Source organism: Oryzias latipes, chromosome 15 (genome assembly GCF_002234675.1).
Source record: "Oryzias latipes chromosome 15, ASM223467v1".
In the NCBI taxonomy this organism is placed as follows: Eukaryota; Metazoa; Chordata; class Actinopteri; order Beloniformes; family Adrianichthyidae; genus Oryzias; species Oryzias latipes.
In genome coordinates this window covers 3,958,439-4,082,535 of record NC_019873.2, presented here as the reverse complement: position 1 = coordinate 4,082,535, position 124,097 = coordinate 3,958,439, and the positions used below count along the sequence as shown (strand labels likewise).

General features: G+C 43.1%; 1 protein-coding gene, 1 long non-coding RNA gene and 2 pseudogenes across 5 annotated transcripts; 1 reads left to right on the top strand and 3 right to left on the bottom strand.

The window, feature by feature from the left end:
- Positions 1 to 13,144: 13,144 nt before the first annotated feature.
- LOC101165497 (stimulated by retinoic acid gene 6 protein-like) lies at positions 13,145 to 100,143 on the bottom strand. Of its 4 annotated transcripts, none has more exons than XM_023963039.1 (18): positions 99,993 to 100,126; positions 71,716 to 71,794; positions 71,362 to 71,462; positions 70,152 to 70,282; positions 69,947 to 70,067; positions 69,794 to 69,845; positions 51,202 to 51,327; positions 50,664 to 50,737; positions 49,132 to 49,240; positions 48,930 to 49,029; positions 46,609 to 46,684; positions 46,450 to 46,531; positions 45,227 to 45,275; positions 45,023 to 45,140; positions 44,832 to 44,951; positions 19,621 to 19,784; positions 19,279 to 19,422; positions 13,145 to 15,289 (listed from the first exon to the last, which is right to left on the bottom strand). In XM_023963039.1, the coding sequence occupies exons 1-18, from the start codon at positions 100,109 to 100,111 to the stop codon at positions 15,105 to 15,107; spliced, it is 1,950 nt and encodes a 649-aa protein (XP_023818807.1). In that variant the 5' UTR covers positions 100,112 to 100,126; the 3' UTR covers positions 13,145 to 15,104. The 4 variants fall into 4 exon arrangements, with proteins under 4 accessions (XP_023818807.1, XP_011482358.1, XP_020564937.1 ...); XM_011484056.3 differs by lacking the exon at positions 99,993 to 100,126 and adding an exon at positions 79,922 to 80,234; XM_020709278.2 differs by lacking the exon at positions 99,993 to 100,126 and adding an exon at positions 79,922 to 80,227 and having other exon boundaries at positions 71,397 to 71,462.
- Positions 40,898 to 41,282, top strand: LOC111948732. The gene is made up of 2 exons (XR_002874686.1): positions 40,898 to 40,952; positions 41,045 to 41,282. It is a non-coding gene; the product is annotated as an uncharacterized LOC111948732 (long non-coding RNA).
- An 11,932-nt stretch (positions 100,144 to 112,075) lies between the features above and the next one.
- Positions 112,076 to 113,090, bottom strand: LOC111948789 (annotated as a pseudogene).
- A 7,597-nt stretch (positions 113,091 to 120,687) lies between these two features.
- LOC105358605 lies at positions 120,688 to 121,702 on the bottom strand (annotated as a pseudogene).
- Positions 121,703 to 124,097: the final 2,395 nt, after the last annotated feature.

Below are 124,097 nucleotides of genomic sequence, written 5' to 3'. Positions count from 1 at the left end.
GAAGAAAAAATAATAAATAAAAATTAAAAAACAGAGGTCTGTGTACCATCCAAAATTAACAATCAACATTCTATTCCAGAGGATCCATATTCTTTACAAAGTGTATGAAAGGTTGCCATATATTTTCAAATTCTTCTACTTTGTCTTTCAAAATATATGTAATTCTTTCTAAAGGGACCCCTGACAGCATTTGTTGGAACCATTGGTTTATGCTTGGACTGTGAGTGTTTTTCCAGCGTTTAGCAATACACATTTTAGCATGAATCAAGCTGAGATTTATAAATGCCCTCTCACCTTTGTTGTAGTGATGTATTTTAGGAAATATACCTAATAAGAAAAGCTTTGGCTCCAGTGGGATCTGTTTTAAAGTAATTTTCTCTATTGTGACTTTCACCTCTTCCCAAAAAGTTTGTATACATTTGCATTCCCAAGTACAGTGGAAGAATGTTCCTTTCATTTCCATACATTTGGAGCAAACATCTGGTATATTTCTGTTATATTTATTTAAATCCGCTGGTGTTACATATGTACGCATCAACCATTTGTATTGTGTTAATTTTAGTCTCGAGTTAATTGACACCTTTTGAGCTCCAGCACAAGCAGCCTCCCATTCCTCATTTGTAATTTGTTTTTGGAGATCTTCTTTCCAAGCATTTACTTTGTATTGTGAACTTTCATTTGAATTTGACAAAAACAGATTATAAAATTCAGAAATGGCACCTTTTTTGGAACTGTCTCTCACCATGAACTTTTCTAAAATTGAGCTTGGTGGTTTATTGAGGGTCTTCTGTGTTTTCCTAACAAAGTTTCTGACCTGGAGAAATTTATAAAAATGTTTTTTGCTTAAGTCATATTTATTTTTTAATTCTTCAAATGACATCATGATATCAGAATCTGGAGAATATAAGTCCCGGATGGCGGAAAGACCCTTTGCTGCCCATATTTTAAAGGTGGCATCCGCTCTACCTGGGGTGAAGAATTTGTTCCCCCAAATTGGGCTGTATTGTGATAATGGTTGAGTTTGGTTCATGTAATTTAAGACTCTGAACCATATGTGTATCATGTGTTTAAGAATTGGGTTCTTTGTCTCTTTGCGCAGCTTTTTTGAGGTGTTTGAGTTAAGAAATAATGGGAGGGGCAGCTTTAGATCATGGGATTCCATTTCAACCCAATGAGGTGTATTTTTGACTGTAAAATGAAACATTATAGATCTAATCTGTGCAGCCCAGTGGTACCATTCAATGTTTGGACTTTTTAGTCCTCCTCTGTCAAAGGGAAGATATAGTAACGTCAGACGGAGTCTTGCTTTTTTGTTGTTCCATATAAACCTGGCGAAAAGTTTCTTTAGTTTTGAAAATAAGTCTAGAGGTGGTGGCAGGGGTATGTTTTGAAAAAGATAAATCAGTTTTGGGAGTACACTCATCTTTAATATATTTATTCTTCCCATTATTGAAATTGGTAGTGTCATCCATTTCTCTATGGAGCTGTTTATCTTTTCCATTAAAGGATCATAATTTGATTCTACTACCTGTTCTAGTCTTGGTCTGATGTTAATTCCCAGATATTTGAAATTGTCAACTACATTAAATTGGATAATTTCAGAAGTTGGATTTTTTCTTTCTTCTTCATTAAGTAATAAAATAGAGGATTTTGTTTGGTTCACCCTGTATCCAGAGACATCACCATATTTTCTGATTATTTCCATTAAAGAAGGTATTGATTTTCTTAATTGAGAGAGAAACACAATCACATCATCTGCATATAAAGCTATTTTGTGTCCTACTGAACCCACCGTGATTCCATGTAGCCCAGTGTGGGATCGTATTGCTACTGCTAGTGGTTCGATTGCCATTGTGAATAGCAAAGGTGACAATGGACACCCCTGCCTGCAGCCTTTTGTTATGTTTATTGACTGTGAAGTGTTCCTGTTAGTCAAGATTTTTGCCTTGGCATTTTTATATATGATCTGGACCCACATTTTAAAGTTGGTTCCACATCCAAATTTGTCCATAACCTTAAAAAGAAAAGGCCAATGGACCTTATCAACGGCCTTTTCAGCATCTAGTGCCAATAAACCTGTTTCTGCTTTATTTGTGTTATAATGAATAATATTTAAAACCCTTCTCACGTTGTGAAATCCTTGCCTTCCAGATATAAAGCCATTTTGGTCTCTATCAATAATGCTTGGCAACACATTCTGTAGTCGTGTTGCCAAGAGTTTACAGATTATTTTAAGGTCAGCGTTTAACAAACTTATTGGTCTAAAATTTTCCCATTTATTTGAGGGTTTTCCTGGTTTAGGTAATAGAATTATCAACGCACTGTTCATTGATGGGGGGAGATTGTTATTTCTAAATGCTTCTTGGAGCATTTCAAATATGGGTGTTATTAGTTTATTTTTAAATTCTTTATACAAATCAACTGGGAGACCATCTGGACCTGCTTTTTTTCCTGATTTGAGACTATCAATAGCATGTCCAATCTCCTCTTTGCTGATTTCCAAATTTAAAGCCTCTCTTTTGTCATCAGATATAGGTGGAATGGTTAACTGATCTAAGAAATTGTTTATGTTTTCAGTATTTGTTTTCTCTTCTGCATTGAATAACTCACTATAGTATTCTCTAAATGCTTCATTAATTTCAGTGGGATTTACAAGAGTTGTGTCATTTGATATAATAGATGTTATTGGTGTTTTAAACTCCAATTGTTTTATCTGCCAAGCCAGCAGTTTGCCTGCCTTGTCACCTTGATCATAGAAGGATTGTTTCAGCCTTAAGAGACTTGCTGCTGCTCGACCAGCTGATTGTTTATTATATTCTGCTCTTAAAGTTGCTAACTCGTTTATCAGTTGCAAATTATTTTCTTTGTTGACCTTTTCCTGAAGCGTTTTAATCTTGTGTTCCAACTGTTGTCTCTCCCCTCTCCACTTTTTTGATTTTGAACCTGTATAGCTAATGATGTGACCTCTAAGAACCGCTTTGAAAGCTTCCCATCTTATACATGCAGACGTCTGCGCCGTGTTCAATTTGAAATACTCATCAATATGTTTTCCTATATATTTGATAAATTCTTTGTCCTGTAACCATTTATGCTGGAAATGCCACCGGGGTGGGTCTTTAATAATATTTTTATCCATATATACTAAACAACATGGAGCATGGTCTGAGATCACAATGGACTCATAAAAACACCTGTTAATTTTATGACATAATTCTAAAGAGATTAGGAAATAATCAATCCTGGAAAATGTCTTATATTTACTAGAGTAGCAGGAGTAGCCCTTATCATTAAGATTTAATTCTCTCCATATGTCTAGTTAGTTCAACTCTTTAATATAACCTTGAATAACCGTTCTGCATTTATTGTGAGATTGATCTGTTCCTGTTGATCTGTCTATTTTAGGGTCTAGAGTACAGTTAAAGTCACCTGCTATGATATATTGTCCTGTGAGTGCTGCTATTGTAAGAAAAACATCCTCAAAAAAATTAGCATCATCTATGTTAGGGCCATAAGCATTTACAAAACATAAATCCTCTGAAAGTAATTGACCTTGAATGATTAGATATCTTCCCCATTTATCTTTTATTATATTTTTTACTTGAAAAGGAACTGTATTACGGATTAATATCATAACTCCTCTTGCATTAGAGGAAAATGGGGCTGTAAATACACTGCCTTGCCATCTTCTTTTAATACTTTTCAAATCTTTATCAAGAAGATGAGTTTCCTGCAGAAATACCACCTGACCATCCATATCTTTTATTCTGTTCATGACTTGTTTAACTTTGTTTGGATTTTGAAGACCTCTGCAGTTCCAAGAAACAAACTTAATTTTTACTTCTTGTGTCATTTTCAACTACGACATACATATTAACTTGACACTTTTTTGTAGAGAGGCACAGAAAACCCTGGATGCTTGAACATGCATCAAAACAAATCCCCTTTCCCTTTGTTTAAATAAGAAAACCCTCCCCCTCCCCCCTGAAAGTCGTCTCCCGTTATCGCCTTGGACCGTTCCACGCCTGCGAGGATCGGTCCCTCCACTCACCATCGTCTTTGTTTGAACACTGGTGCTATCTCGTGTAGTAACACTCCATGCTCTACCCTGAAATGTTCTCTAACAGATTTATTCACTGATTATTTTCCACTTATCTTCATTATCAACATGATCTTTCCCTCCCCCGTTAACTGTTGCCACAAACTTTAAAGGTATCCCTGATATTACTTGCTTATTCACTAAATAATAATACACATATATGACATCTCCGTGGGTATATATTTACGCTGTGTCCTCCTGGATATTCTCGACAAACTTCTGTGCTTCAGCTGGACTTTTGAAGGTGTGGGTGCGATCTTTGTAGGTCACCAGCAGTTTTGCAGGATGAATCAGCCCGTGCCGAATGCCCCGGTTACGCAGCTCCCGGCGCACCGGGTCAAACTGCTTCCTCAGCTGGTGAAGCCCCGTGGCTAAATCGAACCAGTTTTCCTTTATATTTTATGTCTTTGCTGTTTTTTGCTGCCACCGCGACCGCTTGCTTCTCCCTGTAATCGGCGAACTTCATTATTAATGTTCTCGGTGGCGCTCCAGGTTCCCTCGCTGGTCCGACCCGGTGTGCTCGCTCGATCTTCACCGTCGCTTCTCGCGCCTGCATATTTAATGCCTCCGGGATCCACTTCTCCAGGAATGTGTACGGGTCTTCTCCTTCGGCCCCCTCCGGCAGCCCGACCAGCCTCAGATTATTTTGTCTGGATCTGGTTTCCAAGTCCAGGAGTTTGTCTTCCATCCCTCTTTGTTTGGACTCCAGCGCGCTCACTTTGGCCTGTAGGCTGGCGACATCCTCTTCTGCACGTGATGTGCGCATCTCCACTTGCGAGATTCGTTCTGTGAACTCACTCATTTCTTTTTTTATATCTCCGATTGCGGTCCCGATTCCATCAAAACGAGTTGTGAACTCATCCCTCATAGCTCCAATGGCAGCCAGGATCTCATCAGCTTTGGATCTCTCCAACTCTGGGTTCCGTTCTCCTTTACCTTCAGCCATGTTGCCAGCCTCAGTTCTTTGGGAACTGCTCCGAGTTTGAAAGTCCGTCAGCTTTGGCTGGTTGTTGGTATTCGGCCTTTGTTTGTTGCCCCTCGGCATTCCTTTTATGTTCTCAAACCCCTTTACCTAAGTTTTGGGGGAGATTGGAGTATTTTCGCAGGATTTAAGTGTCGGGATAGCAGAGCAGTGACTATTGCGTCTGCTCAGGTGGTCGCCATAACTGGAAGTCGTAGAGCTCTTTCTAATAGAAGTACCTTATCTCTCAACACCATCCTTGTCTTCCGTGCATTGTAAATGAGATATACAGTCAATGCTTCCATGTAGTGATGAAGCTACAAACTTTTGTGGTGGTAGCTCCTCCCACACGTATAGAAGGACTATCAAGTTTATAAACAGATTTTTCAGACAAGCGTTCAGCAGCAAATTTGACGCATGTCGAAAGAATGGCGGCAGATACGAATTTGATGAGCATCATAAACTTTCTAAGATTTCCTCTCAAATATTTTAGACTCATCTCTTACCACCATTGAAAAGATGTTAATTTGGTTTTGACCGACCCAGATTTCTTGTCATGATGGCTATGCGGTTTCTGACAGTTTTATTTTCACCCTTATATCTGGCAATTTCTTTATTGAAGCCTGTCACGAGTTAAAGCAGAACCTGATTTATAACGATAATTATGTGAGAAAGCTCTAAAATCGCAGATAGAAATTGGAAAACTTTTAGCATTTTGAGAAGCTCCCTCCATAAAAACAGGTTCAGCTGTCTCCACCCAGTTAGACTAAATTAAAATGAGCAGAAATTGCAAGAGAGAAGTGAGCGATTCTGTCTTTCATTACCTTCTTGCAGGAAATACCAACGAATGGGTTTGCTATGTTATTATAAAGATATCACCTTTTTGGTTATTGTTATTCTAAGATTTAAAATAATCATACCAGGTAGGCTTTTTCATTTACTTGGTGTGTCCAATTACTTTCTGTGTACCAAAAATATCACATTTCTACCAAATATTGATTTTTTCAATGAATTATGACATTTTTGGCATTTTTCAAACACGGTTCACTATTTTTAAGAATAAAAAAAAAAGCAATAATGAAACTGAGACCCAGCCCTTCCCTTCCTCAAGTCACCCTGGAGCCATGCATGGAAAAGTTTCTTAGAGCACCGTGACATGAAGCTGTCCTCGCTGATTCCATCATACACAAAAAACCAAAACTACATGGAAGACTTATCAGGTTCTTCAATAGAGGTATTATAATTGTAATAATAATTTTAAGAAAAGACATTATTGTATCATCAGACTTTCCAATCTGACTGTATTAAGTTCTTTTCAGTCTGAACTGAGCTGTTTTGAAGCAGGAAATTGGTTTTGCAACCGCATGTGTTGCAGAGTTGCAAAAGGATCAAAGATGAATAAGATGTTATTCTAGTTATAAAATAACAACAACACCACAGATTAAATAATTGAAGTGCATTTTTGTAAACTATTTTGCATTTGTGTAAATTATTTAGGAAGTCAGAAGTTCAGTTTTTATTAAAGAAAAAAGTCACCAACATAGAAAATGAGCAGGTCTTTACGAATCTACTCACCACAGACTAAAAATACTTTATTTTCCCCAAAGTATGGTGTTGGGTTAAATCAACCTGCAACATCAGAATAACAACATAAGGAAAGAAAGACAACAGACCAAAGGTACCTTTTACGAGGAGAGCGAACAGAGACAATACTCAGCAATAATCTCTCTCCACTCTGGCGCATATTCTGTCGCCTCCTATTCTGTTTGTTGGGTATTCCCTAATTTACACATGCATTGTGCTCTAAGGAGGGGAAACAGAACACAGCTGCAGCACGATCAGAAAACATTAATTACGACATGTCCGTCCTTTCACAGCCTTCCCACATCATCTTCGGACCTGCAAAGCTTTTTCTCGCGGATAATTAACACACAAGTGCTGGAAAGACGCAAAGATAGTCGGTTTCCTCCAAGGGTTACTTCTCCACCTTCCTGTGAAACAGAGTTGGACACACACACTTCTGCAAACATGATTCTAACACCTATATAGCTAGGTAATGCATAAAAAGCAAATATGAGATAACTTATATACATTATTCCAACACATGGTGCATTTAAACGCCTTAATTTTTTACAAAAAAAACAACATTCATTCATTTTCTTAACCGTTTTATCCCTTTCGGGGTCACGGGGCTGCCGGAGCCTATCCCGGCCACTTGTGGGCGAAGGCAGGGGGGACACCCTGAACAAGTCACCAGTTTGTTGCAGGGTAGAATGTCCTCACTCACACACCCATTCACTTCGCATTCACACCTATGGTCAATTTAGAGTTGCCAATTAACCTATGAAGCATGTTTTGGGATGGTGGGAGGAAGCCGGAGACCCCGGAGAAAACCCACGCATGCACGGGGAGAACATGCAAACTCCACACAGAAAGGCCCCCCACTGGTGTTCTGTTTTTCATGTCCCCCAGCCGGGACTTGAACCGGGGGCCTTCTTGCTGTGAGGCAAGAGCGCTAACCACTGCGCCACCGTGCAGCCCACAAAAAAACAACAGTGGGCCTTATAATCTAGAGCGCCTTACATATGAGATCATTCTGGTGGGGTTACTGATGTCAAAGCGGTTTTGAAGGGTACACAGGTTGGGTGTTATCATTGACTGCAGAGGTGAACTGGACTAAGTGACCCCTCCCCCCTGGGGTTCCAAACAGGAAGTTGCTAGCTCCAAAAAGCCAAAGTTCCTACAGAGAAACAAACAACTGTTATTCAGTCATTGTATTGGTCAGAATAACCATTTTTGCCCTTTTTTATCATGTTTTTTTTATTTATGATCAGAAGTTAATCACATTATAAACTGACCAGTCAGATGCCTCATGCAGTGCCCGCATCTGAGACAGATTCTCCTGAACTGGTTTCAGTGGAACGGGGTGTGAACTTTGAACGAGCTCACTCCTGAGTGGTGACAGTAGTTGCCATAGAAACAGTGACTCAGACGGACTTGGACCAATCACTGTCGTCCAGCTCCAAATGGAAGCAACCACATTGTGGGAAAAATGGCAACTGAATCAGCTTCATTTCGCTGGAGCTGGAAGGATGGCGTTTTCTATGGGTGATGTCACACATGCTCAGTCCAGTCAATGGGTGTTATTGTTAATAAAGAGGCTAACGTGTAGTTTTGTTTCAAACACGTTCTAGAGTTACTATGAACACATTTAATAAAATCTAACTGACTGACAGACTCTCTTGTGTCGCTTAATGCACCTTATAGTTTGGTGCGCCATAAACTGTATATGAAATGTTTTCACAACAGATCATTCATTGACAGTGCACCTTGTAACCTGTTGTGCCCTATAGTGCGGAAAACATGGCAGCTAATCGCTTCACAAAGCAGATTAGACGGCGCGAAAGCTCTGAAAAGACACTGTTATCAAGAAGAAAAAGGTCAAAACACCAGAAGCTGCAGTTTCTTCATGCCAAAGACATGCTATCATAACTTTATCTTTTCTTTATTCCATCATGTTGGAATTCTGCTTGTTAATTACTTTTTTCCAAAAATTTCTTTTTGGTTTTAGATAGCAGCGGCACCAGATAGAGACGTTAAAAAGCCACAATTTCACCCAACAGAAAACTAGACAACACTATGCATTAAAGTATTTCACTTCAGTCTCTGAAAGTAAAATAATCCAACCTTTTTACTTTTGTTCATGTCTTTGAAGCTGACTTGAATTCATATTGAAATAAATGTCCTTTTTAAATGACCGATAATTTTCCTCCTGAGCTCTTTATGTGCTCCTCTCTCCCAACCGGGGGTTCTTGCTCAGAACTAAAACAACATCAAGCATCAACACTGACACTTTATTTTGTTGCTCTGCCCAACTGTGTTATTGTTTCTGATGATCATTCAAATTAAAAAAGATAGTTAACATTACAAAGTTCTTATTTCATTATTTTCCTGATTTAGTATCTGAGACGCCACACTTGAAGATCACACACTTCAGACTTTCCTTTGAGAATGTGTCCTTTGTGACATTTTCACTATTTTGGCTTTGCTAGAATCAGCTTCCATTGTATGAACAATATGAAGGATGAAAGAAAAAACTGGTCAGATTGATGTCAGGTCCAAAAACAAGGACAAGCCTCTTGTTTAGACTGAGGCTACTTTTCACAGACATGGAGAGTCTCAGCCTGTCAGCCTGCAAAGGGAGTCATTGATAAAAGAAACTGGACAATGTGCAGACGGCAGAGAAAATATGAATGTATGCAGTCCCTTTTTCCCTGCCTGAATTCATAACTTAAAGAAGAATTGTAAGAATTTTGGTTTTTAGATTTTCCTTTTTAAGGTGAAGCCACCAAATGAAAAAGCTTCTTTTTCTAACTGCCTAAAACAAGTAACGAATGCAATTCATTTGACTGAAAAACTTGTCAAAAGTTCTGAATTCCGTTAAACACCCCGTTAGGCCTACATTTCTCCACATCCATTGACTTGGCTCTCCTTGACTTCAAATCCTAGAGAAGTGCCCAGCAGTCAAGTAGCACAGTCCCACCAAGTTTACTGTCAGTCATCCACATCTGTTCCTTTTTCTGTTAACTGTCCTGTATTCTATTTTAATCTTTGGTTTTAGCCGCTTGTTTTCAGTCTTCAGTTATGTTTTTCTGTGTCTGTTTGTCTGGTTCTGGTAAAGTTATGCTGGAGTGTATGAACCGTTGAAGTTCCTGCTCATAAGTGAACTACCTTTGAGTCTACTACTGTTCACATCAGAAGAACATGGCCACTCCAGCAAATCTTTTTAAGTCATCTAACAGCATGGTTCAAAAAGGAAAGAAAAATCAGATGATTTGCTGAGACATTTGTTTACTACAAAAGTGCAGAGAAGCTCAGGGCCCAAAATGTCAGTCAGGCAAATGCCCTCCTCAGCTTTTTGCATTTGGCCCTCTGGATCCTGTGGGCAATCTAAACAGGTGTGCTGCATCTCTTCTCCTCCCACAGCTTCCTGAGAAAGATAGGCCAACAAACTCAGCAGGAGGCAACAATGAAGGAAAGCCCTGGGGCCATTGCAATGCTGTGTCAAGTCAGGTCACCCGCAGCTCCACAACTTCCCCCAGTCTGCATGTTTCAATGGTCTATAGGACATTGCCATGGTGTGACCTGTGATCCCACAGACCCTCTTCAGGATAAAGCATGAAAAGATAAATGATGGACAGGTGAGTGGACTTTTCCCTTCTACAGACTCAGTCATACTAGATTCTAAGAAATATTCCTGCATCAGTTGATTATTTATTTCAAATCCTTGTCTTCATCCTTCTGGTTACACCTGTTTCAGGCCTTCGACTGGCCAACTCACATATTGTACACCACTGTATATCACATCCAGCAATTTCAGCTAATCAGAACAATTTATACCACGTTGTGCCTGATGATTGTTGAGTGGAAGATTATTAGCTCTCTTAACTTGAACAAGAATAAGACAGAACACAAACATACATTCACCGTCCACTTTGTTAAGTTGACCTTGCTAGTACCAGGTTGGACCCACTTTTGCCATCAGAACTACGTTAATCAGTGGCATATATTCAAAAAGGTGCTAAAGATTCCTCAGACAGTTTGGTCAATCCTAGTTAACATTCAATTGAAAAGATAAGTGCGTTAAAAACAAATCCTCTCATTGGAATAGCATATGCCATCACACAGTAAAGAATGTGATGTTAGTTGTCACTGGCTGGTCTATATCAACTCTTAGAAAACCCTTTTCAATAGAAATGATCCAACAGTCTCTCCTTTAGTTTCTGTAAGCTCGTCATTCTCCAAGATGTTTATGAAAGGTTTTTTTCTTCAGTAAATCCTGTCTAAACAAGAAGCTGTGTTGACACGAAAATTAGCAGGAATTTATGAAAGCACATAAAAGTCATTTGAAAAATTGTCAAAAAAAGATATTTTGCTTGTGTAGTTCAGGCAAAAAGCAACACAAAATGGGTTTTGTTTAATCAGTCATTCTTGTTGAACACAGATAATTTCTGTTTCTCTCTACAGTTCAAGATCTATTGTTGGAAGGAGGGATCAGAGGATAGAATGTGCTTCACAGCAACACACATCATCACTGAGGTCATTGCACGTTAAGAAAAAGATCAGCACGTCCCATTCTGCTCTAACACACATTCCACATGTAAACAATGACATCAACATCTCAGAAGGAGCCAAAAATATAGCTGGCCATTACAACAGTGGAGCAGTGAAGGAAACAACAGCACTGTATTATTGGACGTTCAGTTCGCTAAATATTCTTTGTAAACCTCAAAAAAATCCCCCTCAAACAAGGTTTACCAACTAACCCTGGAGCAAATTTCCTCAGGATCATTTATGTTCAAACATAATTATTGTTACTTTTTATTAGTTTTCTAGACACCAGAAGATCTTAAAATCCTTTTACTCATATACAATTTTATACATTTTTTTAAACATTAATTTGGAAAAAAGTGCTGTATTCCAGGTTGAAAATAATGTTACATTACTTTAGTGTGAATCATATTGGTAAGGAGGTGAGTGGATAAAAGGAATGTTTAACAACCTTCCAGCTTTCTTTACTCCTTTCCCACTCTCCTTTAATGTCAAGCCTGTAATTGTCAGAGGCCACTCCTGAGGAAATCCTTTATTCCCCTTGATAGATATGATCATGGAAGCTGTTTGCTTCCTGTTGCCCTTTTCATTCATGCATGCACGTGCACGCACACACATGTATGCAGATTTATACAATGGGACAGAAAAGTGTTTGGCAATCAGCGATTCTGCAAGTTTAGCCCATTATTGAAACACTTTAGGTATTAGAGACAGAATGTAAAAACAAAAAGAATCCAGGAAATCACATTGCTTGATTTTATTAAAGAATTAATTTGTGTAATGGAGCAGAACAGAAGCATTTGCATTACAAAAAATCTTTCAAATTCTGTATAATGTGATACAGGTTTTTAATGACGGGTCAAAGTTTGCTTGTAGGTCTTCAGCAGGTTTGCAATGCTGCTGGTAATTTTGGCCCATGCAGATTGCTATGATGCTTCGGGAATGTTACTCAGCAACACCGACCTTCAACTCCCTCCACAGATTCTCCATGGTCCCCAATCCCCAGGTCACAGACCAGTACTAATAAATATGTTTGTTTGTTTTTTTATTTACCATATTATTCTGAAGGCAGTTTTATTTTGTAAAACTATGACTAACACTTGATGTATGTCAACACTATTGACTGTAAAGGACAACTGGACTGAGTGACCCCGCCCCCCCAGGCGTTCAAAACCCTCTGGTCCGAAGAAGCTGAAATCCATAGACTTCCATGAAGAAAAAACAGCTGTTACTCAGTCATTCTATTGGTCAGAATAACTATTAATGCTTTGCTCCCTTTTTTTTTTAAACATGTCCTTGATAATCCTAATTTTTTCATCGTATTCTTTCTCTACTTCAAGTTATAATCGGACGCCTCAATAAAACTATGTGGTCTCACGTCTCACGTTTAAAGAGTTTGACAGATTCTAAATAGGGGTGGGATTTTCTAACAAGCTCAAGCTGATTGGATAGAGTGGTTGCCATAGAAATATACACTCAGACCGACATGGAGCAATCATGGAGCAATCACTACTTACTGATGACGTCTGGTTCCAACATTTTGGCTTATTGACTTATGTTGGAACTGGAAGCAAATCAGTCAATTCCCTTCTGTCATGCAGTCCCCCCTTGGTCAATGTTTTCTACTTAATCATTAATCCACTAGAGGCAGCAGAAAGGCTTTTTTTGGCTAATTTCAAAATGGATGCTTTCATAGAATCTCATATACACTTTTGGCGGGAAGAATTTAGTTAATTTTTAAAGCTTTATAGTAAGAAGAACTCATCTTTATTTTTCATTTTCTTAAATGATTATTTGCTGTTTTGAAAGAATTCAAATGTCTTAATTAATTCTTTATTAAACGCCATGTTAAAATGTCTTGAAACAGTGGGTAGACCTTAGTAGGGGCCTTTTTTTCTCTATACACTCATATCAACCTTTTTGCATCGTAAACTAATATTGTTGTGAGCAAAAACAAATCACCCAACGGATCAAACTTTGCTTTTGTGAATTTTATTCAAAAGTAAAAAAAAACAAAAACATTTGAAATCCAAGAATGTGAATTTTCTGTTGAATTCTTTGATATAGAGGGCTTTACAGGGTCAAACAATGGATAATTTAAAAAAAAAACGGATACATTGTTTTTAACACTGATCTGAGACTGCATTGAGTCGTTATAGTGCTAAAATGATATTCTATGGAAAAAAACTGTAATTTTGCCTGTAGTACATTTTCACAATTTAGAAACAAACTTGGAAATGCACAAGTTTGTTTTAAAAATCTTTCATAGTTAAAGTTCATCTATAATGAACATTACAGACGGTTCATTGTAAATAGAACAACTTGCTGAATTGCTGACACTACTGTGTGTGTGAGTGTGTACATACACTGACACCTTGAGGGACAGTCAGGAACTGACAGACATACAGCAGTTACAAGACTATAACAGACTCAACCGTCTCCTACAGGCCTGAGGTGGAGCAGTAGTGACACACGACCGGAATGAACCGCTTACATGCAGCACGGTCGGATCAACAATCGGCATAACCCACCTATCTCCATCAGAAAGAAATTTTGATCCAAACGAGTCTGATTTGGGCAGACTATTTTGAACGGAGTGTTTACATGACGCATTTTTCTTCAGATCAGGCGTTCTTTCTGATTACTTTAGTCCATGTAAACGCAGCTACTGATTGGTTTTCATTTAACAAACTGATTGATCAATCAATCAAACTTTATTTATAAAAAGCTCTTAACATGCCTGCTGCTCAAAGCACTTTAGAATTAAAAACAATCAACAAAATGCAAAAAAGAGAAAAAAACCCAACCCACCCCATTGCCCTCCCTCCCCTCCCTGCCATACATACACCCAATGACCCCAAACTTTATGCATACAGGCAGGAAGAAATGATTATAATAATAAAACAGACATACGGCTTGGCTCTGCTGTGAGGAAACAATATGTCTGGAATCTGTTATACCAGGAGCAGCTCATCCACAGAATGTCACCACAGCGCCCACCCGCACCAGACAGCAACGGGGTTCACACCACAGCCATGAGGCTGTGATGCTGGGCCCCAGCTGCCCCAGCAAGGGTAAGCACAGCAGCAACAGCCCCGATCAAACCAGCAAGCCCTGGTACAAAAGATCGCCATATGGAAACATAACTTCATAAATGGGGATGTAGGAACTTCAAGATCAAATTGTTTATTTCTAGTCTTGGTCATTTATTTACAACAGGAACATTTTGGAAGAAATTAACCTTGTTCAAATCACATATTTTTTTAATTGTACAACAGAAAAGTAAACAATAAAAATAGTGATACACCAAAAAATATATTTTTTTAATGTCATGCATTGAAAAAACATGCATGTATGCACGTTTTGCATTATTGTTTGTTCTGACAGTTGTTGTTGTGCGTCTTACTCATTTCAAAGAGTTACAATGACAAGAAATAACAGGTGTGTGTGTTTGTGCTGAGATAAATGTGTGCAAATGCTAGAAATTCCCAGCAGACCTGAATGCAGCAATAGTGAGCTCTTTATGAAAGTACATAAGAGCAGAAATTCCATGCACCTCATGCTGCATGCAGCACCCCTTGTGCTATCCTAGGCACTTTAACATTGGGAGTTGGGTCATCTAGACCCACTAGACAGTGCTCTGAACCTTTTTTCTTCAATGATTTGTGATCTTCACTGGTGTCCATGGATTACATGAAATCTTTCCACCTTCATCCACCTTTGTCATGGTATGGAGAACACGTCAATGTGAGGCCCACCCTCACATTGACGTGTTCTACCCTACCGTCATAGAATAGCACAAGGGTTAAATGAGACTATTAAATGTGTGCAATCAAGCCAGGATTATATGATTGAGCCAACTATGGGATGGATATTTGTAATAGAACCCTTCACATGATTTGCTCATGGTCCAAAATAATTACATGCATCCCTGTCCTATTGTGAGCCCTGTGTTATACGGCCCTGCATCTGAGACACCATGACCCAAGCCTGCACTGCCGTCTCTGACTGCTTGGACGATGACGACAGGTGGTGCTTCCGAAGCAGAATCAACTGTGGGTTCCTCAGTAGGGTGTAAGACAACATCCAGCGCTTCCAGGCTCGGACTTTCACAAAGGATCCTAAGCAAAAGGGAAAAAGCAATAAAATATTAACAGGGGGATGATTAGGTACAGAGCGTTGGAACAGAAAGAAGATTGTGCATTTTGAAAAGGAATTAGATAGAACTTTAATTGATCCCACGACAGGGAAATGTTTTACTGTAACTACAGGGAAGAGCATGATCGCAGTCCCCCACTACCCACTAAATAATCCAGATTCCACATTTGAGAAATTTGCAGCGGTCAGCACAGCCCGGGTTCTTGATGGTACAAATAGTTCTTGATGATCACATACAGTTGTTCTGTGTAGGATCCTTTAAAGTACTGCCACATTGTACTACAGTGTTCCCTCGCTGTTTCCAGGTTTGCCTTTCATGGTCTCGAAGAGTTTTTGTCAGTGCAATGTTGCTTTATTTATTTAATATTAAGCACCACGTGTTTAGCCAAGAGATAAGCCAACCAGGATGTGTTCTTCATCCTGGTTGGCTGTACATCTGTGTCCTTCAATCTCCTTCGTGCCGTCTCTCCTGTGCTGAGCTCGTCACATTTCCCAAAAATCTGATTGTTTTCTTTCTAGAATACTGGACTTCTTTTTCTATGAAGACTTGAATTTCCCTCTTTTTCTTATATTTTAAGCACTGCACAGAGCCTCACTCGGGGCAAAGTAGTGTTTGTGCCACTCTGCCTTCATTACCGAGCGTTATGTCTGGACCTGATCTCCTGACCCCGTTTCGGACTCTGTTTGACTGCCGCCTGCCCCGACTCTCGCCTGGTCTTCCCCGTCTCCCCTCTGATGATCTTATGCCTGTTATTGACCTCTCCCTGCCTGACAAGGTTATTATAGTTAACGAAAACGAATGAAAAAACTAAAACTAGAACTGGAAAAACATTTTCGTTAACTGAAATAAAAATAAAAACGAGAGTTAAAAAGAAAACAAAAACTAAATAAAACTGTTTGTTGTGTGTATAAAACGAAATGAAACTAACTAATATTAACCCCTAAAAAATACTTAGTTTTCGTCTTTGTTAATACATAAGTCTTTTGGGTTGAAATAAAATCTATTTACTTCACGCTGCTAGTTTTACTGTGTATTTGACCCCTACGGCATCACGTTGTCTGTGACGTCACATGATGTCTGTCAGACACTGCCGGCTAGCGTGGTCATAGACATTTACATGAGCGTGATGGCTGCATTAAAAGTTGGGAGAAAGCGGGAGAGTCCTATTTGGGACTTTTTTGAATATAACAGCGTTGAAAACTAAAGTAAGTGCCTTGTAGTCGAAGCAGGAGACAAAATTTGTGGAACGCTCCTCAAAGGGAAAAACCCTACGAATCTAAAAGTACATCTAAAAAGCGCACACAAAAACCCAAATCAACAGTACCTAGACAAGCAAGCTTGTCGCCCGCCCTCCCCCGAAAAAGAAGCGAGAGCAGGTAACGTAATGCTGTTATCGGCTGTTGTATTTTAATTTAACGATGGTTGTCCTTGTGTCCTCTGAATAATAAGTGTTTCAAAATGTATCTTTGATTGAGTTTTTATTATACAACACTTATTCTTGTGATTTTGAATCATGCACCTGACAAATATCCTAATTTACAAAAAAAAAGAAAAAACTAAAACTAACACTAAAACTAATAAAAACTAAACTAAAACGAAGCAATTTCAAAAAATAAAAACTAATAAAAACTAGTAAAGCTGCCTCTAAAAACTAATTAAAACTAAATAAATTTAAAAACAAAAATTCAAATCGAAATAAAAACTAAAACTAATAAAAAATCCGAAACTATTATAACCTTGCTGCCTGACCCTGATAAGCTAACATATTAGCTAAGCTAGTTTATTAGCTAAACTAATAAACCTGCTGCACTTGGAACCAGCTGTCTGCCTGTTCCTGTGACACACCAGGACAGGGGGTTGATCCGTACAAGTACTGCAGGTTTTTCGGTTGTCCAGGTCCGTGGAGGGTCATAGAGAGGAGAGGCTGAATCTCAAGAGGGGAACATGTGTGTCTTGAAGCTGAGGCTCGTACTGCGACCTCAAGGGACGCCATGAAAATGGAAGGTACCATTTAATGTCAATGTATTGTGAAGTATTTGTAAGGATAATGGAAGTGTCAGGACATGGCCATTTCCGCTGTTCTCCCACTCACCTGTTCCCTGACTAATGAATGGCTTCAGATGTGCCCCGGGGTACATGAAGTGGGTGTATGAGGTGGGTGTGTCCACTCATTCTCTACCAGTTCATGACTCTTCTCCTAGTTGCATTTCAGGCTTAAGCGCACAGATTGCGTTTCTGTTCCTACTGGCCCCACATGCTTCTCACGCAAGGAGCCTGTGTCTGTCAACGCTCAACGTTCATGTAAGGAGCCTGCCCCTCCCTTTGCCAGGCACTCATGGAAGCTGTCTGCTTCTCTCCTCTTGTCTTTCATGCACGGAGCCGGCTGTCTCACCTCTCACAAAATCCTCCCCCCCGTCTGTGACGTCACGCTTCCTCACAAGCTCAGCAGGACGTAGCAGCAGTCTTAAATTGGACTTTGGACATTTTATGTAACTCTCCTCAATAACTTTTTCATACCCTGTACGTGCCTTAACTTGGGTCCTCATTAACCCTTGCGTTATCCTATGGGGTCCAGATGACCCGATACTTACATTGACGTGTTCTCCCTACCATGACAAAGGTGGAAAAAGGTGGAAAGATTTCATGCTATATATGGACACCAGTGAAGATCACAAATCATTGAAGAAAAACGGTTCAGCGCACTGTCTAGTGGGTCTAGATCAGTGGTCCCCAACCCCAGGGCCACGGACCGGTACCGGTCTGTGGGTCATTTGGTACCAGGCCGCACAGAAAGATTAAATAACTTGCATTACTTCCATTTTATTTATTTCGGAATCTGAAAGACGTTCAATTTTGAAAAATTGCCCGATTCTCTGGAACATCAGTCTATAAGGGGGGGCTCATTACGACGATCGCGATCGACCGGTCGATCTTCAAGGACATGAGGGTAGATCGCAGGCCAGCAAAGATCAATAACAAAAAAAAAAGTACTTCTAAACAATCCACCAGCCAATCAAAGGGAAGGAAGCTGTGTTTTTTCCATGGCACGCGCTTCGTACGGAGCCATCAGCGCCTTTGAAATGCCATGCCGCCCATGCTCCCCGCATTGCACGGTTTACAACAGAGCATGACATACGATAGTCGCTGCTTTCTGTCTCTGTAATAAAACGCCATATCTATTAGCACAAAAGTATATTTGTGTAATCTTACTGTGTAGTTTTTAATCATCAGTACATAAACAACAATGTACAAATAAACATGTAACTAATAAACAAACATTTACTAATAGTATATATATATATATATATATATATATATATATATATATATATATATATATATATATATATATATATATATATATATATATATATATGTCATACCAGTCCGTGGCATGAAAAAGGTTGGGGACCACTGGTCTAGATTACCCCACTCCCAATGTTAAAGTGCATAGGATAGCACAATGGTTAAATCAAAACAGGAAGTTACACTAACTTATGAAGTACTGTTTTGCTGCTGCACAGGATGTGCATATGATACAAAAGTGCCTGTAAACCACAAAAACTCTGATTGTCTAATTTCCTCATTTTTAACAGGCTGAACGTAAGCACGGCATGACAATAACAACTGCGTCCCAACAACTTCCTGCCTATTTACTCCTATGTGCTGAATAAGTGTTCACTAGGACCTGTCGCCCGCAGCACACCCCCAGAAAAAAATGTACAAGAATATTTTTTTTTGCTATAAGTTCACTGCGCGTTCCACAACTTTAACATTTGGTGCGGATCACTTGGATGCTTCATAAAAGTTTGATCATTTTTCATCTGCAGACAGCCCCTATCCACCGTAAGGACAACTGGGACTTGTGGGTATGACAGATGATAAAGATTTTAACACAAACAAGTAAACAGAAATCTTTTGGGTATGTAAGTCACTCTGCAAAACACTCACCAGACGTAGTGTTATGAAGTAAGGAATATGCAGGTTTCCTTTGGTCCTTCACAGTGTTGGACCACAGCAACTGACAGAAACACAGCATGACAGGGTTGTTGTGGTAATGATCAGCAAAGATCATCCCCACCCATGTCATGTGACCTGAAAAAGACGGTCAAAACAAGAACAGAAAAATACAGTGTTTTACAAAGTAACCAGCTTTGTTAGGAATTCCAATCCAGGAAGATTTAAGAAGCAAACATGGAATAATATTCTATTGTTGTTATGATTTTAACTAAATGCTCATTATAGTTGTTCTAAACATGGTCCAGACATGTTTTTCGGTCTGTTGTGTCTCACCTAAATCCAGCCTTTCATATCCTTTCTGCATGATGCTTCTGTCAATGCGAGACACCAGTGCTGTTCCAATGACCATGTTCAACAGCAGTCTTAGTATGCATGCGGTGAGACCCACTCCAACATTGTAGAGAAAAAAGAAGTAGCTGAAGAAACTGAATGCCTTCCTGTGAAAAAAAGACAGTTTGGAGATTTAGGACTTTGATTTTCACTCTTGGCTCTTTACATACACAACAGTCTTAAACACGAAGATGTAGAGACAATGTCTGGCTGTATTGATGATGTCATGGAATATATATGGAGAAACAGAGTAACATCATTTCCACTTGTGTGTATCAAGCCCCCGCATCAAACAACCGTTTGTACAACTGGGAGATTTTAAATCATCCCTGCTAAATTTAAGCTGTGGAGTACCACAAGGGTCAATATTAGGCCCAACACTTCATCCTATACATTAATGACATACACATGGTGTCAAATACATTCAAATACCTTTTATATGCCGACGACACAAGTATGATATGTACAGGGGAGAATCTCAGTGAAGTAGTAAAAATAGTAAACACAGAAATGAGGACACACTTCCGGGTTGAGGACACACTTCCGGGTTAGCATGATGCTGTGACGCGGACCGGCTCGAGACCTGGTGGAAAATAAGATGATTTAATCCTGGGAAACTAAAACAACAAACAAGCCAGCGGAATATCTTTTTTTCTCTATTTTTCTTCTTTTTTGGGATAAATACACCGTCCCAGTGCCATTCCCCTCCCCGATTTTTTTCCAAAGTAAACTCCGAACGTCCTGGAGAGCTGCAGCAGCGAGGAGGATCTGGACAGCCTGACAAGCTACATCGACGAGCAATACGAGCGTCTCGTCATGGGAAAAACCCCTCAGTCAGCCAAGCCAGCCGCCCCCACCAAGCGGAGCCGACCCGAAGAATCACCGGGAGCTTCTCCACCGAAGACGGAGTTTGAATCTAACGCGTGGGATATGCTTCTTAGCATTGATGCCAAACTATCCAGCTTCGACAGCCGTCTTTCCCTCCTGGAAGTTCTTCACCGGGAATTTCAAGAGATCAAGGATGCTCTAGAATTTTCCCAAAAACAAGTGGAAACCCTGACCGCGGAGAATTCAGCGCTGAGGGAGTCGGTAAAGTCCATCACTGATGGAATGAGCCAACTCTCTGAAGAAAATAAGAAGATCAAGGAGTCCATTCTGGATCTTCAATCAAGATCCATGAGAGATAACCTAGTGGTCATGGGAATACCAGAAACACCAGAAGAAAACGCCGAGGAAAAAATTAAAAACTTTATTCAAAGCCAGCTAAAGCTTCCAGAGGAAAAAGTTAAAACCATAAACTTTCACCGTGTGCATCGCATGGGAGCAGTGAGACCTGGGAACCGCAGGCCCAGACCCATCGTGGCCAAGTTTGTCCTTCACAAGGAGAAGGAAGAGGTGAGGCGCCGTGGCAGGGAGCTCCGGGGAACCGACTTCAGGATGGATGATCAGTTCCCCAAAGAAATCTTGGAGCGCCGAAGGATCCTGTTCCCCATCAGGAAGAAATTTCTGAGCGAAGGGGCCCGCGCTGTCATATCTGTGGACCGACTCTATGTGAATGGACAGCTCCATCGCGACCCAAACGTCACTCCCTGGCTCTTCTAAACCAGATATGTATCCACACCCTTTACACTCTCTGCACAGGTGTTAGTTTATGCTTATATGTGACACACTGGGCATAACTCACGGGGCATAAAGGTTTCCACTTTAGGTAAAATCACCACCAGTCTCCTCAGCAGCTTCAAGCCTGTTTATGATAGGTTTGTTCTGTTTCTACCCTCCCTGTTTCCTTATTTATCCCCCCCTCTGCACTCCTTTCCCTTTTTTCTTTTTTCACACACTATTCCCTCCCCCTCACCTAAGCTGCCACATAACCCAGCCACTCTACAATAGTACTGATCTGCACAACACACTCAGACACTCAGGATGTCCAGCATTACATCACATGCACTGTGCATTACACATTAAGCCTCATAGCAACATCAAGCACACAATTATGTGTACATATATACTCATTTTTGCCTCCATCAACAACATACAGTTTCTAGCATTCACCTCAACAGCAGCATGTCCACCCTAAGGTTAGTTACTTGGAATGTGCACGGAGCTGGAACCAGAGAGAAGAGACTGAAAGTAATGAGCAAATTAAAAGATCTCAAAACTGATTTTGCGTTTCTTCAAGAAACTCATATGTCTAGTTCCTCAGTGAATATTCTCGCCACAGCAGATTTTCCCAACGTATATTCAGCCTGTTATAATTCTAGACAGAGAGGAGTAACAATTATGATAAATAGGGAAATTAAATTCACAGAAACTAGTACAGTCATAGACCCAGAGGGAAGATTTATAATAGTCACTCTTTCCACTCAAAATATGCAGCTGTGTTTAGCTAATGTGTACGCCCCCAATGTAGATGACCCTAAATTCTTTCATTCCTTCTTCTCTGCGCTATCTGAACATACAGACAAATCGCTAATCATTGCAGGTGACCTCAACATGTGTTTAGATCCAGAGATGGATAGGCTAAATAACACAGGAAATCTTAGACTCTGGCAATCCACAAACACTGTTAAACAGTACATGGAGGATTTTGGTCTTTGTGATGTTTGGCGTTTATTCCACCCCACGAAAAGAACTTATACCTTTTTCTCCACAGTTCATCAATCATACTCCAGGCTAGATTATTTCTTGGTTAACAGCTCCTTGTTGAGCATAGCTACGGAAGCACAGATCCACCCCATTACTATCAGCGACCACGCACCAGTTTCCCTGACTCTTAAAAACAAAACATCACCACCTTCATTAAGGAGCTGGAGGTTCAATACATCGTTGCTCAGAGACCCTAACTTTATAGATTTCCTTGCTAAAGAATGGTCCTCATATCTTCAAAATAATGACCACCCAGGTATTTCCTCGTGCCTTTTATGGGAGGCCGGGAAAGCAGTCATGAGAGGAAAAATAATCGCCTTCTCATCCCACAAAAAAAGAAAAGAAAACTCTAAACTAGTGGATTTAGAGCAAAAAATCAGACTGTTAGAGGAAACCTACAGCAACTCTCCGGATGAACAAACTCTACAACAAATAAGGAAAGTAAGAATCGAATTAAATGAAATAACTAATCAAAGAACACAGTTTTTATTACAGAGACTACGCTTGGAGAGGTTTGATCACAGTAATAAATCTGGGAAATATTTGGCAAATCAACTCAAAATAAACAAAGAGAAGACAACTATTTCATCAGTCATAGACCTAACAGGAAATTCAACACATGATCCAGCTGCAATAAATTCAGTTTTTAAAAACTTTTACCAATCTCTCTACTCATCCCAAATTAATCCCTCTGACAATGACATCAACAGTTTTCTCAATAGCATAGATTTGCCTAGACCAACAGAGGAACAAATCACAGCCCTGGAGTCCCCTTTTACTAAAGAAGAGCTACATAAAGCATTAACCAACATGCCTAGTAAAAAAGCCCCAGGACCAGACGGCTTCCCAGCAGAATTTTATAAAGAGTTTTGGCAAATCTTAGCTCCCATTTTTCTCAGAATGACAATAGAAATTAAGGACAACAATTATCTACCTCCAAATATGAATTCTGCTAATATAATCTTACTTCTGAAACCTGGGAAAGATCCCACATCACCATCCAGCTATCGACCCATATCGCTGATTAATGCAGATCTTAAAATAATCTGCAAAGCTTTGGCGGGAAGGCTGGAGAAGGTAGTTCCCTCTCTAATACATCCTGACCAAACAGGTTTTATAAAGGGTAGACATTCATCTACCAACATGCGCAGATTAATCAACCTCATAGATTATACAACCATCAACAACCGAGAAGCAACCATTTTGTCACTGGACGCAGAAAAGGCATTTGATCGGGTCAACTGGAAATTTTTAATAGCCACCCTGAACAAATTTGGCTTTGGAAAATCATTTATTAACTGGATTAAAATACTATATGCCTCTCCTAATGCTCGTATCAGAACAAATGATCAAACATCTCCAAGCTTTAATTTACAAAGAGGAACCAGACAAGGCTGTCCACTATCTCCGTCTTTATTTGCACTATTTATTGAACCTCTAGCTGCTGCAATTAGGCAAAGTCGAGACATTGAAGGCATTCAAACCAAAAATTTAGAACACAAAATAAGTCTTTATGCAGATGATGTTTTACTATTTACTCCTAATTCACAATCTTCCATCTGCCAAATCATCTCCCTAATTAATAGATTTTCCTCAGTTTCAGAATACTCCATAAACTGGTCTAAAAGCACAATTCTACCAATTAATTGCAATTATCTAAATCCGTCATCTATTAAAATACAAACAGGCAACATAAAGTACTTAGGTATAAATATCTCCTCTAGGCTTTCTGATCTACTCAAGCTAAACCACACCCAACTACTTAAAACAACCGAGGCTGATCTCACTAGATGGAAAACTCTACCCATTTCTCTAATCGGGAGAGTTGCAGCCATAAAAATGATGATTCTCCCAAAAATTAACTACCTATTTTCAATGATTCCTTCCAAACCTCCAACTACTTGGTTCAAATCATTAGACTCATTCATTTCCCAATACCTCTGGGAAGGTAAACCCCCACGGATTAGTTTAAAAACTATTAAAAAACCTAAAGATAGAGGAGGACTAGGCCTTCCAGACTTCCAGGACTACTACTCCGCGAACAGATTGTGTTATGTACAAAAATGGCTGAATCCTGGTGTGCTGGATGAATCCTGGCTAGACATTGAACAAAATCTCTGTGATAACCTAGATATTTCTAATTTACCTTTCTTCAGTTCTAAAATTAAACAACACAAATGCTTCAGAAGTTTAAACATCAGCTCATCCTTAACAGCCTGGTGGGATTTTCTTAAAAAAAACAACCTCACATTATTTCCATGTAAACTTACCCCCATTTGGAATAACCCTGACATTTTGTTTAACAAAAACATGATTCATTTTGCTTCATGGAAGAACAAAGGAATCGAGCAGTTCCAGCATATAATTCAGAATAGAAAATTTATGTCCCTCTCAACGTTATCCTCAACCTATGGAATTAATATAAACAAATTTCTAGAATATCAGCAGCTTAAATCAGCTATAAGCACTAAATACTGCCTGACCCAAATAGACCTAGACCCTCCCCTTGCAGTAACACATTTCATGGACCTTAAAAATCCCAAACTCACCTCCAAAATTTATAAGATGTTATCAGACATAGATGAAACCATTTACTTACCCATGACAAAATGGGAGTCTGAGCTATCATTGAATTCTAGTGATCAATTTTGGCTACAGATCTGTTTGAATGCCTTTAATATGACCAAAAGCCCTAATCTGCAACTTATTCAATACAAGATTCTCCACAGAACTCACTACACCGGACAGAGGTTATTTAAAATGGGTCTCAATCAGTCTGCTACATGCACACAGTGCATAGGTAACAACATAGACGACTATTTGCATGCCCTGTGGGTCTGTCCACCTGTCCAATCATTCTGGCGTAAGGTTTGTGAGGATTTATCAATCTGGTTTAATCATAAGATTCCTGCTTGCCCCAAATTCTGCTTATTAGGTGACCTGAATAACATCAACATGGAATCTAACAAGGCTTATATGGTTCTCACCGCTGTATGTATCGCAAAGAAAACTATCCTCCTAAACTGGAAATCTAAAAATAATCTTAGCATCAACCACTACAGAAACCTCATGTCAGAGCATATTAGTTCAGAGATAATGTCCTCCACAAAAAACCTGTCGGCTTCAGACTCTCCCTGGCTCCAGCTGGTTAGTCACATCACCTAGTGGGGGTGGGATGGTGATAGGTTGAGCCGGGTCCTGGCTGGTTGGGTGGGCCGGGGTGGGTTTGGGGGGGTGGGCTCTGCCGGGCCTGTCGTTCTCCCGGCTCGGGGCTCTGGTTGCCTGGGTGGGGTGGTGGTGGGGGCGCACACTCTGCCGGCAACTTGGCAGGGGTTCCTGGGCGGGTGCCTGCTGGGCGCAGGGTAGGCAGTGTGGCTGACCGGGAACGGCGGCCGGGTGCCGTGCTGGGTGGCTGGTCGCCGTGGCGGGGGCTGGGGGGGGGGCTTGGGGCTCTGGGACCTGGGGTCGTCTGCCCGTGGCCGGTGTTTCGCCCGTGGCCGGTAGTTGGCGCGTGGCCTGGCCCCCCGGGGGTCGGCGCCGCAGTCACAGCAGGGGTTAATGGGTTCACTTGGGTGGGTTTATTTCATTATTATTATTATTATTATTATTATTATTATATTAATTATTTTATTATTATTATTATTATTATTATTATTATTATTATTATTATTATTATTACTTATTTATTTATTTTTGGGGGGGGGGCCTGGGGGGGCAGTGTGCTAGTCCTTAGGGGGGCCAGGGTATGAATGGTGGGGCTGGACCCCCTGCCCCCCCGTTCTGGCACCGGGACCCTTCCTTGCTGGTTGTCTCTCGGCGCCGCGAGGATCTGGCCTCCAACTGCGGCTGGCTTGGCGTTTCTGGCTGCCCGGCCGCTCTGGGAGGGGGGGCGCCTACCGCGGCCGGCTGGGGGGCCGGTCGCTCGGGGGAGCCTTCTCCCCCGGTTGTGCCCATCCGCCCGCTCCTCCCCGCTCTCACCCAAACAAATATTGCACACAGGCACATAGGGCCCCGGGATCTGGATGGGAGGGGTATGCTGGCGGGGCTCACTGGGGATGCCCCTCTCTGGGTTCTCGTTGGCACCCGCCCTCCTCCCCGCTTTTTACTTGCATATTAGACACTCTGATTCATCTAGGGCCTTGTGGAGAGGGTCTGGTGGAGGGGGGCACGGTGAAACATCCGTGCTCACCTTTCGCTGGCCCCCCCACAATTTTAACTTCCTCTGTAGACACACACACTGCATGCTAGCAGCACACACACAGCAAATACACACCACTCACAGAGGGACTCCGGAGTGGGGGGCTTTGCGGCTTGGCAGCGGTGGATCCCCCCACACTGGTGACCTCCTATTTTACCTGCAGCACACACACAGCACTCCCACACCTCCATACATGGGTGGGGTCGGGGGGGGGCGGCCGGTCTTCACCCGCCTGGTCCTCTCGGGGCGGCCGGGCTTATGGGTGTCCTGTCGGCTGCGGGAGGGGTCGGGCATGCGGCGCTGGGGGTCGGCCGGCTGGGGGGGGGGGTTGCTGCTTGGCGGCGGGGGTAGGGAGGGTAACCAGATGATTGTGAGTATGTGTGTGTGAGTGCATGGGTAGGACCGACCTGGGGGCTGGCTCGCTGGGACCCTCTGGGGCTTTCCCTCCCCATCACAGAGAGGGGAGGGCACTGAGAGGGTTGGGGAGGGGGGGTCAGATATTATGGCGGGGGGGGTGGTAGTGCGTAGGGTTTTAGGGGGGTGGCTGTGGCTGTGGGTGCGTGGCGATTCCTGGGTTGCTAAGGTCGCGGGCCTGGGCTGGCTTGCGGGGACGGGGCGCCGGTCGGGTGGTGGCCGGCTCTTGGGTTCCGGGGGCCCTGGCTTCGTCCCTGGCCTTTGTCTCGGTGTCCGGCGCCCGGTGGCCCCCATGGCTGCCGCCTGGTACGGCTAAGCGCTCTTGTCTTGTGGCCTGGGGGCCGGACACTGGGTTCGCTTGTGCCTCTGGGCATTGGGGGGGCCCCTGTAGGGGGGCCCTCTCTGTGCCTGGCTGGTGGGGTGGGCGGTCCCCTCCTCCTCCCCTCCCGGGCTGCCTGGGTCCGGATGCTGGGGGGGCTTCTGGCCTGGGGGGCTCTCCTCCCCTCTCCTGGTCTGGCTGGTCTGGCTGGGTAGGATCTGGCTCCCTTTATGAACACACGGTTCACGTCGGCAGCATGCATGTATCTCCACCCCCACGTGCACGTGCACACTGCTCCCTGTCTGCTTCATCCCTCCTCCTTACCTACAGTGTATTGATGGACAGTTTTTTTTTCTCGCTCATCTTAGTGTCAGATTTTCACCTTTGATGTAACATTCGTCTTTCCAGCAGATCTGGTATAATTGTTACAGCTTAAATTAATAACTTAGTCAAATCAGTGCTTGTATCCCCCACCTTTTCACCTTTCTTCCTTTTACTCTCTTCCACCCTCCCCTCACATTCTTCCCCTCTCCCTCCCCACACACACTAAATGTAACAAATAAATAAAAAATAATACGACAAAAAGGGGTTTATACAAATCTACACTCTAGTTTCTTGAAGCTATATAACCTCTTTTTGTGATAGTAAAACCTGTCCAACACAAAAAGCCTTCAGCTCTAATCTGTTTGCTCAGCTGTTGGACAGAACAAGTTAAAAAAAAAAAAAAAAAAAAAAAAAAAAAAGAAATGGGGAAACTGAAACAATGGTTTGACAAAAATAAACCCTCACTCAAACTTCCGGTTCTGGGTTACAGCACGGACACGTGGGGGCTGACGGCGGCTATCCAAAAAAAGAGAGCTGACCCTGGCCCCCAAGAAAAACCAGGACTACGAAGACCTTACATAATAATTAAGTAATTCATCTTTGTCATGTGCTTTATTGATATTTAAAGATCTGTCTGATAAAAGTTGTGAACCAGATAATGATAAATCATGTAATAAAATGGTTACAGTAGAACAAGGGTGGGATTATATAAGTTGGCTTCCTTCCACTCCCTTTCAAGCAATATTTATTAATAAGTCTAATTATCCTAAGTTTGATTTGTCTTTGTATGAATGTTTTTTGTGTATTATTCTTATTTGATTGCTTGAAATAAACCATTTCAAATAAAAAAAATTATGATTTTTGGAAATCACCCCATTCCTGCAGATTTAGAAATAAAAGTTCCTATTGATAATTATGTTCTGGAAAGAGTGACTGAGTTCCTTGAAGTAATTATGAACGACAAAATAAGTTGGAAGCCACAAATAAAGCAAGTCAGAGCTAAACTTGCTAAAAGTGTAGCATTGTTGGAAAAAACGCATACTATATTGGTGGACTACCAATATATTCATCCATAATACTACCACATTTACAATACAGTGTTGAAGTTTGGGGAAATACTAAAACAAATCTACAGTATTTGAATTTTATGCAAAAAAAGCTATTAGAATAGTTCATGGTGTGGACTATGGGACATAGAAATGCACTATTTTTAAAGTCGGGTTTATTGAAATTATGGGAAACTAGTGAACCTTATAACTAGGGGTGTGAGGATAACCTCATCACTTTTTTTTAAAGTTTTTTTTTTTTTTTAAGTTTTGCATTTGGTGCGTGATTGGAACTATAAAAAAAACATTGAACACATTCATCTTTGTTGATAATTTACTTTTTCTGCTAGTCCTGTGTTCAGACTTCAAGGGTTTCTGGGGAAAACCTTTTATTAATCTTCTCCTACACTCCGTGCGCTGCGCCTCTCACCTTTTGCGCTGCGTGCGGCTGTCACTCCCTCTTAGAGCCTCGTCTGGCACGCAGCTCACTCTTACACACACGCGCGGTTTCAAAAACACACACACATCCTCATTCTACAACAGACGTTTCCGTCTTAGGAGGAAATACGACAAATTTACTGCATTCTAACCATTCATTTCCATTGTATTCATTTCCATTACAAGCTGCGTGCGTTCTTGAGTGCACAACATGGCCGCCCGCTGGAGGATTTTGTGTTGGGGGGGTGTTTATTACTGTTCTCCTTCACTCCGTAACACCAAACATGAATGTGCACTGTTAGATTTCCATGAATATCACTACATGTTTTGTTTGGGAACTATTTTGTGCAGCGCAACGTTACGTGTCTGTATAAATAAAGGCGGAGCCTCCTGCCCCGCCTTCTTCATGGGTGTCAGGCTTCATGGCTGCCGGAAGGGTGACAAAGTGTCTGCAGTCTGTTTATTACTGGGCAATACATAATATTTGAGAAGATATCTGTACCAGAGAGCACAGGTGAAACTCGCTTGCAGCTCCAGAGCGGTCCGCTGTAGAAGAATCAACACCCCCCCCCCTACACAAGACGGACAGCGCTCACACACACACAGTCAATCTACAACACCTATATAGTTAGTTAATTAGTTAGATAGGTAGTAGTTAGTTGTTACTGTTATTTGTTAATAAAGAATAGTGCGTTGTCATTGTATTTATTTCCGATGCAGCTGCTGGGGGATTTTGTGGGTTTTTTTTTTCTTTGGGGGGGGGGCTGCGGTTAACCACTACACCGCGCCCCCTGCTGGTTCATCACCAAAAATCCCACAAATCGTTGAAGACTACTGCCCGGAGGTCCTTGAGCAACGTTCTGCCTATCGTGGAGTTATGAAAGAGCTGCTCAACTTAGGCCTCAGGCCCCCTCTCGGCTACCTGGCCAGGCTTTTCATTGTGACCAAAGAGGGGGATTGGAAGCGGCTAGCTTCACTTGAAGATGCCAAGAACCCCAATAACCCTCGTGCTATCCTATGACCCCACCCTTACACTGACGTGTTCTCCCTGCCATGACAAAGGTGGATAAAGGTGGAAAGATTTCATGTAATCCATGGACACCAGTGAAGATCACAAATCATTGAAGAAAAAAGGTTCAGCGTACTGTCTAGTGCAGGGGTGTCAAACTCATTTTGGTTCAGGGTCCACATTCAACCCGTCTGATCTCAACTGGGCCGGACCAGTAGCGTAAAGGCAAAACAACAGCTTTATTCTTGTTTTTTTACCCAATTGGAAAACATGCCTCAACCAACATGGTAGCCTATTCATTCATTCATCTTCTTAACCGTTTATTCCCTGGACTGGTCGCCAGTCTGTCGCAGGGTAGAATATCCTCAATCACACATCCATTCACTCTCACACTCACACCTATGGAAAATTTAGAGTTGCCAATTAACCTTTTAACCTATGGTAGCCTAATCATTTCTTATTACACATTCATTCACAGAGGCCAATGGATCTTATATAAAATTAATTTCACTTTAAAAAATATCGGTTTATTCAATTTTATACAGCCTGAATATTTTAAATCTGACACTGAAGCAATCCTGATAATAAATTCAAGAAGGGCTACAAAAAATATGAAACATCTTCCTAAAATGTAAACGTCCAAACGATGACAAAATTACACTAAATTAAACTTGCAAACATTTGTGAACATAAGAGTTTGGAGTTAACCTTCTTTCTCTCCTGAAACTTCACAAGACCGTTAATATCAGGATTCAAATCAGAAATACATTTGCAGAAACACATTTACTGTCATTCCAGTGTGCAAAACACAATGAAATGTCCATTATTATTTTCATTCATTATTATAAGAATCTTTTCCTGGTTTCTACCTGAATTTTGTGGCAACACCTGCCTTCATCCTGACCTTTGATGGGGCGCCATCAGTGACCAAAATTACTTCATGTGACCAGTTCACTTCAGCATCGTCCAGCACAGTAACTAGAGAACTGACTATATCATCAGTTGTTGTTGTGACCATCAACTCAAGAAACTCCACTTGACGGTCTCTTCATCACCTCTAATAAATATGTACAGCTGTACATCAATAGTGACTGAAAATACAATAAATGACTGGATTCCTTCATATGGCTGCCCATGTTTCCTCAGAGATGTTGAATCTGGAGTTGTAATTCTTGACAGACTCATGTTTAAGGTCGACTGCTTTTTGGGAACAAGACTTCTGCAGCCTTCAGCATTTTTCAATAAGTTCACCATCAAAAAAAAGGATTGGATGTTTGCTCCAACTTGTTTGCAATAAGGTAGCTAGCTTTCACTGCTCTATCACTGACATCACGGCTGCAGTAAATCCAGGTGGTTATTTATCAGTCCAGCTAATATTTGCTAAATCTTTTTTTTCTTAACTGCAGATGGTGAAACTTTTCTTTGTGGAGAGTCTCATAATGGAGCTGAATGTTATATTCTTGGAGAACCTGTTGATGACATACCAAGCATGCAGGTTTGCATTCAGCTCCGTGAACAAATAAAACGCTTTCCATTTTCCTGGAAAGCTCAGGACTTCACTTCAACCTTTTTTTCTTTTTGACAACATTTTGGTCATTGGGGTGTCACTACTGATCGTCCTTCAGTGGTGAGGCTCACAGGGAACCAAACTACTGCCTACCCAGACACAGAGCTGTTAGGTTTCGTTTTTGGCACATGCAGAGTTATGTTGTTTCACCTGTTAAGCTTTTCTTTTGCTCCCCTAGTGGCGGAATTGCGCATTTCGGTTATTTCTTTAAAAAATCATAACTCGCCACAGGAATGGACTAGAAACTTGCTTTCTTTTTTAAACATCCTTGTGATTTTGACTCTTCATGTGTGGGCCGGAATAAACTCGTGGGCCGTATGTTTGACACCCCTGGTCTAGTGGGTCTAGATCAGAGGTCCCCAACCCTTTTGTCTACGCGGTGGGGGGTGGGGGGTGGGGCGTGTTGAGGTGCAACGCAAGGCACGTTTACCGCTGCCTATTAAAGGCAGATCTCCCTTTTTTAGCGGGTGCAGGTTCCTCTTCTGTCCCTTCATTGGATCGTTTCTCCCTTGTCAAAGCAACTTGTCAAAGTTTGTTTTTTGCTCATTGTGGTTGTTTGGGTTTAATTTTAAAATAAAACGTTTTTTTCGAAGAAAACAATAAAATGGAAATTATTTTTTCTTTCTGTGCGTCCCGGTGCCAAGTGTCCCGCGGCCCAGTACCGGTCCGCGGCCCGGTGGTTGGGGACCACTGGTCTAGATGACCCAACTCTCAATGTTAAAGTGCCTAGGATAGCACAACGGTTAAAGATGCGAGGGCTCTATACTTCATCAATCTCATTTCCAAAAGCAGAGGTAATCCTAACGGTGGTTTTCAACACCATTAGTGGTATTGTGGTGCCCAGTCCATCTGCGGTTCCCACTCATTCACATGATGATTGTGAAAAGTTTTTATAATTTTTTATTGAAAAGTCAGATCAGTGGGAAGCTCTCTGTGTCACACTGCTGGTCTTGTTTCTGTTCCTAGTCTACCTCGGCTTGTGATTTTAGACATGTTATCACCTGTTTCTCTCCCTGAGCTAATCAGATTAGTCAGCACAATGAAGTCATCTTCTTGCTCTCTCGATGTGCTGCCAACATCTCTGCTCAAAGATGTCTTCCAGTCCATCTGTGTTACTGCTACTGGTCTTGACCGCAGCCTCTGAAACTGTTGACCATTACGTCTTCTTGGACAGGCAAAAAAACTGGGTTGGGGTGTCCGGATCTGCTCTAAATTGGTTCTCCTCTTATCTGACTGGTAGATCTGTTTCTGTTGTTTTTCTCAAAGTTTAAGTCCTGTTCTGCTTCCCTCACTCCTGGACCTTTATTGTTTATTTTATATCTGCTGCCTTTGCAGCATAGTTTAAGTTCTTTTAATAATATTTCCTATCATTTTTATGCTGATGATATTCAGCTTTATGTGTCTTTAAAACCCCAGGATGTTTTGGATTGATCTGGATTCAGTCAAGAGTTGGATGAATGATAATTTTCTCCACCTAAATGAAGCCAAAACTGAGGTACAGGGGTCTCATTTATAAAACTTTGCGTAGGATTTGCGTCAGAAGTGGCGTACGGATGAAACATAGGACGTGCGTACGCACAGAAATATTCAGATTCATAAAACCGTGCGCACGCACATCCTACGCATCTTTCCCTTAATAAATCACAACCGATTCTAAATGCAACGCAGCTTTTGCGGTTACATGACACGCCCATAGTTGCCCATAAATAGTCCGTGATACGCCCACAAATGAATATTCATTGATTGGGAAATCATGGCAACACAGAGAGGAAATTAAAAAAAACTAACTTCACTCAATGTGAAGTAGAAGTTATCGTTGGCGAGTTGGAAAAGAGGAGAAAAGTTTTGTTTGGAGGGCACAGTGTGGACATTACTAATGCCGTAAAGGCACGTGAGTGGCAAACGGTGGCAGACGCCGTAAATGCTGTAGCCTCACAACCTCGGACCGTGGCCGAAATGAAAAAGAAATGGTCGGACATCAATCAAAGTCGAGGCAGAACAACGTCTAGCGCTCCATCGCCAGAGTGTCTCTGCCACCGGGGGGCACCGGAGCGCCAGATGCACCGGGTGACACGCGTGGTTCCTCCGAGTGCTCTTCTGTAACGCCGGGCCCAAAAGCCTGCAGAGGTCCAACAGGACGGCTCGAGGAAGTCTGAACCGGCTCATAAGCCAGTCGTCCTCGTTTGCCAGCAAGTCTTCTTGCTGTCTAAAGATGCGTTCACTCCAAATTCTTCCATTTGCCACATCTTCTAAGAGCGCAAGATCAGCCATTGTGCGTCATTACGCATTGTGACGGGGCATTTTATTTCCCTCCATTTAATTACATCTGACAAGCTACGGATGTCGGTAATAATCGACGTGGAAATGGGAAATTGTTCAGCGCAAATGTAATGTCTTGTTGCTTTCTGAATGGTTGAGACATACGCCATACAGTGTTTTATCAAAAATAAAACAAACTAAAGGCATATGTATGAATACCATAATTCCATAGCTTATGAAAAAAATTTTTTTACTATGAAAACAACTTTCCCCAGTGGACAATTTATCTATCTATCTATCTATCTATCTATCTATCTATCTATCTATCTATCTATCTATCTATCTATCTATCTATCTATCTATCTATCTATCTATCTATCTACCTATCTAATTGCACCTATATCTGCTCCGCCAGATGGACACATTAACAAGAATATCAGTTTTGTACATTATTTCGTTCTGTTAACTGTATTATTTATGAGGATGAATTGCACAACATGCCAATATTGCAGAACATATCAGAATCTTTATTATCATTCTGCAGAGCACAATGAAATTTTTTCCAGCAACTCTCGATATAAAAAAGGTAGAATAAAATAAAATAAGAATAAGGAGCTATATAAGGCATAAATACTTAAATACTGTACAGTAGAGTGGGGTGAATATTGCACGAGTGGGTATTCCACATTAGAATGGATATTGCACATACAGCATGAATATTGCACACAGTTTAAAATAGAGTCAGAGCATTGTCAGCTGTGTGCTGACAGGGGTTAGTGGGTTATGTTAAGTCTGGGGGGAGGGGGCGGTTTCGTTGACCCAGTTGTGTGATGTGTGGGGGGGGTGGGGGGTGGATGGACCTCACTGCTCTTGGGAAGAAGCTGTTCCTCAGTCTGTTTGTGTGAGTTCTGATGCTCCTGTATCTCTTCCCAGAGGGAAGAGGTACAAACAGGTTATGTCCTGGGTGGGTGGGGTCTGCAGCAATACGACCAGCCTTCCGTCGGACCCGGCTGTCATACACTGAGTCGAGTTGTGGGAGAGGTCCTCCCACAATCTCCTGTGCGGTTTTCACCACCCGGGCCAAGTCCTTCCTGTCTTGAGCGGTGCAGCTCCCGTACCACACCGTAGCACTCAGACAGAGGATGCTCTCTATGGTTGCCTTGTAGAAGTTCCCCAGAAGTTGTGATGAAAGTCCAGTCCTTTTAAGCTTCCTGAGAAAGAAGAGTCTCTGCTGAGCCTTCTTCACCAGGTGGGATGTGTGCAGCGACCAGGTGAGGTCAGATGTGATGTGGATTCCCAGGAACTTGATGTGGTCCACCTGCTCCACCTCCTCCCCGTTAATGAGGAGGGGGGTGTGTGCCACCTTTCTAGTCCTTCTAAAATCCACAATGATCTCTTTGGTCTTGGAGGTGTTCAGGATGAGGTTGTTGTCAGCACACCATCCTGTCAGGTGCTGAACTTCCTCTCTGTAGTGAGTCTCATCATTGTTGGATATGAGACCCACTACGGTGGTGTCGTCGGCGAACTTTAAAACCAGATTTGTGGAATGAATAGCGGAGCAGTCGTGGGTGAACAGAGTGAAGAGGGCGGGGCTGAGGACACACCCCTGTGGTGTTCCTGTGCTCAGGATCAGAGTGGATGATGTTGAGTCCCCGATTCTCACCACTTGGGGCCTGTTGGTGAGAAAGTCTTTGATCCAGAGGCACAGGGAGGCAGGCAGACCCAGGTTGTGGAGCTTCAGTGTCAGCTTGTCCGGGATCACCGTGTTGAAGGCTGAACTGAAGTCCACAAATAACATCCTGACATAGGTGTCAGGATGCTCCAGGTGGGACAGGGTAGCATGCAGGGCTAGTGAGACTGCGTCCTCTGTCGATCGGTTCTCCCTGTAAGCGAACTGATGACTGTCCAGAGTAGCAGGGATGATGTCCTTGATGTGGTTCAGGATGATCCTCTCAAAGCACTTCATGATCACCGGTGTCAGAGCGACCGGCCGGTAATCATTGAGGCACGAGACGGATATTTCTGACATGGTGCCTCTGTCGGCCTCCTCCCCCTCTCCTCTCCGCTTGGCTGCTGATTCTCAACACCTGCGACCACTTACCTCATCACCTCATCCGCCTTCATAAGGAGCCACAGGATCATCAGTCTTCGCCAGTCCGTTGCCCCTGATGGTGCATAGTTGGTCGTCAAGTCAAGCTATTGTTCGTTTTCGCTACGTCAAGCCTGTGACTAAACCTGTCTCTCTCTCTCTACTCACCCTCAGGAATCCAGTACCACGAGTGGTCGCTCGAATCAGTTCCCAGCCGTTCTCATCAGTCTGTCCTCTCCTGCGGTCCCACCACGAGCCTCTGCCTCATCAAGTGTCTCCACCTTCGTCAACATCGGCCTACGGAGAAATCCACCAGTGACGCCGCTAACTTCTGTCTTCCAGTTCGGAACCGACATCTGGACCTGCTCACGTTCTGCTCTCTACTCCTCGTATTAAAACTCTTACCCGCCAACGCTCGCCTCCCGCTGTGTTTCTTCTGGGTTCCAGCATCTGGGTTCAAAAAGTGTTCTGTAGCCATGACAGAACGGACTGGCCATAATCCCAACCCAGCTGACCCAGAAGGACTCAGATTAGCCGTTTCCCAACAAGGCATTATGCTGGGACGTCAAGCGGACGCTCTGTCGCAAATGGCGGCTGCCCAGCAGGATCTCTTTCATCGCCTAGATGGTATGACCCAGACCTTACATGAACTAACCAGCCAGTTTTCCCAGGTTTCGCCTGCCACAGTCCATACTCCTGTCGTCCCAGCTCCTTCCGCTTCCGGAGTGCCGTCCGCAACCGAAAACATCCGACTCCAACCGGAACCTTTCTTCGGGGAGGTGGAAGCCTGCGGAGGATTTTTGCTGCAGTGCCAGTTAATATGTCAACAAGCTCCCCGATTCTACCAGTCCGACCACAGTAAGATCACCCTTGTCATTAATTCTCTACGAAGTAAAGCTCTCCAGTGGGCCCAAGCTTTTCTCTCTGCCAATCCCATCTCTCACCTGTCTTACGAGCGATTCCTCGGCGAATTCCGCCTGATATTCGACCAACCTCGTAAACAGGAAGAGGCAACCCGGCGGCTGCTCGCGCTCAAACAGCGGAACCGTGCTGTTAGCGATCACGTCATCGATTTCCGCATTCTAGCGGTTGAAGCTGGCTGGCCCGATGTGGCCCTCAAAGGCGTTTTTTACCAGTCCTTGAATGAACAAATTAAAGACCACCTTTGTTCTCAACCGGAAGCACGATCCTTTGAGGAGTTAGTGTCCGCCGCTCTCCGGTCGGACGTTAGGATACGTGAGCGCCAAAAAGAACGAGGTCATCCGGCTCCACGTCCCCCGACCAAGTCCATCCACGCTCCACCGATCGATCCAGGCCTGTATGCTGTCCCCTCCAAGACTATGGAGGAACCCATGCAGATCGGCCACTCAAGGCTGTCAGAAGAGGAACGGCGCAAAAGACGCGAAGCTGGAGCCTGTTTTTACTGCGGGGCTAAAGGCCATCTAGTCTCGGGATGCCCAGTTCGTTTAAACTTCCCAGCCCCTCGCTAGACGACAGGCCGCGAGGGGAGTTATCTGCCACAGATTCTGGTAAAGAATTCATGTATTTACCTGTCAAGTTATGCCTCGATCGCCAAGTTCATGATCTCAGGGCCCTCGTAGATTCTGGGGCGGAACAGAGCTTAATTGACTTTCGTGTGGTTAACCACTTGTCTATCCCCACAGAGCCCCTAGAAAACCCCATTGAAGCCTCGGGCCTCGGGGGACAACACCTGTCCCGTATTACCCATCGCACCAAGCCCATTCTCCTCGTCACGTCAGGTAATCATAGGGAATCAGTTCAGTTTTACATCACCCAGTCCGCCCATACCCCCATAGTGTTAGGGTTCACCTGGCTCAGATTACATAATCCCCAATTTAACTGGGCTCAGGGATCTGTCACTCAGTGGAGTCCTTATTGCCTTGCAAACTGTTTACTGTCCGCTGTTCCCCGTGTTCCCCCCATAGATACCGAGAGTCCCGCCTCAGTAGATCTGGCTTCCATTCCGTCTTGTTATCACGACTTAAAAGCAGTTTTCAGCAAATCTAAGGCTAGCGCTCTTCCCCCGCATAGACCTTACGATTGCGCCATTACTCTCCTTCCTGGCGCTCCTTTACCTAAGGGGCGGCTGTTCAACCTGTCCGGTCCCGAAAGAAGCGCCATGGAACAGTACATCCAGGAAGCGCTCTCGTTAGGTCACATACGACCCTCTTCCTCCCCTGTGGGGGCTGGTTTTTTCTTCGTGGCTAAGAAAGATAAGACACTCAGGCCTTGCATCGACTACCGCGAACTAAATCAGATCACCGTCAAAGATAAATATTCCTTGCCTTTAATCACGTCTGTTTTTGACTCTCTTCAACAAGCCCGTATCTTCACGAAATTAGACCTCCGCAATGCGTACCATCTGGTTCGTATCAAGGAAGGCGACGAATGGAAGACTGCATTTAAAACCCCCTTAGGGCACTATGAATATTTGGTCATGCCCTTTGGCCTCACCAACGCCCCTGCAGTCTTCCAGCGGTTGGTCAATGACATTCTCCGTGACTTCCTTAATCGCTTCATCTTCGTCTACCTTGATGACATTCTCATCTATTCCCATGATCAGGCCCAGCATGAACATCACGTACGTCTCGTGCTTGAGAGACTTCTGGAAAACCAACTCTATGTAAAATTCGAGAAATGCGAATTTCATGTTCCAACCGTTCAGTTTCTCGGCTACGTCATCGAGGCAGGTCGCATCCGACCTGACCCCTCTAAGATAGAGGCCGTCGCCAACTGGGCACCTCCAGACACACGGAAAAAACTTCAGCAGTTCTTAGGCTTCGCCAACTTTTATAGGCGATTTATCAGGAATTACAGCAGCATCGCTTCTCCTCTCACACGCCTTACTTCCACTACTCATCCCTTTGCCTTGTCTACTGAAGCCCAACAAGCCTTCGACAAACTGAAGGACCTTTTCGTATCCGCACCCATCCTCATCCAACCTGACCCATCTCGTCAATTCATTGTCGAGGTGGACGCTTCTGATACCGGTGTGGGTGCCGTCCTCTCCCAAAAAGAGGCCTCAACTGACAAATTAAAACCTTGTGCTTATTTTTCACGAAAACTATCACCAGCAGAAAGAAACTATGATGTCGGCAACCGGGAACTACTTGCCATCAAGCTGGCATTGGAGGAATGGCGTCACTGGTTGGAGGGAGCAGAACAGCCGTTCATCGTGTGGACAGACCACAAGAACCTGGCCTATCTCCGCTCAGCCAAACGACTCAACTCCAGGCAAGCTCGTTGGTGTCTTTTTTTTGACCGCTTCAATTTTGTAATCACCTACAGACCCGGATCCCGAAATATCAAGCCTGACGCCCTGTCCCGAAAGTACAGTCCATCAGAACGCGCCCCGGCCACCATCCTTCCTTCCACCTGCGTCATCGGAGCCCTCACGTGGGACATCGAGAACAAGGTACTCCAAGCCCTGAGAGACAATGATGACCACCCTCCTGTCCCCAGGGGTACCTTGTTCGTCCCAGCTAATCTCCGGTCCGAGGTCATCACCTGGGGGCATGCATCCCGCTTGGCTTGCCATGGGGGGGTTCACCGGACTCTTAACCTCATCCGCAAAAGGTTCCATTGGCCTGCCATGGAAAAGGACGTGCGAGATTATGTCGCAGCCTGCTCCACGTGCGCCCGATCGAAATCTTCATCCTCAGCTCCGGCAGGTCTGCTTCATCCACTCTCCACTCCCGATCGACCCTGGTCCCATCTGGCCATGGATTTCGTCACAGGTCTTCCCCCGTCACACGGTAACACTACCGTCCTCACTGTTATTGATCGTTTTTCGAAAATGGCTCACTTCATTCCCCTTCCTCAACTCCCCACGGCCACTGTGACTGCTGACCTGATGGTCAACCATGTTTTTCGCCACCATGGCATCCCTATGGACATTGTCTCCGACCGCGGCCCCCAATTCACGTCACAAGTGTGGAAGGCCTTCTGCTCGGCCTTGGGGGCCACGGTCAGTCTCTCGTCAGGCTATCATCCCCAGTCGAACGGTCAAGCGGAGAGAGCGAACCAGGAGCTGGAGGCAGCTCTTCGCTGTCTGGCGGCACAGAATGAAAAGGACTGGTCCACCTTCCTGGTATGGATAGAGTACGCCCATAACACTCATCCTTCATCTGCCACCGGGATCTCTCCTTTTGAGGCCGCCCTAGGGTACTCACCACCTCTGTTTCCATCCCAGGAGTTGGATCTGGCAGTGCCTTCCGTCCAACATCACCTCCAGCGTTGTCAACGCGTCTGGACTCAGACGAAGGCCGCTCTCCTCCGCACCAAGGAGAGCAACTGCCGGATCGCCAACCGTCGCAGGGTGGTGGGACCCGACTATCAACCAGGTCAGAGGGTTTGGCTCTCTACTCGCAATATCCCCATTCAGGCATCTTCCAAGAAACTGGCTCCCCGATTCATCGGTCCTTACGTCATAGACAAACTCATCAACCCTACCTGTGTCCGTCTTCGTTTGCCCAAAGCCCTGAAGGTCCACCCGTCGTTTCACATCTCCCAGATCAAGCCAGTCCAGGACAGTCCTCTGTGCCCGCCGTCCACTTCCCCACCGCCCGCCCGGGTCATCGACGGCGCTCCGGCCTATGACGTCAGCCGGATTTTGGACGTCCGTCGGAGGGGTCGTGGATTCCAGTTCCTGGTCGACTGGGTGGGCTACGGTCCGGAGGAGCGCTCATGGATTCCCCGCTCGTTTATTTTGGACCCCTCTCTCATTGAGGATTTCTACCGTGCCCACCCTGATCGCCGCCCTTGACCGCCTGGAGGCGGTCGTTGAGGGGGGGGTACTGACATGGTGCCTCTGTCGGCCTCCTCCCCCTCTCCTCTCCGCTTGGCTGCTGATTCTCAACACCTGCGACCACTTACCTCATCACCTCATCCGCCTTCATAAGGAGCCACAGGATCATCAGTCTTCGCCAGTCCGTTGCCCCTGATGGTGCATAGTTGGTCGTCAAGTCAAGCTATTGTTCGTTTTCGCTACGTCAAGCCTGTGACTAAACCTGTCTCTCTCTCTCTACTCACCCTCAGGAATCCAGTACCACGAGTGGTCGCTCGAATCAGTTCCCAGCCGTTCTCATCAGTCTGTCCTCTCCTGCGGTCCCACCACGAGCCTCTGCCTCATCAAGTGTCTCCACCTTCGTCAACATCGGCCTACGGAGAAATCCACCAGTGACGCCGCTAACTTCTGTCTTCCAGTTCGGAACCGACATCTGGACCTGCTCACGTTCTGCTCTCTGCTCCTCGTATTAAAACTCTTACCCGCCAACGCTCGCCTCCCGCTGTGTTTCTTCTGGGTTCCAGCATCTGGGTTCGAAAAGTGTTCTGTAGCCATGACAATTTCACTTTTCTTTCTGCAAATAAGTGTTCATTTGAATTTCTGTTGTAATTTTCGTTTGATTTTTTTTGTTTGTTTCACTGCTGATCGATCAAACGGGTGTTCATGTAGGCTGTTAATTGTAAGACTTGCTTTGTGAAGTCTTCATGTTATTTCTGAGAGGCAGTATTGTCATTTTGACTTTCACGTGTTTCTTCCATCTGCCGACGGCGTCGCCGTTTCTCATTTCATCCGTTTTTGTGCGTACGCCTGGATCAGAGCTTGCGTGAAGGACCGCACATTTTCCCGTCAAGTTTGCTTTTTATAAATATCAACTATTGCGTAGAGAGTGGCGTACGCCTTCTTTTGTGCGTACGTAACGTTTATAAATGAGGCCCCTGGTCTCTGCTCCTGATAGTTGCCTCCCCCAGATCGTCCAGGGGCTCGGTCCACTTTCTTCCTGTATGAAGCCCTCTGTCAGGAACCTCGGGGTAAATTGAGACCCGATTTTATCCCTTGATTCTCACGTCGGGTCACTAGTTCGCTCGTTTTTAGCATCTTAAAAATATTGCAAAACTGAGTCCAATTGTGTCACGTTCTGAGATGGAGATGCTAATCAACGCATTTATATCATCTTGTCTTGATTACTGCAACTCCATCTCCACATATTTAAGCAAAAAATCTCTAAACGGCTCCAGGTTGTCTAAAACACTGCTGCAAGGCTTTTAACTAAATCATCTAAGTTTTCACACGTCACCCCGTTGTTAATCCAGCTGCACTGGCCCCCCATCAGCTACAGAGTGCATTTTAAAATCCTGGTTTTAACACACACAGCTCTTAAGAGCCAAGCACCGTTCTACATAAAAGGCCTGTGAAGCACTTTGTGATTTTTTTATCTTGTTAGGTGCTATACAATTAAAGTTTATTATTATAATTATTAAAGTTTATTTTGAAGCCGTGACCCGGTCCCGGATAAGTGGAGGAAGATGGATGGAGATAGATGGAAGAAGCTTCAACTGTCTTTTCAGGTAATTCTCGGATTGTTTTGCTTCTCTCTTTGTTGGATTGCATTTGCATACAGTAATATTTCTTGTATCACTTTTGTGAGTCTTTATTGACAGGAAGCCCTTTTTTACTTCTTTCTCTTTTACTATTTTTCTATGTTTATAGTGTTGGGTGAAGGCCACGCCTGCAGTGCAATGGACACTCAAGATGTTATTTTGTTTCCTGGGGATCCAGGTCCAGTGTCATTGTCAGCATTTGTGTGTTACTGTGTGGGTTTGTTTGTTTTTTCCTTTCTTTTTTTCTTCTCCCCCTGCCTCGTTCCATAAAATCAGATATTCCATCTTCCAGTGCCGGCCTACCACAGAACTTGCTTACAAACACTTCAACACATCATAAGGTTTAGCTAACACTCTTGGATTTATATCTTGTAATGTGGGGGGTTTGGAACTTCAATTAAAGCCAGTTAGGTCTTTACTCACTTGCAACAGCTAAAGGTGACATTATTTTTCCCACCTGCGTATAAAAGAAGTAATGTGTGTAAAAAGAAACTGGATTGCTCAAATATACCATTCAAAATTCAATGCCAAGGCAGAGGATCTGCTATACTTATTCTTATTACGTTTTAATTGAGCAACACAAAATCATAGTATATACAGACGGCCGCTTTGTTATTGTATCAGGGAATAAACAGTGATTTTTGGTGGTGCTGGCAAGTTTCTATGGGCCAAACTTTGATGATGACGCTTCCATACGGAAATTCATTTCCATAATTTCAGGATATGAAAATTACCACCTTGTTATTGGGGGAGATTTTAATCTAGTACAAGATGTTATACTGGATAAATGTTCCACTAAGACTGCTCCACCAACCAGGTCATTTTGTGTTCTTGATTTCTTTAAAACAGAACTAGGGCTGATAGACCCGTGGAGATACAAAAATCCCACTACGACAACATTCTCCATCCTCTCCCATATCCACCAAGCTTACACATGCATAGATTGTGTTCTCATTGATCTTAGACTGGTTTCTGGAATTAAAACTTTAAATTACAACACAATAGCCATATCGGATCATGCACCAGTTCTATTTGAGCTGGTACTCGGTCCACAACCTCATCCTTCTAAACATTGGAGATTTTGTGAAGAAACGACCCTAACTCTTACCTAACCCCAAAAACGTTTTAAGATACCCTATTGCAGAGGCTGTGCACCCAATGAAGGGGAGCTGTTGTTGAAAAACAGGAAGCGTGCCCCAAACCACAAAGGTTGACGAAAGAGCAGAAATCTCACATGAGCAGTTAGTTTTTTCAAAGTACAGAATTTTTTTTTCTTGCATTGTGGTTATGTGTTTCTTCTCCTTTAGAATTGCAAAAAACAACTGTCTGCTTTTACTGCAGCTGTCAGTGACGTCAGTGATGGAGGAGTGACAGCTACTGTATTGCAGACAAGTTGGTGCAAACATCCAAACCATTTTCAGATGCTGAAATAGTGGAAAAATGCTGAAGGCTTGTGCCCAAAAAGCAGCTGACCTATGCCAACATGAGTCTGTCAAGGATTATGATTATAGATACAACATCTCTGAGGGCGCCAAATGAAGGAATCCAGTCATTTATTGTATTTCCAGTCACTATTGATGAAAGCACCGACATCACTGATAAATACAACTGTAAATATTATTTAGAATTGTTGAAGAGACCATTACAGCGGAGTTTCTGGAGTTGATGGACACAACAACAGTTGATGACATAGTCAGCACTCCAGTTACTACGCTGGACGATGTTGGAATGAATTGGTCACATGATACCAGTTTGGTCACTGATGGCGCCCCATCAAAATCAGGAAGAAGGCAGGTTTTGCCACAAAATTCAGGCAGCCACCCAGGAAAAGATTCTTAGAATTTCATTGTGTTTTGCACACGTGAATGACAGTAAATGTGCGGATATTGATGGCTAGTGGAAGTTTCAGGAGAAAAAGGGAAGTTAACTCCAAATTCTTGTAACAATCACAAATGTTTGCAAGTTTAATTTAGTTTCATTTGTCATTGATTTGCACATTTATTTATCAGGCAGGGCGTTGTGTGTGTGTGTGTGTGGTGCGTGCGTGTGTGTGAGTGTGGGAGAAAGTATGTATACGCATGACCTGGATGTGGATATGTTTGGGGTTGGGAGGGATGTGGGAAACACAGAGCTGTATTAATGTTGCAAAACTCTTAACTCTAACAAACAGTGTATATTCTCAAATGTGTATAAAGAAATTCAATAAAACAAAGTTGGAATGAACTGGAATAAAACATAATGTAGACCAACCTGGAGATAAACTAGAAAAACTTGTATTTATATCACAATATTTATTCTGTGTCTAAACCTAGAAAAGCTGGTTGACTTAATGAGTGAGGAATTCTGTTCCTCAGCTTTAGTAAACATAATTTTCCTATCATGATCAGCTACGGTAATTCACTTTTCTATGAGTTTAAAAAATCAGAAAGTTTTGACCTACCTGTTGTTCAGAGACAGAGGCTTCTGTTTGTCTGTGGGAGAGATTTTGTCCTGGAGGAAGAAGATCTGAACGAAAACTACCTGAGCAGCTTTTAAAGCCACGATCAGCCCGATATTCAGTCTGAAATGCACAACAGAATTCACACAAGGTTTTCTATCCAATTAAAACCTCAGTAACAGAAGGATCCTTACATTCCGGTGCCCCAGGTCTGGAGCAGGGACAGCCCCATGCCATTCTTGATGGGAATAACCAATGCATATGCAAAAGTCACAGCAAACAAGAAAAGGACAACATGGACAATAACGTAGCCTGAAAACAAACAAAAATATGCTTTTTAGAATCTCTAAAGAAGAAAATCAATTGTTAACATAGTTTTCCTAAAAAATAAATCTTACCCCACAAAGTAAATGCTATCTGGCATCCAGAATACTGAGCAATGGAAGCCTGTGAAAAAAAGAAAAAAAAAAACAATACTAAGAGATGCTGTGTCTGGCTGTAAAACAGCAGTAAGGCCAGTTTGAATTTATTTTAGTTATATGGCCGGATAAAACAAGCATAGTCAAGTAAGGTGCTGTACATTAAAAATTAAAACAAAAGGCGACGCAGAAAGGAAAAACAAATGGTTTGGGGGAACAGGGAGATTTCTCTGTCACTGATTCTGTAAATGTTTCCCCTTTAAAATAGGAATTTGGTGTGTAATGTTCATTATAGTGAGAGGCAGAATGTGAAAATAGGTGAATCTGGAACTTTGAAGGATTTTTAAAGAATGCATTTGTAAAATATGCAGAACATAAGTATTTAGCTCCTAAAAACAAGCAGGAACGTTTCCTCTTTAGGAAGAGAAGATCATTACAGTTCTCTGTTATCTTCTCAACTTGCAGAATCTTTCACTGACAAATAGTTTTCACTCAGTGTAGATAAAAACATCAATAAACAAGTTTTAAAAAACGAAACGTTTTTGTCAGCTTTAAAAATGGATATTAAGACTTGTTTTAAAAGCAACAGTCAAACGTTCAGTGGTGAAGTGTCCCACAGCTGCAATGCACAAATCCAAAAAGCTCATTCAACAGTATTTGGGTATCTCTAACAGACTTGACCTGAGACAGCAGACTGAAGGAAGGGAAGAAGGAAGTGCAGCAGAGCAGGGTCATCAGAGTCAACATAAATGAAAAATCCCAATAAATGAACGAAGGAAGAGAAGCCCAAATCGGCCTAATGTGGTCCTTCTTCCACACTCCAATCAGAACCAGCTGCCTTTGTGTGAGGGACAACAAACAGGCTTTCTTTAAAATAATGGTTTCAGTAATGCAGCAGAGGTGAACAGAAGAACAGAACGAAGACTTGCTTTTTAGACTCAGTATTTTGTCTCAGTCTCAATCACAGCACTTTCCCACCATTCATTCCTCTAGGTATAAGCCACACATCCATTCATCTTCACACACTGAAGGGGACAAAGTGAGATGTGGGGCACAAACCAGGCCACTGGGGCCAATGTAGGGTTCAGCGTCCCCCAAGGACCCATCGGTAGGTGGTCAACCGCTCTTCCTCTGCGCCATGATGGACACCCAACATGCTGTTGAAATTTGGTCCAACTTATCTTCTGTGTGTTTTTACTTACTAAACAGAAAGCAGCCTTGGGATTTTGAAGCTTCAATGGAAGAAAGCTCTTCTGTCCAGTCCTAAATCTCCTCAGATGCTTCCTATGACAACAATGCTTTTATGAGGTTAAAGGGAAATGCAATTTAATTAGAAATGTGGTCGTTTTTCTTTTTTTTACCTGTAACACGCCAAGATGTGGAGAATGTAGCCGCATGAAGTGAGACAAGTCAAGATGGTGGCGGCAAACCATGAAACTTAAAAAAAAGGTTGAAAAATGATTACACTCGGTCTGTGCTTTATGAATGTGATTTTTACTCTGGGATAGTAAACTATTCACATTATATTTATGGAAGGGTATTCATTTCTGTAATTCAATTCCCAAATCTAAACTTTTACTGAATATTATGTTTTTTGTAAACGGTTTTTATTAGATCGACCAGGTTTACTTCACCTTTGTGAAACTTTGGGTTAAAAAAGTGAAGAAACACATTAGGGTGTTGATATTATTTAAAAAACCTTTTGATCCTAATGTGGCAAAATTTCAGTGATTATTAACAATGTCATTTTTTCTGACTAAAAGAGAGGAAATATTTCTCAAACGTTCTAAATAAAAAGGTCTTTTGTATGACTGGGCCCAGGAACCAGGTACATGCAATGAGGCAAAAATTATTTGGTTCTAGTCACTATCCCACTTAAAGATATGAGAGTGTTCTATCAATATGGAGATAGAAAGAGAAATAGATCAGGAGTTATCTTAAAGGAGTAGTTTGTTAGGAGTGTTGTGAAAGTAAAAGAGTGTCAGATAGTGATAAGTCTAAAGATAGAAATGGAAGGTGTGATGGGTCATTTTTTTGGAGGGGTGTGCCCCAAAGGTAGGATGTGAGCTGGAGGAGAAGGAGAAAATCTGGTTGGACCTTAATGAAGTGATAATAAGCATCCCTCTAGAGTTGTCATTGGTGCAGATTTCAATGAACATGCTGGTGCAGGAAACAGAGATGATGAGGAGGTGATGGGCAGGTTTGGTATCAAGGAGAGATACATAGGACAGGTGGGAAAAGAAGATGGAAATGGCTCTAGTGCATATCTTCTTTGAGAAGAGAAAGGAACATAAGGTGACCTATAAGATTGGAGGCAGAAACTCACATTGAGTACATCTTGTGCAGACGGTGTAATCTGTAGATCAGTGACTGCAAAGCAGTTGTAGGTGAGTGTTTCCAGACAGCATAGGACGGTGGTGTGTAGGATGACTCAGGTGATGAAGAAGATGAAGAAAGAAACGGCAAAGGCAGAGAAGAAGACAAACCGGTGGAAGCTGAAAAAAGAACAGAAACAGGCTCTGGGTAGTTAGGAGGTCCTCCCAGATGACTGGATAACTACATCTAATGTTTTTAGGGACACAGGTAGGCGTGTACTTGGTGTGTCACGAGGAAAGAAAGTTGATATGGAGACTTGGTGGTGGAATGAGGAGGTGCAACACTGTGTCTTTGCAAATCTGGAGAAAGCTTATGACAGGGTGTCCAGAGAGGAACTGGTATAAGGAAGTCTTGAGTGACAGAGAAGTATGTTAGAACAGTGCAGGACATGTATGAGGGCTGTAAGACAGTGGTGAGGTGCTGTAGGGGTGACACAAGAGTTCAGGGTGGAGGTGGGATACATCGGGGATCAGCTTTGAGCCCCTTACTGTTTGCAATGGTGATGGACAGGTATATTAAATTGGTAGAAGGATGCTAAGTCTAGAGCTGCCAGGCAAAAAGTCTAAAGGAAACCCAAAGAGAAGGTTTATAGATGCAGTGAAGGAAGACATGAAGGTAGCTGGTGTTAGAGGAGACCATGCAGAAGGCAGGGTTAGGAGGAGGAAGATGATTCCTTGTGGCGACTGGCAACCCCTGAACAGAAGGGCCGAAAAGACAAAAAGAGAAATTTAGCAAGTCACTTGTTCTTTTATCCTCCACTGATTACCTATATTAATGTCACCTGTTAAAACAAGTTATTTATGTCACAAACACTAGTCCACACCCTGTAAAAGTCAGACTGCAACCTTTCCACCATGACCAAGACCAAAGAGCAGCCAAGAATGGGATAAACCAACATTCAAGCAGCCTAGAAAGAAGAGATCAGCTGGTGAACCAATTGTTAGATCATGTACAATCTCCCTTCACCCCAAGATCCATGAAAGATCTCCCCTGGTGGAACAACGAGGCAAAAGTCTAAAACTACATGGGGGAACTGGCCCATGACCTGAAGAGAGCAGGAACAACAGCAACAAAGGTTACTATAATAACAGTTGTGGGTTTTGCCACAACAAGTATTATGGTTGGTTTCTTTACACTCAGTGTGTCATAAGACATTCTTAGGAGATGAAAAAGTTTTGTGAAGAGCCAAACTTTTGACCAAAGCGCGGGACCTACGACAGACTGGCTCTGCTAACTGCATTTAAACAAACAGATCAATGCCCCCAATCACCATCCACCCCCTAAAAGGTTAGACGTAACAACTCACCTTTCACAACTTCCATGAACTCCACATACCATGCTTCGTCATAGAGATTTGAAAGAAAATCGAAGATAGTATAACTCCAAAAGAGGTCTTCAGAAGTCAGCTACAGCAGAAAGATCACAGATGTTATTATGTTTTTCTAAAACTAGCAACAAAGTCATAACTTCAGAGAATGCATAGCTTAGAATAAAGAATGAAAAGTTACCCTGTACAGGCCTATGACGGATATGATGACCGTGCCAATGATCCGAGTTGGGAACTTGAAGAAGGGGTCCCACTCATACACCCATCTCTGGAACCAGCTGAATGGTTTACTGCAACACAAAAACCAACCCTGCATTGTTCAACAAAGGTTAAATAAAAGGTTAGAATAAAGAAAATGCTTTACAGAGGTTGATTCTAGAGTAAATTCAGGAAAAACAAAGACTTAGTAGGTTAACAAAAACATATCTGCTGCATGATCTGTTATGCTACGGTCACATATACAACTGCCACAGCGTGATGGGAGGGCAGCAACAGAACCTTCAAGATTAGCTGCCACAACCCGATTCTTTGAAAAATGGTTGGTGTGGTCATCAATGTAGACAGCAGCAGTCAGGTGGCCGGTAGTCAGGTGGGGATGATTTCGTTACAAAATCAGGCGGCCACAGGGCAGGGGCAGCCGGATCAGCAACCGCCAGCAGGTCTGATTACACAATGCGTAAACGTCTCCAGAAGGCGATTGTCCATATCATACCCTGTACCTTGGTACAGTACAGGCTGGTCGACCCATGATCGTAAGATTGCAGATTCAATTCCCGCCTTGCACGCCCATGAGTCGAAGTGTCCTTGGGCAAGACACTGAACCCCACCTTGCCTCTGGTGGTAGGCGACCGGCGGTCTACAGTCTGTGACTGTAAAGCGCTTTGGGCCTTGTAGGCAGAAAAGCGCTGTATAAGTATACACCATTTACCATTTACCATTAATCAAGTTCCACCGGCCACCAGCCGCCCTGTAGCCTGGGGGTATATAAAAAGCTGCACACATATGGGGGCACAGAGGCACAGAAACACAGCAGAAGTCAGCTGTGATTCAGATCAGCGGCCACAGCAGGAGTGCAGCTCTCAGCACCGGGAGAGACGCTGAATGATCGCATGAAGCCAGATATGGGGACGTGATTACAGATTATTTGGCGGAACTTCATTAAATAAATAAACCTGATCTCTAAATATCTTCTGTGTCGTCCATGCATTGTAAATTAGATATACACAGACAGACACAGCTCCATGTAGCGAACAGGCTAAACACCATCCTATCAGCCAATTATCGCTGCTGCCTTCCTGCCACACCTATCACTGAGCTGCCACCATGCGACCTCCAATGTGCCTGGGCAGCCACTGACCGTTGTCAAAGAATCATCCAGTCGCCGTTTGATCTTAAGTTTTTTGCTAAAACCCCTGCAGTCACCACGAGGTGAGCCAAAATGTGACTGCCGCCTCCAATTACAGATGCTGCCACGCGTCCACCTGCCGAATTTGCTGAAAAACTTGCATTTAGGCAAGGCAAGTTTATTTGTATAGCACAATTCGTACACAAAGTAATTCAAGGTGCTTCACAAAACAGAAAAATGCATATGCAATGCTTAGGTTGCTGCGTGGTGGCATTTTGGTATATGTGACCTAGATTTTAGAGTTATAAAGATGCTAATCAACCCTTAAAGTGTGCAGTTGATGTAAACACTACGTCGTTTTGCCTTACCTTTGCTCGCTTCCTCTGCCAAGCAACCTCTTAACATGCTGCACTTGGTGTGTGACAACCAGGGTGTCTGATTCCTGCCAAAACATTTGACAAACATGGATCAGTGCTTTAAAGACACTTGTCTTTGGCATGCTACTTCTTTGTAGGAGCAATTATCCAAAGCAGTTCATCTTAAACTGTTTCCTGACTGTTGCACTAATAGAGTAACCTTTTCCTGTGATGTGTGGGGCAGAGAGGTTTTGGCAAAGTTTGCAGGAGCAAAAACCAGAATCTCAACTGTTCATCCCACCAATGCATGCTTGTAACAAATGTGGATTCATTTAAAACAAATGTAAACAGGTTATCCAGTTTTTAACCGTCCATTGCTAGAAACCATTCTAACAAAAAAGAAGTCTTCCACTAAATATAAATCTGTTTACTTTGTCTGCAATCTTTACATATATGTGAAAGTGATGGTCAGTGTGTCAGAGTGAACATGCCAGTGAGAAACTGAGACTGATTGAAAGCTAAGAAACCAAGTAGTTTTAGTTAAACTGACCTTTTCTGCCAGGTTTAATCGAATCCGGATGTCTATGAGAAGCAGGTGAAGATATTGTCCCAGCAGGAAGATGAGAGACAGAATGGAGGGCCACTGGAAAATGATCCTCTCTCTTTTTGCAAAATCCTAAAAAGAAATCATGTTTTAGGAAAGTTTTATAGCAATTGTCACCCTAAATAAAGACAAAGACATTACAAAGCATCTGAATATAAGCTAATGTCAACTCATTGTGTCTATCTCTATCAACCACACTCACACAACTTAAAACATTATATGTTGTCTTTCTGCTAGCAACTACGACCTTTTAATTTTAAAATCTTGTTTTAAATTCTTGTAATTTTATAACTTTATAATCTCATAATCCTGAAATATTTTAACCTTATAATTAGGGTTGGGCGATGTCCCTTAAATTGGCAGTTGACAATGTTTGCTGTAAACCATCGGGATATCGTCGGGGGGGGGGGGATATCGTCGTTTTGATATAATTATTATTCGTCATTTTACTTTATTACTTCATTTTCTTTATTTCCCAACTAATGACTCATCCGCGATGATCCAGTATAAACTGAGGGAAGTGACTTTAACAAAAATAACTAAATAAACAAAATAGAAAAGAAGTAGTCTGCTCTTGCATTGAACTAGTCAGGTGGACCGAGCGACCGTGTCTCTGAGTCTGAGCAGACCAGACAGACTTACAGATTTGTGTTTGAGGGGAAGGGAGGATGCTTTGTAACGTGTGCGCTATGTTATATGGAGACTTCAGACTGTGATATGTCCCGCAGCTCTAGGTGAACGAGCCACCAAACTCAGGAGAACCGGTTCTTCCGGTAAAAGTGTGTTTCCGGGCAGAGCTCAGGCCGTCAGCTCACAATGCGGCTTTGGGGCGGTGTGTGAGCTTTTCAAAGCAGAAATGTCGCTCAGTCCTTAGAAACCGTTTAAACAATCACCTGGATTTGTGTTTCCAGTCGTGTCCCGACAAAATAAAGCCTGATGTTATTCCCACATATGTACGTGCAGCCAGGATGCAGATTGCAGCTTTTCCCGCATGGATTTTAAGTTCATCAAACATTTAGCTTCATCAAGCTAAATGTTGTTAGCGCGTGTTAGCCTTTCTAGCCCTGGCTTCTTCCAGCCTTGTTCTTCAGCAGAAAAAGCACTGACCACACAGATTAAAATTAAAATGATGAGCGAACAGGTGCCTCATAATAACCGTAGCATTAATAAAAGTGTCATGGTGGCTGTGTCAGCCACCTCCCCCTCCCAGCACTCCTGCTCCTGCTCTGCTGATTGGAACCAGCTGTCCTGCATCTCCTCATCTCCTGCCTGCCTTCATAAGGGTTGTCTTCTCCAGTATCCAGCGCCAGTTTGTTATACTTACTCCGGTGCTTATGTCTGGCCCTTTAGTATTCTCTAAACCTTGTCAAGTCACGTTGTTACTTACCTCGCTTGTACTCACCTTCAGGTTCATCTCCCACTGGTCATGCTGGTTCCCGCGGTTGAGCTCCTCTCCACGTTCCACGCTGGTCCCGCCGTCCTCGGCGCCCACGCCTCGCTCCACATCGATCCCGCCGTCCTCGGCGTCCTGCTCCACCTCAAGTTGGTCCCGCCGTCCTCGGCTCCCCCACATTACGCTCCTCAGGTTCCACGGTCCGCCGCGCTCCTGGGACGTCAAAGCGTCATCCAAAGATTTCTCAAGCTACGCTCTCTTGGAGACTCTGTAAAGCCCCTGGAGAATTAAATACTCTTTACAAACTATTTCTGGTCGAGAGTTTACTTCCGGGTTTCAGCAACTGGGTCTGCCACGTCCACGACGCCATGACAGAACAAACTGGCCAACGCCCAGACCCAGCTGACCCGGAGGGACTCCGCCTCGCCGTCACGCATCAAGGCGCAGCCCTCAGCCGTCAAGCTGAAACTCTCCACCAGATGGCATCTGCACAGCAAGATCTGTTTCACCGCTTGGATAGCATCTCTCAAGCTCTGGTTGAACTAACCAGCCAGCAGTCAACTAACTCCAGCTCAACTTCCTCAGCCTCCGCAGCCGGGAGCTCCCACCAAGCCACCACGTTATGGACCCAGGAAAACTTTCGTCTGCAACCAGAGCCCTTCCATGGTGATGTAAGCGCTTGTGGTGGCTTTTTGCTGCAGTGTCAGTTAATTTTTCAGCAGGCCCCGCGGTACTACCACGCAGACCACTGTAAAATAACGCTGATAGTTAACTCCTTACGAGGTAAGGCCCTTCAATGGGCCCAAGCCTATTTATCAGCTAACCCCATTTTCCAAATGCTTTTTGAACGCTTCATCAGGGAGTTTCGCCTGGTCTTCGACCAACCCCGCAAAGCAGAGGAGGCTACTCGCCGCCTTCTGGGGTTAAAACAATACAGCCGATCTGTAAGTGATCACCTCATTGACTTTCGTATCCTAGCGGTAGAGGCTGGTTGGCCGGACATTGCCCTTAAAGGGATTTTTTACCAGTCGTTGAACGACCAAATCAAAGACCATCTATGTTCACAGCCCGAGGCTCGCACCTTCGAGGAGCTGGTCACTGCGGCCCTACGTTCGGATGTGCGGCTTCGGGAACGACAGGTTGAACGTACTCGTTCTGAAAAGAAGACCACTACTAACTCTGCCCCTCAGCTTCCCAGGTCAGAACCATCTTCCTTCCACCCACGAGAAAACATCAGCCGCTCTTTAGAGGAACCGATGCAGATCGGTCATTCCCAACTCACCCCTGAGGAGCGACGCAGACGCAAGGAGGAGGGTACCTGTTTTTATTGTGGTCAATCTGGTCACCATGTACAACAATGCACGCTGCGGTTAAACTCAAGAGCCCCCCCGTTAGAAGACAGGCCGCGGGAGGCTTCACCTACTGCTAGTCAGGAAAGTAATTTCCTTTATGTACCTGTCAAATTACTTCATCAATCTCGCACACATGAATGTCGAGCTCTCATCGACTCTGGAGCTGAACAGAGTTTTATTGACTGTCTACTGGTGTCCAAGCTCAGTCTCCCCATTGAACCGCTGGATCACCCTGTCAAAGCGGCAGGCCTGGGTGGCCAGCTACTCACACGCATCACCCACCGCACCAAGCCGGTACATCTCATCACCTCCGGCAATCACCATGAAGTCACCCAATTCTATATTATGCAATCTCTTCAGTCTCCTGTCATTCTAGGATTTCCATGGCTACGCCGTCACAACCCTCAGTTCGACTGGGTGAACCATCACATCACCAACTGGAGCACTCACTGTCTCGCCAACTGCCTCCGCTCCGCCATCCCCGCGGTTCCCCCTGATCATTATTCCACTCCAGAAGAAATCGACCTCTCCAAGGTACCCCCTTGTTATCACGACCTCAAGGCTGTTTTTAGCAAAAGTAAGGTGGGTGCCTTACCCGCTCACCGACCTTACGACTGCTCCATCGAGCTACTAAATGGCGCCACCCTTCCCAAGGGCCATTTATTTAATCTGTCCGGTCCAGAAAAGCTCGCTATGGAGAAATACATTCACGAGTCTCTCGCCTCAGGTCATATTCGCCCCTCATCCTCTCCCGTCGGCGCAGGGTTTTTCTTCGTCCAGAAGAAAGACAAGACCCTGCGCCCTTGCATCGACTACCGTGAGTTAAACCAAATCACTGTTAAAAACAAATACTCCCTGCCACTCATCAGCTCCGCCTTAGACTCTGTTCAGGAAGCGCGTGTGTTTTCGAAATTGGATCTCCGTAACGCGTATCACCTGGTTCGCATGAAGGAGGGGGACGAATGGAAGACTGCGTTTAACACCCCGCTTGGGCATTTTGAGTATTTGGTGATGCCCTTTGGGCTCACTAACGCCCCAGCAGTCTTCCAACACCTAGTCAATGACGTCCTCCGTGACTTTCTTAATAGATTTGTTTTTGTCTATCTCGACGACATTCTCATTTATTCACCTAATTCTGAACTCCACACCTTCCACGTACGCCAGGTTCTCGAACGTCTCCTAGAGAACCGACTTTTTGTTAAAGCCGAGAAGTGTGAATTTCATGTCTCCACCGTTTCCTTTCTCGGTTTTATTATTGAAGCCGGCAACATCCGTCCTGATCCGGCAAAGGTCTCTGCAGTCGCTGAATGGGAGACTCCCAGCTCACGTAAACAATTGCAACGTTTCCTTGGTTTCGCTAATTTTTATCGAAGGTTCATTCGGAACTATAGCAGTCTCGCCGCCCCTCTCACCAGACTCACGTCCATCAATCAACCGTTCATTTGGAGCCCAGAGGCTCAAAATGCCTTTGAGACCCTAAAGAGAATGTTCGTCACTGCTCCTATTCTAATACAACCCGACCCGCGACGTCAATTTATCGTGGAGGTTGACGCCTCCGATTCTGGGGTCGGAGCCGTCCTTTCTCAACGTGAAGACACCACAGGCAAACTCAAGCCATGCGCCTTTTTCTCGCGTAAACTCTCCCCCGCGGAACAAAATTATGACGTGGGCAACCGCGAACTCCTTGCCATTAAGCTCGCGCTGGAGGAGTGGCGTCATTGGCTTGAGGGGGCTGAGCATCCCTTCATTGTATGGACCGACCATAAAAACGTAGCTTATCTCCGTACAGCTAAACGCCTTAACTCTCGTCAGGCCCGTTGGTGTCTTTTCTTCGATCGCTTCACTTTCACCATCACATATCGTCCCGGTAGTCGCAATGTAAAACCTGATGCCCTCTCGCGAATATTCAGCGCCCACGATCATCATGAGGCGGTTCCCATCATACCCCCCACATGTGTCATTGGTAACCTCACCTGGGATATCGAGACCCGTGTCCAGCAGGCCCAAGGCGAAGAACCCGACCATCCTCCTCCCCCCGCTAACACTCTGTATGTTCCCTCCTCACTCCGTTCCGATGTCCTGGTGTGGGGGCACGCGTCCCGGGTATCCTGCCATGGGGGTGTCCAAAGGACTCTAAATCTCATTAGACGCAGGTTTTTCTGGCCTTCCATGGAGCAGGATACCAGGGAGTTCGTCGCCGCCTGTACGGTGTGTGCCAGATCTAAGTCCTCCAATTCACCTCCCGCCGGCCTCCTCCACCCTCTGCCCGTCGCCGGGCGCCCTTGGTCCCACCTCGCATTAGACTTCGTCACTGGGTTACCTCCTTCCCAAGGTAATACAGTTATTCTCACCGTAATCGATCGTTTTTCCAAAGCCGTTCAGTTCATTCCCCTACCTAAACTTCCTACGGCCACCGAAATGGCTGACGTTCTAGTTCACCAGGTCTTCAGGCATCACGGGATACCCACAGACATTGTTTCAGACCGGGGACCCCAGTTCGTGTCCCAGGTTTGGCGTTCTTTTTGCTCTGCTCTTGGCGCCACGGTAAGCCTGACCTCAGGATACCACCCCCAATCTAACGGCCAAGCTGAACGTGCAAATCAGGAGTTGGAGGCCGCACTCCGTTGTCTGGCGGCCCAGAACCCGTCCAGTTGGTCCAAGTTCCTCGTTTGGATTGAGTACGCACATAATAACCATCCCTCCGCTGCCACCGGTATGTCACCCTTCGAAGCCTCTCTCGGTTATTCTCCACCTCTGTTCCCCTCTCATGAACTGGATTTGGCCGTCCCTTCTGTGCAACACCACCTCCAACGCGTTCAACGCGTTTGGCGCCAGGCCAAGGCCGCTCTCCTGCGTACACGGGACAGTAATTGTCGGATCGCCAACCGTCGCAGGAGAGCGGGTCCCGACTACCAACCCGGTCAAAAAGTCTGGCTTTCCTCCAAGAATATACCCCTGCAATCTACCTCTCGTAAACTGGCGCCCCGCTATATTGGTCCATATACTATTGAGAGAATCATTAACCCAACCTGTGTCAGACTGCGGCTCCCGGCGGCTTTAAAGGTACATCCCTCGTTCCATATCTCGAACATCAAGCCCTTTCAGGAAAGTCCACTTTGCCCGCCATCCGCTTCCCCGCCTCCCGCCCGGGTCATCGACGGCGCTCCTGCTTTCACCGTTAGTCGGATCCTGGACATCCGCCGCCGGGGTCGCGGCTTCCAGTACCTGGTGGACTGGGAGGGGTACGGTCCGGAGGAGCGTTCATGGATCTCGCGCTCCCTGATTCTGGACCGTTCCCTCCTGGACGACTTCTTCCGGGCCCACCCGGATCGCCGTCCTGGACCGCCTGGAGGCGGTCGTTGAGGGGGGGGTACTGTCATGGTGGCTGTGTCAGCCACCTCCCCCTCCCAGCACTCCTGCTCCTGCTCTGCTGATTGGAACCAGCTGTCCTGCATCTCCTCATCTCCTGCCTGCCTTCATAAGGGTTGTCTTCTCCAGTATCCAGCGCCAGTTTGTTATACTTACTCCGGTGCTTATGTCTGGCCCTTTAGTATTCTCTAAACCTTGTCAAGTCACGTTGTTACTTACCTCGCTTGTACTCACCTTCAGGTTCATCTCCCACTGGTCATGCTGGTTCCCGCGGTTGAGCTCCTCTCCACGTTCCACGCTGGTCCCGCCGTCCTCGGCGCCCACGCCTCGCTCCACATCGATCCCGCCGTCCTCGGCGTCCTGCTCCACCTCAAGTTGGTCCCGCCGTCCTCGGCTCCCCCACATTACGCTCCTCAGGTTCCACGGTCCGCCGCGCTCCTGGGACGTCAAAGCGTCATCCAAAGATTTCTCAAGCTACGCTCTCTTGGAGACTCTGTAAAGCCCCTGGAGAATTAAATACTCTTTACAAACTATTTCTGGTCGAGAGTTTACTTCCGGGTTTCAGCAACTGGGTCTGCCACGTCCACGACGCCATGACAAAAAGCACGTTTAGAAGATAATCTAGTATATTACGGAGCTGCCAGATATCAATGTATGTAGCCTCTCAGTAGAACTCCTTTCCCCTTCCGGTATTTCAAACACTACTGCGCATGTGCAAATGATTTATTCCGACCGAAAGTGAGACCGATTTGAACGTTTGTTATAATCGGAAAACGTTTTTCTGGGTCCACGTACACGGTTGGATTCTAATCCGACCATGGATCCGATCAAGATATTTTGCACATGTAACCGCGGCTTATGGTGTCAACTCGCAGCGTGGTAGTGTTACGGGGAGAGGATGAGGGAGTACCCAGGTGCAGAGAGGAGAGGAGGCAGGAGGTTGCAGGGAAACAGGAGCTTTAATAACTAAACTAAGGAAACCAAAAACCACTGCAAAAGCAGGCAAACCACAACTCGAAACTCGAAACACTTAACACGCAAAACTGGGGAAGAGGAGAATATGGACCAGCACAGGAGGAAAGGGAAAGACAAGACTTAAATACATACAAGGGAACAAGACACAGGTGGAAACACTCAGGACCGATGGGGAAAGGTAAAACTTGAGACAACAACAAAACAGGAAATGCTACAAAATAAAACAGGAAGTAACTCAAACAGGCCCGAACATAAAACAACTAGAACATAAAGGCAAAGAACCTAAAACCGTGACAGGTAGGGGTGTGGCATCACGATGGTGTCTCTCCATCGTGAGGTCAGTCACTGTGGTGACCACTGACGGGATATGCAGACAATAATTTAACTTCTTCTAATCTTATAATCTTCTTATCTTCAAACCTTTACAACCATAAAACCCTACATCTTAAAACCATTTAGCCTTTTCTTATAACTGTGTAACCCTAAAGCTTAAACACCCCATTAATCCTATACCCTTATAATCGTATAACCTTATATACTTATAACCCTATAATCTAACCTTATAACTTATATAAATTTTAACTTTATAATATTTTAAACCTATAACCTTATAACCTTAAAATCATATAACATGTATAAGCTGATAACTTGATAACACCTATAATTTTAAAACTTTAAATCTTAAAACCTTGTAACCTTCTACTCTTTTAACCTTTATAGTCTTATGACCTAGTCCACAGAAGGTGTCTCCACTGCCCAACACTCCATAAACTACTTCTGCATCTCTTACATTGTTCAGGCAGTGTCCTTCCTCCTCCTTCTACCACATAGTCATGTCTATAGATCTATAGTTCATAGATAGATCATAGTCATAGATCTATTGATCTAACTCCTAAACCACTCAACACTAAAGACTGCAGAGAAAAGGAATCGAATTTAAACAGAGTTCAGATCTGCAATTTGCTGAAACACTCATGGTAAGCGGCAGCAAAGCAATGTATGATGTAAGCGTCTGAAATAAAAGCCTTTGAAATTAAAGGCACAGCATTGCTTTGGCCACTGAACATTATTGGCAAACCATTAAACCACATTTCCTTTGCAATATGATTTATTTAGATAGTGCTTATTGTGAGGTTCTCTTTGGGAGTGACCAGGATGGATACAATCAGGAATGAATCTGAGGAACAGGGCTCTGTTCCAGAAAGCAAATTATGTGAGTTACCTCGATAGACTTTAGGCTAAGGAAGTTTATAACCTCAGCTTTCGGTTCCAGAAATGGAGGTATGTTTCTGGGTATGTCAAGTTGCCAAAACAACTCATGCTCTGAACATAACCTGGTCTGGAGCAGGTTTAGTTGAAGGTTAGTTTGTTTACAGAGAGGTGAAGCAGCATGGCGAGTCCATTTGAAGATTATTTGTTGGATGAAGAAGCTCAGATAATGCTCCGCCATCATTTTTTTAGTTAAGTTACCTTAAAAATAACACGTAGTTTTCAGACATTTATTTTACTTTCATTCAAATTATTTCTAGTAAGTAGGTGTAACTTTGGTGCTGCTGTTTGATCGGCACCCCAAGGGATTGTGGGATACCATTCCCTTTGCCTGTCTGGACGGGTTGAGATTTAAGTGTGGGTTTTTGTCCAAATGTGTTTAGTTGCATAGCTGTTTTACCGTGTTTTTCCTTGTCATTGTGTCCGGTTGTGTTTAATTCTTTCTTCACCATGAGTGAGAGGGAGGGAGAGGAGGATGACCAAACCCCTTGTGCTGAATAATTTTGCAAGAGTTGAAGTCCAATCAGAATAAAAGTAATCAGAATTTTGTCTAATTGAACACAGTGCAAATCCACACTGTGTCACTAATTTTTATGTTATAAAAATGAGAATACCTGCGGGTTTAAACTTATGCATATGAGAGTTCAAGAAAAACAATAAATTAAGATGGATAAACATTAAATTGAATTGGAGTAAAATGACAATTAGATGGATAAATAGTAAATTTGAGTTGTATAAACAATTATTGAGTTGGATAGACATAAGAAATGAGGTTGAATAAACTCAATCACTTGTTACCAATTGAAGTAATTCATTTAAGTTGGATATATATATTCCCAAAAGCATTTTGCTTCACAATGTAATTGGAAATATGATTAGAAACTCCCGCGTCCACTGAAATGCTGGTCCTCTTCTCTGAATCATGGAACTTTAGCCCAGGTTCTTGTGTCTTCTTCTGTTCAAGAAGACTCTTAAGGGGTGTTCTCAGGGTTGCCAGTTGTGAGACAAACTTGACCAGATAGGTTACCCAAGGAACTTCATCTTTGCTGCATGGCATTCCACGTTGTTTAAAGCTGACGTCTTTTTGGGTCCGGCCTCACTCGCTGTTCACTGACGACGTTTCCCACAAAGGTAAGTGTCTTCACTCCAAACTCGCATTTGTCTTTTTTTAGTTTCAGATTGACTTCTCTTGTCTTGTCCAACACTTGTCTCAGTCTTTTGTCATGATCTTCTCGAGTAGCTCCCCAGACAATGATGTCATCCATCATGGTCTTTACTCCTGGAATGTGTTTGTAGATCATGTGTATAGTTTTGTGATAGACTTCAAAATCAAGTTGCATATCGTAAGTGAAGAAACCTGTACCTGTCCTCAAGCGTGTTGAATGTACAAAGTTTTGAGCTCTCTTCTTATAACCTCAGCTGCCAGAACCCTGACGAGGCATCTAGTTTACTAAACCACTTAGCTTCAGCAAACTGTGCCATGATTTTTTTCTCTGGTTGCCAACTTGAAATGTTCCATTTTGATTGCTTTGTTTAAGTCTCTTTGGTCTAGACATGCTCTTAGAGCACCTGTTTTCTTTTGTATGACTACCAGTCACCTGACCCATTCATTCATCTATCTTTTTGATGAGCTCAAGTTTCTCCATGCGTGATAGCTCGTCTTTCAGATTTCTTCGTATCACAAATACGAATACTATAGGGATGCACAACAGGAGGGACGCTTTTATCTAAGCACTCCAGGTAAACATCATAATCTTTCAAAGCAATCTTTGTACAATTTTATGAGCAGGGCCATTATCATTTGCCACTTCTTCCAAAAATGTATCAATGATTTTTCCTAATATAACATAATTTTGCACATATCTGAACTTTTAAAACTAGATCTATTTTACTGATATAGTATTATTTTTTCTAATCTTTTACACGACTTTAATAAGTAACCTAATCCGCATATATTTTGGATAACTGATCTGCATTTGCCATGTTTATTTCTGAAATAGTTATTTTTTTACATAATAATTAAGTAATTCATCTTTGTCATGTGCTTTATTGATATTTCAGGATTTTTAATTCTGTCTGATAAAGTTATGAACCAGATAATGATAAATCATGTAATAAAATGGTTATAATAGAAAAGGGGAGGGAATATGTAAGTTTATTTCCTTCCACTCCCTTTCAAGCAATATGTATTAATATGTGTAATTATCCTAAGTTTGATTCGTCATTGTATAAATGTATAACTGATGATTGTTTTGTGCATTATTCTTTTTTGATTGCTTGACATAAACCATTTTAAAAAAATCAAATTAAATCAAATTTTGATGATGTCACTGCAAACACTTTTAACTAGGTTTAGCTTTACAGTCATGCTTAGTCCTAGAATCGGTTGCACATTCTTACACACGACCAGCAGTTGTGCAAGTGTCCTCTGGTTTTACGTTTGAATCTTGCAATTGTTGTTTTACAGGAGCCTCAACAAGCTTTTAAACTCTCTGCAAGGCCATATAGTATATCTTCCTATATTTCCTCCTTTTTGTTATAACACTTCACTCATTTATTTTTTATTTTATTTTTCTCTCTATAAATGAGCGCTGATAAGAGACACGCTGGTGTGAGGTTTGTTAGTTGGAATGTGAGGGGGCTAAATGGTCCTGTAAAACGAGCAAGACTCTTTAATCATCTCAAATCTTTAAAATGTGAAATTGCTTTTCTCCAAGGATCAGATCAGACTCCGAAAATCGTGAATTGGGCAGATTTTCCACTCAAATTTTAATTCTAGATCCAGGGCCTCTGCCATCTGGTACACAAAAAATTCAATTCAGGCCTACCAGGATCATATCAGACCCACAAGGTCACTTTGTAATGGTCTCCGGGGTCCTTTATAATGAACCTGTTGTTTTGGTAAATGTTTATGCTGCCAACTGGGACGATGGGGAATTTCATAACGAAAACTACCTCACTAATACCTGATATAAATTTGCACAAAATAATCTTTGGAGGTGGCTTAAACTGCGTAATTGATCCTAAACTTGACCGGTCAAATCCCAAACCCACAAAACAACCAAGAATGGCTAGATCTATAACAGTTATTATGGAACAAACAGGGTGTGTTGACCCTTGGTGCACCTCTTTACCCACAAGGTTGCTCCTTCTCCTTCTTCTCACCTGTACATCCTTCATTTAGCAGAATAGATTATTTTTTATTGATAAAAGCATTGTCCCGTTGGTTTCTGATGTTAATTACTCAACTATACTTGAATCAGATCATGCCCCCGTGCTTTTAGACCTAAAAATGTCTCTACAATGGAAATGTCGCCTCCCCCTGGAAACTAGATAAAACCTTACTAGGGGACAGCGAGTTCTGTAAATTCATTGCTAAAAAAATTGACGAATATGTAGAATTAAATAAAAAAGATGCCACTCCATCATTACTTTGGGAAAAACTCTAAAAGTTGGAATTAGAGGTGAAATAATCTCATACACTGCTCGACTCAATAAGTCGCAGAGGCTTGAACAAGACCAGCTCATATCATCATTAAACAAAGTCGATTCATTATATGCTACTGCCCCTTCTCCAGAACCGTAACAAGGAGGATCGACCTCCAGACTAAATATAATCTCTTGTCCACAGCTAAAACAGAACGTTTATTGCTAATGTCTCTCACTATGAGCATGGGGAAAAGGCAGGTCGTCTCCTTGCACACCAACTTAAACGACAAACAGCCAGTCGACAAATTCTTCAAATCAGGAAATCCCATGTTGTCTTAACAATGGATCCAGATTAAATAAATGCTACATTCTCCTCATTTTACTCAAATATTTATAAATCAGAATAAAAAATGCCCACAGTGAAAATAATAATCTCAATGCCCCAAGCATAACACCTCACCACAGGAATAAGACTGAACGCCCACTGCAACTGGTGGAAGTAACTGATGCAATAACTGAAATGCAAAGTGGAAAGGCACCTGGCCCAGATGGCTACCCCCTGGAGTTTTTCAAAAGGTTTTCTAGCCCGACAACGACTCCTTTTCCCATGGTTCACTTCCAAGAACACTTACTGAAGCTATCATCACTCTCCTTCTTAAACCTGGAAGGGATAGCTCTGAATGGGGCTCATTCCGTCCTATTTCCCTTTCAAACAGTGATGTAAAAAATTTTGCCAAAATCCTAGCCCGGCGTTTAGACCCAAGAATACATAATATTATTTCAGTTGACCAGACTTGTTTCATCTCTGGACGGCAGTCTTTCACTAACATACGTAGTCTTTTGAACGCCGTTTATTCTCTGGCGTCCACTGGGGTACCTGAGGTGGTTGTTTCATTGGACGCAGAGAAAGCCTTCGACGGGATTGAATGGGAATATCTATTTGAATGTCTAAGAACATTTGGATATGGGCCAAATTTCATCTCCTGGATCGGGCTCTTGTATACTTCTCCTGTAGCTTCTGGGATCAAAAAAGGCAAACAATCCAAGTATTTTCAGTTATTCAGAGGAACACGACAAGGCTGTCCAATTAGTCCTCTCTTATTTCCTTTAGCTATAGAAACTTTATCTATTATCCTTAAATCATCAACTTCAATGAAAGGCATCCACAGGGGAGGGGAAGAGCTCAGAGTTTCGTTATATATTTGTTATATTTTATATGTGTATAAATACATATTTTAACCTGTGACAAATAAAATTTACTTACTTTCTTACTTACTTACTTATACGCAGATGACCTTTTAGTGTATATTTCTGACCCTGTCCCAACTGTTCCCCACATCATTGATGTCCTACAGAAGTTTGGGCCTATATCTGGATATAAATTAAACTTCAATAAAAGTCAGTGCTTTCCTCTCAACATCTTAGCGCTTCAATTACAAGACATTGCCTTACCATTTCAGATGTCCAGAAACAGTTTTAAGTACTTGGGAATTAATATCACAAGAGACTTGCAAAGTCTGTATCAAGAACATTTCCTTGCCTTACTGGAGAAGGTTAAGACAGACCCGAAGAACAGGGAAGTTCTTAACCTGTGTTTTGCAGGGAAAGTATAATAATGAATATACTTCCCAGATTCCTTTACCTGTTCCAGTGCATCCCCCTCTACATCCCTAAATCTTTTTTTAAATCAGTCGACAAAAGCTTTTCTTCATTCATCTGGAGCGCCAAGAACCCAAGAGTCTGTTTAAAATTATTACAAAGACCTAAACATCAAGGTTGCTTAGGCCTACCAAACCTGTGTCATCACTACTGGGCCTCTAATATTAAAAAAATTATGCATTGGCTCCAAGCTTCTGATATTAACTGGTGTCGACTCGAAGCCTCCTCCTGTAAAACCACAACTCTGAGAGCCCTAATTGGATCTACCGTATTTTCCGGACTATAAGTCGCACTTTTTTTCATAGTTTGGCAAGGGGTGCGACTTATACTCCGCAGCGACTTATATTAGAAATAAATTGAAATAAATACATTGTTAACCCTCCTGTTATGTTCATTTGTGAGGAACAGAGATGATGTTTCTGGGTCAATTTGATGTATGAGGTATGTTAAGTGTTAAGAGGATGTTAAGTGACTCAGAGAATCAGCAAACTTTTTTTTACAGTAAGATCTTGAAGGCTAACAACATAATATTCTATTTTCCAATGATTTCATAGATTCAGAAATGCAATAAAAGTGAAAACTGTTTCTACAAATACAGGATGAAAACAGAGTATTAGTTAGCCAATGATGCTTCATGAAAGGAATAAATAAATAAGTTTGAGAAAGAATTACTGTGAAATTATTAGATAAACAGTCTGCTATGATTGTGTCATATAAGGTTGTGAAAGTTAAAATGCGACTTATAGTCCAGTGCGACTTATCTGTGTTTTTTTCTACTTTATAATGCATTTTTGGGCTGGTGCGACTTATACTCCGGTGCGACTTATAGTCCGGAAAATACGGTACTCTCCCCTGTGTCATTTCACACTATATTACACACAATCCTATAGTTACAAATACCTTTAAAATTATATTTCAATTCAGACAGACGTACAGACTCACTCAAGTGCTTACCACCAGTCCTATACGCAAAAATCACCTTTTTCTCCCTGGTCAGACAGACTTCGCATTCACAATTTGTGAAGAGAAAGGTATTATAAACTTTAAGGACATGTACCTAAATGGTATATTTGCAAGCTTCAATGATCTTGCATCCACATTTAATCTGCCTCACTCTCACTTTTTTCGGTACCTTCAAGTGCGTCACTTCCTTCAGCAGCATGACCCTAACTTCCCTAACATACCTCCAGTCTCCATGTTAGATGAGGTGTTTGAGTGCCCACTTAATTCAAAAAGATTAATTTCCAAAATCAAAGACTGCATATCACTTCATGACAGCGTAGCTCTTCTGAAAATAAGAGGTAGCTGGGAGGAGGAGCTTGGGCGAATTTTGGATGATAATGTATGGAACAGGGCCTTACAGAAAGTTAACCACAGTACTTCTTGTGCCGAGTTAAATATAATACAGTTTATTATACATAGGGCTCACTTCTCTAAAGTAAGACTGTCAAGAATTTATCCTCGCCAACTTGACCCAATTCCCACTGCTCTCTCTGGTCAAGGCTACTCTCCGCTCTTTATTTCCCCTCATTACTAGCATCATTCACGCCTCCCTTAAGACTGGAACTGTTCCTCCTGTTCTCAAAACTGCAGCTGTCACCCCCATACTGAAAAAAACAAGTTCTGATCCCACCAATCTCCATAACTACCGCCCAATCTCTAATGTTCCACTCGTTGCAAAAATCCTTGAAAAAACTGTCGCCTGTCAAGTCCACACCCACCTCTCTTCCAATAATTTATATGAATAACGCCAGTCTGGCTTCCGTCAATTTCACAGTACAGAAGCAGGCCTCCTTAAAATTACTAACAACCTTCTACTTGCCGTTGACTCTGGTTTAGCCTCCATCCTCCTTCTACTTGATATGACTGCTGCCTTTCATACAATCTCACACCCCATCCTTCTGGAAAGACTTTCAACCATTGGCATCACTGTGTTACCCCTAAGCTGGTTCCAGTCCTATCTTTCAGGCCGCACGCAATTTATACAATTAAAGTCATTCACCTCTCCCACAGTTCCAATTACCACAGGTGCGCCCCAAGGCTCTGTCCTAGGGCCCCTGCTATTCATCATTTACTTTCTCCCCCTTGGTTATATCTCCCTAAACACAACATCCACTTCCACCTGCCTCCCTCTCCAAATGCCTTCTTGAAATAAAATCCTGGTTCACTGCAAACTTCCTTAAATTAAATAGCAACAAAACTGAACTTCTCATCGTAGGAACAAAGACCACCCTAAATAAACTCCCTAACTTCTCCATTTCCTTCAATAACTGCTCCATCCTTCCCTCCCTACAAGTTAAGAGTCTGGGTGTCATCCTCGATAGCACTCTCTTCTTTACTGCCCACATAAATAGCATCACCAGGACGGCCTATTTCCACCTCCGAAACAACCGCCGTCTCCGCCCCTATCTCAGTCCTCACTCCACAGCCATTCTAGTCCACAGTCTCATCACCTCTCGTCTAGACTACTGCAACTCCCTTGTATCTGTAAATATGCAGCTCGGGGATCGAGGGACAAATTTTTCTCTGTCTGGGGTCCGGTTTTAGATCACTTTGGCAAACTCAGAATTCTACCTGAGGCCTCCTCACATTTTATAATAATAATAATGGACTGCGCTTTTCAAGACAATCAAAGCACTTACATTGTGTCCATTATTCATACACTCCTCATTCAGACTTGGTGATGGTAAGCTACAGTTGTAGCCACAGCTGCCCTGGGGCAGACTGACAGAGGCGTGTCTGCCAGTTCGCGCCTACGGCCCCTCTGACCATCACCGGGATCATTCATGCACATTCACACGCCAGTGGAGCCACACTGGAGGCAAGGAGGGTGAAGTGTCTTGCCCAAGGACACAAAGACATTTTGGCTGGTGGGAGCAGGGCCAACCCTTCGATCATTGGACGACCCACTCAACCACCTGAGCCACTGTCGCCCTTACCATCACAACCCATCACAATCCAGTTTATAGTTTAAAACATTCCAACTCTTCTTAATTAATAATTTTTAACATTAGACACTTCAGTCATGGTTCAACAAAAAGAAACACGCATGCCCAGCCGCATCCTAGAATCCTTTGGTGCCATTAGACCCAACGTGCACGTGATCGCCACTACAATATGATGCAGCTTTCAAGTTAAAAGCAATCGTTAAGAGCAGCGTGAAAAAATCCACCATCACCAACGGGTTTGGAAAAGCCGGTCAGCTGCGTGACGGAAAAGCTGCAATCTGCAGCTTGGCTGCACGTAAATATGTGGGAATAACATCAGCCTTTATTTTTTCGGGACACTACTGGAAACACAAATTGACGTGATCGTTTTAACGGTTTCTAGGGACTGAGCGAAATTTTACTTTGAAAAGCTCATCCTGCCCCACAGCCGCCATGTGAGCTGGAGAGAAGTTCCCCTGCTGTTCGTTCACATAGAGCTGCAGGACCGATGGCAGTCTGAAGGCTCCCACACGTAACAACGCATCCACAAAACGTAAAGTATTAAGTCCGATTGCTCTGCACAGATACAATTCGCTCCGTCCACCGGCGCAATGGGGACGAAGCGCTCATCCCTGGAGCCGCCCTGGCCAGGGGTGTCGGAGAAGATAGGAAGGGGAGACAAGGAGCGCGCGGGGCGAGCGCGGAGCGCATAGGCAGCCCCGGAGCAACAGTGTTTGTTGTGGAAAGAAACTTCTGACGCACGCGCCGCGCTGAGGCGCGCGCTTTTCAGTTGCCGCTGCTTTATTTTACTGGTGTGTTTTTTTAACCAGCCCTGTTCCTACCATATTGCTGCCCCGACACAAGCGGAAGGAGAGCTGTCCCCGTTCGCCCCTCCATCCAATGCTGCTCCTTGCTCATTCTTAAACACGTACAACAGTGTGGCGACCCAGGCATTGGCAGGCATTGGCCCCGCCTTTAGCCCCTAAGACTCATGGGAAATGGGGAATCGCGGAGGTAAATGTCCTCATCATAACTGAGGGATGTAATGTTGATTATATGGTTACTGTTTGTAATTTTATGTATGATACCTCAATTGTCAATGAGTAAAAAAACAAAAAAAACAAAAAAACATAACTGAGGAACTTGTGAACAGAAGTGACATCCTTGCTGTTTGGCAGATGTTGGTGTATTCAAGTTAATGAGCTGACGCAAGGCTTTCTACTCCTACATTTGCACCCAATCTGGGAGTCAGGACGTGCTTTGTCGGGCTGACGGCGTTGCGTAATGCATGCGGCTTGTACACTGACGCGGGTTATGTATGTAGGACGCAAGCTTAATACGTGAAAATTAGTGGGTGCGGCTTGTAATCGGGTGCGCTCTATAACCCGGAAATTACGGTATATCTTTGTTTCATTGTATTTTATGTATGTAACAACTCTCTCTTTGTTTGCAATAAAAACAAATTTGAAAAAAAAAAATCTTTGTTTCCAGTTATCTGCAAGATTGCCTGTCAATTAAGTGAGCTTATCCTTGCCGAGTCGGAGTCCTTCGTTGTCCACAGACTTCTGTTGCTGCGCGTTATCCAACAAATCGGAAACAAAATTATCTTCTGTTTGTACAATGTCTCCCTCGGTTCCAGCTTAACTGTCACTGCTGCTCTTAGCCATCACACGATGTAGTAATAAGATGAGACTATAAGCCTACTCTGCTGGGTAATAATGCACAGCTGGCAGCAGGCGCCGTGGCAGGACGTCTGGGTCAAATGGGGCGTCTCTGTCTGGATTCCAATCGAGGAAGCACGGGCTCGGGTTTCAATAAACGCTCTTGCGGGCAAGAGTAGATCTCTGCTGGGGACCGTGCGCGCAGATGATGGTAGGCAGTGTAGTTAAACACACATGTGCAGTGACGTATGTCTCAGAGGATGTTCAAATAGTCGATCTGCATGTCAATCAAGTGACATACTTTTCTGTGAGGATTATTATTTTCTGATGGCATTCACAAAAAAAATATTTATTTTTGATGGCCTGCGATCAATAGCCAAATTATGGTAAAAATATGGTAAAACCAAACTAAAATGTGAAGTGTAAAACTTTTTTGAGGGGGGTGCAGTTGGTGTGGGGGGGGGGGCACTACACATACCAAATAATGCTTGATCACACACCCACCTTCACCCAAACGTTAGGACAGGTGACTACATCCCAGACTGTGATGGCAATCCTAGAAAGGAGCACATTTGAAATGTTTTCATCTTTTCTTTTTTTTAATTGTATAAGGTACACACAGTGGTGAACTATGAAACCCATATAAGAAATACTTACCAGAACACAGAGTAAAGTATGCCCATCACCGATCCAGGCAGCCGAAATGGTGTTGACAGACAGGCAAAAAAGGGGAAATACACCAGCCCCAATTCTAAAGCTCCAAGCAGGATTTCTATAGCTGAATATTCAGGGAAAGATGCATTCATTTTAATTAGTACAAGCCGCCTGTACACTGAGGTGGTGATAAAACCTAACTGGGTACCTATTGCCCATGAAGGAAGTTTAAAAGGCCGGAATTCTTGGCGAAAAAACACAAATGCCATGTTTGCCATGGCACCAAATGCAAAGCCGTAGGACCAGCGGTTACTGAAGCTGCTCAAAGTGTCCAAAGGCCTGCGTCATCGAGAAGACAAAACATCAAAAAATCTGAAAGATTGATTACACAACAGCACAGATGAGACCATAAAGATTTCTGGAAGTTTTTCTTTTAAGTCCCACTCCAATTTTCTTTTGATCTAATTTTCAAGGCATTCCCGGGGGTTTTTTATTTATGATTTTGCCATTTTTAACCAAAATCTAAAGCCATGTGTCGTTTTCTAGGACATAGTTTCTGCAGAGCAGCAGGAGTTCATTAGAAATTCACCTCAGAGTTGTGGGCGGGACTGGTGGTGGGGAGTAAGCCAAGCCAACACTACCAGTGCAACAACAATGGGGAGCAATATTGCAGCTGACATTTTTGACATCAAAAATGTCAAAAACATCAAAAACATCAAAAAACGCAGTTTTCATCTGAGTGGGTCTTCAAAGTATCTATTCTGCTTTTGTACTTAAATAAATTCAAAGACATGTTTTAAATTCCCGCTCACTGTTTTTGTTGTGCTGCTAATGTTAGGTTGGGGTGTGAGGGGCTGTAAGCTAGTGGGAGAACGTGTCGAAAAAGGGGGAAGTAGGGAAATGAAGGCAGGCTCACACCGCACCAACAGTCCCTCCAAGGACTCTGAGGTGATTTTCTTATAAACTCCTGCTGCTCTGCAGAAACTACTATGTCCAAGAAACAAAACATTTTTTTTTCAGACTTGCTGTTCAAGTGAATTCAACAATTTTCACATTTTCTGAGACAGTCAGTCGGTGACGTTTGTGCCCCCCCCCACTTGTGTCAAGCTCTTCACTCAGGCAAGACACAGCTTGCAGAAGGGGGGGAAAGAGGGCAGGGATACTCAGCTCAGCACCAATGGCCACACCCATGTAGAGAGATTTTGGAAACAGAGGCTTCAGATAAACATGAAATATTGATTTTTGAAGACATTTAGTTTGTGGGATTTTGGTTAAAAACTTCCTGATCATAATTATTAAATTGAATTAATAATTAAAAAACCACTGGGAACGTTTTTATTTAAATAAATTGTTAAAGGGGGGCTCTAAGTTCTAAAAGATTGAAGGCTTTTTAAAAATCGTTGCTGCTTTCAAATTACACCACCACTGCAAAACGTCTTCCCAGGAAGGGCACCCTGTTGTCGATGAAGAGCTCACGGCCTCGAGTTTGGAGGAATGACAGCACTCCTGCAATCAGCACCTGGTGAACATATGACCCCCCCCCCCACGAACATAAAGTTACAGCAACAGCCCTAGTAATCATCATCTGTGGATCCACTCTACATCCTTTACATAAACTATTACTGCTGCAAAATGAATCAACATTTAATCACGCCTCAGAAAAAAAAGTAATTACCTACAAGGTTCAGCAGTTTAAGGTTCTTACGTCACCATTTTCTGATTTGTTACTCTTGCTTTCTGATTTTAAGAAGTTAAATCAAAGGTCAACTTACAGCTGGAATGAGCGAAAAATGAAAGAAGGTGTCCAGAGAAATTGTCTGATTGCATTCTTCCATTTCTTCCATGAAAGTCCTGGAAAAAAAAGCAATTTAATTGCAAACAGGAGCAGGAACTATCCAGAACTTGTGTGTGCCAGTACCAAGTCAGGATAAATGCAGAGGGCTATAGAAGGAAAGAAGGAAACTTTAATAGAAAGAGTCTGGGGGCCTTGGTTCCGGTCAATTGAACATAAAACTAAAGTGGATTTAAGTAGACATTTAGGCCCAGGGAATAGATCCAACAGTACAAAATGTAACAAACCCTTCAACAAGGTCTTAAAGTTAATCTCCTTTTAATTATTATGATGCAAATATAATCACAGTGCAGCTTATATTCAAGAAAGAATATGAATTTCTCAAAATAAAGCAACCCCTGAATAAACAGAGCCAAACAAACCCACTCAGAAGATGTTCATTCATTCATAATAATAATTGGATTTTTCTGCGCTTTTCCAGATGCACAAAGTGCTTACAGTGTGTCCATCATTCATTCATATTTGATGATGGTATCTACTGTTGTAGCCACAGCTGTCCTGGGGCAGACTGACAGAGGCGTGGCTGCCATTTCGCGCCTACGGCCCCTCTGACCATCACCTGGACATTCATGCACATTCACATGCCAGTGGAGCCACACTGGAGGCAAGGAGGGTGAAGTGTCTTGCCCAAGGACACAAAGACATTTTGGCTGGTGGGAGCGGGGATCGAACCGCCCACCCTTTGATCATTGGACAACCTGCTCAACCGCCTGAGCCACTGCCATCCATCCATCCATCTTCTTCCGCTTATCTGGGACCAGGTAGCAGGGGAAGCACTCTAAGCAAAGATGCCCAAACTTCCCTCTCCCCGGCCACGTCCCCCAGCTCCTCTGGGGGGACCCTGAGACGTTCCCAGGCCAGCTGGGAGACATAGTCTCTCCAGCAGTCTTCCCCAGGGGCATTGCTCAGTGGAACATGCCCAAAATACCTCCCCAGGGAGGAGTCTAAGCGGCATTTGGACCAGATGCCTGAGCCACCTCAACTGGCTCCTCTCTATGTGAAGGAGAAGATGTTCTAATCAGACCTCTCTCCAGGTGACCAAGCTTCTTCCCAGCCACCCTACGGAGGAAGCTCATTTCACCCGCTTGTCACCAGCAATCACACGACAAGCAGACACCAATTATCACACCACGGAATGACATCAGCAATCACACGACAAGCAGACACCAATTTTCACACCACAGAAAGACATCAGTAATCACGTGACAACCAGTCACCAATTTTCACACCACAAGAAGACATCAGCAATCACACGACAAGCAGACCCCAATTATCACACCACGAAAAGACATCATCAACATCAAGACAGCAATCACACCAAGAAAGGAAACCACCAATTACACCATGAGATGATGTCACCGATTGCACCAAAAGAGGACATAAACAATCACACCATGAGAAGACACCAGCAATCACACAACAAGTGTAGCGAGTTGATTTTTATGTATGAAAATTCTTAAAACTTCACAGTGATGATTTAATTTTGAAAGTATTTTATTCCGAGTTAACACATTATACAAATATGTGTTTTGTTAATTTTCCAATTCTTTTATTAAATAAATTAGCTCCACACTGTTACCTGTTGCGCAGGGAAGGTAATTAGTGAGACACACCCTCCCTTCACCATGCCCCTCCTTTTCAGTTTGAATGAGCAGTTTGTACTGGTGAGTTGTGTTTTCTGCGGTCTCCCAATATTGTAAGTTAGTTGTTGCAAGATTGGTATTAGCTCCTTAAATATGTTAAAAGTTGATGCTATTGACATGAAACTGCTGTAGAATCATTTACATTTATTTTCAACTATCTTTTTCTTTGTTGTCTTCTTTTGTGCCAGTTTTGATCGCACCTTTTTTTTCCTTTTTATCATATGGGGAGCTGCACTCTTGTTGTCGACTAATGCTGTGTTTTCTTGCGCTGTTTTGAAGGCAATAAAGACACAGTGACCGGAGTTGGGAGTCTCGTCCTCCTAATTGTACATCGGCGACCATACTGAACCTGTTACACAAGCAGACGCCAATTACCACACAACGACAAGACATCAGCAATCACACAAAGAGAAAAAACCACGAATTACACCATAAGAATACGTCATCGATTACACCACAAGAAGACCTCACCAATCACACCAGGAGAGAAAACCACAAATTACTAGGGGTGTGTATTGGCAATAGTCTGGCGATACGATACGTATCCCGATATTGTATCGGAAAACATTTTTGTCTTTTTTTTTTAATTATGACTTGGAAAAAACTCAAGCTGAATTTCAATATGTCTTTCGTTGTAATAAAATGGTCAAATTCAGTTTGTTTAATGATCCAAATGTTAAGTTTTTTGGTAACTTAAAATATAGGAAGGGAACTGTCAGCATTGCCTGATTTACACCACAAAATACATTTTAGTATATGAAAAAAAAATTTGAATAAATGTGCCTTAACCAATAAGGTTGTAAAAAGTATGATTGGGGAAATAAAGCGCTTTTAATTTTTAGCATTGCTAAATTCACTGGGGTTCTGTCCTCTTCTCTCATCTACTTCTACCCTCCTTCTCTATTCTTGATCATTTATTTATCATTTAGGTCTCCATGCCTCTGTTCGGTGCAGTGCGATTCACGTACTGTCCCTCTTTCCCTCTCCCTTCCTGGCTCTGGCTCGCCTCCACAACTGCTCCTACACCTGGCTGTGGATCCTGTCTTCGGCTCGACTCGCTCCCCGGCCGTCCCCCCAACTCCATCTGGATGAAGCTCGTCTGCTGGACTTCAAATATGTAGTTGTAGAGTTAGATAAGTTAATTCTTCTCTAAGAGTTCTGGTAAATCGCCTGTTCATCATGGGAGAGGATCCCTCCTTCATGTTTACATCCCTGGGGTTTCTTCCTTTTTTCCGGAATCCGTTTTTTTTAGGAGTTTTTCCTTACCGCCAAGGGAGGTCTAAGGGCAGCAATGTCCAGTTTAGTTTAGTAAGTTAGTTAGTTCATTTTAGTATTTTCCAATTTAACTCTATGTATTCATGATCCTTTTGATTTTAAGTATTACTTTTTCAATTACGTCTACAAAGCCCATCGAGACGACTGTTGTTGTGAATTTGGGCTGTACTAGTAAAATTGAATTGAATTGAATTAAATGCAGCTTCTCCAGTACTTTTAAATGGTTCAGGAGGCTGAATGGTGCTTCAAAAATAAAGTGTGTGGTGGGGCACACACACTAATTCTTTCCAGGAACAATAAAGTGGGTTGATGAGGCAGCATGACAGGGTGAAGGAAAGTTCCTGTAATGTGACAAAGATGCTTTGTTTGCATATCAGCACTGCACCGCTGCATCCACGCTTTCTCACATGGAAATAAACTAAAGCTGATTTTTTTGGCTTTATTGCAGAGTGTTGTGGACATCACTCTGATCCATCAGGTCGCTGATCTAGAATCCATTGCCGGGAGGTTCTGCAGAACTTTGGCCCACTTTGCCGATAGTATTTTGGTTGACGCTGAGTGCATTAACCTATTAGCCGCCGTGCATCACTCGTTCATATCCGAGTCCGCTACAAAACACTGCAATCTGCGTTTTTATATGTTGCTGGCAGCAACAGACATATATATATATATAGATATATATAGATAGATATCTATCTATCTATATATATATATATAGATATATATATATATATGTTGCAGAAATTGCTTTTTTCTAACACCCCATGTAACCCTTGTGCTATCCTAGGCACTTTACCATTGGGAGTTGGGTCATCTAGACCCACTAGACAGTGCTCTGAATCTTTTTTCTTCAATGATATGTGATCTTCACTGGCTACCATTGATTACATGAAATCTTTCCACCTTTATCCATCTCAGTGGGAAACTGATCCAAATAGCTCTTTGAGAGGTACAGGTTAGACCCCTGGTCTAGCACATCCTCGTGCGTTCCAGGTTTGTATTGTAACATTATCATGTAGGGTTGGGCGACTTCCCCTAAATTGGCAGTTGACAATGTTTGCAGTCAGACGATGATATCGTTGGGGGGGGTTGTTATTATATAAATATTATTCATTATTTTACTTTATTACTTTATTTATTTTATTTTTCCAAAATAATGACTCATCCGCGATAATCCAGTCTAAACTAAGGGAAGTGACTTTAAAAAAAATAAAATAAACAAAATGAAAAGAAGTGGTCCGGTCCTGCACTTGATTAGTCAAGTGGACCCGTGGAGCAAGCGACCGTCTTACAGTTTTGTGTTTTAGGGGAAGTAAGGATGCTTTGTAACGTGTGGGAGACTTAGGACTGTGATCTGTCCCGCAGCTCTACGTGAACGAGCAACCGGAATTTAGAACCGGGTCTCCCGGTAAAAGTGTGTGTCAGGGCAGAGCTCGGAGCGATAGCTAACGCAGTGTGTAAGCTTCGAAGCAGAAAGGCCGCTCAGTCCTTAGAAACCGTTCAAACAATCATGTGGATTTGTGTTTCCAGTCGTGTCCACACAAAATAAAGGCTGATGTTATTCCCACATGTTTACGTGCAGCCAGGATGCAGATTGCAGCGTTTCACGCATGGATTTTATGTTCATGCTAATGTTGTTAGCATACTGCTAATCCTGGCTTCTGTCCGGCTCCGTTTTTCAACAGAAAAAGCACTGACCACACGGAATAAAATTAAAATAATGAGCAAACAGGCGCTTCATAACCGTAACATTAATAAAAGCACAATTAGGAGATCATGTTGTATAATACCAAGCTGACGTATGTAGCCGCTCGGTGGAACTACGTTTCTCTTCCGGTTTTTAAAAACACTACTGCTCATGTGCGAATGATTTATTCCGACCGAAAGTGTGACCCATGTGAATGTTTTTTATAATCTGAAAACGTTTTTCTGGGCCCCATCTACACGGTTGGATTCTAATCCGACCAATAATCCTTATCAAGATATTTTGCACATGTAACCGCGTCTTATGGTGCAGACTCGCAGCGTGGCGGGGGCGTGGCATCACGATGGTGTCTCTCCATTGTGATGTCAGTCACCCATCACGATGGACGATGGTATCGTCCATCGGCACAACCCTATTATCATGTATAAAGTAAAAAGTTTTGTTAAAAAAAAGTTGCTGTATAATGAGGAAATAAAACACTTTATGTTCTTAATTTGTTATTTATTTATTTATTTTTTGTCCTCAAATAGTATCGATGAATACCATTAAAATACCGGATCGATAAGCAGTATAAATAAGAGTAGTAGTACCGTTAAAACCTTAACGATACCCATCCCTAGATAACACGTCAAAGTAAGGGTGGGGTCATAGGATAGCACAAGGGGTAATTACACCATGAGAAGACACCAGCCCACCCCATTTGAGCCTTTCACATACCACCTCTGTCTGCACAGATTTTAAAATCTTGCTAATCCAGATCTTAAAAGCGTTCATTTTCTAGGATCAGTAATAAAGACTGTTTTACTTGTAAATTTAACCTCCTTCTGATGTCCGCTGATTCTGGATTCTCCTCTGACCTCCAGCTAAAGAGACTTAAAGACTTAAACTGATAGAAATCGCAAAAAGATTTTTTTCCAATACAGCTTAAAGATTTAAAAAAAGATCGACATAGTTTTTTATGTGGTAGAAAAGAGTTTGTATGGAATGGAAGTTCACACAGGGGGGCAGACAGATGCGTGGATCTCCGTCTGCTGGAGGTGTGCGAGACCCTCAGCCTGAAACCCACTTCACTCAGGAACCTGTCGTGAAACAACGCTGAAGTGTGCTTCCGATTCACAGCGTCCGATTCGCGAGGGCACTAAAGGAACATTCCGCTGCATTTTTCGCACTAAGATCACCTCAGACCAGGTCCTGTTCAAAAACTCTGGACCTGGACTGCTCAAACCTGGATTAAATTATGATTTAGATAGTGAAGAATACATTAAACACAGTTTCTGATTTGTGAAACCTTCTTCTGATTTGTGAAAATGTGAAATAGAGGGATTTTTTATCGCATTTTATGCACTGAGTCCACCTCAGACCAGGTCCTGTTAAAAAAACTGCTGTGTGAAATAGTATCATTTTATCGCATTTTATGCAATTGAAGATTAATCAGGACGAGGGAAGGACAACTGAAAGCAAAACACCAAAACAGAAACTTTAAAGTAAATCAGGAAACAAACCATGAAAAATTTTAACAATAACTAAAACTTAAATCAGGGGCACATGCTAACCCTGACCATAACTATGGCTACGTTCACACTGCAGGCTGAAACGACCCAATTCCGAATTTTTTGCCCCTAAGCGGCCCAATTCCGATCTTTTCATGACAGTCTGAATGACACAGATCCGATCTTTTCAAATGCGACCCAGGCCCCGTGGGTTTGCCGGCCTGATTCCGAATTGTAGCCGATCTTTTCAATTGCGACCGCCGTCTGACCGGCCAGGCGACTTGATTCCGAACTGTACGTCATCGACACGCAACAAACGTCATCATTTTGCGTTGAAGTAGGCGGGAACGAGAACGTAAACATCAACCATGGTGGACGATGCTGCTGAGATCAGTCAGTAGAAGGGAAGAGAGGTCACCGATTGGATTAATATTTGGGCTGATCGCTCTTTTCAGGCCAAACTCCAGGGCTCTGATCGCAACTGGGCGGTTTTTGAAAAAAATTCCAGATAAATGGCAGAGCGTGGTGTTGAACCTTTACCGCGATAACTTTTTTTTCTTTCTCCCCTTTGACCGTGCTCAGAAGCGCGGGGGACCCAGGCAATCCCCCTCCTCCTCCTCCCTGTTCTGATCCTTAGATTCTCCAGAACGGGTTAATAAAGAGTCCATAGCATTTATTTTGGGGGAAACCTTCTTTTATTACCGTCCTCCGTAACACACAACATGAATGCGCGCCCACACTGCCCCCCCCTATTCTCTATCGCGGCACGCGCTTGCACACACGCGGGCGCGCGGCCCCAGCACATACACATTCCTCTTCCACTACAGTGGGTACAGACGATCCCGACTCCAATGCCTTCTTAAAATGAGAAGATTGTAATTGTGCTGCTCCTTTGTGAAAATAAATTTAATATTACAAAAAGAGCTCCGCTTTTGACAACACTGTTGTTGACATCCATTGTTAACGTTGGCTCCGCAAACGAGTGACGTCGTTCACCGTTGAGTATTCTTCTGGCTTCTGCGCATGCGGGTCTCGTTTGGGTCGTGTCACGGTCACACTGGAGATCACAAAAGTTCGGATTTACTTGGAAATGTGAACGGTCTAGCAAACAATTCGGATTTTTTCAAAAAATCCGAATTGAGCATTAAGCCCTGCAGTGTGAACGTAGCCTAAGTGTCCAATCTGACATCTGTTTTCCAGTTTCTTTTGTTGATGTCTGAGATTTTGATGTTGCCTCGTCAGCCTTCTTGGGTTCCTGTAGTCCATAGTAAAAGTGTCAGCTTTTGTCTGTGCCGAGTCTGTTCAATGCAACAAAGTGATTTTGCGCACCCAGGTGATATGTTATTATGGCTCTGTAAATAAACACAATAATAAAATCCTGTATAACCCTTGTGCTATCCTAGGCACTTTAACATTGGGAGTTGGGTCATCCAGACCCACTAGACAGTGCTCTGAACCTTTTTTCTTCAATGATTTGTGATCTTCACTGGTGTCCATGGATCACATGAAATCTTTCCACCTTTATCCACCTTTGTCATGGTAGGGAGAACACGTCAATGCAAGGGGGGGGGTCATCTAAGATAGCACAAGGGTTAAAAAAAATAGAAAAATGTAAAGGAATTATTAAAAATTAAATGTCCCCCAAAATGTCAGGAACAGGACCTGGTCTGAGGTGGACTCACACAGTGCGTAAAAATGCGATAAAAATCAACCTATTTCACATTTTCACAAATCAGAAGAAGGTTCCACAGATCAGAAACTGTGTTTAATGCGTTTTTTGCTATATAAATTATAGTTCAATCCAGGTTTGAGCAATTTAGGTCCAGTAGTTTTACAGGACCCGGTTTTAGGTGATCTTAGTGCGAAAAATGCAGCGGAATGTTCCTTTTAGTGCCCTCGCGAATCGGAAGCTGTGAATCGGAAGCCAACTTCAGCGTCGTACTGGAAACTACATTTACGACCATCATGCCAACATCAGCTATGCTTTTTCTGCGCAACAGCAGGTCTACTTACGTGTTTGCATCCATCGTGCAGCTGTGGTATGATGATGTAAGAATCCAACTTAGCTTTCTTCTTCTAAGTCAGAAAAAAACGGGATCTGCTTCTTCTACCAGCCCAGAGCTTCAGCGCAGCGACACCAGTCCTCAAGAAAACAACGACAACTCTCCGCTCATGGGACAAAAGTTTTCTTCCATTCTTTCTATGTCTTCCAGCAGCTCATACCGAACCTCTGCGGTTCCGGGAAGTGACTGTTCTCCATGTGCCGTTCCTGCGGGTTGTTCCCGCTTCACCCTACAGGGGGCAGCAGAGAGACATGCCGTGCGCCTGCACCACACGGGATGGGAGCCCTTCATGTTTGCACACTAAAACGTCTGATCTGTTCTCAATACTGTACTACTAAAATAGAAATGCAAAAGAAAAAACAATCCCCCCAACAAAACCATGTGAACCTTATTCACATATTTGTACTGTCAGTTATTAAAATGGTGTTATACACGTATTAATATATTCATACTACTGATAACCTGGCCTACTAGTATTTTGAAAACTATTCAGTAAAAGTACACAAGACTGTGTGAGGTGATAGTGGATGACTTGTAGAACGAGGATATACTATCCAAGGCCTGGAATTATGCACCAGTCATCTTATTCAAATTCAAAGTTGGCTACTTATATATGGAGTCTCAAACTGTTCATAATTAAATAAATATGACCCTCTGCAAATACACAATCATTCAATAAATCTATCATAGATATATAAAAAGATCATGAAATTGTGAAAAATCTGCACACAGATTTTAAATTATTAATTTTATTATTAAATGTGTTTGATTTTGCTTAAAAAACCTGTCCATTATTTTAAGACAGCATTTTAAATGATTAATTTTAATAATGTTGTATATTATTATAATTCTAAGTCTTTTTTCAGAACTTCGGATTTCAAAATACATATTTTTCAAAGTATCTTTGTTTTTATTTTACGTTGCTGTTTTTCAGAATGGCTTATTTATTTCATGAAGAGCTTTTCCAGCAGAATGAGTCTGTCTGTCAATCAGTGAAAGTGGGTGGGATCTAAACGCACATTGGCTGATCCATGGAAATCGACTCGTATTCATAGTTTTTTTTAAGCGCATACATGTATGTTTATTTATTCTATATTTTTTCCAAAACTTTGACAATTGAGGTATCATACATAAAATAACTAACAGTAATGACATAATCAACATTACCTCGAATAGCAATCACACTTGCCGAACATAACATATAAACATAAAAAAATAAAAACATAGAAAAAATGAATGAACATAACACACACACAAAATTAAAAATAAATAAATAAAATAAAAGAACAGAGATCCATCAAAATAGTTTAATACTGGTTAGGGGTCCTCATTAAGTTTGTATTTCTGAGCAAAACTAAGCAATTTCAAGCCATTCTTCTTTTTCATATAATGAAGGGATTGAAAATAAAAACAGGGGGGTATTCCAGGAAGCATGATTAAACTACCCTGACTGTAACCCTGAACTCTGGCTGAAATCCGCCTGAACTTGCTTACTCTGGGTATGTCGGTTCTAAAAGACTGGATATGAGTTAGCGTAATTACGCTCCACTTGGTAACCCTGGGTCAATGCACGATATTAGCTGCGTTTACATGGGCAAAAGTAATCGGAAAGACTGCCTGATCGGAAGGAAAATGCGTCATGTAAACACGCTAAATCCGAGGCCATAGTTCTTGACCGGAGAAAGGTAGATTGCCATCTCTCGGTGGGTGGAGTGTCCTTGCCCCAGGTGGAGGAGTTTAAATATCTGGGGGTCTTGTTCACTAGTGAGGGAAGACCGGAGCGTGAGATTGACAGGCGGATCGGAGCGGCGTCAGTAGTTAAGCAGTCGATGTATCGGTCCGTTGTGGTGAAGAGAGAGCTGAGCCGAAAAGCAAAGCTCTCAATTTCTCAAAGTTCCAGGCAAAGTGCTCAGGGCGTGTTCCCATCAGCTCGCCCCCACCTTCACAAATATCTTCAACTTCTCCCTGGCCCAGGCAGCAATACCATCCTGCCTGAAATCAGCAACCATAATCCCTGTGCCAAAAACATCTCCTACCACCAGCCTCAATGACTATCGCCCAGTGGCCCTCACACCAGTCATAATGAAGTGCTTTGAAAGGCTGATGCTCCAGCACATCAGAGACCACCTTCCCACTGACTTGGACACCCACCAGTTCGCATACCGCAAGAACAGATCCACAGAGGACGCCGTAGCCGTGGCTCTCCACTCCGCACTGAACCACCTGGAGCAGCAGCAGAGCTACGTCCGGATGCTCTTTGTGGATTACAGTTCTGCTTTTAACACAATAATCCCGGACAGACTCTGCAATAAACTGCTCACTCTCGGCCTCCCACCCCTCACATGCAATTGGATTAACAACTTCCTCACAAACAGAACACAAACTGTGAGACTTGGCCCCCACCACTCCTCCACCCGCACACTGAACATTGGGGCCCCACAGGGCTGTGTGCTAAGCCCCCTGCTGTACTGCCTATACACTTACGACTGCAGTCCAGCCCACAACAACAACTGCATCATAAAGTTTGCCGACGACACCACGGTGGTCGGACTCATTCCCAGGGGGAAGGAGTCTGCCTACAGAGAGGAGGTCCTGAAGTTGACAACCTGGTCCTCAGAAAACAACCTCACCCTGAACACCAGCAAAACCAGGGAGATCATAGTCGACTTCAGGAAACATGGCGCGGGCCCAGCCCCCCTCCTTATTAATGGGGAGCATGTGGAGAGGGTCCACACCTTCAAGTTCCTCGGCATCATCATCTCTGCAGACCTTTCCTGGACAGCCAACACCACCGCCATCATCAAGAAGGCTCAGCAGCGTCTGCACTTCCTGAGGGTCCTCAGGAAGAACAAAATTAAAACCAACCTGCTGCTGACCTTTTACCAGTCATCCATCCAGAGCCTGCTCACATACTGCATAACTGTTTGGTTCGGCAGCTGCACGGCCGCGGATAAAAAGAGACTGCAGAGAGTTGTAGAGACAGCTGAGAAAATCATTGGGTGCCCTCTCCCCACCCTGACGGACATCTACTCTGCGCGCTGTCTCACTAGGGCTCAGAACATCATTAAGGACAGCTCACACCCCGGCTCAGACCTGTTCAACCTGATGCCCTCCGGGAGGCGCTACAGAGGCATCAGAAGCAAAACGAACAGACTAAAAAACAGCTTATTTCCAAAGGCAATAACAATCCTCAATTCCCGAATGCACAGATAAGAAACAAAAAAAACAAAAAAAATATATTCCTGTTAACTCTGTCCACAAACTGTCCACAGTGTCATCTATCTACCTCATTGCCACCTCTGCACTTTGACATGTCTACGCACAGTTTTTTCATACGCAATTTTTGAACAATTATCTCGGCACTCTCCAATACACTTTACAGCTTATATTGCACACTTGTATATACTGTTTGTTTGCTTGTTTGATTTTATTATATTACAATGTTATCTTTACTACTTTTCCCTTCCTTACTGTTCTTGCACTGATGGTGATGCTTAAATCTCATTGTACTATGCACAATGACAATAAAGCCATTCTATTCTATTCTATTCTTACCGGTCGATCTTTGTTCCAAGACTCACCTATGGTCATGAGCTATGGGTCTTGACCGAAAGAACGAGGTCCCGAATACAAACGGCTGTAATGAGCTTCCTCCATAGGGTGGCGGGGTGCTCCCTTAGAGATAGGGTGAGAAGCTCGGTCACCTTCGGAGAGCTCGGAGTAGAACCGCTTCTCTTTCACGTCGAAAGGAGCCAGTTGAGGTGGCTCGGGCATCTAGTCCGGATGCCTCCTGGACGCCTCACTGGAGAGGTATTCCGGGCATGTCCCACTGGGCGGAGGCCCCGGGGAAGACCCAGGACACGTTGGAGAGACTACAACTCTCGGCTGGTCTGGGAATGCCTTGGGGTCCCCCAGAGGAGCTGGAGGAAGTGGCTGGGGCGAGGGAAGTCTGGGCATCTCTGCTTAGACTGCTGGCCCCGCGACCCGGTCCGGATAAGCAGAGGAAGATGGATGGATGGAAACACGCCGTTCGGAATAGCCTGCCCCGATCAGACTCGTGCGGATAAAAATTTCTTTCCGATCGAGATAGGTGGGTTATACCGATTGTTTATCCGAATCGTGGAGCATGTAAACGGTTCATTCCGATCGTGTGTCACTACTGCTCTGGTTTGCGTCATGCATAGACGGTCTTTTACTGAGAGAAAGCTTTGGAGCGCATACGGGACCGACCAGCTGCTCTGCGGACGCCCTGTTAAAAAGCTCTGCACTCGCTCCGCTGGCTCTTCGCCTTTCTTACACCCCTCACGAGGGAGCTCCGGGCTCGGGTGCCAGTGGACCGAGTGAGCAGAGCAGCCGGATTAATAACTTTCTGTTTGAGGGGTGGGAGGATGCTTTGTTACGTGTGTTTTGTTGTTTTGTTATGTGTGGGAGACTTCGGACTGGGAGCCGTCCCGCCGCTCTGGGTTAGCGGCTGCAGGACTCAGGAGAGCCGCGTCCGAGCAGAGCTCGGGCCGTCAGCTCACACAACGGCTTTGGGGCGATGTGTGAACTTTTCAGAGCAGAAATAAATGTCGCTCAGTCCTTAGAAACTGTTCAAACAATCACGTGGATTTGTGTTTCCAGTTGTGTCCCAACAAAATAAAGACTGATGTTATTCCCAGACATCTACGTGCAGCCAAGCTGCAGATTGCAGCTTTTCCCGCATGGTCCTGGATTTGTGTCCATCAAAGGCTAATGTTGTTAGCCCGTGTTAGTCTGTCCTAACCCTTCTTCCAGCTCCGTTCTTCCACAAAAAAAGCACTGATCACACGGATTAAATAAAATGATGAGCGAACAGGCCCTTCATAATATTCATAACATTAATAAAAGCATTTTTGGAAGATCGTCTTGTTTATTACCGAGCTGCTGCATAAATGAATGTGGCAGCTGTTTGTTTACAACGGGACCTATTTCCTCTTCCGGGATTTTTTAACACTACTGCGCATGCCCAAATGATTTATTCCGACCGAAAGTGTCACAACAGCCGCGTTTACATGGGCAAAAGTAATCGGAATGAACGCCTGATTGGAAAGAAAATGCGTCATGTAAACGCGCCGTTCGGAATACTCTTCCCCGATCAGACTCGTTCGGATCAGAATTTCTTTCCGATCGAGATAGGTGGGTTATACCGATCGTTTATCCGATCGTGGTGCATGTAAACGGTCATTCCGATCGTGTGTCACTACTGCCCTGGTTTACATCATGCATGGACGGTGTTTCGCTGAGAGAAAGCTTTGGAGCGCATACGGGACCGACCAGCTGCTCTGCGGAGGCCCAGTGAAAAGCGCTGCTCCGCTCTCGCCCCGCTCTCACCCCGCTGGCTCTCCCCTCTCTTTCACCGCTCACAAGGGAGATGGGGGGGGGGGGGGGGGTTGCGTGCCCACTGACGTCTGGAACCAGCACCCGAGCTCTGCGTTCGGGCTCCGGTGCCAGTGGACCGAGTGAACCTCTCTTAGCAGAACAGCTGGATTTATTAATGTGTTTGAGGAGAGGGTGCTTTGTTACATGTGCGTTTTGTTGTTTTGTTATGTGTAAGAATTCGGACTGCGAGCCGACCGGCCGGTCTGGGTTAGCGGCTGCCGGACTCACGAGAACCAAGCAGAGCTCGAGCCGCCAGTTTACACACGGTTGGTCCAGGGACCAACCGTGTGTTTATGTTGGGATGTATATATTGAGGAGGGAGGGGTGTGTGTACTAAGGGCGGTGCAGTTAAAATTGGCGGGTAGGGCACTAAGGGGACATCTCCTGATTACTCACAGTGACGTCCCCTCACCCTCCCCACCAAGGGGCCCTAAATGTCTAAGGTGCGGTTAAAATTGGCGGGTAGGGTGCTAGGAGGACATCTGCTGCTTGCTGGCAGTGATGTCCAAGCACCCCCCCTACCAAGGGCCCTACATGTCTAAGGTGCAAATAAAACCGAAAGAGGGGGGGGCCACTCCATACGGCAACCATAGGAGGGGGGGCCACTGCCTAGTAACCCCCCCCCAGGCCCATCGCAGGCTAAGCCCCCCACCCCCTCACCCTAATATGAGGTTATATGAGGAAGGGGGTAAGTTGGGGACAGCTGGTAGACTGTCCCCCGGTGGTCAAACAGCCGTCCCCCCCCCCCCAACAAGGGGGCCAGGCCCACCCAGCCCAGGGGCCCCACCCCCGGAGGCGCCGACACCCCAGGCCCAGCACCACCCACCCCACACAGAGAGAACGTTGTGAACGTTTCTTCTAATCGAAAAAAGGTTTTCTGATCCCATGTGCACGGGTGAATTGTAACCCGACCATTGATCCGATCAAGATATTCTGCCCATGTAACCGCGGCTAATGTGAACGTTTCTTCTAATCGAAAAAAGGTTTTCTGTGCCCATGTGCACGGGTGAATTTTAACCCGACCATTGATCCGATCAAGATATTTTGCCCATGTAACCGCGGCTATTCTCAATAGATCGCCGATTTCCGGAGTCACCATGTAAACGCGTGGTGAAAAAAAAGAGAGCGCTACACTTCAGTGAGATGGAGTCTGAGCTTTTAATGACGGCGTATAAAGATTATACGTCCATCAAAAAAGTAATACAGCTGCATCAGCAAAAGAAAGAGTTTCTGCTTTTTGTAGAAGAACAGACAAAGTAAACGCACAAGTTTCTAATCTATTTCCATTTTCCTTGTGACGCATATATATATGACTTATCCAATTTTGCCAGCTTAAATGAATTACTTCTATTGGTAACAAGTAATTGAGTTAAATTTATTCAACCTAATTTCTTACGTCTATAAAACTCAATAATTGTTTATTCAACTAAAATTTACATATTTTTCTAACTAAATGTCATATTACTCCAATTCAATTAAAATTTTTGCCATCTTAATTTCCTATAATTCTTGATCTCTCATACGTCTAAGTTTGAGCCGGCAGATATACTCATTTTTAAAACAATGAAAAGGACCAAATAATATGTACAAAGTTCATAAATTCATTCAGGAACTTTCCATCACTGTCACTATCAGAATCAGTGATAGAGGTGCTATCTATACACAAACTCTCCCTCCCTCTCACTCATGGTGCTGAGTCTTAAACATAACAGGACAAAATAACTCGGCAAAACACAGTCAAACAGCAAAACAACTTAACACATTTGGCCAAAAACCCACACTTAAACCAAAAACCGTCCAGACAGGCAAAGGGAATGGTATCCCACAATCCCTTGCGGTGCCGATCTAACAGCAGCACCAAAGTTATACCTACTTAGTTGAATTAATTTGAATAAAAGTAAAATAACTGTCTGAAAACTACGTGTTATTTTTAAACTGACTTAACTAAAAAATGATTTATCCTAACTGAAGCAAAAATAAAAAGTTAGATCAAAGTAAAAAAGTTTATCTTTCCAACATCCATACATGGTCTTATCACCCTCTCATGGTGGAAAAAGTATTATCTGAGCTTCTTCATCCACTAAATCATCTTCAAATGGACACGCCATGCTGCTTCACCTCTCTGAAAACAAACTAACCTTCAACAAAACCTGCTCCAGACCAGTTTATGTTCAGAGCATGATTTGGCATGGCAACTTGACCTACCCTGAAACATACCTCTGAAAACTGAGGTTATCAAACTTACCGTGGGAGCTAGCATAACATCCTTTCTGGAATACCCCCCAGAGCTCTTTATGAAATGTAATCAAAAGTGGTTGGATATTCAATATTTATTTTTGGGAATATAAAACTTTCCTTGCAATTTCAGGACATTAAGAACAATAATTTCTGGTCTATGAGATTATAGCACCCCGAAAAAATTTTTTTTGCGTCTAAACGAACAGGCATTGCAATTTTGGAAGAACACCAAAAGCAGAACTCTTCACAGAAAGTTTTTATAACTCCACAGTTAAAGAATAAAAGATCCACAGTCTCAACGTCCTTTAAACAAAAAAAAACCCAAAACGAAGTCTCAAAAATTCCTTGGATGGGTAAACATCACTAATTATTTTTAAAATGAATGTCTTTTACTTTTGGTAAAATACAAAATTTTAAGTAATTCAACCTTAATTTAAATACTTCTTCTTTAGAGAAGTGTTTAGAAATGCTTTTTTTCTGATGAGATGTTTGGAAGAGTTCTTTCACAAACAGTCTGCGTATGAAGCTGTTTGAGAGTTCTGTCATTGTAACCGGCTGCCCATCCAATAAAAGTGAAGGAAGTTCTAATTGAACTTTGTTTAACAGTAGATTTTGTTATAATTGGATCAACGATCGTGGAAGAGCTTTGATCACAGCATCATATTGTTTCCGATCAAATAATTGAAATTTAGAACTAAAATGTTCAAACGTCAAAATGTTTCCAGAATGATCCAGTAGATGCAGAACAGACCATATCCCTTTGGTCAGCCAGTTATTGTAAAACAAGGATTTGTTCCTCCGTAACACATAACGGCAGTTCCAGAGAGTCGTGGTGTGCGGACTAAAGTTATGCTTATAAATTAGTTTCCAGTGCAATAAAACTTGTTGATGAAAGGCAGAAAGCTTGATTGGCAGTTTTTTTTGGGGGTTAGGGTTGATGTTGATGTAGCCCACCGGTCGTCTGTAGGACATGTGTTTCCCCACTGCTCGAGCTTCTTCCATCTTCGGCCAGGCTGCTACTCGAGCTTCTCTGTCAGCTTTGGAGATATCCTCCTTGAAGACGATTCCCAGATTCTTACAGGTTTAACAATTCTTGGTTTTTCTCCAGATGGCATCTCTGTGGTGTCCCATAACAAATTGTATGATGACCTGTCGGTGTTGGCCCTCCTCCTTTCTCCCCAACCGATTAACTGAATCCACCACCATGTCCATCTTCTCTTTCCAATCAGGAGCGATCTGGGTCAGGATTCCTATGATGACATCTCAGATGTTCTCAACGTTTCTTTCTTTTAATCCTTGAATTTTTAGGTTCCATCGCCGTTCTTATCTTTCCATTTCAGCTACTTTTTCTTTTAGCTCATTTAACAAGTTGTGGAACTTCTTTTTCCATCTCTATAATCTTCCGCTTGCATTCTTTGATTTCAGCTGCATTCTTTTCCACGAGTCGGGAGGTTTGCCACCATGACAGAGTTTTCTTTTAGCTGATGTACAAAGTCTTCAATTCTGCAGGTTAATTTTTCAATGGTGGTGATTAGAGTTTCGTTCAGAGATACAGCAGACTCTTGAACAGTTTTCATGTTGGAAGGGGGAGCTGAAGCTTTAGTAGGGGTACTCGGAGCAGGTTTCCTTTTCATATTACTACCTGCCTCCATCGGTGTGTAGTCGTGGTCAGTGGTGCTCGTCTGTGGCGCTGTTGCTAGCTTAGCGTCGGCTTTTTCATTTTTAACCCTTGTGCTATCTTAGATGACCCCACCCTTACATTGACGTGTTCTCCCCACCATGACAAAGGTGGATAAAGGTGGAAAGATTTCATGTAATCCATGGACACCAGTGAAGATCACAAATCATTGAAGAAAAAAGGTTCAGAGCACTGTTTAGAGGTATGTTAAAGTGCCTAGGATAGCACAACGGTTAAAACACCGTCTCAGCCACACTGGAAGGTTTGCTTGAATTAAAAAAAATAAAAATTGGAAAAACTTATGATAAGTATCTCAGTCCCAAAGTAATTATTTTAATAACAATCCGGGGCGAGTTCTGGTGAGCTTAGTTAAAGCGTGTCGCTCTAACCGCCATGCCAGCGGAAGTCCACTCGTATTCCTAGATACCTGCTCTGTGGTGTGCCAGTTAGAAAGATGACATATTTATGCAACATCTGCACAACTTTGCTGACATTAGAAAATCAAATAGAGACAAACTATCTGTCTGCTGCTGAAGATGCAAACATCGACGACTCTATTTTTGTAGTTTGAGGATTCATGTGAACCACAGAGGAGCTTTCAGATGTCCACGTTTTGAAGTTCCAGTTGAAACACTCCAGACTCTTGTTCTCTGTGCATGATTACCAGATAGTGTCCCAGTTTTCCAGCCCAAAAGTCATCTGAAAACCGTCAGACCCAACAAGAAAACCTTCTATGACCGCGGATCAATGAAAATGCAAAATGTTTTTTTGCATTGGAAAATGCACAGGTTTTATCCGAAAATCCTCCCTCTATTCTCTCAGAGCTCTTATCTGCTGTGTGGCTAACACAGCTCTGCTGTCTGTGCTCACAGATCCAGTCTGTCGTCACATAGAAGTTTCCCTGACACGCCATCACTGTGGCGGCTCCCGGGAGGTGAGCTGCCGGCCAGACAGAGACCCAAAAGCAGTGCCAGCCTGCTCGGGACTCCTGAACCTTATATTTTTCTATTTTCATCGAGACAATTATTATTAATCAGGTCCTCTGGGTTTTTTTCCCCTCTTAGGTTAAAGCGGGACAGGAAGCTTTCAAACTCAGTCAGATAGACGGAAAAACCGCCGTCATCAAGAGAGCTGAAGCTGAGATGATCTCATAGACAGGATTACCATGTAGAACGCTTCAAAATTAAAACCTAATCTCTCAACATTCTGTGTGTCTACCATGCATTGTAATTGAGATAAACACAGACACCACTCTCCATGTAGCCATCAGGCTAAAATCAGTAGCTGGTAGCTCCTCCCACATGCGGCCTGGTGCGTTCACGGAGCTCCAGTACATACATTAGCTGCACTCCAACAGCCTCCCAGCCTAGACCACAACTATATTTTCACGAGAAAAAAATAAACGTAGAACCGGCCCTAAAACCACCCAAAGCCATTTTTACCCGCAAATTTAGAACCAAAACTGCCAGATCTGGTCACACTGTGTGTGGCATATTGACTAGTTATTGTTCATAACACTACCTGGCCCCACCCCCCTTGTCACTGCTGTAATCTATCGACCTCCCAAACCAAACGCCACTTTCCTCTCTGATCTGACTGATTTTCTGACCCAACTCTCTTCCATGTCACCATCCATCCTCCTTATTGGTGACTTCAATTTTCATATTGATGACTCACAATCTAAACCTGCTTCAGATTTCTTGGATTTACTGCAGTGTATTAACATCATTCAACATGTCGATTTCCCCACTCACATTCATGGTCACATTTTGGATCTCATCTGCACAACTGGCATCTCGGTTTACAATCTTTCCAGTCAAAATCTTCATATATCCGATCACCTAGCCATAAGCCTGGACATTGAATTTTCTCTCCCTGCACCTATAATCAAGCGTAAAATAACCTTTCGTAACCTCAAATCTGTCTCTCCTGATGTACTGTCAGCCTCCCTTGCTGCTAAATTGTCCGTCTCTCCTCCTCCCCAGTCTAACAATCCTACCGAACATGTAAACTTCTACAATAGCCCCCTCTCCTCCTGTCTTGATCAGTTGGCTCCCACTAAAACGAAAAATGTTTCCTTCACCCACACAGCACCCTGGTACACTACTGAACTCCGCACCATGAAATCCCGCAAACGACAGCTTGAGAGACTACATCACAAAACAGGACTAACTGTACATCTCCAGATGTACATGGATTTCACTCACCAGTACAAGAATGCCCTCAATACTGCCCGGTCATCCTATTTTTCCAACATCATTCATACCAACTCCAATAATCCAAAAACTTTGTTTTCCACCATAAACAAAATCCTGAAGCCTAATGATAACTCCTCTTCATCTTTCACCGTGGCAAAGTGCAACTCCTTCCTGTCCCACTTCCAATCCAAAATCGACACAATCTACAGCTCCCTCACTCCTAATCCAGACCCCCCTCCAGAAACTTTAGCCCCTTCCTCCAGTCTGGAGCTCTCTGAATTCTCTCCAGTCTCCTCTGTGGAAATCGGCAAGCAGCTGATAGCTATCAAAGCCTCCACCTGCACTCTGGACCCCATTCCCTCCACCCTTGTAAAAGGTTGCTGTCATATCATCTCTCCACTCATCACAACAATAATTAACTCTTCACTGTCCTCTGGTACTGTGCCCCAGTCTCTCAAACTGGCAGCTATAACACCCATCCTGAAAAAACCTGGTCTTGACCCTGACAATATTGCAAATTTCCGTCCCATCTCCAACCTGCCATTTCTGTCCAAAATACTAGAACGAGTGGTTGCCTCCCAGCTCAAATCACACCTAAACTCAAATAATCTGTTTGAACCCTTTCAATCTGGTTTTCGGAAACAACACAGCACTGAAACAGCTCTGCTCAAAGTCTCAAATGACATCCTCCTCTCCTCCGACTCTGGACAGCTCTCCATCCTAATTCTCCTGGACCTCACTGCAGCATTTGACACCATCAGCCACTCCATCCTGCTCTCCCGTCTCAAGAACGGTCTCAACAACACTGGCTCTGCTCTATCCTGGCTTCAGTCCTACCTCACAAACCATCAACAGTTTATCAAGGGAAACAATTGCTCATCCTCCACAGCTCCTCTGTTGCAAGGTGTTCCCCAAGGCTCAGTGCTTGGCCCACTCCTCTTCATCCTTTACCTCATTCCCCTTGGTGACATCATCCGACAACATGGCTTAAATTTTCACTGTTATGCTGATAACATACAACTATACATCTCCACCAAATCCATCAGCTCCACCACTTATTTCACACTCACCCGCTGTCTAACAGACATCAAAACATGGCTTGAGCACAATTTCCTCAAACTCAACTGTGATAAGACCGACATAATCATAATTGGCCCCAAAACCATCACAAAATCCACACAAAATTTTCAGTTAAATTTCAATAACACCACGCTTTCTTCGTCACCAGTCATCCGCAACCTTGGGTTTCTCTTTGACACAAATCTATCACTTGAACAACATGTTAATCAAATCACTCGGTCCGCCTGTTTCCACCTGAAAAATATTGCCCGCCTCCGTTCATCCCTCTCCTTTGCTGCTGCTGAAACCCTCATTCATGCTTTTATTACCTCCCGATTAGATTATTGCAATAGCATACTCCTTGGTACACCCTCCAGAATAATAAATAAGATGCAATACATTCAGAACTCTGCTGCCCGTCTGCTCACACACACCCGCTCCCGTGAACACATCACCCCCGTCCTTTAAGACCTTCACTGGCTCCCCATCGATCAGCGTATCAAATTCAAAGTTCTCCTCATCACTTTCAAAGCCCTTCATAACCTGGCCCCAACATACTTCACCGATCTCCTCCAGCGTCACACCCCTTCCCGTTCTCTGCGCTCGTCCGATGCTAACCTTCTGTCTCTCCCCTGTCGGACCAAGCGTCGAAATTGGGGAGACAGAGCCTTCTCCATTGCTGCTCCAACCCTATGGAACACTCTGCCCCAACATCTCAGAGACTGCTCTGACCTCACAGTTTTTAAAAAATCACTTAAAACTCATCTATTTAAAATAGCTTTTAATCTTTAAATCTGTCTTCTATGTTTTTATTAATTATTTTATTATATTAGCTCTGTTCTTATTAACTGTTTTTGCTCATGTGTTGTGAAGCGTCTTTGTGTGCCATTTAAAGCGCTATACAAATAAAATGTATTATTATTATTATTCATTAAAGTCTGATTTTTATTGTAAGGCCGTGAATGTTACACTGTTAAGGATAAGCACGCGCTGCATCTGGTTGTAAAAGCGTTGTAATAACGGCGGAATAAAGAGCCAACCTAAACCAAGAACGTCTCATCATTGAAGATACTACAACTGGCGACGAGGACTAAAACCTATTGGTTTCCGGAGGGAGAGACACTCGGTGACGGTGCTAGTGAGCACAATGTCCCTATTTGGAAGAATTGATGAATTCAAGCCAGACGGTGAGCCATGGTCGGCGGATGTGGAACGGATCGAACAATTTTTCGAAGCTAACGATGTAGCCGACAAAAAACGAGTGGCAACGCTGCTATGGGCGCATCCACTTACGGACTTCTAAGGAATCTGGTGAAGCCTAGTAAACCTAAGGACAAGACGTTTGATGAGATTGTTACAATATTAAAGGAACATTTTGAGCCTAAGCCGATATTGGTGGCAGAGAGATTTCGTTTTAACCGATGTAATCAGAAGCACGACCAGCTGGTGGCAGTGTATGCGGCGGAGTTGAAAAGGAGTGCAGCCCATTGTGAGTTTGGTGCCAACCTGGACTCCTCACTGCGTGATCGTTTTGTGAGTGGAATAAACAATGAGGCTTGCCAGCGAAGATTACTCTCACAAACCGACCTTACTTTCACCAAAGCTTTTGAGATTGCCTTAAATATGGAAACAGCGGATAGAGAAGCCCGTCAGCTGCGGGTGGTTGGACATGAGAGTGTAGGAACAGCCAATGTCCACAAGGTGGAGCCGCGACACAAGACAAGAAACTGCTACAGCTGCAACAGAAAAAAACCACACAGCAAATGAGTGCTATTTTAAGGATGCCAAATGCCATAACTGCGGGAAAATGGGGCACATCAAGACGGCATTTTGCTCAAAAGCTTAAACTGGGAGCAGAGAAAAACAAAATGCCAAGGGAAAAAACACTTCACCACACAAAACATGTGGAAGTGGAAGATGCTGCTGAACTAGGACTGTTTAGCATTCTGACCGTAACAAATGATGACATCGACTTATATAAGGAGACATTTATTGTGGCTAACACAGAGTTAGAGATGGAAATAGATACTGGAGATGCCAGGAGTGTCATACCACAAGTTAAGTACAAGGAGAAATCTTCACATTTTTCACTGCAGACTGCAACAGTCAGACTCAAGGCTTACAATGGAGGTCACATCCCCGTTTTAGGTCAAATTACAGTACCAGTGAGCTATGGACAGGAGACCAAAGAGTTATCCTTGTTAGTGGTAAAAGGGGGTGGATCAACTTTGTGTGGCAGAGATTGGAGTTCAGTCTAAACTGGCAGCAGATTAAATCGCTAACTTCACCCACATGTAAGTCACTCACTGAGGTGCTGGAAAAGTACTCAGAGGTTTTTGCAGATGAGCTAGGCATGCTTAAAGACATAAAAGCAGCAATAGTGGTGAAACCTGATGTGCCACCCAAATTTTGTAAAAAGCAGGCCACTTCCATTTGCTATGAAAGAGCGAGTTGAAAGGGAACTTAAAAGACTGGAAGATGCTAAAATAATCTCTCCAGTGAAGCATAGTGAATGGGCAGCATCCATAGTGCCCGTACAAAAAAAAGATGGATCACTCCGGTTATGCGGAGATTACAAAGTGTCAGTCAACCAAGCAATAGAGACCGAGTCATATCCTTTACCACGTTTAGAGGAGCTGTTGGCGACCCTTAGTGGTGGTAAAATCTTTTCCAAGATAGATTTGGCTGCAGCCTATCAGCAGGTTGTACTTGACACTCATAGAGGACTATATGTATACAATCGACTTTCTTTTGGAATCAGCTCAGCACCCGCCATTTTCCAGGGTATTATGGACAATCTGATGAAGGATTTACCAGTTGTCGTTTACCTGGATGATCTGCTGGTCACAGGAAATACAGAGGAGGCTCATCTGTCAAACCTGCAAAAAGTTCTACAACTCTTACAGGATATGGACTGCGGGTGAAAAGCTCAAAGTGTGCGTTCGGCAGGAAAACGATTGAGTATTTGGGACATGAACTGGATGAGCATGGGGTCAGACCCTCAAAAGAGAAGGTGAGAGCCATTCACGAAGCTCCAGCCCCTACCAATGTCAGCGAGTTACAGGCGTTCCTGGGATTATACAATTACTATGGGAGGTTTGTACCGCAACAAAGCACAGTGTTAGCACCTTTGTACAAACTGCTGCAAGCAAACGTGACATGGAAATGGACGGAAGAGCAAGACACTGCTTTCCTTAAATGCAAGGAACTACTAGCAAGTGACCGAGTTCTAGCTCATTATGACCTTTACCTCCCACTCACTCTGGCCTGTGATGCTTCAGCATATGGTATCGGAGCAGTAATCCAGCATACAATGCAAAATGGCGAAGAACGCCCTGTGGCCCACGCTTCTCGGACGTTAAGCCCAGCTGAGAAGAAATATTCTCAGATAGAAAAAGAAGCATTGGGACTGGTTTATGGTGTGAAGAAATTTCACCAGTATTTGTGGGGCAGACACTTTACACTGGTGACTGATCATCGCCCCCTGGTGACGCTGTTCGGTGAACATAAAGGTCTACCAACTTTGGCAGCTGCACTCATCCAACGGTGGGCAATCATTCTCTCTGCTTACGACTACCACATTGTTTATCGCAAGTCAAAAGAGCATAGCAATGCAGATGGTCTTTCCCGGGTTCCCTTACCGGAAACTAGTGATCATGGAACAGCAGGAACCTCAGCGCTAATTCACTCACTGTTGGAAGAGCATCTTCAAGAGGCACCACTTAGTGCACAACAGGTTGCACAAGCCACACGTACAGACAGTGAATTGTCACGAGTCTACAAGTACGTGATGGAAGGTTAGCATGGGAAACAGGACGAAAACCTAAAGCCATTCAGTATGAGGAAAAATGAACTTTCCACAGAACAAGGTTGTGTGCTTTGGTGTACAAGGGTTGTCATACCTACCAAGCTGATGGGGAGAGTCCTAAAAGAAATCCATGTAGGACATCAAGGCATCGTCAAGACAAAAGCCTTAGCCCGTAAATATGTATGGTCTTGATTTGGATGTAGAGCGTCTTTGCAGAGAATGTGAGATATGCCGGCTGGACAAACCAACACCCCCCCCCCCCCCCGCTAAGTTCCCCTACATCCATGGGAGTTTCCTGGAGAACCATGGAAAAGACTGCACATAGACTTTGCTGGACCTTTCATGAGTGCCATGTTCATGATAGTGGTCGATGCACACACAAAGTGGTTGGAAGTATTTCGCATGTCACAAATCACCACCCAGGCTACCATCACAAGACTAAGGAGATTGTTTTCTTCTTTTGGACTGCCAGAGCAAATTGTGACTGACAATGCAACTACATTCACATCAGCAGAGTTCAAAACTTTTGTGAAAATGAATGGGATTCATCACACTACAAGTGCACCAGGACACCCAGCATCAAATGGTCTGGCGGAGCGATATGTCCAGACATTTAAAGCTGTAATGAAGAGACTGGCTCATACTCATCTGTGCATTGATGAAAAGATTTCCTTGTTTTTGTTGCAGTACAGATCCAATCCTCACTGCACCACGGGACAGTCCCCTGCTGATCTGTTTCTGCGCAGAGACATTCGTACCAGGCTTGATTTTCTGCAGCCGTGCACCAAGGAGCGGGTGAGGAAGAGGCAATATCACCATAAAGACTGCCATAATTACAGTGCAGCAGATCGTTCATTTGTAGTGGAAGATGCAGTGTATCTGCGTAGCACTGTGAGTGGGGGTCACAATTGGATTCCCTGTATGGTGGTGCGACAGACTGGTCCAGTTTCCAACGAAGTCCGAGAGCGGGATTCTGGCACAGTTCACAGACGACATGGAGATCAGCTACGTGAGCGAGCTGTACCTGCGGGAGACAGAGTGGTCTCGACAAAAGAAGCAAGTCTGGAAGTGGAGACGAGCTGTAGAAGTTCCCCACAAAAGGGAGATTTTCCTAACCAGTCACCTGAGCCAGTGGTTTTGAGACGCTCAAAACGTGAAATTAAACGTCCCCTTAGATTTCAAACTTGATATTTAAATAGTTCTTTTTGAGATTAATGACGTTAGGACAGACTGTAAGAAACCTGTTTGGTCTATTTTGAAGAAATTGATGTTGTTAAATTGTCCCAGTTAAAAGGGGAGGTAATGTGGCATATTGACTAGTTATTGTTCATATCACAAAATTCTGATTTCATTGTAAGGCCATGAATGTTACACTGTTAAGGATAAGCACGCGCTGCATTCTGGTTGTAAAAGAGTTGTAATAATGGTGGAATAAAGAGCCAACCTAAACCAACAATGTCTCATCATTGAAGATACTACACTGTGGATGTGCTGAGGTGCATACTCACCCTAGTGTTGAGGGGTGTGCATTGCTCCGTCACATTTGCCGAAGCGACTTTGATCGATGTAGTTTGGGTGCTGCTGCTTATGTCTGAGTAAAGGAGTAGCCAATCACAAAACTGCCTCCACCTTGTTTGGTTTGATTGACAGACAGACTCATTCTGCTGAAAAAGCTCATCATGAAATAAATAAGTCATTCTGAAAAACAGCAATGTGAAATAAAAACAAAGATACTATGGAAAATAGTGATTTTGAAATCCAAGGTTCTGAAAAAAGCCATAAAATTATAATAATTTCAACGCGAAAAATTTTTATATTTTTTTTAGTTATGTAATTATCATTTGCTTACACGCTATAATCACCATAACATGATTGTGTGAGTTCTACCTTCCAATAAGAAAGCAATGACCTGAAAAGTTCTGATTAGAGAAGAATATGATGTTCCTGTTGTTCCTGATTAAATGACCCACATTCATGCCTCCAACCTTCAGTTTTCAATAAAAAGAAGGTCCATGCACTAGGAAGGCAGAACTCCTCTGAGCCAGTTCTCGTGCTGTCACAGACTGATTCTCCTTCTGCAAAAGTCTAACAAAAGTTATCATCTCCTGTGTGGTTCTTCTCTTTATTAAGGAAATGTCACAACCATGGCAATTTTAAAATGCTGTTTCAAAACAATGAACAGGTTGTTAAAGCAAAATTAAACATATTTAATAATATAATGATGGTGTGTAGATAAATAATTGGCTTGCTGCTTGGAGTTGGATTATGCATTCAACCCCAGCTCCAAGATCAAAAGTACGTTCAAGGTGGCCGCCAAATAAATCCACAAATTAGCCGCGTCACTGAATGAGCTGCAGGGCTGTAAGCACAGGATTAAAGTAGCGGCTTATAGTCCGGAATTTACGGTATTTATATGAGTGGACTTTTTCAATTATTTCATTATCAGCAGAGTTTGTGCATGATGGAGTGCCCATGGTGGAAACAAACGGTCATTTCTTTGGTTTTTGACACATTTAAGACCAAGCAACTACGAAGAGAATGTGTTCATGCTGCAACACATCTGTATTCATGATGTCCATGAGGATGATATTGTCTGAATATTTTATCTATATAATTCCTGGGGTTGAGCTTCTGCAGTCATTTGTGAGAAGAGTGATGAGAAGTGGGGAAATCACAGAGCCTTGTGGAGCACCTGTGACAATTGTCTTGACGGAGCTGAGGTCGCCGTTTACTCTGACCTACTGAGGTCTCGCTGTCAGGAAGGACATGACCCAGAGGATCAGATGAGGGTTAACGTCCATCGGAAGCAGTTTACGTTCCATTAGGTGTGGTTGCAGAGTGCTAAAGGCACTTAAGAAGTCCACATAAAACCACTCTAACGTGAAACCTGGGCTTTTTTCCAAATCCCCCCCCCCCCCCCCCCCCCTCTGCTGCCAGTATGCACATTAAAGGGGTCGGCGTGCATGCAAGTGTCGGCCTGCAGCTGGGCTACAACAAGATTCTCAAAGATCTTCATGACCAGAGATGTTAAAGCTACCGACCCGTAATAGTTACTGAACTTGGGATTATTCCTTTTAGCAACAGGACAAATGATGGATGATCCCCAGATGGTAGGGATAAAATGTTCAACCAGGTATAGGTTGAACAATTCAAAGAACAATTAGCGGCTGCAGGCTTTCAGGAGGCCTCCACAGCTCTGGTCTGGTTCGAGTGCTTTGTAAGGTTTCATCGCCTTTAAGATGCGCCTCAACATCTCCAGGCTGAAGCTGCAGGTTTTCGGTGGTCTGAGTCATGGAGGAGAGCTAATAGAGAGCTCATTCCTCTTGTGAGTGCAACTATCCAAATCAAAGTAAAAGACATGAAAACTGAAATAGATACAAAAACTTTTTTTACATCCATTTGCATATTGAATTTTGTATTTTTTAATGAGAGCAACCTTTCAAATATCCAAAATTCTACCTGCAATGATGATATTTCAAAATAAAATGCAATTGATGATTAATAATCAAGAAAAGGAAAAAGGGTCATGCTTTACATTTTATGTGGTTTTTGCTATCCTATATCTTATTGTAACCATCATCTTATTGTACCAGTTAAAATCAAAGCTATAGAAGTTTGTTTTCTGCATTTGACTCCTTACCTGAGGGGCGGTAACCTCACTGATTGGAAAAACACAGCTCTAAAAATCTGCTCTTCTGTCGCCTTCACTCTTTTTCCAAAAGCAATGACATTGTAGAAGTGAAGAAGGCTTGACTGCATTTGGTGTCTGAACTCCTATGTTGAGCGTTGTCTCTATGGCAACCAAGTCTACCCTTCCGGTTACAGATAAAACCACAAATAAAGACAAAGTGGCAAAACACGTCACTTCACAGGAAATGACTCTTGCAGTCTGCAACTGTAATCAGAAGCAATGTGACAAATATTGTCTACAACTATAAGTTTTTACTGGCACGTTCTTCAACTAGCAGTTCTTTGTTTTTTTAATCAAACACAAAAGGCTTTAATTTTCTCCTTCTGTCTTCTTTGCAGTTATTAGGAACTCCAGTGAAAACATGAACTCTTTGACAGAAAACTCCTGGCAACTTCAAGTAACAGTTCCTGGACAAAAACAGGATGCAGTGTGTTATTTGCTTTATACCAGGAGGGAGATCAGAGCATACCTCAGATTATAAGGAAGGAAATAAAATGCCACAATACTTCTTCCAAGTGAGTAGAAAGTGTTTTCCTATTTCAAGGACGGTAGCTGTAGTAAGAGAATCACAGTGTATAAAATGAGACAATTTAATTCCACTTTCCAATCAGTTTTGGGGTAAAAGTGTCCAAATAGAAACTTTGTGGTTTTTTTTCTTTTCTTTATGCCCCATTTGGAAATGGAATATGTAAATTCATATTGAATAGAATGTAACCGGCAATTATTAATTTACTCTTCCTTTTTCATTGTGTTTTGTAATGGTCAAACGAGCACCTGAACTGTTTGTTTTTCTTGTCCGTGATTTTGTCTATTTGAAAACGAAAATATCTGTCGCTAAACCCTCCCACCTCATTTCTTTTTGTAATTTTAAAAATATCAATGTGAATGCACTTTCCTCAATCATACGCGATATTCCAATCCCTAACACACCAAACCCTGATGAACTCGTCTCCTCTTACAACAACCTTCTTTCTGATTCTCTCCATCTTCTTGCTCCAGTCAAAATTCGCCCTGTCTCCTTCTCCAAATCTGCTCCCTGGTTCACCCCTGAGCGCCGTCACATGAAGGCCAAAGGTCGCCAGCTTGAGCGACTCTATAAAAGAACTGGCTTAACCGTTCACAAAGAAATCTATACTTTATATCTCTCTCAGTATAAGGACCTGGTTTCTACCACAAAAACAAACTATTTTTCTGAACTCATCTCCACAAAAAAGGTAACTCCAAAACTCTTTTCTTTGATGAACACTATTTTTAACCCCCCTGACTCTCTCCCTCCCCATTTCTTTTCTACTGAAACCTGCAACTCCCTCATGTCATTCTTTATTCAGCAAATTCAAGTCATCCATCAACAGCTTAGCTTTTCCCTCCTTCCTCCCATCCCTGACTCGTTCTCTCTCAATCACGTTTTCCTCCTATCAACTGCCTGATAACAATGATATTTCCTCCCTCATCCTAACCTCTGTACCCACTGTTGTGGAATGGGGATGTTTATGTGCTGCGGCCGCGCGCGCGAGTGTGTGTGTGTGTGTGTGTGTGTGTGTGTAGGAGAGAGGAGAATGGTTATGGAGAATGTAAGGGTCCGAACGGGTAAGTGAACCCTGAAGGAGGATCCGCCTTCTGTCCCCAGTGCTTCTTACCACGGTCGGAAAGGGAAAAAAAAAGTAATCGTGGGAAAGGTTCAACATCACCCTCGGCCATTTCGCTGGAAATTTTTTCAAAAACCGCCCGGTTGTGATAAGAGCCCTGGAGTTTGGCCTGAATAGAGCTGTCACCCCAAATATTAATCCAATCAGGGACCTCGCTTCCCTTCCACTGACTGGTCTCAGCAGCATCGTCAGCCATGGTTGATGTTCTCGTTCCCGCCTTCAACGCAGAATGATGACGTTTGTAGCGTATCGATGATGTACGGGTCGGATTCATGTGGCCTGGCCGTTCAGACGGAGGTCGCATTTGAAAAGATCGGATCTGTGTTGTTCAGACTGTCATGAAAAGATTAGATATAATATACAATTAGATATAGACAAGACCTGCAGCATAAACACTGCAGGTCTTGACGCCCAAATCCGATTTCTGACTAATTTTTTTGATGACCCGCTTATCTCATCTTTTAAAAGTGACCCATATCAGATTTTTGCATTTACACTATACAATGCTGAAACAATCAAACGTAGACGCTCTGAGGACTACGTAACGTAGCAGAATTTCCAACTTCGGCGGACCTGAGCACTGATTTAAAACATTATGAGCGAGCAGGCCCTTGATAATAATCATAACAGTAATAAAAGCACATTTAGAAGATGTGTGTTGGTCCAAACGGCAAACGTTTAGCATGGCGAAACCATCCCCTTTTTTGTTGTGTTTTTTTGTGTGACTGCGGTTGTCATGGAGGCAACGCAGCTACAGAAGGAGGCGTTGCCTTGGGCGCTCCAGGATGAGGCTCGGCCAGCTTATGTGCTCTCTCAGAGTTTTGAATGAGGAAGTGTTTGCAGACGTTGTGCTGGACTAACAGTTTGATCCAAGCAAAGAAATAAACGGCTTCTAGCCTGTTCCAGAGCAACGGTGTCCCGCTTGATTAGTTACCATTTGCATCCCGACCGGGACCAGACCGGAAATAACAGCGGTTTCCGACTACGGTCTGAAGCCTGAGGCTGAAAGGTAACACGCTGATGGGGCTCCAGCTGTCCTAAAATACAAAATCAGCGCACAGAAGCACCTTAATAAGTCATGTGATCTCAGTTGGTGGTGTCCTGAGTTGATGTCACAGACGTACGACTCGCATTCACTGGGGAATATCCGATTTGTCTGCTTACATGGCATACGCAAACGCACGTATCCGATTCATATCTGATTTATTTCCACATATGAATGAGGCCTGAATCCGATCTGAGAAAAACGGAATCCATGCGCTTTTGTCCTGCTTACACGTTCACCGGTCATATCCGATCTGTGCCACGTGAGAGGAAAAATCTGAATTGGGGCACTTGAACCAAGCAGTGTAAATGCGGCCATAGGGGCAAGAAAATCGGAATTGGGTCGTTTCAGCCTGCGGTGTGAACGTAGCCTTTGTCCATGTCAACTGACTTGTTTTATTGTCATTGAAAATAAGGAATTTATACAAAAGCCTTAGAACAGTTTTCTTAACATAAAAATAAAAGACCATAGCATGGCAAAAATACAGCTACGTAGGAAAAGTAAAGTAATGGCCAATCTGAAGTTATTTGCCCCAGTAGCATGTTATGGCTGCAGCTGTATAACCATCACAGCTCATTTAACATTTATGAACTAATTATACAATAACAAAACACAACAAAACCTTCGTGTTACAGCAGAGCAGACAGACACACGAATCACAACAAATGTTACAAGTTAAGGCAGAGCAAACGTTTAAGAAGAAAACCTTAAAAAACAAACAATGACGTCATTTGCAACATTTGGGCCAACTTCAGTTTTGGTCATCGACCAAAATAAAGTTTTCTTCGGCAGCGTTGTTGTTGCAGGGCCCAAAACGATGAGGCTCAGAAATTAGAATCTGTCTAAGAATGTTTCTACAAAATGCAGAAATCTGGGGGGGATCTTTGATACTGATTTGAATTTGGAGACTCATGTCAAATCTTGTTTCTGGCAAATACACAGATTATACAGGATAATCCCTTTCCTATCAAAGAAATGTCTTGAGATGGTGATTCACGCTTTTATTTGTTCCCGTTTGGACTATTGTAACGCACTCTACACATGCCTTTCACAGCAGATGGTGTATAAACTCCAGTTAGTCCAAAATGCTGGCGCCAGACTCCTAACCAAAACCAGAATGAGAGATCACATCACTCCAGTTTTAGCGTCTCTGCACTGGCTCCCAGTCCGTTTAAAAATAAATTTTAATGATTGCTTTTAAAGCCCGCTGTGGTCTGGCCCCTAAGTATCTAGTTGTTCTTCTCGATCCTTATATACCTGGTCGCAATCTTAGATCTTCGGCAAAAGGCTTTTTAACAACCCCCACGATCCAGATTCAAGACCAAGGGAGACGGTGCCTTTGCTGTAAGAGCCCCAAAACTCTGGAACACTATCCCAGAACTTTGATCCTTTTTTATACTTTATCGCTCGTTTAATCTTGCTGTAAATGAGCTTCAGGAAGCCTTCAATAAACTTCAGTATTCTCTTCATCAATTACAGTTGACCTTAAATTGCTAAAAAGACACAATTCATGATTTTTTCCAGGTCTCGTTCACATGATGTACTGTAGGCGGATTTTCATACTTTGGAAGGGGTGGAAATTGAAAAAGTGTCCTCATATAAATATCTGGGTGTGTGGATTGATGACAAATTGTCTTTTAACTCTCACACTGACCACTTGCTAAAAAAGCTAAAAGCACTTCTGGGTTTCTACTACAGAAATAAATCTTGTCTAAGCCCAGGTGTGAGGAAAACACTTGTTCAGAGCACTTTCCTCCCAATTTTGGATTATGGGGACAATCTGTATATGAATGCTGCCTCGTCAACTCTCCGTAGTCTGGACACAGTTTATCACAGTGCCCTGCGTTTTATCACAAACTCTGCATACAGAACCCACCATTGTGTACTGTACTCTCTGCTCTCTTGGTCTTCACTCAAAGTCAGGCAACAGAAACACTGGCTAATATTCACCTACAAGGCCATTCTCAGCAAACTACCTCAATATCTGTGCCGTCTTCTTTCTCCTGTTAACAATATATATAACTCTCGTTCCTCGCTCAAATTGCTTCTTTGTGTCCCTAGATTCCTCAGTGAATTAGGAAAAACAGCCTTTTCCATTGCTGCTCCGCTTTCCTGGAATAATATTTAAAACTCTCTGCATTTAAGTGACCTTATTCCCTTGAATTGTTTTAAAGCAAAACGTTCTGCGCTCTTAAAAGAAACATGCACATGTCACCCTTGACCTATCTATACCACTTTTAATTAACCTATTAGTCATTGTCCTACTGTTCATTTCAATTTTTATTGCATTTGTATTTTGTAATGTCTTTTTATTTCAGTTGTTTTAACTGTATTTTATTTTGTATTGATGCCCTTTGGCCCAGGTCTCCCTTGAAAAAGAGATGTAATCTCAATGGAATTTCCTGGTAAAATAAAATAAAATAAAAATAAAACAGGTGGTTAAAGCTGGTTTTGATCATCTTAGAAATCAAGCTAGGATCCACCCACTACTCTCTCTTGGTAATATGGAGATGCTAATGCATGCTTTTATTATCAGTAAAATTGATTACTGTAACGCCCTGCTTGCTGGTCTTCTGAAAACTAACATTAAGAACCTTCAGCTCCTCCAGAAAAATCCCTGCATTGGCTCCCCATATGCTTCAGGATTGATTTTAAGATACTTTTAACAGTTTTTAAATGTCTTAACGGTCAGACCTTTTAGTAAAATATGAACCCTTGTTGAACCTGAGATCCTCTGGCACTTAACCATTCAACCGGTAAAAACCAAAACCTACGGAGAGGCATCTTTTCAGTACCATGGCCCCCGTTTGTTGAACAGTCTGCCTGAGGACCTGAGAGCCGCAGAGAGCATTAATGCTTTTAAGAAAATGCTTAAAACCCATCTGTTTAACCTGGCCTTCAGCTCATTTTACTACTTTTATTCTATTATTCATTGATTTAATTATAATTTTGTATTGATTTATCCATTTTACCTTGTTTTATAAATTTGAGGTTATCAATGATTTATTTTAATTGACCTTGTTTCAATGTTTATTTGTTCATTGCTTTTATCAGTATGTCTACTCTTTATTTCTCTTTCATTTTTGTTTAGGGTGCTTCTTCAGTTGTGTCCTCTCCCTCTGGATCGGCTGCTGTTCAGCCGCTGCAGCTCTAGATGGGGACCTGCATCCCCACTTAGCTGTGGTGGAGCGGTCCCCGCCTGTGATGCTGCGTTTGGCTGGCTATGCAGCTGTTCACAGAGAGGGAGGTTCTAAATATTTTTAGCTTTTCCAATAACAAACATTCTGTTTTCGTGCTCAGCCTATTTTCTCATTGTCTTCCCCATCAGTTAGGGGGTGGGAGGTGTGAGAAGTGGAAGGATGTGTGTAGGTACGGGGAGGGGGTTCTTTTAATTTCATGCCTTTTTTTATTATTTATTTTGGTTTTTGTAAAGCACTTTGTCTTATTCTTTCATAGGTATAGTTCTACAAAATAACAATATGATTTGATTTGAAGACATCAGACTCGCTGAATCCTTACCAGTCTTTGAATCTCTTTTAAAAACATACCTCCATAGGCGTGCTTTTAATGATTTTACTGGTTCTTAAATTTAAACTTATATTATTGATTTTAGTGATTTGACTGATTTTAACCACTATCACTGTTTTGTGTGTGTGCTGTGTTTCATTTTGTCGTACTGTATGCTGCTTTTAATCCTGCTCTTTTGTCTTGTGTTAATTGTTCAGCACTTTGTAATAATGATTTCGAAAAGTGCTATATAAATAAAGTTTAATAATTATGGATTAGATTTATCTGCACTTTTCCAGACGCTCAAAGCGCTTACGGTGTGTCCATTATTCATTCACTCCTCATTCATACTTGGTGATGGTTACCTACTGTTGTAGCCACAGCTCTCCTGGGGCAGACTGACAGAGGCGTGGCTGCAAGTTTGCGCCTACGGCCCCTCTGACCATCACCGGGATCATTCATGCACATTCACACGCCAGTGGAGCCACACTGGAGGCAAGGAGGGTGAGTATCTTCCCCAAGGACAGAGCGACAAAGGGGCCGCTTGGTCACCAAAGTGACCTTCCATCATTGGACAACCTGCTCAACTGCCTGAACCCCTGCTGCCCATTATTATAGCGTTTATTATTATTGTTTATTATAATAACAATTTAACCAACAATAGTAAAAATAGCAACAACAGCAATAATAATACTGATATAATAATATTAATTGAACATAGATTGGATATTAATTTATTGATTGATTTGAAAATAAAACAAAAATAAATAAATAAATACAATCAAAAGTAAAAGAAGAAAAAAGAATGGAAATGGACACGTGTGTATGCATGTACAATAACCTACATACAGGCATACAGTTGTCAACATGGAACAGTAAAGTACATAATAATAAAACATACAATATTAATAAAAGAAAAAACAGCACTAGTGATAATGATAATAAAATAAATATATAAATAAATATATAAAACATCTTTATATATTAGAGGTAGAGGTTAAGCTTACTGCAGCCTTCCCTTTAAAAATAAAATGAAACATAAAGAAATAAATACGACTATCTCACACCTAGGTGTTGTATGGGTTTGTGCGTCTGGGCCTGTCCTTGGACCGACCCCCACTTGGAACTGGGAGATGCATTTGATCAGAGGCATGCCTTTGATTTTATTTATTTATTTAATTTTCAAAAGGACATTTCATCGATCAAGTCCTCCATTGTATTTGGGGACTTTCTTTGAATAGCGGCTTGTATTTGAATCTGGTCCTGCCTTTGATAGGGTTGTTGTCTTTGAATGCTAGTCCAACTTTGACTATGTTCCTGTCTTTGGACAGAGGCCTGTGTTTGGACGAAGGCCTGTTCTGGAACAGGGTGCTGTTTTTGGACAGGTTCATTTCTTTAAGCTGAGGCTTCTATTTGCATTGGGGCAGGAATTTGGCTAGGCGGTTCTCTTTGGATCAGACGTCGTTTAGGAATCAGAACCTTTCTTTGGATGGGGGCTTGGTTTAGGTTGGAGGAATGTCTTAGAACGCTTGTCGAACTTTGACTATGTTCCTGTCTTTGGACAGAGGCCTGTGTTTGGACGAAGACCTGCTCTGGAACAGGATGGTGTAATTGGACAGGTTCATTTCTTTGAGCTGAGGCTTCTATTTGCATTGAGGCAGGAATTTGGCTAGGCTGTTCTCTTTGGTTCAGGCGTCGGTTAGGAATCAGAACCTTTCTTTGGATAGAGGCTTGGTTTAGGTTGGAGACATTTCTTTGAATGGTAGTCCGACTTTGACTATGTTCCTGTCTTTGGACAGAGGCCTGTGTTTGGACAAAGACCTGTTCTGGAACAGGGTGCTGTTTTTGGACAGGTTCATTTCTTTGGGGTGAGGCTTCTATTTGCACTGGGGCAGAGATTTGGCTAGGCGGTTCTCTTTGGTTCAGGCGTCGGTTAGGAATGAGAACCTTTCTTTGGATGGGGGCTTGGTTTAGGTTGGAGGCATGTCTTTGAACCTGTATTTGGGTAGGGTCCTGTCTTTTAATACAGTCCTTTCTTTGAAATGGGGCCTGTCGTTGACTCTGGTCGTTGCTTTGATAGGTGTTGTGTCTTTGAATGTAAAAGTTTCTTTGAAAGGTACTCTGTCTTTGAGTTTGTTGATGCCCCTGGATAAATGCCTGTTTTTGAACATGAGTATGTGTTTGGTAAGAGATCTGCAATTGGACAGGGTGGGGACTGTGGGCTGAAGCTTGTTTTTGCATTGTCCTGTGTTTTTCCTCTGTGGCCTGTCTTTGGATCTGCCAATGTCTTTTAATAGGGACCTGTCTTTCAATCTGGTAATTCCTGTGATAGGTGTTGTATCTTTGATTGTGGTCCCTCCTTTGATAGGTGTTGTATCTTTGATTGTGGTCCCTCCTTTGATAGGTGTTGCATCTTTGATTGTGGTCCCTCCTTTGATAGGTGTTGCATCTTTGGTTGTATGGCTGCCTTTGATAGGTGTTGTATCTTTGATTGGGGTCCCTCCTTTGATAGGTCTTGTATCTTTGATTGGGGTCCCTTCTTTGATAGGTGTTGTATCTTTGGTTGTATGGCTGCCTTTGATAGGTGTTGTATCTTTGGTTGTGGTACTTCCTTTGATAGGTGTTGTATCTTTGATTGTGTGCCTGGCTTTGGATAAACACCTGTTTTTGAACAGGGCCTTTTGTATGCACTGAAGATTGGATTTTGCCTTGTATCTTATTTTTAACCGGGTCACCTATTTTTAGAAGGGCCATTCTATCACACAAATCATCCATAATAGAAGGGGGACTCATTCTAGGTCTAGCTGCTGAGGTATCAGCCACAGGTGAATTCCAGACAGTTTTAGAAGAACTGATTTGGTCACGAATATTTGCTCTGTAGCTTCGTCTCAACATTTCACTTGTTCTTTCTTCTTTTGTGTACACGGGTTCACTGATTCCTCGGAAACGAGCAAGTAATTGATCCTTGCTAAATTTACGCTGAACCCACTGTTTGGAAGAATTCTTGTCATTGATTGAATCTATGTTTCCAAAACTGAAGGAGAACACATTCTGGGTGTCCACTTGGTTCTTGGATGTTGCCGTTCCTTGGTTTGAAATCACAGCTGGGTCAATTCTTCGGAAGTGAGCCAGCAGCTGAAATCTGCAATCTTTGCGGTGAGCCCAAAGTTCAAAGGATCTCTTTGAATGGATAAAAGAGCAATACTTAAAATGGAAGGAAAAAGCTTTGGCGCCTGAAATCTTGGTCAAAGTTAATTCAGGCATGAATACTTTAGGGTTATTCATCTTTTTGCTTTGATAACTCAGAAAGAACTCAAACAAATTCACTGTGCGAAACGTGGGTCTCTACTGGTTAAAGGTTCACTTAACTGCTAAGTTAGGATTATTTTTCCTGACTTTCAAAGATCTATAAAGGGAAAAATCTGATTTGGTAATATGAGCAAAAATTACATCACTGATGACATCATAGTGTTAGATTATTATGTCAGATGATGATATCAGATGACATGACTAATGATGACATCACTGATCATGACGTAATAAAGACATCAAACAAACAAAAAGACATTTAAATATATATAGATATATTGAACATAGATTGGATATTAGTTCATTAATTAAATGAAAATAAAACAAAAATAAATAAAAACAATCAAAAATTAAAAGAATAAATTAGAATGGAAATGGACACACGCATATGCATAAAAAATAGCCTACATATCCAAAGAAATTCCTTTAGACATGAACAATTTCTGTAACTAGATACAAAACACTGAAAAAGTTTTTATTCTATGACTGTAACAGCACTAAATAATGATGATAGCTGCTCCTATTTGAAGAAGAAGGGAGAAGTGTGTGTGATGGTGGGTTAAATGGTGTTTTTGGTTCTTTCTATATTGTTACATTTTTAATGGATTATTGTTTATTGAGTCACTATTTAGTTTACAGCTTATTGCTTTTAATATCAATTTGGCTGAACAAAAATTTGGATTTCAGCTGAACATTTGGAGATTTTTAACAACAATAAAGAAATCTATTCTATCCCACCACTAATTGATATCCAACAAAAATGTCATTTACAATAAAAACTATTTTCTATTTTTACATATAATTTAGGCACTGTATTCTTTTTAAATCTTCCTAACACAAAGTTTATATCATACAGCTGTGAGGATGGAGAGAAAGACGAGAAAAGAGAAAAAGAATCAGGACAGATGGAGGAAAGAAACAGGCTGGTCTTATGGTGGAATTTCAGGGCAAAGCCAGTTAATACCACGTTTTGAAATAGTATTCTTCATTCAGAGGTGGTTTTACCCTGAATTACTCCCTGTCCCATCACTTTTTAAAATGGCAACTGTTGAACCCATCCTGAATAAACCTAGTTCAGATCCCAAATTATTCATTAATCTCCGTCCAATCTCTAACCTTCCCTTCTTTCATAAATGCTTGAGAAAATAGTTGCCTCCCAACTCAATGATTATTCAGAACATAATAATCTTCTTGAACCTTTGCAGTCTGGTTTCCGCCCCTCTCACAGCACTGAAACGTTAGGTTAAGAACTTGACCCCGGTTCTCTGAAACATGAGTGAGGTATCTCACTATGGGACACGCCCCCTGCGCTGTCCCCCAGAAGTTCTTTTACATTACGCCAGTCTTGACTGGCAGACAGAAGGTGACGTCTGCTCTCAGGAGGCGGGACTTTATCCTGGTATAAGAGCCTGACGCCATCTTTTCTCCTCATTCTAAGTAAGCGCACCCCTTTCGCTCCAGGCAAGGAGGGGGATCTGGTGAGATACCTCACTCATGGGTTAAGTTCTTAACCTAACGTTCTCTTGCAACATTCGTTTCGGTATCTCACTCTGGGATGTAGAGACTCCCGTTTTGCCAGATAAGCTTACCCCGAAGACCAACAGAGAGCAGGTGTAGGTGTGGACCCCACACCTAGCACTGCGTGAGGCACCCCTGGTCTAGTGACATCCAATCTATGAAATCTGATGAAGGTGTGAGGTGTAGCCCAACTGGCAGCCGTGCACACGTCATCCAGAGAAATGCCATGAAAAACTGCCCATGATGATGCCATGAAACGAGTGGAATGAGCGCGCAGGCCCGCCGGGGGTGTTAACCCCTTGCTTTTATAAGCCATGGTTATAGCGCCTACAACCCAGTGTGACAGGCGTTGTTTGGTTATGGGCTTACCTGTGTGAGGAGAAGCCCACGACACAAACAGCTGCTCAGATTTTCTGAAGCCAGCAGTCCTCTCCACATACATGCGCAGCGCCCGCACAGGACACAGTGTGTGAAGCCTCCTGAATCCTCCGTCGAGGAAAAAGGAGGCGGGTTAAATGCCAAAAACTCAATGGGGTGGTAAGGTATGGCAGGGTTGAAAACTTTGGGCGTAAATGCCTGATTCAGTTTCAACAAAACCTTAGAATCCCCTCTGGAGAACTGCAAACAGGACGGGTGAACTGTCAACGCATGGATTTCGCTTACTCGTTTAGCAGAAGCTAGTGCAATAAGCAGAGCTGTTTTAAAAGAGAGCGCTTTGAGGTTCACCTGTCTCAGTGGCTCAAACGGTGCGCACGACAGTGCGTCTAGCACCACCGGTAAATCCCAAGGAGCAACAAGGCTTTTCGACACCGGTCGGAGCCGACGTGGACCCCTCATAAACTGACAAATAAGCGGATGCTGGCCCACTGTTTTGTCATTAAGACCTATGTGACAGGCGGATATGGCCACCAGACACACTTCAATGGTGGAAAAGGACAAACCTTTTTCAATCAGTTCCTAAAGGAACGATAGAATGACTGGGACGGGGCTCTGGAAAGGCACTACGGCCATTTTGCGCACCATGCCTCAAAAACACCCCATTTGGCGCTGTAGGCGGAGCGAGTAGACCGCGCCCTGGTACTCTGGATCGTGTCCACGACATTCTGTGGGAGTCCCGCTGCCATGAGATTTAGCCTCTCACGGGCCAGGCCCACAGAGCCAGGCGTTCCGGATGAAGGGGAAAAATTTCCCCGCGGGCCTGCGACAGGAGGTCCCTGCGTAAAGGCAGAGGCCACGGTTGGTTGTGCAGCATCTGAAAGATGTCCGCTAGCCAGTGTTTCCCGGGCCACCAAGGGGCTAAGAGGATGAGAGACTGTTTCCCCTCTCCAACACTGGTGAGGGTAGGGGCAATCAACTCCAACGGTGGGAACGCATACAGAAGTCCACCCCCAGGGGGGCGCTCTGGTCCGTCGGACAGTAGAACATCTGACACTGAGCGTTTTCCGCTGATGCAAAAAGATCGACCTCTGCTTGACCGTAAATGCTCCACATCTGGGCTACCACCTGGTTGTGGAGCTTCCATTCCCTGTAACGTGGGTTTCCTCTGGAGAGCAGGTCGGCTCCCCGGTTCATTATCCCCGGTACATGGATGGCCCGCAGCGACAGAAGTCGGGAGCTGCTCCACATAATCAGTCTGTGTGCTAGCGTGTGCAACTGCAATGAGCGCAGCCCTCCTTGTCTGTTGATATAAGCCACCACTGTGGTATTGTCGGTCCTGACTAAAACATGGCGCCCTTTCAGGAAGGCTAAGAAATGTTTCAGTGCAAGAGACACCGCCAAGAGTTCCAAGCAGTTTATGTGAACTGATTGCATGTGAGAGCCCCACAGACCGTTCACCATCCTGCCCTCGTGAGTGGCTCCCCAGCCTGTCAGGGAGGCGTCTGTGGTGATCACCTGTCTTGTTTGCACGGTTCCCATGACAACCCCCGTGGTAAGGAAAGAGACATCCCTGCACTTGTGTAGGGCGAGAATGCACGTCACCGAAGCAAGCACCCGCTGGTGACCATGGTGGGTGGGGCTCATGGTTGCGACGGCGGCCTCCTTGCATTTCACAAACCCCCGCGGACTCAGTGAGAGTCCGAAAGGGAGCACTAAAAATCTGTAAATCTTCCCTCGAAAGGAAAATCTGAGATACTTTCTGTGAGGGGGGTATATAGGGACGTAAAAATATACGTCTTTCAAATCTAAGCATACCCCGTTTTGGGACCAGGAAGTATCTGGAGTAGAAACCACTGTGCGCCTGCTCCGGTGGCACTAGCTGAATGGCTCTTTTGTTTTGCAGTGTTTTGATCTCTTCCTGCAAAATGCGTGCGTTTTGCCCCCTGGCCTGCAACTGCAGTATACCATTGAAAAGGGAAGGGGGGGTTGCAAACTGGAGCCTGTAACCTTTGGTGACAGTCCTTATGACCCAGTCTGGCGACCCGCAGTGTCGCCATTGCTGTGTTTTGTCCGAGAGCGGGCAGAGCAGCTTCCGCGTTGAGACACTGGTGGGCGGGGATAACGCAAGGGCTCCCTCCTGTGGCCTCATGTGCAGCCGTGCCGCACCCACTCGGCTTTTTTGTTTTGTTTTATTGTCAGTAAAATTGATTACTGTAACGCCCTGCTTGCTGGTCTTCTGAAAACTAACATTAAGAACCTTCAGCTCCTCCAGAAAAATCCCTGCATTGGCTCCCCATATGCTTCAGGATTGATTTTAAGATATTTCTAACAGTTTTTAAATGTCTTAACGGTCAGACCTTTTAGTAAAATATGAACCCTCGTGGAACCTGAGATCCTCTGGCACTTAACCATTCAACCGGTAAAAACCAAAACCTACGGAGAGGCTGCCCTTCAGCACTATGGCCCCCGTTTGTTGAACAGTCTGCCTGAGGACCTGAGAGCCGCAGAGAGCATTAATGCTTTTAAGAAAATGCTTAAAACCCATCTGTTTAACCTGGCCTTCAGCTCATTTTACTACTTTTATTCTATTATTCATTGATTTAATTATAATTTTGTATTGATTTATCCATTTTACCTTGTTTTATGAATTTGAGGTTATCAATGATTTATTTTAATTGACCTTGTTTCAATGTTTATTTGTTCATTGCTTTTATCAGTATGTCTACTCTTTATTTCTCTTTCATTTTTGTTTAGGGTGCTTCTTCAGTTGTGTCCTCTCCCTCTGGATCGGCTGCTGTTCAGCCGCTGCAGCTCTAGATGGGGACCTGCATCCCCACTTAGCTGTGGTGGAGCGGTCCCCGCCTGTGATGCTGCGTTTGGCTGGCTATGCAGCTGTTCACAGAGAGGGAGGTTCTAAATATTTTTAGCGTTTCCAATAACAAACATTCTGTTTTCGTGCTCAGCCTATTTTCTCATTGTCTTCCCCATCAGTTAGGGGGTGGGAGGTGTGAGAAGTGGAAGGATGTGTGTAGGTACGGGGAGGGGGTTCTTTTAATTTCATGCCTTTTTTTTATTATTTATTTTGGTTTTTGTAAAGCACTTTGTCGTATTCTTTCATAGGTATAGTTCTACAAAATAACAATATGATTTGATTTGAAGACATCAGACTCGCTGAATCCTTACCAGTCTTTGAATCTCTTTTAAAAACATACCTCCATAGGCGTGCTTTTAATGATTTTACTGGTTCTTAAATTTAAACTTATATTATTGATTTTAGTGATTTGACTGATTTTAACCACTATCACTGTTTTGTGTGTGTGCTGTGTTTCATTTTGTCGTACTGTATGCTGCTTTTAATCCTGCTCTTTTGTCTTGTGTTAATTGTTCAGCACTTTGTAATAATGATTTCGAAAAGTGCTATATAAATAAAGTTTAATAATTATGGATTAGATTTATCTGCACTTTTCCAGACGCTCAAAGCGCTTACAGTGTGTCCATTATTCATTCACTCCTCATTCATACTTGGTGATGGTTACCTACTGTTGTAGCCACAGCTCTCCTGGGGCAGACTGACAGAGGCGTGGCTGCAAGTTTGCGCCTACGGCCCCTCTGACCATCACCGGGATCATTCATGCACATTCACACGCCAGTGGAGCCACACTGGAGGCAAGGAGGGTGAAGTATCTTGCCCAAGGACAGAGCGACAAAGGGGCCGCTTGGTCACCAAAGTGACCTTCCATCATTGGACAACCTGCTCAACTGCCTGAACCCCTGCTGCCCATTATTATAGCGTTTATTATTATTGTTTATTATAATAATAATTTAACCAACAATAGTAAAAATAGCAACAACAGCAATAATAATACTGATATAATAATATTAATTGAACATAGATTGGATATTAATTTATTGATTGATTTGAAAATAAAACAAAAATAAATAAATAAATACAATCAAAAGTAAAAGAAGAAAAAAGAATGGAAATGGACACGTGTGTATGCATGTACAATAACCTACATACAGGCATACAGTTGTCAACATGGAACAGTAAAGTACATAATAATAAAACATACAATATTAATAAAAGAAAAAACAGCACTAGTGATAATGATAATAAAATAAATATATAAATAAATATATAAAACATCTTTAAAAGTGACAAGGTAGAGTTTAAGCTTACTGCAGCCTTCCCTTTAAAAATAAAATGAAACATAAAGAAATAAATACGACTATCTCACACCTAGGTGTTGTATGGGTTTGTGCGTCTGGGCCTGTCCTTGGACCGACCCCCACTTGGAACTGGGAGATGCATTTGATCAGAGGCATGCCTTTGATTTTATTTATTTATTTAATTTTCAAAAGGACATTTCATCGATCAAGTCCTCCATTGTATTTGGGGACTTTCTTTGAATAGCAGCTTGTATTTGAATCTGGTCCTGCCTTTGATAGGGTTGTTGTCTTTGAATGCTAGTCCAACTTTGACTATGTTCCTGTCTTTGGACAGAGGCCTGTGTTTGGACGAAGGCCTGTTCTGGAACAGGGTGCTGTTTTTGGACAGGTTCATTTCTTTAAGCTGAGGCTTCTATTTGCATTGGGGCAGGAATTTGGCTAGGCGGTTCTCTTTGGATCAGACGTCGTTTAGGAATCAGAACCTTTCTTTGGATGGGGGCTTGGTTTAGGTTGGAGGAATGTCTTAGAACGCTTGTCGAACTTTGACTATGTTCCTGTCTTTGGACAGAGGCCTGTGTTTGGACGAAGACCTGCTCTGGAACAGGATGGTGTAATTGGACAGGTTCATTTCTTTGAGCTGAGGCTTCTATTTGCATTGAGGCAGGAATTTGGCTAGGCTGTTCTCTTTGGTTCAGGCGTCGGTTAGGAATCAGAACCTTTCTTTGGATAGGGGCTTGGTTTAGGTTGGAGACATTTCTTTGAATGGTAGTCCGACTTTGACTATGTTCCTGTCTTTGGACAGAGGCCTGTGTTTGGACGAAGGCCTGTTCTGGAACAGGGTGCTGTTTTTGGACAGGTTCATTTCTTTGAGCTGAGGCTTCTATTTGCATTGGGGCAGGAATTTGGGTAGGCGGTTCTCTTTGGTTCAGGCGTCGGTTAGGAATGAGAACCTTTCTTTGGATAGGGGCTTGGTTTAGGTTGGAGACATTTCTTTGAATGGTATTCCGACTTTGATTATGTTCCTGTCTTTGGACAGAGGCCTGTGTTTGGACGAAGACCTGTTCTGGAACAGGGTGCTGTTTTTGGACAGGTTCATTTCTTTGGGGTGAGGCTTCTATTTGCATTGGGGCAGAGATTTGGCTAGGCGGTTCTCTTTGGTTCAGGCGTCGGTTAGGAATCAGAACCTTTCTTTGGATGAGGGCTTGGTTTAGGTTGGAGGCATGTCTTTGAACCTGTATGTGGGTAGGGTCCTGTCTTTTAATACAGTCCTTTCTTTGAAATGGGGCCTGTCGTTGACTCTGGTCGTTGCTTTGATAGGTGTTGTGTCTTTGAATGTAAAAGTTTCTTTGAAAGGTACTCTGTCTTTGAGTTTGTTGATGCCCCTGGATAAATGCCTGTTTTTGAAAATAAGTATGTGTTTGGTAAGAGATCTGCAATTGGACAGGGTGGGGACTGTGGGCTGAAGCCTGTTTTTGCATTGTCCTGTGTTTTTCCTCTGTGGCCTGTCTTTGGATCTGCCAATGTCTTTTAATAGGGACCTGTCTTTCAATCTGGTAATTCCTGTGGTAGGTGTTGTATCTTTGATTGTGGTCCCTCCTTTGATAGGTGTTGTATCTTTGATTGTGGTCCCTCCTTTGATAGGTGTTGCATCTTTGATTGTGGTCCCTCCTTTGATAGGTGTTGCATCTTTGGTTGTATGGCTGCCTTTGATAGGTGTTGTATCTTTGATTGGGGTCCCTCCTTTGATAGGTCTTGTATCTTTGATTGGGGTCCCTTCTTTGATAGGTGTTGTATCTTTGGTTGTATGGCTGCCTTTGATAGGTGTTGTATCTTTGGTTGTGGTACTTCCTTTGATAGGTGTTGTATCTTTGATTGTGTGCCTGGCTTTGGATAAACACCTGTTTTTGAACAGGGCCTTTTGTATGCACTGAAGATTGGATTTTACCTTGTATCTTATTTTTAACCGGGTCACCTATTTTTAGAAGGGCCATTCTATCACACAAATCATCCATAATAGAAGGGGGACTCATTCTAGGTCTAGCTGCTGAGGTATCAGCCACAGGTGAATTCCAGACAGTTTTAGAAGAACTGATTTGGTCACGAATATTTGCTCTGTAGCTTCGTCTCAACATTTCACTTGTTCTTTCTTCTTTTGTGTACACGGGTTCACTGATTCCTCGGAAACGAGCAAGTAATTGATCCTTGCTAAATTTACGCTGAACCCACTGTTTGGAAGAATTCTTGTCATTGATTGAATCTATGTTTCCAAAACTAAAGGAGAACACATTCTGGGTGTCCACTTTGTTCTTGGATGTTGCCGTTCCTTGGTTTGAAATCACAGCTGGGTCAATTCTTCGGAAGTGAGCCAGCAGCTGAAATCTGCAATCTTTGCGGTGAGCCCAAAGTTCAAAGGATCTCTTGGAATGGATAAAAGAGCAATACTTAAAATGGAAGGAAAAAGCTTTGGCGCCTGAAATCTTGGTCAAAGTTAATTCAGGCATGAATACTTTAGGGTTATTCATCTTTTTGCTTTGATAACTCAGAAAGAACTCAAAAAAATTCACTGTGCGAAACGTGGGTCTCTACTGGTGAAAGGTTCACTTAACTGCTAAGTTAGGATTATTTTTCCTGACTTTCAAAGATCTATAAAGGGAAAAATCTGATTTGGTAATATGAGCAAAAATTACATCACTGATGACATCATAGTGTTAGATTATTATGTCAGATGATGATATCAGATGACATGACTAATGATGACATCACTGATCATGACGTAATAAAGACATCAAACAAACAAAAAGACATTTAAATATATATAGATATATTGAACATAGATTGGATATTAGTTCATTAATTAAATGAAAATAAAACAAAAATAAATAAAAACAATCAAAAATTAAAAGAATAAATTAGAATGGAAATGGACACACGCATATGCATAAAAAATAGCCTACATATCCAAAGAAATTCCTTTAGACATGAACAATTTCTGTAACTAGATACAAAACACTGAAAAAGTTTTTATTCTATGACTGTAACAGCACTAAATAATGATGATAGCTGCTCCTATTTGAAGAAGAAGGGAGAAGTGTGTGTGATGGTGGGTTAAATGGTGTTTTTGGTTCTTTCTATATTGTTACATTTTTAATGGATTATTGTTTATTGAGTCACTATTTAGTTTACAGCTTATTGCTTTTAATATCAATTTGGCTGAACAAAAATTTGGATTTCAGCTGAACATTTGGAGATTTTTAACAACAATAAAGAAATCTATTCTATCCCACCACTAATTGATATCCAACAAAAATGTCATTTACAATAAAAACTATTTTCTATTTTTACATATAATTTAGGCACTGTATTCTTTTTAAATCTTCCTAACACAAAGTTTATATCATACAGCTGTGAGGATGGAGAGAAAGACGAGAAAAGAGAAAAAGAATCAGGACAGATGGAGGAAAGAAACAGGCTGGTCTTATGGTGGAATTTCAGGGCAAAGCCAGTTAATACCACGTTTTGAAATAGTATTCTTCATTCAGAGGTGGTTTTACCCTGAATTACTCCCTGTCCCATCACTTTTTAAAATGGCAACTGTTGAACCCATCCTGAATAAACCTAGTTCAGATCCCAAATTATTCATTAATCTCCGTCCAATCTCTAACCTTCCCTTCTTTCATAAATGCTTGAGAAAATAGTTGCCTCCCAACTCAATGATTATTCAGAACATAATAATCTTCTTGAACCTTTGCAGTCTGGTTTCCGCCCCTCTCACAGCACTGAAACGTTAGGTTAAGAACTTGACCCCGGTTCTCTGAAACATGAGTGAGGTATCTCACTATGGGACACGCCCCCTGCGCTGTCCCCCAGAAGTTCTTTTACATTACGCCAGTCTTGACTGGCAGACAGAAGGTGACGTCTGCTCTCAGGAGGCGGGACTTTATCCTGGTATAAGAGCCTGACGCCATCTTTTCTCCTCATTCTAAGTAAGCGCACCCCTTTCGCTCCAGGCAAGGAGGGGGATCTGGTGAGATACCTCACTCATGGGTTAAGTTCTTAACCTAACGTTCTCTTGCAACATTCGTTTCGGTATCTCACTCTGGGATGTAGAGACTCCCGTTTTGCCAGATAAGCTTACCCCGAAGACCAACAGAGAGCAGGTGTAGGTGTGGACCCCACACCTAGCACTGCGTGAGGCACCCCTGGTCTAGTGACATCCAATCTATGAAATCTGATGAAGGTGTGAGGTGTAGCCCAACTGGCAGCCGTGCACACGTCATCCAGAGAAATGCCATGAAAAACTGCCCATGATGATGCCATGAAACGAGTGGAATGAGCGCGCAGGCCCGCCGGGGGTGTTAACCCCTTGCTTTTATAAGCCATGGTTATAGCGCCTACAACCCAGTGTGACAGGCGTTGTTTGGTTATGGGCTTACCTGTGTGAGGAGAAGCCCACGACACAAACAGCTGCTCAGATTTTCTGAAGCCAGCAGTCCTCTCCACATACATGCGCAGCGCCCGCACAGGACACAGTGTGTGAAGCCTCCTGAATCCTCCGTCGAGGAAAAAGGAGGCGGGTTAAATGCCAAAAACTCAATGGGGTGGTAAGGTATGGCAGGGTTGAAAACTTTGGGCGTAAATGCCTGATTCAGTTTCAACAAAACCTTAGAATCCCCTCTGGAGAACTGCAAACAGGACGGGTGAACTGTCAACGCATGGATTTCGCTTACTCGTTTAGCAGAAGCTAGTGCAATAAGCAGAGCTGTTTTAAAAGAGAGCGCTTTGAGGTTCACCTGTCTCAGTGGCTCAAACGGTGCGCACGACAGTGCGTCTAGCACCACCGGTAAATCCCAAGGAGCAACAAGGCTTTTCGACACCGGTCGGAGCCGACGTGGACCCCTCATAAACTGACAAATAAGCGGATGCTGGCCCACTGTTTTGTCATTAAGACCTATGTGACAGGCGGATATGGCCACCAGACACACTTCAATGGTGGAAAAGGACAAACCTTTTTCAATCAGTTCCTAAAGGAACGATAGAATGACTGGGACGGGGCTCTGGAAAGGCACTACGGCCATTTTGCGCACCATGCCTCAAAAACACCCCATTTGGCGCTGTAGGCGGAGCGAGTAGACCGCGCCCTGGTACTCTGGATCGTGTCCACGACATTCTGTGGGAGTCCCGCTGCCATGAGATTTAGCCTCTCACGGGCCAGGCCCACAGAGCCAGGCGTTCCGGATGAAGGGGAAAAATTTCCCCGCGGGCCTGCGACAGGAGGTCCCTGCGTAAAGGCAGAGGCCACGGTTGGTTGTGCAGCATCTGAAAGATGTCCGCTAGCCAGTGTTTCCCGGGCCACCAAGGGGCTAAGAGGATGAGAGACTGTTTCCCCTCTCCAACACTGGTGAGGGTAGGGGCAATCAACTCCAACGGTGGGAACGCATACAGAAGTCCACCCCCAGGGGGGCGCTCTGGTCCGTCGGACAGTAGAACATCTGACACTGAGCGTTTTCCGCTGATGCAAAAAGATCGACCTCTGCTTGACCGTAAATGCTCCACATCTGGGCTACCACCTGGTTGTGGAGCTTCCATTCCCTGTAACGTGGGTTTCCTCTGGAGAGCAGGTCGGCTCCCCGGTTCATTATCCCCGGTACATGGATGGCCCGCAGCGACAGAAGTCGGGAGCTGCTCCACATAATCAGTCTGTGTGCTAGCGTGTGCAACTGCAATGAGCGCAGCCCTCCTTGTCTGTTGATATAAGCCACCACTGTGGTATTGTCGGTCCTGACTAAAACATGGCGCCCTTTCAGGAAGGCTAAGAAATGTTTCAGTGCAAGAGACACCGCCAAGAGTTCCAAGCAGTTTATGTGAACTGATTGCATGTGAGAGCCCCACAGACCGTTCACCATCCTGCCCTCGTGAGTGGCTCCCCAGCCTGTCAGGGAGGCGTCTGTGGTGATCACCTGTCTTGTTTGCACGGTTCCCATGACAACCCCCGTGGTAAGGAAAGAGACATCCCTGCACTTGTGTAGGGCGAGAATGCACGTCACCGAAGCAAGCACCCGCTGGTGACCATGGTGGGTGGGGCTCATGGTTGCGACGGCGGCCTCCTTGCATTTCACAAACCCCCGCGGACTCAGTGAGAGTCCGAAAGGGAGCACTAAAAATCTGTAAATCTTCCCTCGAAAGGAAAATCTGAGATACTTTCTGTGAGGGGGTATATAGGGACGTAAAAATATACGTCTTTCAAATCTAAGCATACCCCGTTTTGGGACCAGGAAGTATCTGGAGTAGAAACCACTGTGCGCCTGCTCCGGTGGCACTAGCTGAATGGCTCTTTTGTTTTGCAGTGTTTTGATCTCTTCCTGCAAAATGCGTGCGTTTTGCCCCCTGGCCTGCAACTGCAGTATACCATTGAAAAGGGAAGGGGGGGTTGCAAACTGGAGCCTGTAACCTTTGGTGACAGTCCTTATGACCCAGTCTGGCGACCCGCAGTGTCGCCATTGCTGTGTTTTGTCCGAGAGCGGGCAGAGCAGCTTCCGCGTTGAGACACTGGTGGGCGGGGATAACGCAAGGGCTCCCTCCTGTGGCCTCATGTGCAGCCGTGCCGCACCCACTCGGCTTTTTTGTTTTGTTTTATTGTCAGTAAAATTGATTACTGTAACGCCCTGCTTGCTGGTCTTCTGAAAACTAACATTAAGAACCTTCAGCTCCTCCAGAAAAATCCCTGCATTGGCTCCCCATATGCTTCAGGATTGATTTTAAGATATTTCTAACAGTTTTTAAATGTCTTAACGGTCAGACCTTTTAGTAAAATATGAACCCTCGTGGAACCTGAGATCCTCTGGCACTTAACCATTCAACCGGTAAAAACCAAAACCTACGGAGAGGCTGCCCTTCAGCACTATGGCCCCCGTTTGTTGAACAGTCTGCCTGAGGACCTGAGAGCCGCAGAGAGCATTAATGCTTTTAAGAAAATGCTTAAAACCCATCTGTTTAACCTGGCCTTCAGCTCATTTTACTACTTTTATTCTATTATTCATTGATTTAATTATAATTTTGTATTGATTTATCCATTTTACCTTGTTTTATGAATTTGAGGTTATCAATGATTTATTTTAATTGACCTTGTTTCAATGTTTATTTGTTCATTGCTTTTATCAGTATGTCTACTCTTTATTTCTCTTTCATTTTTGTTTAGGGTGCTTCTTCAGTTGTGTCCTCTCCCTCTGGATCGGCTGCTGTTCAGCCGCTGCAGCTCTAGATGGGGACCTGCATCCCCACTTAGCTGTGGTGGAGCGGTCCCCGCCTGTGATGCTGCGTTTGGCTGGCTATGCAGCTGTTCACAGAGAGGGAGGTTCTAAATATTTTTAGCGTTTCCAATAACAAACATTCTGTTTTCGTGCTCAGCCTATTTTCTCATTGTCTTCCCCATCAGTTAGGGGGTGGGAGGTGTGAGAAGTGGAAGGATGTGTGTAGGTACGGGGAGGGGGTTCTTTTAATTTCATGCCTTTTTTTTATTATTTATTTTGGTTTTTGTAAAGCACTTTGTCGTATTCTTTCATAGGTATAGTTCTACAAAATAACAATATGATTTGATTTGAAGACATCAGACTCGCTGAATCCTTACCAGTCTTTGAATCTCTTTTAAAAACATACCTCCATAGGCGTGCTTTTAATGATTTTACTGGTTCTTAAATTTAAACTTATATTATTGATTTTAGTGATTTGACTGATTTTAACCACTATCACTGTTTTGTGTGTGTGCTGTGTTTCATTTTGTCGTACTGTATGCTGCTTTTAATCTTGCTCTTTTGTCTTGTGTTAATTGTTCAGCACTTTGTAATAATGATTTCGAAAGTGCTATATAAATAAAGTTTAATAATTATGGATTAGATTTATCTGCACTTTTCCAGACGCTCAAAGCGCTTACGGTGTGTCCATTATTCATTCACTCCTCATTCATACTTGGTGATGGTTACCTACTGTTGTAGCCACAGCTCTCCTGGGGAAGACTGACAGAGGCGTGGCTGCAAGTTTGCGCCTACGGCCCCTCTGACCATCACCGGGATCATTCATGCACATTCACACGCCAGTGGAGCCACACTGGAGGCAAGGAGGGTGAAGTATCTTGCCCAAGGACAGAGCGACAAAGGGGCCGCTTGGTCACCAAAGTGACCTTCCATCATTGGACAACCTGCTCAACTGCCTGAACCCCTGCTGCCCATTATTATAGCGTTTATTATTATTGTTTATTATAATAACAATTTAACCAACAATAGTAAAAATAGCAACAACAGCAATAATAATACTGATATAATAATATTAATTGAACATAGATTGGATATTAATTTATTGATTGATTTGAAAATAAAACAAAAATAAATAAATATACAATCAAAAGTAAAAGAAGAAAAAAGAATGGAAATGGACACGTGTGTATGCATGTACAATAACCTACATACAGGCATACAGTTGTCAACATGG

Coding starts and splice junctions, on each gene's coding strand:
- LOC101165497 (XM_023963039.1), bottom strand. CDS start 100,111: ATGCAGTCAAGCCTTCTTCACTTCTACAATGTCATTGCTTTTGGAAAA. Junction 71,795..99,992: donor GTGAGGTTACCGCCCCTCAG/GTAAGGAGTCAA, acceptor TTTTTTTTCCAG/GACTTTCATGGAAGAAATGG. Junction 50,738..51,201: donor GATTAAACCTGGCAGAAAAG/GTCAGTTTAACT, acceptor ATGTTTTGGCAG/GAATCAGACACCCTGGTTGT.